Below are 144,179 nucleotides of genomic sequence, written 5' to 3' on the forward strand. Positions count from 1 at the left end.
CCGGGCCGTACCTTGTCGGTCTGGAAGCTGACGGGGGCTCCGTATCGGCAGTAGGTGACGAAGTGCTCGCAGTTGTTCCAGAGCAGGCTGTAGGCCGTGGCGCCCACCAGCTTCTCCGCCCGGCGGGCCGCCTCCTCGCTGCCCAGCACCTGGCCCTCGAAGAGCCGGTCCATGTGGTTGACCAGGATGCTGCCGCCGTAGGCGAAGTCCTCCACCGTGTCCACCCGGACGCTGGCCGTCCTGGCGATGACGCCCAGGATGAGCCGCTTGTTGGTCACCACCTCCTGGATCTGCTGACGGTCGGCGGTGATGGAGGGCAGGATGTCGGGCATCAGATGGGCGACGCGGTTCTCGCCCAGGTAAATGCCGAAGTGGATGAAGAGGGTGCGGGGCACCTCCAGCAGGTCTCCTCGCTTGAAGCAGCTGGTGTCGTAGTAGCCGGGTGCAGGCGGTGGCGTTTCCTCGCCGGAGCCCGCGGGCAATGGCCGGATGTGGACGAGAAGCATCAGCTTCTCTAGCAGCAGCGACGCTGCCTGCGGCACCGGGTTCTTCATGGTCGGCGGGGGAAACCCTCGGTGCCTCCGAGCAGCTCCTGGCCCCCGGCACCGCTTTTCTAGGCTACCGGCGGGGCGGGGCGGGCACCCGGGCCGGCCCACCGGGTGAGGGGCGTGCGAGGAGCGCCCTCCCCGAGGACCGGCCGGGCTTTACTGGGGGGCGCGGCGGGCACCCTCAGCCGGCACGGCGTCCCTCGGTCCGGCCGCGGCGGCGGCGGCTCGGCCCTCGGGATGGCGCGGTGCCCGCAGCCTGGAGCCACTCGCAGCTCCGCCCCGTCTACCGCCCGGGCTGCCCAGGTAGAAGTGCCCGGAAAAGTGCGGGTAAAGCCCTTCACCCGCCCCGGGGAGAGCAGCGAGGGGCTCCCGGGGCCACAGCCGCTTCGCGCACCTTCCCCCGCCGGTGGGACCTGAGGGGCTCCGGCTTCCCACCCCAGCAGTCGCGGCGGACAAGCGGCCACCGGATCGGATCGGGGGGGGGGCGGGCGGGCTGCCAGGGTGCTCGTATGACGGCGGGACAAGCGAGGAAGCGTCTGTCCTCCCTCAAACAAAACAGGTCTCCGAGGGCGAGCTGGAAGTTACATTTAGAAATTGATTCGCCCCAAAGGTCCGCCAGCTAAGAAAGAGTGGGAAACGGCGGAGCGGCATTCCCGTGCGTTCAGTTTCATGCTAATCCATTATGCAAATAGCTAAATCCTGGCAACGGAGCCCACAAAAGAGCAGCCCTGTCAGGTTAACAATGCCGCCGCGATGGAGGCTCGAAAGTTTCAGTAACCAAGCAGGCTCCCGCCCCCTTGGGGATGGCGGGATGATGGATGGGACAGACATTCATCTTACCTGGAAGATGACAGGGCGCGGAGAGTGGCAGGGGAGGTGGCCGTGGCTGCAGCCTTTCACCGAGTCCCCGCTGCGCCCCAGCCCGCTGCCATGGATCTTTGTTCGTGCCGCAGCCGCTCCGGCCCGGCGCTATCGCTCCGGCTGCAGGGGGAAGCTTTCGCCTCTGAGAAACGCGGAACGGGCGGAGGGAGGGGGAAGGAGGAAGGGATATGCGTGTAAGAATGCTGGAGAGGTTTGGTGGAGCATCTTTCTTTAAACTCGGGAGAACACTGCAACCTCATGATGCCAAATACGAAACGGGGAAGCGGGAAGAGGAGACTGGTGTGTAACAGCTTGGCAGCTCTCCACCGGCAAACCGCGTTGAAACAGTAGGTTATTTTTCTCTCCTCAGCCACTTAAAACTGTGGAACGCAAATGAGATCTCTAGACCACCCCAGAGCTGTGGAAGCCCTTTGGTCACACCAGCAAAAAAGAGAAAATGTTCGCTATCCTTTTTCTTTCTGTTAGCAAAAAACTCTGGTATGATTCGGAAGCCAAAGGGGATGCAAAGGACCAAGCAGGTAAGAGCCTTCTACCACCATAAGTTCAGGATCTTGTAAATCTGAAGGCTTATTGATGAGCCAAAAGCAAGTTTTCCCACTTCCTCAATAAAGAAAATATTTCAGGGGAGGGGGTTACTCACTACTTGTCAACAAAACACAGTGGCTCGTACCCTTCAGTTTCCTCCTGCTTGGAGCAGAGAGTAGCTTCCTGGGAAGCTAAGACTACCCTCACCTTGCTTCATCTGCAAAGAAAGAGGCCCCCATAACCTCTTGTTCACTTGCTGGTTATGGGCCAGAGCCCCAGCACTACTAACAGAGCAATCAGGCCTTTGGGATTTTCTCTGGAGTTTCAGCCAAATTTTTATGCAACAGAGGCTTACCCCTCTCGAGCCCCCTACTTCACATCACTTACAATAGAGAAAATACCTTTTAGATGTAGCTTATGAGGTTGATACAGGAACCCTGTGGATTAGCCACCAGCCACACATAATTATATAATTAAACAAGTGTATTTTCAAATCCAGATGTTAAAAAACATAGTTGCAAGGTTTGAAACTTTTTCTCTTAGTAAATAAAAATTGGGGGGTGGACGAGAAAGAGGAACTTCTCATTTTTAGCTAGTGCATTTTTTTAATGGATGAGGGGAAAAAAATAAAACACCTCATCCTCAAGAAGGGTCTCATGCATTTGGTGATGGTCACAGCAGCTGACCCAGAGCTGGAGCCACAGAAGGTCGTCACAGACTCCACTGAAGTCCTGGCACAGAAAGGTTCCTATCTCCCTCCTGTGTGGATAAATTCCTGCCATCTCAAGATTGCCCCTGTCCCCTTCCCTAAAGCTGTCTAGGGAGTGTCTAAATGGTCTTTGCTGAAATAGGTGGTAGAGATGCTTCAGTCCTACAGTTCAGGTTTTTCTTCCTTGTCCAAAGGAAGGCACAGGAATTCAGCTGAACTCCCTGGCAGATACAGACACTTCCCAATGGGATATTTCACATGGACACACCCGTTGTTTGCTTTCTTCATGCCAGTCAGCTTTAATCCCAAAATCAGCAGGGTCCATTACATGCAAATCCGGAAAGAAAACCAGGATGAAACTGAAGAAGAGGAATTGCCATGAGAAGGAGCCTCAAAGCCTTACTGCATGGGAGGGTTTCAAAGTAGTAAGGTGAAAGGTGTGACATTTCTGCAGTGTAATTTCCTCATACCTGGGGTACTAAAGAGCTTCCTCTCTCCCTCCCCCCCTGACCACTCAGTCTCAAGCCCAGAAGAAACCCTAGTGAACAAGCCCAAAAGGCATTACAGAGCAGACAGGTCTGTGAAATCCACCCAGGTAATGGTTTGCCACTACCTTGCAACAGTTGTGAGCATTACTGTGTCCAAAGCATTTAATACAACATATCCTGAATGAAACCATTCAAATTCTTGAAAAGCAACCTGCAACCCAACATTTTCTGCTTTCAAATCCAAGGGGCTGCACTTCTATTACTGTCAAACTTCCACAGTGCAATGTAAGGTATACTTACCATAAGTTTTCATCTGAAAGGGGCAAGAAAACATACTTTAGTGGAAAAACATCCCTACGGGAAATGGCAAAACTAAAAAGTATACATTGTGCATCAGACACTGGCACATCCTCTTGGGTGACTTTTGTATAATAGCTTTTGTACTTTTAGTACACAAATTTAAGTGGGAAGATCACTTTGGAATATTAAATATAAACCCAAAAACATTGAGGAAGTATTTGTTTGGACTGTTAACTGTTATGGAATAATTTAATGATAAAACCCATGCTTTGAGAGTTAGGCTGAGATGCAGTAAGAAAGCTGTGAGAGGTAAGAATGCAGCCTTTGTTTAATAGCACAGATGAGCCAAAGTACAAAACCTTAAGTAAGAGGTCTAAGCCAGTTTCCATTACACTGAAACGCCTGTATTAGAAGGAACCTTATTTTATGCACTAGACATTACTATTTCCATCCTGCTCTCACAGCTAACAGAGTAGGGAAAAGGCAGGAAAGGCAGGGAATTGGAAGGGTATGTTCTTGCCTATATGAGGAACAGACCTGGTTTAACAAGCAGGCAAAATTTTTTAACTGACTGAAGTTAAACCAATGCTGACTGCATACATGCTCACTTTTGTGTATAATTTGTATTTTATCAAACCTCTCTCAATTACTGAAGCTTCACTTTCAGATCATTTGGGACTGCTGAAGCATAGTTTTGTGAATTCAAAACATTTTAAGGCATTCAAGGAGAGTAACATCTTTGGACAGAGACTTTTGGAGGGTGTAATTTGCAAGGAAAGTATCTGAAAAGCAATGCCATTTGGTTTAAGCTGGTGCGCTGAAAGAAATAATGGACAGAAAACATATTTGTGAAGGATGGTTTCATAGCATCTGAAAAGGCTACTCCAGAGATAAAAAATAACTTCTCTGTATTCCATGTCCAATCCATTTGAACACTGTACCATTCCTTTCAGCTTCCATTATAGAGCTGTAAGTGACCAGCTCTCCAGCAAACAGTATCATTTACTTTTTTGGGTTTTGTACTAAACAAAGACTAGGGACAGAACAGACAAAATCTGAACAAAGAAGGGAACCGGACAGACAATGCATGAAATTGCAGGCAAGTGAAACAACCCCAAACAAAGAACCTCTGAACTAAGTATTCACTCTCTTCCAGTACAAGAAACCACATAAATGACTAGAACAAATTTGTATTTTATAAATGTTCACTTTTATTCAGAAATTGCATACACATTTCCAGAGTCACTTAAGCAGCATATTGAGTGAACTGCAAATATTTACTGTAGCCTTTTTATCCTTGTAGGTTTGCTACTGATGTCTATCACTTTTTCTTTTTTACGTCCTCTCAACAGGCTTCCAAATTATCAAGGAGAGTTTTCTAACAAACAGTGACTGTAAACATAATAAAACCTGGATGCCACTTTCCCTTTGAAGTTATTAACTTGCCTATTTTTCTGCAATGAAGTAATGACTCATTTTTTACAACCTGATGATCATGTTGTTCATACGGATAGTACCTATGACTTTCTCAGGCAATAATTGTTTAGATGGATAAAGCATTCATTTATGGTACCTTCAATTTAAATAAACAATACCACAGAAAAGGTTGGAACAATCCATAGCATAGTCCTTATTAGCAAGCAAGAGGCTAGGAAGTCAGTAACAGTGATAGACAGCAAAGGAAATTTAGTAACTAACAGATAGGTTTGGTGACAATTAAAAAAACTACTTATTTCCATATTTTTGTCTGGTATTAGTAATGCCTCATTTTGTCAGTACTAAACAATTAATACAATCGCCCCAAAATAAACAAAAAAGATTAATTTCTGAATATAAAGTGCCTGAACATGTGAAGTAATATTTTTATGGCTTCTGCAGAGAAAACAGTTATCACAATTTCCACCTTGCTATTGTCCCAGTAAGTGTCATATAGATTTTTAAGTCTTTTCTTAATGAGCTGAAGACGTTCAGAAGTATCCCAGTCTGAACATGCTAATTATATTGTGCAGGAAGGGAGACGGAGAGGTGTTAACTGGGAGTCAGATGAAAGTGTCCACTGCATTCAACATGGTTTTCCTTCACAGCAGAAAACACCTTTTTGTGGGAAGGGCAATGCAAATGACAGTCAAATAAATTTAACCCAGCCATGACTCTGCTGCACCAATCAAGGATTTAACAGCCCTGGAACAAAACCACCCAGCCCTGCTTCATCCCTGCAAGGACTGCACCACCACGAGAAGGAGTGATCAGGCAGACTCCCCTTTCCCCATCTTCAAATTTATTACCACACTAAGATCTGCAATCTACTACTACTCAGTGCTTTCAACTGAAGCATTAATTACTAAAAGATATTGGAAAATGTAATAACAAAGTCTGTCACTAACCAGACAAAGTGCTGGAAGTTTGGTGGATCACCACCAAAGGTCAGTGTTTACGACCAGTCACTGCATAACAGTACCAATTATGACTTTTCTTTATTGCCCAGCAGGGAAAACTGTTCCCCAGTACCAGACAGCGCTGAGTTCCCAGCAGTGCAGAGCACGTTACCCAGCCTCACTCACTGCACAGGACAGACACAGCTGACAGGTCAGCAGTCCAGTCTATTTTCAAATAAAGAATGAGAGAATGAAAAGAGAGATGGACCAAACAGGAGGTAATTTCCATCTTGAAAGAAAGATTATCTCGTCTCATAGTTAAATGAAACATTGCAATTTGATTATTTCTATTTTGTGGGAAATAAACTGATTCTTCACTGTATTATCTAGATGGGAAATATCAGGCACAGACAAAGCTACTAGTTTGGTATTACTCAAAGCATATGTTAATCTGTGCCATAAAGCTAAGCCTTTGGGAAATAACTGTCAAGTTTCTTCTCTTTAACCTTAAAAAAAAAATCTCATTCAAGAAGCCAGTTCTTGTTTATAACATATTTTTATACCACTTAGTGTTAAAAGCACATATATTAAAACACCTTTTATTCTATCAGTGATTTTAAATCAGGAACATTTTTAATCTGGAAATCCAACAGCATCTGTCCAAGTGCTTTACCCTGTAAGAAAAAAAAAACCAAAACAGCATTTTATTTTACTATCTAAATATACCATCTTTTTAAAATAAGGGTGTTTTTTTTAAAAAAATGGTGTAGTATGAGTGTTTTTTCTATCATCAGTGTAAGAATTCAGTCTAAGTTTCTTGAGTTTTCAAGCATCCAAATTTGAACAGACTGAATGTTTTCTTCCATTTATGTGGTACCTAGTGCTAAAATCAATTTATTTGGGGTTCAATTCTACCTGCTCATACACAGTATTACCTTACTTTGCAAGCAGTCTTTTATACTGAGATTATTTGCACATGAGCATTTCTGAGCCTATGAGCACAGCTGTGTGACCCATAGCATTGCTCAGGATCTCATCTTCAGGTTTAGATGTTTTAAATATTTAATACTCAGATGGTACACTTGCAAAAAAATTTCTTACTTTCAAATTCACATAATATCATCAATACAAAAGACCTCATACCCATCTGTTTTTCATGTTTCTATTATTTATCAGTATTTTAACTACAGAAGACATAGGCTAAATGAGGAGTTGTCCTACAGTGCATGGTTCCTGTATATACTTGAGAACAATCAGAATTGTCCAGTAAGTCTTCAAAATGTGACAGCCTTTCTGATAAACTAATTTTGCAGGTGCATCAAAAAGCTGGTAGTCTTCTAAGCAATTATGCTCTTTATGACGTGCTATCTTATTAGAACACATATTTTCCACCAAATATTCTAAATCAAATTTCTATTTTCCTATGTTTGTTTTCAAACCTTACAAAATTAAACAGACAACATCTACTAACAGGAAATTAAAAGGAACTAGAGTCAAACCCCAAACCTCACAGTTCCAGCCCAAAAGCTGGTTATAAAGAGACCCATAAAAGATTACTACATTAAAATTATTGCCTTGATACATGCCTGTGGGTCACTTCTTAGGGATGCTATACCACCACCACCAAGGGAATTCTTCAGAACAAAATTTAATCCATGGATTCCTGGCAACTCATATCTGTAAAATAAAAACTGCACATTATTTCTCAGGGGATTTTGGAAGAAACACCTGTAGAGAACATCAAACAAAAACCAACATGCAAAATTTTCATGCTTTTGATCACATTCCACTGCTGAGTCAAGTCTAAAAGGTAACAAGATTAAGACAAGGCCTTGCCCGCCTTCTTATTCCTTCCTCTTACTCCAAATTAACAGCCCTTAATAGTTCTGAAGTTGGACCATAAGGTAATCATTCACTTCTATTCAAAACTCTTCCATTTCTATTAAGGCTGTTTCTAGAGTTCTTTCTTTCTATGAGTTTAAGTCCATATCTGTAAGCCAGAGGTTCAAGATCCAATATGAACTCGGACAAAACAATGGGCAAAAGAAAGCATTTTTATCAGCTCCTAGTTCTGGTACTGAACTTAATCACTTAATCACTTAATTCCTGGAACTCACTTTTGCTAACAAATGCTGCCAGCTAACTGGAAAGACACCCTTCTCCATTACTGAGAAACATCTATGAGTCACTACATCAACTCTTCTGACGAACAGATAACTTTCAAATCAGAGCTTTCCTGGAGCTGTGTACTTTGTTCAGATAAAATTTTATTTTAGTGTGACAGACCTATGTTTCTGTTCCATCACCACTATAAGCATTTTTCCATCCTTGCTTTTGACTGGTGCAGTTCCAATTTGGAAACTTCTGTGGCAGTTTGGCAAATGGCTCTGTGGTTTCCTATTATTTCAAATTCCATAAATAGTATATTTCCATTTGCCTCTCCTTGCAGTTTTTCAGTGTTTTGTCATCTTCCTTCTATTGTTGGTTTTGCTTTTCTCCACTATTTTCTTCATCTAAGTACCTGATATCTTTGCTTTAATTCCATAGGAAAGGATTCAAATCAGAACATCATCAAGCCATGAGGAATTAACAGAGAAAGATGATACCCAATTCTCACTCTGTCTCCAGATGTTTGACTGCTGCAATTTAAATCCTGCTTCCTCCAATGTCACTTGTTTTTCTTTAGTCACCTACTGATCCTAATCTGTTTGGGACAGATTCTTTAAAGATTTCCCCTAATATAGGTGGAATTTCTTGCAGTGCTCTTACACTGCTGATTTTGTTACTTCGAGGTTTATCTCTTTCAGCTCCTACTGAGCCCTGTGAAAACCATGGCTGTTGCTGGTGCTTACTGCCCTGTCTGCCCTTTTATCTTGGGCGTATGACACAGACCTCTTGTGGAAGGAGGTGATTCTACTAAGCAGTCTGGCAGTCACTTCAGTTCTTGTTCTAGAAAGCAAGTAGTCATGGAGTGTCCGTGTCTGTCTCCCAGGCAAAAAGTTTTAAGTTCCTTCTACTTTTTCATTACCACTCTACTTCAATATTAGTATTATTAGTTGCTATTAAGAAAAAAAAAATGCTGTCAGCGTTCTGTTGCCCTTTCTCAAAAACTAGTTGACAAGCAACATTATCATGCTTAAAGGCAAATCCACTGGGAAGGCAGGAAAACAGATTAATCCACCAGTGCTCTATTAGACAACATGAATATGAAGAATAAAGCAATTCTACAATTAAATACCTACCTAATTTACTAAATTTAATACCACAATCAACTATATAGCACAACCAGATGACCCCACAAAATTTTCTAAAAAAATAAATAAAAATTTCCAATCACCACATACCATGAGAACCAGAGATCTACCAAAGCAAAGCACTACACTATAAATTTTACTCTGAAAAGCTGGCAAAGATTTCCAGGCAGCAAAGAGTTTCACAACTGGAGGCTGTCTCCTCAAGAACAAGACTGATGGAATATCAGTTCCTAATATCTCTCAAAGTAAGTGTCATGAAAATCCATCAGGAAAAACAAATCAGGAGAGAAACTGAAGAACATATAAAAGCAGACTCAAGTAAGTGGAAGATTTTCATTTCACTTTCTGTAGTAATTTTGGCAGAGGAAATATGTAATTCAAGCACCAGATCTTAATTTGGAACACTATAACATGCCACATTCATTTTATGTACTTTGAGAAAATGTTTACAGTGGGATAATGTCACTAAAATGAAGATTACAAAATAATGTATGAAGGCCAGCATCTTCACTATTTCAAGGCTTGTCTGAAGCATCTGAGCATCTAAAGTATTTCCACACAGAAAATAAACTTGCACAATAAGAGGAAGAAAAACTACTATAACCATTATAATAGTCTTAAAGCAGCAACAATACATTGACCAAAATGCTGGCAGGCATTTTCTCAGCATAATTAAACAATTTACGCTTAATTAACTGAGATCTAAAGGGAAAAAAATTTAACTAATTGTACAATTTGATTAAATGTTTTAAGAGCTGCTTTTAAAAAGCACAGAAAACAAATGAACCCTTCAAAGAATATTCTATCTGTGGCAGAAACCAGTAAAACAAGGAATATTCACTGTTCTAGCTGAATTCCTATGCTTATGCACAATGGGGGTGGCCTGCTTTACTACTTCCTTTAAAGTGCTGTCCATAGCACTCAGAGAAGTCAGGTTTCCTGATGAATTTTCCATTAAAATGCATGTAAATAATAATGATATAAAATTATTTAATGCCCTTAAATCAAGGAAAATGCAGGATTCTTTTCATCACAGGAAAGCAGGAACCAAGTCCATAGGTTTAAAGAAGTGTTTGCATATGAGATATACTGTAGAGAAACACTTATTTTTCCTCTCTAATAAATGCATGTACAAAAAACCCCAAACATCTGGAAGCATCAGCATCCACATTTGTTCTTCAGCTCTTGGTGAAAACATTGCATAGGAAGAAATAAGTTTTTAATATTCCTGAGCATTGAAATGTTCTCAAAACATTACATATACCACATTTCAGAAGATGAAAACAGCAAAATTTCATAGGATAGTTTTATTATTCTTCTTAAATGACTGGCCTAGTACCACTACACAAAAAGTTTCTTATTCTGTATAAGATACTCAGATCTGTTAAGTACACAGTAGTGTACTCTAGCACTCTACTGTGGGAAGCAAACACCTGGGGACTGAAATACCATCTTCTACTATTATTTTACCTGCAGATCTACAAGTTTATGAGATTTTGGTGTTCTCTACCAAAATAATCCCACACCTTTTCTCTGTTTAGTGCACCTATTTAATGCTTCTAGTCGAAAAGCACGAAAGGCAACAGGTTAACAGCCTGTTCTGTAGTGAGGTAGAGCCATGGTTGGTATGTTTACAGTAGCAAAACTAATACATAGCTTTTAACTGCTCACCATTTAAATAAAGAAAATGAAGGAAAATCAGACAGTAAGACAGCTCTTTTTTATGACAGTTAAAACTAAAAAGTAAACAAGCAATTTAAAAAGAAACTACACAATCTGAAGCACATGAGCATAATCCTTATAATCCTAAATATTTCCACAAAAGGTTTTATTCTTTTTCCCCAGTAGCTTTCCAATTCACCCACAGAGCTCCATTATCACACCATTAAAGGAAGCCAAAACCATAAACAGATATTCTAACTAATCAAATTAATTTGGCTTCATCCAGACAGAGCAAATTTTAACTCTTATTTATGAACATAAACAGCATTAAGGAATGGCAGTGAATCGATTTCTAGAAGGATCATTAGGAGGCATTACATTGTTTATTTCTTCCCCTCTCTGCTCTGTTTCCAAGAAAATTCACAATTTATTAGATACATAGATTTGTTAGCACTTACGAAACAGTGGGTGAGATCCGCACTGAGCTGCTTATGAAGACAAAACCAGCACTTACAATTCAAAGATCGGGGTTAAAATAATTCCAAGCTCTCTCTGAGCTTTCAGCTTTACCTTTCTGACTCAAGCTCTTTGAAAAACAAAAGACAGTTAACAGTTTATCCACTACCCATGGAAATACATGCAGGATTTTGGCAAAATCTGCTTATGTGCAGCATAACTGTTTTTTAATCAATACATGTTTTAGAAGACTGAATGATTTGTGGCAATATTCAGCTTTTACTTGTTTTCAAAGAGATAAAAAGGTTTAAAATCTGTTGACTGTTTTATTGGACATCCTTAAGAGAGCAAGCTTCACCTCATGCTACAACAAGAACAGTGTATGTTTCATTCAGTCCCCAGGAAGGGCCCTGAGCATCAGCCATAACAGAAAAATAAGAATGTTACATATGTTGTCTGCTGGCAGAGGATATTCTTTAGTAGATGAGTATCACATAAAAGTGTCCTGTTTAGGATGTTTCCTCTTTCAGATTTTAAGAGAAATTAGTTATATTTTTTCTTTAAATTCTGGCTTGGTATATGTGACACAAAGGTGGGTGAGAGTGGGGTACTAGAAGGAACACTTCCTCTAAAGTGAGTGAATGTCTTAAATATTAAAATGCTTTGCAGAAACAGGGACAGTATGAGGCCCAATTATGATGGATCATCAGGTAAGTTTGGGCTCCAGACTACACTAGCTGTGTCAATGTCTTTCAGGTAGTGTTTTACAGATTTCTAACTCTCACTTCAGCAGGGGCTCAGAGGCTTGGGAAGCTTTAGTTACTAAAGCTCCTGCAGTTTCCAAATGGTTCAAAACCAGTGGAAAGATAAATTTCTCAAAGGGCATTGGAAGCTATTTCTAGTCGGTAAAGACATTCTGTACTGGAACAAAACAAAGGAACAGCCCCAAGACTACTATGCTAATTCTGAGAATTTAAATGCCTTCACTAAACGGATTCACGGCCTTTGTCCAGCTTCTGGAGAGGCCCAAGTTCATGTTCTTTCTCAGTGACTACGCCCAAGCTGTTATTTAAAAAGGCAAAGGAAGATAAATAAAAAAAATCTAAAGAAAATACACGCAACTTTGCAATATTTATGTTGACATATTTTAAAATAACTGCTCATACCATCATGTATCTACCATACAACTGTGGGCTGCACAGCAAACTACTCACCTTGTTACTAGTTCTTCTTCTGGTTTCTCATGCTCTAAAAGGTGTTGAAAGTAATTCTCCAGGGCTTGAGCAGTTAAAGTTTTCTTTAGGTATGGATAGTAGAGGGGATGCCGTGCTATCACACCTGTTAGGCATTAACTGGCATTAATTGAAATAGGAACTGTTAAAACCAGTTTGTGTTCATCCTTTCAAAACCTTAAGCAGACATCCTCCGCTTAACTGAAACTGTACAAATGGATCCCCTTTAATGAGCTCCTGAATAAAAAACATGACAGTATGACAGCTTTCCCTCTGTCAGCAGAGATGTAGGGTGGAGCATACCACCAAAGAATGCTAAGTGACCACTAAATAATCACTGGATTTTTTCTGCTGCAAAGAGTCCCTGCCACTGAAAGACACCTAAAGAACAACAACATCACAACAAACAACCCACAGGCAATTCTCTTCCCTTAAACGGTTTGCAAGACTTAGTTGTTTAAGTGATCACAATTAAGCACAACAAGGCACGATCAGTGACCAAAGGTTTGATCGTTGCCCCACGTCTTGCACGGGATTCTGACGTAAGTGTGACAAATCACAATTACATTTTTATTGCTGTAAATATGTTTTATAAGCTTCAGCTAATTTTATGCTGAAGCTGAGGTTCCAGAGCAGGATCAGGAAAACAGCTTCGTGTCACAGAGACCTTTCCATTTGGACTTAAATTAGAGGTCAAGTTTGTTGTTATTAGTGTTGTTCCTTAGAAAACCAGTAGTGGCTTTATATCTGAAGCAGTCTATTATGCATACTTCATTCATGACTTGGCAATGCTACATTGTAACAGTGGTCAATCACGGAGGAAGAGAAAAAACGGAAAAAGAAAAAAAAAAATCAACATTGCTTCATTCTTCAACCCCAAAAAAGTTTCAGAAACAAGGACTAGAAAATTGTATTCCTGAATACAAATGAACAAAATTCATCAGTTTTAGCATGACAGCTAATAGCAAATCAAATCCCAAACGCACCTTTAATTCATACTGAGCTTTGAACAGCACACGCTCTCATCTTCCAACAAGTAAGAGAGCCAATTGTTGCATGCAGAAGTAAGGAATAGAAGGAATTATTAAACAATGCAAGAAGCAGCACAATCAATGCAAAGAGACTGCATACTGAAATATACCATTTGCATTAGCAATATAATAAAAACATTCTTGTACGTATGAGAACAGCTTTATTATTTCCTAACACTGTCAATGTTTTAGCCATAGGTGTGTTACAAAATTATTGTATGAAAATATTATACACGATCAGAAAACGAAGCAATTATATTAGGTAACATACACACATGAAGGAGTAGTAACTGATGTGTAGAAGAAACGTTAAAAAGACATTTCTTAACTTCTGGGAGCTCTACATTCCAACCCTGAACAAAAACCTTTCTTTTTAGTATGACATGCTAGTATTTTTTCTTAGTACCTCAGATTACCACAGCTGCTTATAAGAAGACTACAGATTTTACTACAGTAAAATCCATATTCAATAAGTATTCTCTTTTGTTTCAGCACAACAACAACAAAAAAAAGTCAAGTGATGTTTAAAAAAATTAAGACTAGCACTTGATATGTAACTCTTACATGAAAATGTTACATCACTTCAGAAAGCAAAAGAATGAAAAATACCTATGTTTGCAGAATTGCCTTTGTCTCCACTTCTAGTATAGGCGAGATCTTCTAAGCGGTAAGTATGTGGACCACTTGGCAGATCTGTACAACATAAAAATGAATTCACTTTAATGGTGCTACAAATAATTGTGTATTTTGAAGGAGTAACTGTCAGTTTAAGTGCATGCTTTTTGCATTGTTTGCAGTACTCTGAAAACATTTCCAATCCTTCTCACAGGAGCACCTAGAGAAAAAGATGTGAGATTAGGGGCCAAAATTAGGAAGTTGATCCCTCCTGCTCCATCTCTCAAATCCCTTTTACTTTTTACAGACAAATGCTCTACCTGACATCCCCTCTTCCGTCACCCTTCAATATGACTTCTATCTTGGCTTTAGTAACGCAATACCTCTGAAAAAGGTGTAGCAGCTGCTTGTCTTTTCTTGCCTAGCCAGTAACTTTCGTTCCCATAACACACAGATCTCTGCTTCCAGTGCAGGTGGAAAATACCTGCAGTTGCTACTGTCCTAATAATTCTGTAGCATCTGTTTAATCCGCTAATGCCTGCAGAAAACAGTAACAACTTGATTTCCTTTTCAATATGATGCATCTCTCACTTGCATTTGCACTATACAGCTTCTTATCCAGTTGTACAGAAAAAATCTAAGATTTCTTTTTCAAGTTACTCTTTTTGTAAAGATCTTAGTATTATATAAGAAAATATATGCTTTCTAGGAAGCCAATCTTGATTTTTTTAGCTTGGCGATGTCTGAGTATTGGATGCTGAAGGAACATGGAGGTTGTTGACTTCACTGAACAAATTTCGTATGAAATTTTTTTATCCATCTATGTATCAAAAAGCAAACCTACTCCTGCCCTAATCCAGAAATTCAATACTGTGGAATTCACACAGTATATACCTGAGGTTTGACGGTTAAGTTACACAGTACAGACCTCTTGCAATTGTTCATTACTAAGAGTAGTAGGCTGTCACCATCTAGCTCCTGTTCTCTAAAGTGAGAGAGGAAGCACCCACTTCACTACTGAATTTGAGTTATTCATTGATCACAGTATAACTCTAAAACTTGAAGCACAGGCTATATCCAAGCTTTTAGGCAGTGAGAATTGAGTAATTTTCAGTCAGTTTTGCTTCTGATCCAACTTTCCTATGGCCATATCTCAGCTTTTCAATATCACCATCAAAAACAGACTGACCGCCACTCCTCACTCACAGTAAACTTCTCATCCCTCAGTCCTTCTCTGTCCCCTTCCTTTTTTTTTTCATCCTTTTGGACACAAGTTCTCCCCCTCTCTCTGTTCCTTGGACACCAGTAGGGGGAATATGCAGAGCAGGGAAGCGACAGCTTCCTGCTTTGTGGCAGCTTCTGGTGCAACTGCTCCTAATGGCAGCCAGAAGCAGCAAGTCACAAATGTCCCAAATTTAAAGGAATTGAATATACAGGGTCTTGTAAATCAATTATGCCGGACTAACTTCATGTTGCAAGGCACAATGCAATTTGAAAACACATCAGTCTGCCCTTCTTGTAGTATTACTGCTTCTGCTGAGAATACCAAACTATTTGGGTTTTCTTTTTCCTTTTTAAAGCTTGTTTTAATTTTAGGGAGTAGGAGACCCAGTATTAAAAGATCTTACAGTCCAAATACTGGCTAGGGGCATCACTTAGAGCACGGTGCACCTACTATGAAGGCATGAGCAGACATGTGCTCCGTGAACTGCATCAGGTAATCAGGTAAACCCAGCCCTAGCCTAATCCAAACCCAGCCCTAGCCTAATCCTTACTTTCAACTCCTTCCTGCCCACAGAAAACTGCTGACAGACATGAGCCAGGCTGACCTGGGTAAGACAGAAACTATGTCCAAATCCTACTGGCTGCAGTTTTCACTGACCCTGTCTATGGCAGTGGCAACTGAACAGATCCCCCAAGTCCATTTGGGTATGGGGTGGGAGATACACTGGAGAATAAAAACGCCTTAGTTTTTTGAAACATAATTTGTACAGTGTATCTGTCACTCACAAGAGGAGCTCTGCTGGCACACGTGAGCACCACTAACAAGGAAAACAATAATGAAGAACTAGGGGCTTACCACAGCAACTTCTTCTACTGGCACACCCAAACAAAAACTTATCAGCACTGAAGTGCTTTAATTAAGACCTAAAGTTTTATAATATATATTTGGTCACTGTGAAAGGTGAGCTGAAAGAGTGATTATAGTTTAGTCTGGCACAATGGCTCTTCAGTGGTAGAAAGTCACATTAACATGAAATTTGAAGAGGTTAAAGCATACAATGAAAAAGAGGAACACAGGAGGTTTGTTTTGAGCTTGAAGCTCACAACCTTTTCCATGTTGCAAGCAGAAACGTGCCATGAAATGTGGCAGAAAATATTTAAGGGTGTATTTATTTCATTGGGGAGTATTATCTTTGATTAAACATCTCTACTGAGAGTGCATCTGAAGTCCAACTAAAGCTCATTGTTCATATTGGACAAGACTACCCGACTTCATAAACTACAGAAATCACATTAATTTTAATAATTTCATTCAATATACAATTCAAGACAAAATTTCGTGCTTTTTCAGAGGCTGAAATTTGACACTATCTAAATCCGTAAGCTGTAGAAATCTTTTCTCCAACAGACATTTTAAAGTCAGTCTCTGACAATCTCCCTTTAAACAAAACCAGTTCAAGTCAGCGTTCTGGGTGTTATCATTTATTATTACCCTAATTAATTTATCTTTCATGATCTGTTTATCAGGAAATTGTTTTCGTTTAATAAACATCTTAAACAAATCTACCAAAGGATTCCCTTCAAAGCTAGGAAAAATGGTAAATTCAAATTCCACCCTCCCAGAAGCACATCTAGCAGCATATTTTAAATCCATTTTCACATACTTCTCTTATCTATTTAACGACAACAGTCCCTCACACTTGAGATAACCATGAAACTAAGAAAAATATTTTCCTCCTTTCTAAATACTGTCAGAAAATGCTTTAGCAGAAGCTATTTCTTTTACAGTCTAACCCATTTGTCTTTTTCATCCATGCTGTCCTACATTAAGCCACAGAAGTAGGTAAGTGTTTAGTCACATAGAGAAAACATTTGTATTTACAACCAAGGGCAAAAGTTTAGAGATCCTTCTCAGGGGAAACAACTGGAAAAGTTCTGCTGTCTCTCAAAAGTGGGGTTTTGCCTGAAAAAAAGGCTTGAAGAATTTCAGTGGTTACATGCTGATGTCAGGCACCTCAGAAACTTTCCTCAAGTTATAAAAAGGCAGTAGGGAGTCCAATAGCTTTTTGCTTCTCCAATATTTAGCACTGTAGTCACCTTGGAAAAAAACCCCAAACCCAGGACCTTTGCTAACCCTTTCATTAAGCAGAACAATGACTTCCTATTCCTTAACGTGCCTGCTCTGATGGTGCAAATACCTCACTACCCTCCTGAGAACTCCCAGGGAGCTGAGAGATGCTGGTGTGACATCAGATTTCCAACCAACATAGGAGCTGAAACCATACTTAAGAGCTTAACTTGCTTCTGCACGACACAAATCATTGTATTGAAGAGATGTTTGAATAGATGGGGAAAATGAATACATGCATGGAAATCAGGCATCCACTACTTCTGGCTTTCAAATGGCAATAAACAGTCATGTGTGTATTTCAAAATATCTCTATGTGATACAAACATTCCTTACTAACTTGTATTAGTTGTTAACACTGTTCTATTACTAGTTTTGATAAACACTATTCACCTTTATCTGGAATCCAGAGTAAACCTTAATACATAAATGCCTTAACAGCATTAATTTTTTTAAGTATACACAGACTTTAATACCTGAATTACTCTTTCACCATCAGTATTCTTTTTAGAAATTTTTCTAACTAGTAATTTTTAGGTAGATTCAGATCTGATTTAGATTTTCAAATACCTATCCACAGCTTTAAATTAATTCTCTCAGTTCCCTGGTAAACAGAAATAACATAACGAAGACTGTTTAGACCAATAGGGAATTATGGAACATGCTATACTTTAAGAAATACCACATAGAGTTCAACCATTAGAAATAAAGATTTTCAGGTGCCCGGCACTTTTAATAATTGTTTGTATGAGCAACTCTGATTTAATACTTCCTTCTCATTGCAGATATCCTGACCTGCTCCATTCAACTCACTGGTTAGCCCTTCTCAAGGTTCCTTTCTTTCTCAGAGAATTTGGTTAGACAAGTCTAGCAGCAACACAGGAACTATCATGCTGGATTATTAACTCAGTATGGTTTCTTTTAAAGTCACCAGTTCCAGGTTGATCCCTTCCTTGTTAATTTTGTGAAGGCTGCCACATGGAACAGGAGCAAATTTTAATTACCTAAGTGCTATAAGTCTGCAAGTCATTCTGTTCATCTGTCCTCTATTCTGAACACTATTTTGATGTAAGATAAACTCAACTAATCCCAGGACTCACCAAAAGTATGATTATAGTATACTTTGAAACCACATTTTAATTTCAAGCCAGCTTTACATGGTCTTCAGTTGTGTTTAAGGCTTAGGAGTTTCTAATAAAAAATTTACTTCCACACTTGTTATAGTCTCAAATACATGTTATACTGCATGACACTAACCACCATTCAAGAGAAAACAGCCTGTGTTTTGCAACAGCCATAAAAATTTATCACATAAGGAAGCAAAACGTATTTCACAGACAAAATCTAACACAATTTACCAGGACAAGGATAGCAAATGATACATTCACAAGTACAAAGATGAACATACCTTTCAATTCACTGCCAATCTTGGCACTGGGTAGATCTAATGAAACCACATTATCTGACGTAAATGTGAGATCCTCCTCAAATATTTCAACATGCTGCCCATTTAAAAATAGGTTGATCTGTAGAAAGAACACACATTTTCAAACAGTCAGATCAGAAATCCATTGCAATGTGAATAAATAAAGCATATTCCTAATAACGTACTGATCTAGTAGACTTCCAGTAACAGCTTTACAGATAAGGCTCTGTTGCTGCCTTTTAAAAGGTCACAATACAATAACAATTCATTATAAACCTGAAAGAAATCTTTGTTTAGGGAAAAAATGGTATTAAAAACCCCAAGGAAATGCTCCATCCAGTTTGCTATTTTTTAAAGGAAGACAAATCTCCTTCCATCTCACTCTATATATTGCAACACTGCAAGGAATTTTGTGTGACAGCTGAATCCCAAAACTTGAACATTTCCATCTTTTCCATGATAAAACCCCCTTTTCTTCTTAATGTTGCTGTCCGTAATAAAGACAAACTTCTCTCTGCATTCTGTGCTCATCTTCAAATATATACTGTGAAAGCTGCTAAAAAAATACATCAATACAGGAATTTTGGGCTTGACTGTCGCTCAGTAGCAACACTTAAGAGTAGACTCTATGTCAAGGACCTTTCAGTTTCCCATGCTCTGCCAGCAAGCTCAGGGAGCTGGGAGGGAGCATGGCCAGGACAGCTGACCTGAACTGGCCAAAGAGCATCCTGCCCAGTGTATAAATGGGGAGAGTGAGAAGTTGGCTGGGAGCTGCGGATCGCAGCTTGGGGACAGGCTGGGCATTGGGCAGTGGGTGGAGGGACACTCTACAGTGCATCTTTTGTCTTTCTTGAGCTTTATTCCCCTCTTTTTTTGTCACCTCCCTTTTAATAATACCAACAACTACTACCTTGTTTCAATTATTAAACTGTTCTTATCTCAACTCGTGTGGTTTATTTTTTACCATTTTTCCAGTTCTTCTCTGTATTCCAGTGGGGAGGGGGGAGGTGAGAGTGGCATTTAGTTGCCAGCTGGGAATAAACCCCAACAGGCCTTTTTCATGCCCAACATGGGGCTTAATGGGTTGGGATAACAACAGATCTGACTAGAATATGTTAGAACAAATTTCTTACAAGCATTCATTGTATCAGTTTAACAGCCACTGGTCACAATGACGTACTTGCTCTCAAAGTCAACGTGTTTGTTCCTCAAGTTCAATTATGTACCGCCTTACTTGCAGTATGTGTTCTCTGTTAAGATGTTTTTCACTCATGGAAACTGGGCTGAGGTTATCAAGCTGTACTTTGTAACACAGGCTAATGATACGATATAATTGCTGGTTGTGAAACTAATCTGGTATTTGCATTTAGCATTGCTGTCACCCCTGTACTTGGGAGTCATCTATCATAAACTACTGCTAATTATACCTTTTACCTTTTCTCTTTGGAAACTCAGACCATGGAGGGGACACACTTCCCTTCCTCTTCCCCTTATGCTCCAGGCTAATTACAATAGATCTTCAGAATTTTTAATATCCTGGGATACTCAACCTAGCATGTTCCTATCATTATGTCTTCACAGAATCAATTAGATTGGGAAAGACCTCTGAGATCATCAAGTCCAACCGAAGACCGAACACCGCCATGTCAACTAGACCTAAGAACCACATCCAGTCTTTCCATAAACACCTCCAGGTACGGTGACTCCACCTCCTCTCAGATAGTTGTAGTGTGTGATAAGGCGTCCCCTGAATCTCCTTTTTCCCAGGCTAAACAACCACAGCTCCCTCAGCTGCTCCTCTTGAGACCTGTGCTCCAGACCCTTTACTAGCTTTGTCACCTTCTCTGGACATGCTCCAGTACCTCAGTGTCCCTCCTAAATAAGGGTGCCCTAGAACTGGATACATGACTCAAGATGTGGCCTCACCAGTGCTGAGTACAGGGGGATGACCACTGCCCTGCTCCTGCTGGCCACACTATTGCTAATACAGGCCAGGATGCCATTGGCCTTCCTGGCCACCTGAGCACACTGTTGGCTGATGTCTTGTGAGTGTGTCCCAGGTCTTGTTTGAAGTTTAAACAACTATGTAAGACTACTTCTCAGAGATCAGCCCTACAGAGAAAAGACCTGGGGGTGATGGTTAAGGGGGTGATGGTTGATGAAAACTCAACATGACCCATCAGTGTACGTTCACAGCCCAGAAAGTCAACTGAATACTGAGCTGCATCAAAAGAAGCGTGGCCAGCCAGTTGCAGGAGGCAATTCTCCCCCTCTACTCTGCCCTTGTGACACCCCAGCTGGAGCATTGTGTACAGTGCTGGTGTCCCCAAAACATGAATGACATGGACCTGCTGAGCAAGTCCAGAGGAGACCATGAAGTTCATACAAGGACTTCAGCACCTTCTCCACAAAGACAGACTGAGGGAGCTGGGGCTATTCAGCCCGGAGAAGAGAAGCTTGTGTGGAGAGTTCATAGCAACCTACCAGTATGTGAAGGGGTCTACGTGGAAGCTGGAGAGGGACTCTTGTCAGGAACTGTAGTGACAGGACAAAGGTAATGGGTACAAACTGAAAATAGGGAAACTTAGGTTAGATATTAGGAGGAAATTTTTCACTGTGAGGGTGGTGAGACACTTGAACAAGCTGCCCAGAGAAGTTAGGGATGCCCCATTCCTGCAGGTACTCAAAGCCAGGCTGGTTAAGGCCTTGAACAACCTGGGCTAGTGGGAGGTATCCCTGCCCATGGCAGTGAAGGTTGAGACTACATGATCTTTAAGGTCTATTCCAACCCCTTAACATTTTATGATTGTCTGATGTTAATGATCTGCCCTGAGGCTGGATCATTAAGAGTGGCAAGGTGCATGGGGTGGTATGGGCAAGTGCACAGGACTTTGAGCAGCTTGAATTTTGGAACTTCACCATTGAACAAGTGCAGAATCCAGAAAAACTAGTAAAATATTGGAAAAAGTATGCTGTCACCTTGGCAATTCCAGAGAGACAGAAATCACCACAATGGGCTGGCCCAGGCCTACCAAGCTCTGTTAGACATTATTCTTCTCAAGGGGAAAAGAAGGTCTGTGTATCTGACGATAAAACAAAAACCCTGCAGCTACTCCAACCCCAGTGACAGACACTGCAGAGGAATGAGAAAACTAACCCCTCCTAATTATCAGTCACTCCTATACACAAGAAATAGACATGAAACTCAGCTTGTAAAGAAGGATGAAGCAGGGCCATCACAAGAACAGGAGAAAGAGGCAGAACAAGACACCTATCTTTGAATCAGATGTGGGATATGCAAAAATACTTCACCTGTCTTCCAGGTCAGCACATAATCACCTGGCTGCTATGATGCTGGGATAATGGAACTAGTAGCCTGTAATTAGAGGGCAGGGAAGCCAAGTAGCTATGTTCACATTCTAGGAAAGGGGGCATTGACAACTGGATTTGAAAAAGGGGCCTAGGTCCTCAGCCTGAAGAGAACTGCTGTTAAGTCTGAAGGAAAGGTATCCCTTCACAGAAAGTGCTGTATGTCACCCAGATAAGAGGACCACAATGCAGGGAGGTATCCAGTTCTTGCTAGAAATGATTTATTATGACCTGAGGAACACGCAGCTACCCACAGATCCAGATGAAGCCCAATTCCCATGACCCACAGGACAGCAATTTGTGTGCATCATCACTGTATCCCAACTGATTGGCAGCAATGACCCGAAGCGACAAAGAGGCACCAGCCATGGATCAAGTGGCTCAACACCTCCAATAATATGGGGGAAAAAATGCTCCCTGATTTTTGTATGGACCAGTATCTCAGCTTTTAACAGTACGCATCCTTTTGATCAAGAGGAAGGATGTAGAAAGTACACACACAGCAGGGTACCCTTAAGTTTTACCTGTGGGACCACTGACAGGACATGAGGAAGTGGGATAGAATAGAGTGGCATCCGTTTCATCTGTATTGAAGGACTCCCAGTTTGAAAGATTCAGACACAATGAGTTTAAGCTTCCAGAACAAAACAATATAAATGAACTTAGCTGCAGCAGCTATCAGTGCTCAGCTGTCCGCAAAAGCACAGTAACTCTACTCAGCACTCCTTCTTAAAATTGTCCTTAAAGAATAACTAACTTGCCTTCACGAGGTTTGCTGCAATTTCTCCCTACATAAAAGTTTTAGGTTACCTTCAAAGCACACATGGAAAGCCAACTACTATTTGAACTGTAAAACCACTGGTGATCTATGATAAAATCAGTACAATTGCATAAAAGCAGTGAAAACAACAAGCAAGACATTGAATCCAAACTGACACCCAGAAAGGTGTTACCAAACACAAAAGAAAAGAACCCACTGTGGCAATGTTAACATAACTCATAATCTGCTTATGGAATTTTTTTAGTTTTAGGTCAAATGCTGACCTAGAGCAACTAGACTCTTTGTAACTGAACTTCTAATTTGGAAAATCAGTTAATTCATATCGTACTCATTCTGTAATCTCTTACGGGACAACAGTTTTTAAAACATGGCTAAAATTTTGAATCAAGGACTTGAATCACACCACATTTTTACCCTCAGCATTACTGCAGGTCAGCAGTGATAGGACAGACAGCATTTTGCTGACAGCATATCAGTGCCCCTATCAGATTAGTTACACAGAGCAAGGATTTTGATTTTCTGTATTGAAAAGAGTAGATGAGACACTGCTTTCTTTCCTTGTTAAATTAGGTTACTGTTTAATCTCAACATCATTTTACCAAGTCTGGAACACAGTGCCAATTAAGTAAGTTAATACTGAATTTGAACAACACAGTGGTAGGCTAAGCTTCCATAAAGATAATAATTTCACACAGAACTTGGCAAAGACAAGCCATTTGTATAAGGCAAAATGACAATAAAAGCAAGTACTTCAACTTTAGACAACAAGAAAGGTGGTTTTTTTAAAATACTTTTCCATTGTGAAGAGTTTGCAATTAACTTAGACTTAATAACTAATGGCATCTTCTCTTTAAAGTTGTGAAATTAAAATATTTTCCTTTAATGAAGAATACTACTTAATGAATAGGGCTTGGTTGTGCTAAGCACTGTATGAATGTTAAAGACCAAAAACAAAACAGTCCCTTTCTGATTAAATTGCTTTGTTTGTTCCCCCTTGCCCACTTTTTCACTTGCTGCCTGTGCTCCCAAAGCTTCCCTGAGCCACACTAAGCAGAAGCCTGTCACAATACCTGTGGCTTAACACAGACCAATGTTCCCGCCTTTGGCCACTTTCTTGATGGTGGATGGGTGAGAAGGCTCTTTCCTGAGTATTAGGATGCCTTGGCATGGGAGAGATGCAGTAGTTACAAGCTACTTGAAAAAGAAGGGCATATATGCAGTTTTGTCTGCAGCTTCCAAAGGATAAATTCAGTATCTGATGGCACTCAGAAGAGCAGAAACAATGTTTATAAATCTAAACACGCTATAGTTTCCGCAAAACCAGTTTCTTCAAGTTTATCTTGAAAACTTTGAACTAGACAAGGGTTCATGCATCACAGAAGAGAAGTAGGCTCTAGATGAACATGTCACCTTGCACTCTAATTTCTCACCTAGGGCTGCTTAGACATCTGAACTGTCAATCCTTGGACCTGAAAGAAACTACTGCTATGAACTGATTAGGGCCAGAGAGTCACAGGTTCCTCCACAGCAGCACACCAGTTCCACAGACTTTCGTAATTTGACAGTTTTTGTAATACAGGCAAGAACAGAAATTACTACTTCTATTTTTATAGATAAGGTATATGGAAGGAAAAAGCCCAACTCTCTGTAAAGGCAAAATCTGTTGAATCAGAGGAAATTTAATGATTTTAGTATTTATTCCCAGTAGTATCCACAAAATACACCACTCCCCAAACACTCAGAAGATGTATCCAAGTTCACAAGATTAATGTTCCCACTCTCTAAACACCCAACTGCCTACTCTTTAAAGAGACTCCATTAACCTTCAAAGAAGTCTACAATTTCTTAAGCACTCTTCGCAAATGCAGTAAAAATAATTCAAACCTACAATTCCAGGAACCTGAAAAGAGAAGCTCAGTTTTGATGTAAGATATTTCAAAATTAGCAGTAATTAAAATGGAAGGCTGGCAATTTTAACCGTTGCAAAACACTCTGTGTGAATAACATTAGTCTCTCAGGACATATTTTTTTTAAAAAAAACCTTTATTTTTTAAAGTCACCAGACTAATTTGCAATTTTGTTACTGTAAGTCACCAAAAAATGCCAGAATCAGCAGGATTTTTCAAATTACTTCCAAGAAAATGGAACTCAGACTTTAAGCAGTAGGTCTTACCTGAATATTGCTTTTGGGATAATGGAAGAAAAATGGCTTCAAAACTGGAGACCTAGACACATGAAACAAGCATAAATGCATTTACCTAGAAATTAATGAAAGTGGCAGATCATACACCTTTGGACTATTCATACACTAAACATTTCGAAAATTAAAACCATTCAACCAAGACTAGCAATAGTTTTTTGGCCAAATTTGGAAAGCCCTCATGAGAAGTGTAAAAACTCCTTAAATTCCATTATTAAAAATATAAGATTTTGTTTTAAAAACTGAAGAAAATTTTACTGACGAGAGGTAGCCAAAAGGAAGAATATTTTCTTGACAAAGGATGTGCTTCTTGACATTGAAGTTACTACAACGTCAGTAGCCTCATATTGACACCTAGACAAGCTACATAGGGCTACCAGAAATACAGCCACAGGTTCTTCTCCCACCTTCATGCACTATTTGCCAAATGACAAGAAAGTTTTAGACGAATAACCATGAAAAGATGAGGATATAAATCACCATATGATTTTAGCTGTACCCAGAAAAAAAACTGAAGCAAGCCAGGTATTTTTTTTCTTTTAAACATGCTCAACATTGCTATGTTCAGCTCAGTCATAAAATGGTTTCATAGTAAAATTTTGGGGGATGTTCTGGTATTTGACCTTATGTTTCCAGGTGAAGTGAGCTCATACAGATGTAAATTTGGTGGGCCCAGATTCCAAACTCACAGCTACAAGAAAAAACTGGTCCAGAAATTTGGATCTATTAATGTGGTCAAGCTACTGCCTTGCCATGAAGTCACGTTTCAAGTTTTCTCTACAGCTCATTAGGCAAAGATATTGCTATGAGCTGATCAGAAACCTACATAACTCACATTTAATTCAATAAAGAATTTTACTTTTTGCATGCATATTGTATAGCTATCACTATTATCTTGTTATCAGTTATTAAACACAGAGTGACAGAGGAAGATTTAGGTGCTTCTGTGGCTGCTGTTCCAAGCTGGGGAAGCTTGTGATGGTGACTGGTAGGAACATTATCATCGCACAATAGAACAAGTTAATGATCAAGAGTTAACTTACACTTTGGGGCGCCCTCCAACAACTCCAGTGAGGCCAGGGGCTGAAAAAGGAAATTAAATTCACAAAAGAATGGTTAAAACCTTTTTCAAAACATCAGAGCTTGCAGCTTATCATAACTTGAATTGATCTATTTTTAATAAATGCAGGGAAATATCTAGAAAATTACATATATTCTCCTAAATTAACAAAACTGAACATTTTATACAAGTTAATAGGCGAAACACGTAACTATGCACATTTAAATTCTTTTTCGTTAAAATTCAAAGTGTGAACTACATCTTTAGAATCTTCTTCCAAATACTTTGTATACAAATGCCAGTGAGGTAGTAACATTTGACAGAAAAAGAACTTTGCTTTAGTTTTTTTGCCATTCTTGTTTTATTTACTTTTAAAGAGCGCAGAGAAACTATTTTGATGGACCATGTCTTCTCTTAATATTTGTTTACTATTGCTTAGATTAACTGTTTAATTTGAATCACTCTCTCTAGCCTTTAAACTAACTTTACTTTTTTAAGATGCTGGGTACTGCAGATCTCATTCTCTCCCTGTGATTTAGAGGCAATTCAGGGGATTAAGGCACTAGCATGAGCCCAGATCTGTGGTAAGTCAGCACTGTATTATCACACTGCCAGGCTCTACTATCATTAAACCCATAAGCCCATCTCAGTATTTCTCAAAGAAACAGTTCTGCTCTCCTCATCCTGAGCATAGCTTCTCACCCTTCTGTCTGGCATGGACAGCAGGAATACATGAGGCATCAGAGCTCCCAACAGTATTGCAGGGGAAAGAAACAGTAAAATGCATACATGACATCAGCCTAGGAATTCATTAACAACTTTGTTAAGCAGTCCCTTTTAAAAATAACTGCTGTGGAAAGCTGCCCACATGGTATACTTGGCCAAATTAATTCTAAAAAGGGCTAAAAAGGACTTCATGCTTTTGGCAGGTGTGAATTCCCTCGGTGCTCCAAGAAAACTAAAAGCCAAGTAACAGTGCTGTTGTGATACTAAAGCTAACAGTGATGAGCTCGACTCCATAGCAGGCTGTTTTAGCTTGGATTCATTGCCTTGTCAATGTGGGTACATACCAGGGACAGCAGAGATTACACAGCCTTGTCATATTCCTGCTTATCAGAAGTGACTTCCCCAAAAAAGTCTATGATGTTTTATAGTACATGGGGAAAAAGAGCCTTCAACAGAAACAGCATCACAAGTAACTACCTCCCTACTCACTACATACTGCTAAAAAATGTGGTGGTGGATGGGATACAAAAGAATCCCTTTCTTAAGTATTACACAATTTTAAATGATCCAGTGAGGTTTCAGCCCTATACATCTTACCTGTGCATTCATTCAAGCAGAACTGCCACTCAGCAACAAAACCAGCTGCAGTGATTTTATTGAATTATGTGCCTAGTTTGTTTATTTAGGTTGCTGGGAAAGGAGGGTGGATATAGTAAGGTCATATGGAAAATACAGGTCCATAAAGCTACTTAAATTATCTGTGGATTGTCATATGGGTTACTTCCTGCTAGGCAGCTGAACTGCTCATTAAGGACACCAGATTTTGCTCCAACATCAATTTCAACTTCCTGAAAGCTTTTAAAAAAAGCTCTTCATTCACTTGCTTTCACACAAGGGATCTTGACTACCACAACAAAGGAGTTCTCATCATAGACAAGAAAACAATCCAAGTAAGAGCAACAATTGCTCACACCTCGAGGCTAAGTAACCTTCTTCTGCTGGTCTTCGAGAAGTTCATGAGCACAAGCTACCGTAACAGCAGATCTGTCTTTGGAGGTACTACAGCTATCCCTGCAACTGCAGAGCAAAGCTACACCAATATCCCAGTTGTGACACTATTAGGTTCTAGGCTACGATTATTTATATGAATATAAATACAATCGAAGGAATTTTAAGTTCGATTTAATTTTTTATCTCCATGAAATTCCTAGTTAGGCTTCAAGAATATAAGACAAAGCAAATCTTAAATTACTGATTGTAAGCCACAACCAGATTGTTAATTCTGTAAACAGCACAAGAGCACTACACCTCACCTCAAACCAGGGCTCAGATTTCTATTACATTTATCCAGTAAACCAAAAGGCAATGGAAGGTGCAGTACAACCAAGTAATAGTGAACTTGTCACTGTGGCCAGACCTACCTTCTGCCAATTAAATTATGATCTCCTTGGATCAACCACTGTCCTAAGAAAACTTCTAATAAAAATTTTTACTTTATGTACTTTACCCTTACTTTGCATTCCTTGCTTAAATATCTGTACAGATGCTCTCTCTCCTTTCTGGAAGGCTTATCTTTATCTACAATGACACAAACAATTTGTCATACCTGCAGAGAACATCTATCAGGCTGCAGTCTCAAATCACTAAGAATCTCAGCTAAATTCTTGATCTACGTTCCCAGAAACTTCATATGACCATTTTTTTTTTCAGAGCTCCATTCCTACAGTGCCTCAAGGCAGATAAATGTATTATCCCATCTGCTACCACTGAACCTCTTGAACAAGTTGCTTCACTTCAAGCTAATGAACTCACCACCACTCTCTGCCAGCTTCTGTGCCTCAGAATGGCACAGAATTGATGCACTGCAAAATGGGGTGATTACCTTTAGATGGGAGACCTTCCTTTCAATGCATCTATATCCTGCTCTTCTGTAGATACAGTATTTGTTTGGTGTCAAACTGAATTCTCATGACATTTACTTTGGTTCAAGCATTTGATCCAAAAGTTTTTCATTTCCTCAACAGTGGCTGGGGACCAAGCTGGGAACTACAAATTCTCCAAGTGGCTGGGCACTTTAAACCAATGAGCACTGGAGATTACACCACTGGGATTCCACTGTTTTTATTAACTCCCAAATATATGACATGGTTGGAAAAATTTCAGGCACAAAGAATGGTAAATTTACTCCTTTCTAGGTGACTAAGCTGTGGTATGGGACCCTTCCTTCAGAAGCTGTGTTTAAAGGTTTAAATCTACACTGAATCTATTAAATAAATAAATAGTTAGTTAGAAAGTGCTTTTCTTTGATAATTCCTCATACAGTCTTATCCTGTCTTTTCATTTTATGACTCCTTCCTCTACCCTACTTTAAGTCTTACTCATTTTCAGCCCAAGCATCCTACGAAAAACAAACCATCACCTTCTGTGTATACATGTGCGTGTAACTAGTTATTTGTCAGGTTTTCTTCCTTTGTGTCCACGTGTAACTAGTTATTTGTCAGGTTTTCTTCCTTTGTGTCCATGATTCTTCTAGCACACCTGCAGACTCCCAGATTTTGGGTCCAATGGCAAATATGATCCAATTTGGTCCAATGATCCAAATCTGAAGGATGGAGAGGAATCTCAAGAATACCAAAGCAGACTAACACCCCATGACAGGTACTCCCCTGTGAGCAGAGATGTAGGAACAGATATTCATGTAAATAATACAAGGTGAACCTCAGTCAGGACACACTCACTGCTAGAACAGCTTGACCATTTCTAGTTTCCCATGTATGCTTTATCTCTCCAGCTGCCTCTTGATCTTTTTTATTTTCTCACCCAGTAAAACCCATCTGTGGATGAACTTACAAACACAAACTCTTCTAAAAATCACGTATGATATGCTGGAAAAGACAGCAAGTTTCTGATAAATTTCATGAGCAGAGGTAGGAGGCAAACTAAAGACTATTTGGGAAAAGCAATGCTGCTCTCAGCTGGGGCAATTCAGGGAATGTATTCATTGAAAACCAGCCCCGGTAAAAGATGCATAAAATGAGCCCAAAGAAGCACCTATTTCAATATGTAGAACCACCAAGTTCTAATACATTATAATCTATGTCATATATACCACACCCTGTAAAATGGCCCACAGCAGAAAAAACCCTCGCTGGAACTTGCAATGAACCTATGAGATGCAAATTTCCAGCAAAACAAGCCTCATTCCTTTCAGATCTCATTATTCCCCACTGGATTTACAGATGGTGGAAAAGCCTGATGTTTTGCCTCCTTAATATTCCCACTATCATAGACCAATCCTACTTGAACGGTCACACCTAATTTTGGATTATTACTTCTAATTCTTTAATCTACTTCTGTTAAAAAAAAAAAAAGTATATATAAAACCCCTGCTGTACAATTCTGTGTATCTTTCAACAGAATAAACCATTAAGCAATATACAAAGGATGCTCGATTGCATGAAGCATTTTGTAAGATGTTTTGGAGTAAAGAAGCATGAAAATGCTCCAACTACTTGAAATCTAAAAAGCTTTAAGCACTTTAAGTTTAATAAAACTTAAGGGGTTTTTTAAAGTTTCACAGAATTTCAAGATACAGCGATGTCTCTTGCTGAACAGCTTTCAGCTTTTGACCGTTACATTTCTAGTGATGGAATTAACTTGGCCAATAGGTTATTAATGTATTTATTGCATATTTTAAGGAATGATACATGTTTTTATATATAAAACCGGACAAAGTAATCCATTTGTCAAGCACTATTTTTTAGAGTAATCTAACTAGAGAAATCTGAAATCTCAGATTTTATACTCAGCAGTTCTTACAATATGGTTGAGTACCAGTACAAAATGCATACAACCTTTTTTTACAGGGGTCAATTGCATGCTCTTAATTATTCTATCTATGTCCTCTAAAAACAGCAGATAGTTTATCTTCAGAAGTATTATTCTCAAAAAAATGGGGACTGCAGTGAACTGCTACAACAAGGACATTTCTAAAAGTATCTTCCAACACACTTACGACATCAGTCAAAATATTTACATATACTCAAGCACTTTAAAATCTCAAGTTGTATTAACCAGCTGTCATCTTAGTGTCAAACTCCGGTCATTTTAATGTGAAATAAGGGTCAGCACATGATTTCAGCTATTAGTAAAACATTTCTTAGCTACTGAACCCCCGTCAAACTATAAACACCAGATTCCCACAGTAAGGCTTCTCTTGAGCCTTTTCTGTTCCGCATTTCATTCAGAATGAAGTATCTGAATTAAAGAAAACAACATAAAGACATTAAATCAACAGAAATTATTTAAAATCTAACCATTTGGCTGACCGTACTACACATAATGAAGACATTTTCACTGAGTAATACAAACCAGGTCTGTGTCTGCTAGCTTTTATGAAGTGAGGGTGAACTTCTACAGACTGAATATTGCAGAACTGCACTGAACTCCCATCAGCTACTACAAATTTAAAAATCTGAGCCTATGTGTCCCGGATTCTCCACTGCCAAGCATAGGAATCTCACATTACAGAACAGGAAAACAGTTGTGAAGACCCCACTATTAGGGCCAAACATTACAGATAGATTGAAAGTTAATTTTTTTTTTTTCAGGAAACCAACATGCATAAAGCCAAGCAAACTCGTTGCTTCCTGCTAAAAAAAAATCCTGGCAATTATCGACTTTCAGAATATTGAGGACTAAACAGAAAGATAATTTTATCAATTAAAGGGTAAACTCAAGTATTAATTGTAAAAAAATAATAAAAGATGGCATAAGAGGTGTTTGGCCTTTTTTTTTTTTAATAGTTTGTATCCCTTTAAGTTCATGAGAACAGCATAATCCAAATGAAAATTGAGTAAGCGTTTGAACTTGTGAACTAAATACCATACTCAACAGAAGTTTACAGTAAATGTTTTTCATTCCAAACAGAAGATAAACAACAAATCACTCTCCAACACAGCATGTCTATATACAGTAACTTCAAATTCTTCTCTGGGCTTAAGAGTCTCATCTGGAGTTTTAGTAATACTTGAAAACAATTTCTGTGGAAGTATGATAATGTGTCCTGCTGGGCTTTCAACAAAAACAATGGAAATATAAAAAGCATTAGAAATCAGGGAATAACTATGAAAATCTCAGTCACTGTTGACTATGGAAGCTTCTTAAAAAATGCACCATCTCAAAATTCTCTCTTGCAGGTCTAATTCCTTGCATATTGCAGAGCACAAACACACACAGGCCTCAGCCCATTTCAACATATAGACAGCATTCCTTCTTCTTATGCAGAGGATGCGATTTCATAAGAAATTGGGAATTTCAGATCAACACAATGCCTTTAGATGGTTGTCCTACTGATATGGAGGAGAGGCGGGAGGAATCAGCGCTCTCAAATTGATCAGAAGCTACACAATGCTCTCCTTTTATGAGGCCTAAGTCTTACTATCCTTGACATACAAATGCCCCAAGATTTTATCATATCCAAAAATAATATGCTGCAAAGTAAGTCAGAAGTTATTGAATACTGACATTAAGACTCTAAATTCGCTAAAAGCACATCTGACACTCAAGACCTAACATCCAAAGTTTTAAGTGTCTGAAGTGAAGCACTATGAAGATCCCTCCTCAACAAATTTACTGTAATGTGATTTTTAATCACAGGAAGGAAGATAAGTTATTTTCATTTTACTGCTGTTCCCTGTGAAATCTGAAAAACCACGACTGAAAACTCCCTCAAAAGGTTATCAGGCAAACAGGTAAAACATTCTGGCTCAAGTGATTTAAATTCAGCCTAAGTTAAAACCACCAAAACTTAGCTTTTAGTACTGATTATTAAAGAAATTAATATCTGGTTTATGTACAACTTGTAATTTTCATAATATGGTATTGCCAAAATAAAACTACCAACCAACTCCAGCTAACAGCTTCACAAGTAGTGACTAGCAGGCTAAAATCACCTGATGAAACACCAGAAGTGACAGTGCTTCTGGATTTCACTACAAAAGATGCAGCAGGAGCTCTTGTGACTCTCCACCCTTATTCTGAACCATCAAATCTCTTTTCTCAATCTCTCTTCTGCTCTACTCCCCATTCCTGACTTTTAGACAGCTTGGTCCCCTTAAATATCGGTGGAGTTGCTCTTCAGTATTTCTTACAGGGAAAGCAGAACCAAGGACTCTTGATTCACATTCCTTTGTGGTTATGCTTTCTTTCACTATCTCAGAAAACCATCTGTAAAGCAGACAGAATACTTTCCAGTGCTACGAGATGTTAGAAAGCTTAGTTGATCATCTTTACACAGATTGCAAAAGGTTCTTGGATGAAAGGTGCTATATATTAAGATTATTATCTGTACAACTACCTACACATCAATTAAGAGTAACAAGCACCAGACTGCTACTGAGGGGAGAGAAGAATATAGTTAAAAACAATACTCCTCAACCATTATTACAGTCCAACCAGAAGAGAAAATATTTTCCTTTTTCTTCTTTTTTTCCTTTTTGTCCAGTACAGATCTAAAAGTGTTCTCTTTTTTTAATAAAGGTCACTCTTAAATGTCCAAAAATAACGGAATGAAGTGTTCCAGTTCAGGTGACATCACTCTGCAAGTCAACAACTTCTCCTTCCTCCCTGGTGTCCATTATAAAAGATTTGTAATTTGTTCCTGCTTTTCCTCTGTTCTTCATTGAAAGAATATGCAGAACAAGAAGGGTTATTTGCAATGACTCTCATAGTCACTATCTCACCTCCTGGAAGTGAAGTAACATAGGAGAGCTGGGAGGGGTGTGACCAAGCAGGCCATCTCTGAAACACAGGACTTCATTGTTTAACGGATTTTCATCAGGAAACACCACTCATCTTAAAATCTCACTTGGTGTGTAACCCTGCAACTGCCACCATTTAGGCAGAACAAAGCCACATGTCATTACATCACACAGATCCATGTGCAAAGCACAGAGCCACATTTGATAGGCATGCTCTATCCATGTAAGAGACAGCAGCTACAGCTATTTTTATTCAAAGTCCAGTGAGAAAAAGTTGTGCAACACTGTACAGAATGGGACCTCAGGTGCTGACTGCCCAGAGCACTTACACAGGGCACACAAGGCTCAGGTTCTGGGTTCTCTGCCTGTGGACACTGACCCTCCCAGGAGGGTGACCACACTGCCATGGGACATGCTCTGCCTCTCACTGAAGCTGTGACACACTGCAGAACTGTAATCATTTGCAAAAAATGAAATGGAGAGGAGGGAAAAAGCTCAGGGAAAAGGGGGAGGGAAATGAACACCAAGTTCTGTTACTAGGGAATTCACCTAGGACAACAACAGTCTCAACAGTCTTAGTTCTAGCTTCTGTTCCCAACATCACTTAACCATCTCTACAAGTCTTGTCTGTGGAGATGCCCGCTTTAAGATCATTAAACATCAAGAATTCCTTGTTCTGCTCATCACAACAAGGTTTGGAATTCTACACTACTGTCAGAAACTAAGGATCATTAAGCTGATGCAGTTATTAGTACACCACTAATTACTCTTTGGCAGTGTTGCAAAATCCTAAATCTCACTGAAGAAAGAAAATTCGGAACATTCTTCTTAATCACTGCTTTATACATATTCCACATCAACAAGTAGCTTACTAAGCATTTAGATCCCAAACCTAACCCTTCTCTGCTTATGTAAGAGTTTATGGGCACAGGTAGTAGTACAGAAATTTACCACACAACAGCAACTGAAAGAAGTGACTGTATGAAGCAGCCTCAGTATATTTTCCACATATTAAAAAAAAAAAAATAATAATGACTATGTGGTTGTTCAAGCACTTGGAAGCATGTCAGTAAACAGTCCTGATAGCCTTTGACAGTAGTAATTTAAGTCACAGAGAGCAAAAACCTTTTTGCAGTCCTGTACCTGGCAAGAAAAAGTGCTATTTATCACCAGATACCTCAGACGATTTCAGAAATAGCCTCTTTCCCTTGCTGCTCATTAGCAGCAGCTCCATGAATTGAGACAGATTTGGGTTTTTTGAGAAAAACCTCTACAGGATATTCTAAAAAGCTTGAACTGTTCCTTTAGGAAACAAACCCACCACCCCAGCCATCATCCACGCAGACTGCCTAACCCTATTCCACAAAGGAATGCATTTGTTTCATCACTGAAAGCCCTGATAACAAGAACTGAAAGTTTGCCAGCCACCTCAAGGCACAGATGTTCACGTGTTACAGTAACTCAATTTCAATTCTACACATACTCCACCCAATCCATCTAGAGCAGATTTTTCACTTTTTCATTCTACAAAGATCAGCAGTAAAAGGAAAAAACTGAACCCCTAATAAAACCAACACTTTCAGACTTCAAACGTGGTTTATATACACAGCAATTGCTTTATAAAAGAAGCACACATTAAGAATGGAGAGACAAGTACAGGTCCATTAGTTTTGGACCTTACAAATAAGTAATGATTTTAAAATCCACCCAGCTTTCTTTAACTCAAAAGGATGTTTTCTAGGGCATGGTCTATGCATACATAGAAAAAATAGTAAGAATAGATTTTTACTTTTGTAGTCTGCTATGGACAAATCATCATGAAAAAGGAGAAACTACTTCAATTATGATTCCCTTACTAGTTACAGAAATGATAGTTTGGGCCAACTGAAAATACTATCCTTCATGAATAAGGAAAACCCCAAGTCTTTAGAAGCAATTTACATCTATGGTAAATGCTGACCACTGACCAGCCATCAGAACTGCAAAATTTTAAAGTATTATCTCAATGAATATTTACACTTAGTTCTACATGATCATAACTATATTGTAAGGACAAAAAAAAAAAAAAATAAAAGGATGACCAAGTGCTGACCTTGTCCATACAAATATAACTTTAAAGAAAAAAACTCCAACCTGCATTAAACTGTTCTCTGCAAACACTGTAAAGACAATAACACATAACACAGAATGCAAGAATGTGCATACTTCTACACAATTTTTGGCCCATTGGAAAAAAAATTAATTCTTTAATTTTAAGGCTACACCTAACTATTCCTCCCTTAATCAGGATTTTATATTTGCTATGGAACTTCAGAGTTTCAGGTTAAGCAGATGGAATTTAATTTTGAAGATCTAAGTAAATCCTAGATATAGTCTTCATTAAGGCATGCAGAAGCCACTGCAAAATATCTAAGCTCTAGTCCTCAAATTAGGCTGTCAAAATTTAAATCCATTTAGAATGGATAATAGAAGTGGGACGAGCATTCATGACTTACACACAAAATACATGAATGAGCTTGGAACTCAGTTATAGTGGTGACACAAAAGGGACACGGGAGTAGAAGAGAAAAAAAAATTTTGTTCAAAGTAATCAAACAGCAGGCCCCCTAGAAAATTTAGAAAAACCAATGACATTTACAAAAACCAAATGTGCTTCTTTTTAGAACAAACATTTGGCAAGTAGTAGAAGCACAGATCATTTCACCTTACATGACCTTTAAGCAAATGCTTAAAAATATACCCTCAAAACTAAGATGGACTTATTTAAATTCCAGTGGTTTGATTTTACCTCACAGATCAGTTAAAACATAAATCTTGCAATAGTTGCAATACATGACAAAATCAAATGCTGAGGACAGAATAATTTGATGTTAGACTTAATACTGCAGGATGAGAACTTAAGTTGGGTACTTAACACACACTGTGAATTATGATGCAGATTGTCAGCACCATCACTGCAGCATTAATTTTTTTAAATTATACTTGATCATTGTAATTACTTACACAAGCAGCTATACATTAAACAGTTAGCAGTACAGTAGCATCAATAAAAATCCTTTGTAGCAACACCAGATAATGAAGTATGAAGAGAACCTTCAAAACTCTAAACTGCACATCTCTTCATATACTGCAGTGTTACAGCTGGACACTGAGGTGTATTTTTGCCAGTTGAGTAACACTTGGTGTTTATTGCCAGAGAAGTCTAATAGCATTACTAAGTTTCAGGAGCATAGTAAAAAAGTAAATCACTGCTGCAGATCAGTGACATGTCGGAAAACAGACAGATGAGGAAAAGGAAGAAAAAACAGGGAGGAGCAGCAGCAGCAGCAAGGGAAGAATAAAGAATCTAAATGGTGAACTTCCAGGACTTTCATTTTATCATTCAGATAATAATTCAGTCACATTTCTACATCAAGTTTATATACCTTTAAAAATTATTATTTCACTATGAACAACATAAGGAAGCTTAACATGACTAAGTTCTTGGGTACTAGTCATGCTCAGAGAATAAAAAATAACTTTAAAATTCTTGGAAGATGATATGAATAATTACCCATGCCAGTTCCAGCTGGTGCAATCTCTTTGGAGAAGATTTCTACAGCTTCTCTTTGTTTATGGTGTACAGCAAGCCAAAGCACAGCTTCCCGAGGACCCTGCTTCAAAAAGGCTGAAATTAGATTAGCTTAGATGCAGACCATTGGTTAAATTTACAAAACTGAAAAATGACTGTAGCTCAGCATTAGAGTCTAATCATTCCTTGACTTTTTATCCACCATCACTATAATTTGTTGTTAACTTCTCATGATCGGTATTTCAAGTCACTAGGGCACTGTGCCTTTTCTCCAGCATTCTCCAAGAATCAAGTACTGTAACTAACCAAACACTTGGCTTCACTGTCAGTGGAACTGGCAAACAAACTTTGTTATTATTCTAAGTGCACTAAGAGTACTCTAGGGCCAAGTTAGAGCCAGGTTCACTTCTCTTTGCATCAAGAAGGAAGCAGATCTGTCCACAGAAAAGAATTCAAACCTAATCCTTGGCAGATAAATGAGAGAACAGAACTTGTAAGAACCATCATGTTTTCAAAAGAGCAGATACTCCCTTCTTAAGGTACACCAAAGCAGTACTGCGCTTCCTACTCTAATCAAACACCTGTCCTTGCAGATAAGGACTGTCTCTCACTTCAAATTTTATTTCCCCAAAAATTCTATTTCCAGCCACCAAAGGATCTATCACTGGAATCAATACACAAAAAATATGCAGCCATATAACAAACCCAAAAATGCACGATTTTAACATTCGATGTTCCCAAAGCTATCACAAGATTCATTAAATTACTACAAATAGTAATCAGCCGGAAACATTCCTCCAAAAAAACATATTCATTCATTCATTCATTCACATTTGCTTTCTGGTTCTAAACTGTACCACATAATCAACATTCCATTTAAAACTTCCATGTTTACCTCCTTGCCTGCAAATGCAAGATACAATGGTCTATGAAAATAAGCTGAATCCTGTTTTGAGTGGATGAACCCAGTATTAAAACTGAGTATACAGGCTGAAGCCATTAATCTTACAGTATCAGAATTAAAACCAAAAAAACCCCAGCAAAACAAAGTCTTAATGTCTTGGACGAAGGGTTACCAGAAAACTAACAGAGCACATACAGTTTTTATGTAGCAAACTCAAATGCCTGATGTACTATTAATAAGTAGCTTTTACATGAAACACATCCCAGATTTCCAAACCATGAACTCACTGACTGAAGGAGTCACTGTCATAACTCCTTCCTCCCCTTTAGCAGATACTAAAAATCAAACACCACTAAAATTACTAAGTGCTGATTCAGGTCCCTTTCTAGCTCACACTGGGCTGGTGCTGACAAAGCAAGCTATCGGAGTGACAAGCGGCAACCACATCAACAGGCAGAGAAGTCTGAGAAAAAAAAAGTGCTTGCCACTCTTTCCTATTTCTCAAGGATATTTTGTGTTGTCAGGACCAGTCAATACTCCACACAGCAGCTCAGACTACAGTATGCAGGCTTACCTAAGGCTGGGAGACACAGTGATTTCACAGCTGCGAAGGCTAACCACTGCACCAGTTTGACAGATGTGCATAGGAAGTAGTCCAGCCACACCATGTATCTACACTGAGCTCCAAATATTGATCAACTTATCCTGTCTTGGTATTCACTTACACATTTGCTTATTTGCTTCAAATTTAGGTGGTAGAACTTTCAAGGCACGAACTACTTTCCTTATGTGTTAATATACTGTCTAGCATAGCATAGCTCTGGTGTTGAGCACTATGATTTGTAACCCAAAAAAACAGGTCTAATTTTGCATGGAAAGACATGTTTAAGGGACTACATTATCCTTACCTGAAGCCCCAAGGAGTACATGTTTTCCTTGGATTTCTATGACTTAGTATTTTAAATGGAAAAGCAAACTCCACTCCCCAACCCTTTTTCTCAAGCTACCACGGCTGCTTTCCAGATGAAAGCTTCCCTGTCTAGTTTCTTCTAAAATGCTGGAGGAAGCAAGAAGGGGAAAGGCAATAGAGCGATTTCCTGTATTCCAGCCTTAGCTCTCGCATCCTGTTTCAGGCACGTATGAGACGCACACACAATGGCGATAACACTGTTTACTTTTAATATAAGACCTGGAAACTGAGGCTGGAAATACAGAAAGTATTACAAATACTCTCTTTCATTTAAAAAAATTCTTAAATGCACAGTAAGAAAGGCAAACTGAACAATCGGGAGGGAATGCTTTTGCTCTCTTCAGAGGAAGTGCAATGCTCTTCTTCAACTCACTATTCACTTGGTAAAATGAAACAGAAAGCTTCCTATATAACAATTCAATTAAAGAATTCATTACAATGTGTAATGAGGACTTGGTACAAATAGAACACAGAAGAGCTAAACATCTGGAACATCTGTTCCTATGTTTCAGAATTTTGATTCTGCAGTCCTAGTAAGACACTTAAAATAGCAGGTTTTATGGTCCTAAAATGAAAAAGACCACGTTATAAAGTTCAGTCTTCAGGAAGCAACTCTTGCTGCTTTGCTGAAGGAAATTGAAACTCAAGCACTGAAATGAATAGCTGCAGATATAACCTGAACAATTTCTAAGAACGCTCAATTTCACTAGAAACAAGTCTACTGTCCTTCTCTACATCACATTCTCATTTCCTTTAGATACAAACTGTTGTCTATTAAATGTCGGCACTCGTAAGAACAAACTCAGAGTTGAGTTTTGCCACGTGTACCTTAAGAGTTTTGCAAGACTGCCACTGACAAAGAAGAATTAAATGCTACTGTTTTGGAACAAACTAAACTGTCTAAATATTTAAACTGCGTCTAAGTGAGGACATGATTTACAGTCTTTTTCCTTTAAAAAGGACCTTCTTTCTCTAGATTAGGAAAGCAGACCATGGATATCACAGCTGTAGTGGCTATGGTCATCATTCATATTCTTACATATGCACAGTGCAGAATTACATAGCTGAAGATTATTTCTCAGGCAGCACTCACCGGAAATTTTGAAGTTGTACAGGCAACATTAATGCTGAGATTTCCTGATTACAACATTTATAATGTGGTCTTTTAGCACGACATCTAATGCAATTTAAGTCTATGCCACGGAAGTTATTATAATAAGGTATTTCTTTAGGAGAATATCAGAACAGAATACAACAACATTTTTGCAATATTTCCTATCAGTGCTTCTGGAAGAAGCAATATTGCAAAGACCTTGTCAGTGTTAATTTTATACATGAAGTAGTGACAGTGAGTTCTCTGCAACATGAAGGGGTGAAATTCCCAGAACGATAGTGACTTCCTTTAAAGCTGTGGAAAAGATAATATGGAAAGATTAAAAGAGGTTAGTAAAAGTTTAAGAACACTCCGCTGCATACTTACACCATCTATACTCCTTCTAGCATGGGGTCCATATGTATCTTCCGATCCTAAAACCTGTATGTTAACTGCACTGTAATCTTCATACCCAAGCTGACTGAAAATAAGACGAGTCCTGCAACAAATGATTTCTTTTATTAGAAAACCGTCTTGAAATGATTATCTGAAGTAGCCCTGTGTGGTCAACAGAGGTTAACTCTGTCAAGCAGCTGTATAAAAGATTTTATCAGTTGCAAAATTGGAATTCTATTAGTATATATATTCTTGGTGGAACAAGCAACATTTTTTGCTTTGGCGGAACATTTTGAAGACACTGCTAATGTATCACTGTTGTCCTAAATACAACTACAGCAACTTTCCCCTGACTCCAGAAAGCACAGTGAACAGGCTGAAATAATTTCTAGATGTCACAGAGACAGCAGCAGCACCACACTCTGTTTCAATCAGACAAAGATTCACATAGTCCAGTCTGAAATAATGTCCAAGAGCAAACATGAAATGGAAAACACCCCATTCTATTTTTTTTTCCCGAAATAATCAGGAAAAAAAGGCTTTTCAGAGGTTCTGAGTCTCTGAGTCTTTGTATTTAACACTTCCTTGATTTTCTCAATAGCTCCTGGACACAAGCTTTTAGCATTTGCAATTACAGAGCCCCTATCAGGCTTCTCTCATCTGCCATATCTCTTGAGGGAAGTCAGACAACTCATCCTTCACCACAGTGCTGCACACAGGCAAGTGAACAATCACTCCAAGTTCACAGTAAACCTTGGATTTCTGACTTTCCAGGTGTAGTTTCTGCATGGGTCTACAACAGGATGAGGAGGAAGCTTTATATGAAATATGGCACAAGGAAACAGATCTCTTAACTAGAAAGACTAGAACTACTGGAGTAAGCACTGAGAGATTCCTGATATGGAATTATATTTAAGAGGAACATACTGTCAAAATATACCCCCATGACAATACAACTGAAAGTTTATCACTCTGCCCTGGAATTGTAACTCTGTTCTAGCAAAAAACCAAAAAAAATTCACTGGGTCACATTTTAGAAGGTAGTAAAATAAGTGTGTTTTAAACACAAACTCAGCAAACTTTCTACATTTTGTATCAGTAAGACTTCTCATTAAAAAGTTCTGTGAAAGTTGCTGAAAACTTGTTTCATGTGGGTGTATCTCTTGCATTTAATAGAATTTAATTTCAATCACATCTTGCTCCTCACTAACTTGAGTTTCTCTCCAGCCATCTATTTTCAAATGTACTTGGCACTTTTCTCACTGTCAAATGTAACTGAAGTGCAGTTATATACTGAAAACAGGTTTCTTGAAAATGCTACTTAAGTCTTGAAATGTCATCCCAAAAGGAAAACTATAATCATCTAGGATTCTTACAAAGTTAGTAATGTTGCCATCATGCGTCACTGTTCTATTTACATCACCTCTGGAAAGAAAAAAAAGGAAAGCCAGAACCCCTTCCAAGTCTCAAATACCAACCTTTGCAGAATACCTTCTGCAGTGCGTTTTGCTTTTTCTACTGCCTTTGGGCCTCCCACTGGACAGACAGCAGTAGCTCTGAAGCCATCAAGATAAGTGCCATTTACCTAATGATAAAGGGATTATGAAGTTATATGGAATTCAGTACTGAAAGGCTGTAACTGTCCTCTGGCAATCATTTATCTATACAAATATACATTTTTTAAACAAAGTAACAGGTTTTTATGTATCAAACAAGGTTTGCCTTTTTAAATTTTCCACCTCTTTCTTTTACTCCTGAGGCAGAGAAAATGAGGATAGTGCTAGGTTTTAGCATTTTCTCCAAAATGTAAGATTTTGTAAATCAAGTAAGTATATAAATCAAAATGTATCTTTCACGCCACAAAATGAGGTAATACCTTATAAAATGCTGAAGGAGGCAATCCTTTTGCTCCACAAACTTTCACTGCTCCACCATCGAAACCTATAGTGGTTAAAAATCAGTATTTCAGCTTCCTCAATATAACTTCAAAGACATTCTTTTGTGATACATATTAATCAAATGCACTTAATTAAAAAACAAATCACTGATAGCTGCACTGCTGCAGAAGAAAGAACCTTTCAGAGAACAGTCCTTCCCGCCACAAAAAGAACAGCAGCAAACTGGTCGCTAAATTTATGACTTCCAGGAGCCTTTTAAAAGGGCGATTGAAATGTTTATTCATGCACTTAAAAAATACTTAACAAAGAAAGCAGCCTTAGGACATCAGACTCAATAGTTATTTTCCTCTTAACATGCAGTTATTACACATACACACAGAGCATACAATTTACTGCAGCTGGCTGGAGTGGACTGCTGTCCCTCACTTGATAAAAGAATCAGAACAAGGTGAGAAAGCAGTGAGAGCTATTGGCTGAGACCTCAGTAAGTGGAGGGTAATTTAACTTTAGCTTTCTTGTCAATAACAGAAACAGTCCTAGGGCAACAACCATGTTCAGTATTAGGAGTATTAATGCTAAAAACAAATGCAGAAAATTGCTGTGATGGCATCAGGTTCAAGCTTGAGCTGGAGAAAATCAGTAGGTGCTACTGTTGAAAATCAGAAGGGCAGGATTGGCACCTCATGTTTGAGACAGAATTATAGTGTAGTTCACCTGTGCCTAACCTGTGTTTGCAAATATTTAAGCAGCAGTTCAAAGCTTTGCACAAACACTCTGAAAAGATCAGATCAGAACGGATATAAAAAAGTAAATGTCACTAGTACAAATTTTACACACCACTCAAATAACATCATCACTCTCACTCAAAACTGGCATGAGGTTAATTTAACTCTCTCAATACAGAACTACATCCCTCCATTCAGGGTGAAGATCTGGAAGAGTTTTATGTTCCAGGTGAAAGCATAATACAAAGAAAAAAATACCACAAAACCAAATGCATAGCATCCATTGACAAAAAGAAAACAAGAACCTCTCAACTCAAACACTGCAAATTATCGAGCAGGACAATAAAACTGGCAACATAAACAGCAAAATTAGATAGCTTGCCTGTTTTTACTAGTGTACATGTCAAAGCACTTTAAACTAAAATATTTAAGCAATCTGCCCATTTTCCATCTGTTATATTTCTAAGAGGACTAACTGAAAGTTCATGTGAAAGTTCATTTTAAGTTCAAACATGTCATATCAGGTCATTTGCAAGCTAAAAGTTCATAGGAAGGTTAGGGTTTCTTTTTTTAAAAAGTCTAGGGGCTAAGAGAAGCAAGTTGGTCTTATCAGACTGCTGTTTGGTTATGTTGCACGAGCAGAAGATTCACTGTACCATGTTATGGTATTTTATTACTCAAGAAAAATACTTTTTATGTTACCACATTTTCAGTTTTATCCCACTAATTTTTTAATTTGAGATTTTGATTGTTCTAAGCTTTAGAAAGACACTTGGCATCCTGTCACAAGTAAGTTCCATTAGAAGGAAAAAATATCATATAGATGCAGTAAAAAGTAAACTTTAGATGACTGTAGATAAAATTTTTTTCGAGCTGTCTTATTCAAATTACAGCTCTTTGAATCTGTTAAGCCCGGGGGTTTTTTGTTTTCCTTCTGAAGCTAAATCCTCAACATACATCATATTCATCGTTAGTCTACTGGCTGTTAAGTGTTTTGAGGATTGCAAATGGGCTTTTTAAGAAAAGATTCTCTGGTGGAAATCCTGTACCTAATCATGCTATGATCCACCTAGCTGTCTAAAAAACCCAACATTACCAAGTAGTTCTTTGAAAGACACAGCCTTTCATTGTTACCAACACTTCAAATGCCCTAACTAAAAACATGTACAAAACATTTTTTTGAGAAAAGGAATTTAGCTCCAGCTTAAAAAAACACTGAAATCATAGTGAAGCTGTCCCGATGTTGCTCACACTGAATACACAGTTTAAGGACTTGACAGGTGCAAGGCATGCATTAAAAAGTAAAGCAAAAGGAGTAGTGATCAAAAGTATAAATTAGTCAGCCAGCAAGATAAATAAGATTATGTTTAAAATTTTTAAGGCAATTTCTAGCAAAAGTCCTTGAAAGTATCAGTTTAATACAGCATGACTCTAAGGAACTGATTTAACAATAAATATGCACAGACTACAAAGTAGCTGCTTTTGTTTGGTAACACACTTCATTAACACAAATATCTTTACATGAAAGAGGACTAACCTGGAATTTCGGTGATGGAAACCTGGGAAAAGTCACATGTAACATCTGGTAAAAGATAACACTGAGGATTGCCCAATTCATACACCAACTGTTCAGCTACAGTGCCAAAAGAGATTAGTCCCCCTGTGTCTGGTGGTTTGGAAAGAATAAAGTCTCCTTCAGAGGAACATTCTACAATGGGAAAGCCTATGTTGTGCCTAGAATGTGAAAAACATTAAGAGAAAAACCCTATAAATACAAAGGAAAAGTGAAAAGAAACATTAACAACACACCAGAATTTTATAGTAATGACCAATTAAGTAATACCTGTCAAGAGTTATGATTTATCTGGTTGTTTCTAGAGAAACATACACTAAAAAAAAATCCTGAACAAACTGCTCAACTGAAATAATACAAGTCTATTAGTAGTCTATTGTCTGGTGAAGAGACACAGATGAAACAAGAGATACCACCTGCAAACATGGATGTAGGGAAGGGAACGGAGAAGAACACTAACAGGAACAGCTCAAGTAAAAAAAAAAAGCTTAAAGAGTTAGAGGACTATAATTAAAGATGTAAATTTGGAGTAAAATTTTAGTGTTTGACTCTAGCCCTATTTGGCTACAGCAGCACACATAGCATGACAGTGAAGACATCTAAGTACATCTTGCACTCTGGATTTGTAAAAAGGCAGTTAAAGCAGGAAGAACAAAGTGCGGTGGGAACCTCAGAGATGAAGGGAAGTAGGAAACAGGAATAACCACGCATACAAAGGATAATTTCACATGTCTATACACAGGAAAGTCATAATCTGAGAACAGAAAGACATGAAAGTTAAGATCTTCAGCACACAGAAGACAGAACTAATAGAAAATTATACGGCACAACAAAAAGAAAAGCAGTGAAATTATGAACATGCTCATAAATTAAAATATTCTTCTTCTTCCTCACATTTTCACAAGTAAAATAAACAAAAAGTGTTCAAATAACTCATAATAAGAAGCACATACTGGTCATTACAGCAGCAGGGCAGAATTTTCAGGATTATGTGGACAAGATCCAGGCATCTGTTTCTCTAGCTAAAAGCCTTTCATTTATTTACAGAGAATTTGAGAATTCATTTATTTATTTACTGAGAATTTTCAGAAGTACCTGAGAATGAAAATAAGAGGGCAAAGTTTTTTTTCTAAAAAGGCTACCTGCTGTTCCCTTCCCTCTCACAGGAAGTCTGAAATTTGTACAAATGTCCCACAGACATTAAATGAACACAAAAAGAGGAGTTAAAGAGATATAGTTCCCTGCAAAAGCTAAACTGTTCTAAAAAGGTCATAATAATGAAAGGTGGTGAACTTTACCACACTCATTAAAGCCAATGACCTTCAGGTCTTTCATACAAACTGAAACCAGTCTATCCCTCAATTTAATTATTTTTGGGTGGTAGTAGTAGTAACAATGTGCTGAACATACAACTGTACTGGTTATCAGCAAAGGTTACATGAACGCAGTTTGTATAACATAAATCCACAAAGTCTGGAAGAAAGTAAGCAAAAATACCAGTGAACTCTTAAGGGACATTTGTAAAAGTTCATGGAAGTTTGAGCAGATGCCTTATCATCGAGAATATTCAAACATAACTCCATTATTTTAAAAAAGGATTAAGACACAAGATGTTACCAGAGATCAGCAACTTTTAACACTTATAGCAAACAAACTTGAGAAGTATGGTAGCTGGTGGACACCTGGAAATCCCAAATCATATCAGTAAAGATAATACTTCATTTGACTGGTCTTTGAAACTATTTACAGCATTAAAAAGATAAAGGAAACAAAAAACCCGCCCTGGTGAATGCAAAGAAATTAATGGAATCAAAAATTTTATATACAGGCTATTCTGGGGGGGGGCAGGTTTGAGGGGAAGAGAAGAGAGAAAGATGGTAGTAGAAAGTATGTACCATCCAAAATTTTGAGGTGTAACATAGAAAAAAAACAACACCCAAGAAACCCCTCAATTCTTGGTCATGAACATTAATGTATGGTAACAGAGTAACGTGTAATTATCCCAATTTTAGATGCAAGGAGACACACAGAGGAAGCATCATGATTTTGCCAGTGTAACAGAGCAGAATCAGCGACTGAACGCTAGCATTTAGACGCTTTTGCCCTCTCAGTGCCATGTTTGTGTGCTTGACCCTATCAACCATCTGTCCTAAGGCAACAGCACCAAGTGCCCTGCTAGCAGGCTCAATGCAGCATGTTCAGATCACGTACCCAGAAGAGATATCACTCCCATGAAGACAGATCACCCAGAGCAGTCCATCTCCCTGCACGGACACCCAGTATCCCTGCTGCGGCCCACTCTGATCTCAGTCATCAGCACACCCAACTCTTACAGTACTCCCCAGCCATCTTTGCTTTGAAGGAAGAAGTTACCTGTAGACACTCAACTTCCTATTCTGAACCACTCAGTCTACTAACATTGATTCAACTTCATTTTGCCCAATTTCCACTCTCAAAACCCCCAAACCATTAAAAAACAAAACCCAAATACAATAGTGAAACAAAGTGAGAAATTTCACCCCCTAATATGGTCAAAATAGGGCAAATATTGTTCCCCCATCAGAGTACACCACCTTTTCTGTATTGTCAGTTAGTTGCAGAAGATGTGTGTTCCCCTAGGTTATGCCAGCTCTGAAAGCTTCCCTCGCTTTTTTAACAATTCACCACACAGAGGTGCAGTGATCTGAGTAAGAAGCCCCTGGACTCTACCTGTACTGTAACCGGATGACTGGGAACATACAAATATCCAGTACTATCTTGTAGCAGACGGCAGTAATAACCCACATTAACCTGCACACATTTAAGACAAAAACGTATTTCGTACATTGCTAAAAGACATTACTTAAATCAACTTTTACCTTGGAAATAAACTGGTCTGTCACTCTTATAATACAGTCAAATGACAGTTACTTAAACCTGGCATAAAGAAGTCTTTAGCAGCAGTAGCTGCCTGGCTCAGGTATACCACAGGTAGTATAGTCACACCATCACCCTGACCAGCACTTCCACTTTTAAAACAGTGACTATTTACCTGATTCACCTGCAGGTTTTGCTGAATGACTACACACTACATGACATCTGCTCTGTGGGGAACATGCCACCTTTAGGCTGTCCATAACACATAGCCAAGCTGTACTTCTGTATAGTGTAGCAGGGGAGTAGCCACAGAACTATGAACTTTAGCAGCAACTACGGTCATGGCATCCAAAGGTACCTTGGTGAAGTGGCATCCTTCAACAATAAAAGAATTGCATCAGTTTAGTGACAAAATCCCTATGCAGGATGAGGCAGTAGCAAGCAATGGAAACAATTCCAAAAGGGAATTAATAGAATTAATTCTAATTAAATTATATAAATTAATAAAATACAGTACTAGACATAAATATCAAGTACTATTTTTAAAATATTAAAGCAATTCTTTTAGCACAGGGTCAATATACACAAGTAAAACACATCAGTTTGTGAGGGGAGATGACAACTACCATACTTTAATCCAAAAGGTCCGTTTCAGGTTGCATGTTTGCTGCTTAACAAGTAAATCTATTATACTATATTACACATAAATGTATATATAATATACACATTAATAAACCAAAGCACTGAATGAGACCAAGCTAAGATTACACCTCAGAAAAACCCTCCAAGCTGGGCCTAGATGGGAGTTAACAGTTAAAGCAGGTCTTAATGAAGACCTACAGCACAGGAGTAACCAAGCTACAAAACTGGAAGCCATCATCTCATCAGCCTACTCTGAAAGCAATCGAGAATCTGAGTCTCCTGTCAAGTCCTCTGCCTGCCAACAACTTACTCTTGGATTAATTTTTTCCATGTAAAATGCTGCCTTTTCTTCAGCTTTGGCTCTCAGAAATGTTAGAGTTTATGGGCATGTCACAGGTGATAAATTGAGCTCTCTAAGCAGAGATCTCCTCCCTGTCTACTCTGGGACACTATTCAGAAGCCTCTGAGGAGCCATCAAAATAAACTTCCTTCTTGATTTGCCACACTTCTTACACCATTTGAATTACAAGAAAAGTAAAACCCATGACCAGTGCCTTGGCTCAGGGAGAGAAACATTACTTGAGACAGAACACGTAATTTCATCCCTCCAAAGTGTCAAATCCCTCAACCAATACCTCATTCTAGCCACTACTGCTCGATTAAGATTACTGGCAACGGAAGATGGGACGGTGAGTCTAGTACATTTACTTGCAGGGGAAGTTGCTGCAAGAATGCAAACACAACCCTACAGCAATGCATGTGATGGGGAAGTGACCCAGGATCCAAGTAAGATGTGGCATGAACTTTTAGCTTTACAGCTAATGCAGTTTCCTGGGACGTGACTTGGTGAATGACACACCAAGGAGAGCTCTAAGCCAAGCTTCTCAACTCCTTCCGTAAGTATTTTAACCAGAATGCTATTAGGCAAAAAGCAGAAGCTCCTACCACTTCTAGCAGTGTTTTAACAAGTCCAAAACTGATAATACATCAGGCAAGATCAGCACAAACTTATAAAATAAAGGTATAAGCATCTCTTTACACGTAGATACCAAAATGTTTCCTAACATGCAATTCTGCTTTAGGCAAGACTTGCTGATTGCATCACTTATCCACTCTGACTAGGGCATTTCAGACTATGTCTTGTACCTCAGCTTCTAGTGGCCAGACAATTTCAGGCTACACAGACCAGCTGCCTGGTGTTTTCAGCTGCCTGGAATAGATGGTGCTACAGAGAAAAAAAACATTCCACACTGCTGAATGGGACTTCCATGCTGGATTTTTTTCTAGTCCCAAAAGAAAAAAATCTAGATCCAGTCCTTAAGAGACTACAGCTATTGACTTACCCTGTTGGTCATCCCAGGCCAGAGGATTATGCAGTCTCAATCATTGTACACTCCTGGCTTAGGGCAAAATGTCAGTGTTTATCATCTCCTCAAAATGATTACTCTACTGATCAGCCTTAGTTTATTCTCTCCTGCATTTCAAAACAAAACAAAACAATGTACTATCACCTACTGGCACTAAATAATAGCAAGAGACAGCAATGTCTGGGGACAAATGAAATTAAATAGAGAGCTGTGAATTATCAATGTAGTTCTGGCAAAACAGTTCATTTTCACATATGGCATGAATTCCCCACTGGAAGCTGTGCAATAGACATTAAATAGGGAGCAGTGATGTATTATCACTTCTGCTGACCATCTGCTGATGTGTATAGCTGTACAAATAATAGAAAATGAGTAAGTGCTTTTTTTGATAACACTAACTTAAAATCAGCATTTAAGAATGCACATTACTCTTCTATAGACTATGAACTAATGGTTTCTTGCACTTTCTCTGTGAAACAGCAGAGAAACCACACAAAAGAAGAGTCAAGCAGACACCTTCTCACTGGAAAAATAAACAGCATCTATCCCCTCTACCTGTCTCTCTGTCTTCAGGAAAACTGGAGAAAACCTTACAGTTTTAAGATTCCCACCTTTAAGTCAAATGCATCAAGGAGATACACCCAGTGCCTTGGGCCAATACAGAGAAAGCAAGTAAGTTTGGCTTCTATCAGCTAAAGTAACTTGGAGAGTCACAAGCTGGAACATGCACTTCACTGTTTCACACTAAAAACTCACTTTAAGGAGACAACAAAGAAAATTAAAGAATAGCTTAGGTTTTAATAATTAACCATTAAATGGCCACAATATACCCACACAAATATTCCTGAGAATTAAAGCACCCTTTTGCAGTGGAATTAAGTTCCCAGAAGTATCTGCATCAAACATTTCAAGAAAATTAAAATCGAACAACCACCCCCCCCCCACAAAACACCAAAAACCCACCAACTAAACTATGTTGGATGAATTAAGTGGATTCAATCCAGTCCCTCAGTACCCACTGAGACATGATAGTATATACACACAATGTAAGCTCTAACTTGCCTGGCTTCATTTAGATTAATTAAAGGACTCTTGTTTACACAGTTAACTCTTTTTGCTTATGCATAAACAACAGACAGATAAGATTTATAAAACTGAAATGTAGCAAATTCTTTGGGTTTTGTTTACAAGTTAGAAAAAAATCATACACATCAGTCCTTCTCAGACAGAAGGGCCATGTGGACTACTGTTCTTGGGGAGGAAAAAAAACCCCAAAGACAACCAAAAATCGACGCCAGTCTAAGGCTAACCAAGCTCACGCTCTGCAGTAAGGTGTGAGGAGAGAGGCTGCCCTCCAGTGTTCAGTTACCAGACATCAGTTAAGTGCAAGGGATAGGTTTTCTGCTCTTGGCTGCACAAATGCACTCTTGGAGTGGGAAACACGGATGTGAATGGCATATAAATGATAAACACAGATTTAACTTGGCTTCTTCCCCCTCCTATTTACTGATTTAGTTGGGCTGATTAAGATTTAACACGAGGTACCACATGCACACTGAGATCTAAATTATGCACTTATTTTCAGGAGATTGCTAAAAATGTAGTTTTTCCTAAATGAGGGAGAAATCATTAGCAGACACAGTCAAGTAATTTCTGCTGACTCTGTCAGGGCTCTGTTGACATATTTGCAATATAGCTAGTGTTAGTGGCTGCAGGTATGGCATGTTTTGGTCACTACTGAGACTGAAGTACGTTATTATCATGCTTTATCTGCACACATTGAAAACAGATTCAGACTATCTAAACAATGAAAACCCCATGCGTCACCAAGTTTCTTTAAGCTAAGGAGAGAACAGGTTACTACTAAACTATTAAATGGAAAACACATTTTTCTGCATCCCAAGAGCTTTCATAGTATTTGCCCTCCATGCTTTTGGGCATTAATATAGCAAACTATTATTTAGCAGGAAACCAAAATGTATCCAATTAATCTTTTCCCTGTCTTCCTTCTCCCCATATCCTAAATGGATGTGCTGGATCACAACTTCAGTTAGTGAAGTGGATCTCCACTCTACATCTCAAAACTTAAAATCAAAGCTCACATATTATACTGGTTTTGACTGGTTTTAGCGGCTTATTATACAGGCTGACGTGTCACATTATTTTATTTTAAAGATTTCATCAATTACATGTCTAAGACTCAAAATTCCCAAACAAACTCACTAGTTTTAAGGCACCATGACCAATTTTTTAGCAGACTTAAACTGATGGTAAATAAATAACTGTTAAATTAGCACAAATACAGTCATGTATGGTTTCAGGGTATGTACCCATTTCAATGGGGACAAGGCAACAGAGCAGTATCAGGTGTTAAACTTCTATGTCCTTTAACAGAGATTCAATTGAGCATCAGCCAGCTCTAAGACACAAGTCTACTGTGATTTTAGACAAAGTTCTGTGATTTTAGAGATACAAAACTACTAGATATGCATATTTGTGTACATAAACTCATCTTTAAAATGAGCCATTCCCACTCCAATAGCTCACAACTTAATATATTCAAGTTTCCTTTCTTTTTCTTTAAAGCCAGATTGACACTCCTCACAGAAAAATCCTTAAAAATAAAGATGTACCAAACATTTTGGTAAGAAAATTAGCATTGTTTTTTCGCTTTAGTTCTTTATAAAGCAAGGTCTTCTGGAGTCACAGTTACAGAAGATTATAAGAAGTTTATTGACACAGCATAATTAAATTAGGAGAGACACGAGAACAGAAATCATAAACTTCCAAACCAAACAGAGTGACTTGTTACTATAAACTCACTCCTTTGAGTTCCCACAGAATACAACAGTGAAGAGTGAGTGCAGTTTGTCCAGTAGCCTTCCAGTAGGTGAGAAGAAATGTCTGATCTTGTTTGTTTCCATGCCATACATGCATCCACCTCTCATTAGCAGTTCTCAGGAACCCAGAAAAGCAACACACATCTTTTAGCACCACGCTCTTGAATCAGAAGCAGTCACTACAAGGAGAAGAAAAAATCCAGGCAGCCCTATGGCTCTTTAGACAGCAGGGCACAGTCCTGCTGGTTCATCCACCTGGACCAGAGTCAGCTTGCGAGCAGGAACACGCTGTGTGTTAAAGCACTCTTCCCTCCTGCATCTCCCTGCTGCTCTTCAGCCCTTTCCTGCATCACATAAAAGAGCTGCCTTTCTCATGATACAGCACAGGACAAGATTCCTCCCTGTCATCCCAAGAAATACAGAAGTAACTGCAGCCAGAACTACATGCAGGCTTCCCTCAGCAGGCAGAACGACACACCTATGTGTAACTCAAATTCAATAGTTCTGAACACAAGATACACACAGAACTTATTGGAAGGACTGACCATCCAACACATCTGTGTTCATCAGGTTATTCAGCAGGACAGAACTATCGCATATATTCATCCCTACCAAGGCAAATCATGTGAAATTTTTGACTGACCATCTAGCATCACTGATCTAACTGAAGACTATTGTAACAGCATCCAAAATATCAATATGGTCTTTTTCCAATACACTCATACATGAAAGTCAAGAATAAATCTTTTCAAAAAGCAGAGGATACTGAAGGAAACAGGAAAAAAAAAAAGTTTAAAAGGGAAAAAAAAAATCAAAGAGCTAATTTTTTGTTTCAAAATCTGATGAAGTTAACAAAAGGAAGACTCTGTCTGACCAAAAAGGAAAACTTCCAAAGGGAAAACAGAACTGGTAGAAAAGTAACACTGAGGTGGCAAAATATCAAGAGGCACATATTATGTCCCCAAAAAGAGAAAGGTAAAAGTAGTTCTCACAACACAGACTGAAGCAGAAAACCTCATCTTTTGTCCTCTACAAACATGTATGCTGGTATCAAGTTTACCTACCAGTCTGGTACTGCGTGCCAATCAGTGAATATTCCACCTGTACACTGAGCACCACATTCAATGAGATGACCTGCAAGACTGGGAAAATGCAAAACCAAGTAAAAGACTGCAAGACTAAGTAAAATGCAAAATCAATTTTCACAATCCCACTTTAAACTACAATGGAAATAGAGCTAAATAACCAAACATTTTCCTCAGCAAGTATCTAATACAATTATGAATTATATGTTAAGCGTAACAAGGGATCCTGAAAGATGAATACAGTGTTTAAAGGACTAACTTTTACAAGCAGAATTTTCCTACAAAAAATGAATACCTAGAAGATCATCTCACACCTAAAACTAAATTTCCTTAGTCATTTTAAATCTTGATCTAAATTCAGTATCTTAGTAGTCTGCACTGTGTGTAACTAAATAGACAAAGACCATTTTTAAATGAAGAGATAGAAAATCTCACCTCCAATGTGAATGACACAATGTATTATGATTATATATTATTATTTTCAAATTTTGATTGTGATAGTACATATTCAACAGAATTATGGGGAAAATCTTCATCTCTATCATCCCCAACTCAGTGGAGCCTGAACGAATTTCTCTCCACGTCTTTTTCTCAAGCAGAGGTTCAATAACACTAACTCTAGAGTGTGCTCAGGCTACCCAAGTAATCACTCTTTTATGAGGACTTCAATTCAGATACATGATGCACAATGTTAAATTAGGTGGCATAATTCTACCCCTTTCTGAATCAGACTCCTAACTTTAGAACTACTGTCAAGGATTTATAAATGGAAGCACTGACACTGAGCTTCAGCAAAACCATACCAGGATGCTGCCTTTTGACTGAACCTGCTTTTGTGCATCTTTCAGAGTAAACCACGAGACCACCCCAACTATCAACAGCAGAAGCCAAACAGAAAAACCTGGGAATCAGTGGCCTGTACTGTAAGATTCCATCTCTTGACACAAAACAAACAACAAGAGAAAGTTAAGCTGTTACATAAAATCTTTCAACCCTTTCTTAAGCTGGTCCCAGAATGAAGTTTCTATAATTTCAATTCCAAACAAGAGCAGTAAGTGAGCCTTGAAAAATAATTCAAAACCTAACAAAAACATGAAAATAAATTAATGCAGTGATAATACGAAAAATTAGTATGTGCTGAAAAAGTTGATATCTTGACATTATGATATGAAATAGATTTACCCCATTTCTTCTATCATTTACCTTCCCGCAGCTAGCAAGTCATAGTCATCCCTATTCCAGCCAAACTAGAAGAAAACACAAATATTTTAAACACATAGCAGGTCTCATACAGTACAAAAAACTGCACAAAGTATGTTCTTTGCTTTGAATAACAATGCATTGGATATATTTTAAATCTAAATAACAATAATTGGCAGGCACTGTACATTGCTTTGAGTTCCTCTACAGCAAATTAGCAAAAAACCTCTAACCCATTTCAGCTTTCCTCCTATTGATACACCCCAACAAATTTAAACGCTGAAAGTCATACCGTCTTAAAAAAAGTGTAAGTGAAACATCCATATTACTTAAAACCTGCACAACCTACAGGTTTAAAAGTATAGTACCTATCTAGTGTCACCTGGACAAACCACCATGTGTCTTCAACTTCTGAAAATTATCAGTTCCTGGAGTACTACCAGTCACCCTCAAAAACTGGAAGTATGCTTTCTGTTTAACTGGAAATTTTAACTAGAATCTTTTCCCTGAGTTCAACCTGCAAGCAATATAGTAATTGTTTCTTATTTAGCATTTTCCAGAAATCTTAACCTTTCCTAAATAAATTAGATAAGGTCTCTGGAGCAGGAAATACGCACTGACAGTTGTTATTTTGAGAACTCAAAGAGCTAGGAATAAAATAAGAAGTCATAATGGAAATTATAAATGGAAAATTAATTAGGCAATGTCTGACATGCACAAACTCAAAACAGTATGATGTCTCAAAGCACATTTTTACGTAGATGCATATCCTCCTACTTTTTTAAAATATGCAACAAAATAAAGCTTCCATATTTCACCAGTGTGATCCTTCACAAAATGAAAACCTATTAAAAATACTTCAGAAAACTAAATATGATGCTTGTATAATTTTTTGAATTTCAAGGAATTTCACTGAAACTTGACTACTTCAAACAAAACTGCCTACCCACTGAACAAAAAATCCCAATGTTTTAAATCACCTCCCATGCTACCCCTCAACCAGAGTGAGCTCTACTGTCAACACCTGCTGGTGAAGAAAAATATACTTGCACACCAAATTTTGCAGAAAGGCAAGGGCAAAAAACCCAAAGCAATGGTAAGAGTGAAATAGTGGTGAAAGAGGCTAAGACTTCCTAAACTTCACCTGTGCTTTCCAGCTTAATGGTATACAAGTTAACAAAAATCCCTGCTATCAATTTAGTAGAAGCAGAAGCTGACAACTTTTCATGCATGTGAGAAAAAAAAATACAGATGCTCATTATTTTTAATTTAGAATCTACATTTTCATACGGAATAAAAACTGCCTGACAATGACTGCTGAATATTCACTCACATATGTTCATTATCATTCAGAAATTAACTTGTACTTACAGAATGAATGAGTGGTCCTAGCACAATCCCGCTGTCAACACATCTGCCCGTCACAACAATATCAGCTCCAAGGTCTAGAGCTCTGCTTATCGGTCTTGCACTAAAAACGACAAAACACAGCAGTAAGTACTTTCATCTTTTAAAGCATAATTGAAAAAACAGTTCCCTGACACATACAGGTTAAAAATCCCTTAAAAATTGCCTAGGAAATCAATAAAATCTACTTCAACAACCAACTCGTCGTTAAGTACATACATCAAGAGTATTTTAAAAAGCAGTCATCAGGGCACTATCAAATTCAGGTACCTAAATAACATAACTGAAACACTTCTCTTAATGACCATGGAAACTTTCTTGAGCAAAGTGCAGAGAGGGACACTTCTATCATCAACTACAGCAAAGTGTTTTTCAGAGATTCACTAACCATTTAATTTGTAGATAAGTGTAAAAAGATGAACATTCTTCATGGATAAAGCCTGGTGACTTAGCCCTCCAATTTTAAACCTTTCAGATCAACTACCTAAGCGATTTAAGAACTCACAATATTGTCAACTTCAAGAGCACTGTGCAAGAACAGGATAACCAGGATCATCAACTGCAAGAGATGCATGTGACCACTGTCTCATTTCTCAGTCCTTCCCCTTTCCTAGACCTGATTAACATTGATTCATTTGAAGTGGATGGTGACAACAAAAATGTGACTTCACAGAAGGTGGCTAAAATACCTGCATTCAGAGATTTATGGAAACCCTAAGTATCATAAAGGAGGGGAGATCTTTCAGAACAAGTGACCACCCTGAAAAACCGGTTTCCAAAATTTCAAGAGTACAAAGCCTGACACAGTTTAGCGCAACATAACGGAACCTCCTACGACACTCTGACTACATGCCAGTACTTGAATTCCTTGCCTGCACTTCTCTAGTGACAACACAGTAAAATGCTCCATTCTACAATAGAATACTCAGCATTTGAAAAAGCATTTTTGCAATTGCTGTAATTGAACTAACACTGTTTTGGCTTGAACTAAAACCGGATGATTCACAGATGGTGTATTGCTAAAGAGTCATAACCTACAAGGTTATAACTAAAACTTATAAATAAGTTAGAAACAAATTTTTTTCTGGTTGCCTGAACAATTCAAAGGTGAACCTCATACTCTAAGTGGTTCTAACTGAAAAGCAAAACAAGTTCCTGTATTCAATGTGTTAAATTTAGTTGTTCATAATAAATACAACTTGCTAAAATAACTCACCCAAGATACGCATTCATGCTGTGAATATTCTCTGGAAATTGTTTGCCACTCTCTGAATCGGTGATACCAGCTCCTTTTAAGTTCTCTTTCTGTTAGAAAACAATCAGAACCCCCAAGCTATGAGTATTTTTAAGTTTCTACTGTAAGCCTTCCATTAGTATCAAACAATAGATCCACTTCACAGCAACTCTAAGCCAAGTATAATTATTAAAAGCATTAACAATATACCAATCAGTGGAACGGTTGAAAGCCTTAGATACACTTTTAACCACAATTTTTCCAACATGTAGAAAATTAAGGCAGTTTTTAAAGAATGCAATGTTCATTTATATATGACCAACAACAACAAACTGGTATATTTCCTAAGCTTTAAGCTGTCTTTAATTGCTGTAAGACTAAATAAATCAAACCCTACAAAGAGAAATGTATCTGCCACATCAGCTATAGTGTCATGGCCAGAGAACAAGGCTAATCCTGTAGCTTTATATGGTACTCAGAATAAGTTGTGTTTCCAGGAAAACAGGTGGGGGGAGGGTGTGTTTTTGACCATGAATTAGGCACCCTGGCAATCCAGTGGATTGAGGGGACAGTGCCTCCACAGACACAATATCCATGTAAATTGCAAATACTGATTTACAGTTGGGATCTGTAGTGTGGGGGAAAAAAAAACCCAACAAACCAACAACTTCCACTTCGAACTAATTTGGTATTCTATGTAATGACTGAAATCCTCCAAACCACAAGTAACATTTAGCATGTTTCATGTATCAACAGTAGAAGTTGTCTGTAGACAACATAGAAGCTGTGTCTTTCTGTTCCTGTAAGTCATGTATTGACAACATCATAGAAAACAATGCAGTTCAGATGACATGTCCGTAACAAGCTCAAATAGCAACCACTTTACTGTTGCACCAGTAATGAAATTCTGGCCCACAGAGAGTAAAGTAATTTCAGTAGGGCAGAAGTTTCTTAAAAGGAAGTTCAAGCACCACACACAACTTGCAAATAAAGAATCTTACTTGACGATCTTCCACATTCAAGAGCATGCAAGGAGTAACAGATCCTATGCAGATAAATAATTTTCCAAGTTACAGGCAGAGATTTAACCACAATGCAAACCTGTCCTCTCTCAACTACCATTGTGTATAAACTCTTCTCCCAGTAGCTTTTCAGGTATGGCAAACATTTTTTGCACATTTCATAGATAAAGTGTAATTCTTTAACAAAACCCAAAAATCCCACGTATTTAATCTTTCAATTTTTATTTTTTTTTTTTTAAATATTCAAACTTCAATCCTCTCACTTAACATTACCTTACTGGCTGTAAACTAATTACTTAAAACCAGAAAACCAGCTATCTATAAACAAAGTAACATCAGGAAATGCCTGTAAACCACTAAAAAAGTTAGGATAAACATTTGCATGTGTGGCAGCTACACCATATTCAGAAGAATTAACACCCACAATTATCTAGTTTAGACAGAACCAGTAACAGCATGTACTGTTCCTCTTCTGAAGAGCAGGCAGACCTTACAGCAGATTCACATTTTGCTTCAAAAAGCTAAATAGAAGATCCACAAGCTTATAAAATTCACCCCCACTATATACCAAACACCAGATGTGCCAAGAATTGTACTTACGCACTTAAAAAAACTAAAATATAATTAAAAACAACCCTTCTGAAAGCAGAAGGCTACTGCATAAAGACACACAAAGTTCCTATAGGACAGTAAATGCCACCTTCATGCTATGCAGACTCGTGCTAAGGCTTAAAACAGAGTGAAATACCTCACTCATCAGATCATCTCCAGCAACAACAGCTATTTTCAAATCAACATCTGCTTTCTTTGCCACCTCCTGAAGGGCAGCTGCACAAGCAAGTGGATTAATTCCACCAGCATTACTGATGACACGGACACCTAACAGAAAAAAAAAAAGGCAAATAAAGCTCAGCAGCATCAATAATCAATCCCCTGTACTTTAAAAAGTGTGCTGACACACAAGCAAGGTATCACCTTCAGAAGGTAACAGAAATTCAATCAAGCAAAATATGAAAATCACCTTAAAATACGAACCACATTTGACCTGTGAAAGGATCAGAATAAGCCAATAGAGAATTGTTTAGAGAAAAATAACTGCTATAGATACTTCACATCTATCCTTTATGAATGGAAGAAGAAAGTGACCAGAAAGACAAATATAACAAGGCAGACAGACAGCATCAAACATCTCCAATAGAAACAGTAGTAGACACTGTGAAGCTTTACTAAAGTAAGCAAAAAACAAGTGAGCAGAAAGTCATACTGTAGAACTATGTGGAAATTTTGAAAAACTTAAATTACCTTGAAAACATCTAGATCTCACATTTTAAAAAAGATCTGTAAAGCAAACTACCATTCACAGATAAAAGCTATATTAAGACATACATGGAAATATATGCATATATCTAGAATTATAACAAATATCTTAAATCAACCCAATTTCACCATCAGTTCTGTACCCCACGTCAATTACAATGGCATTTTTCATAGAATCCTAGAATGGTTTGGATTAAAAGGACCTTCGAGATCACCTAGTTCCAAGTCCCCTGCTCTGGGCAAGGCTATTCAGGGCTCCATCCATCCTGGCCCTGAACACTTCCAGGGATGGGGCAACCACAACTTCTCCCGACAACCTGTTCCAGTGACCCGCCACCCTCACAGTAAAGAATTTCTTCCTAACATTCAATCTAAATCTACCCCAGCTCGTGGCCATTCCCCCTTCTTCTATCACTACACATCCTCATAAAAAGTCCAGCTCTCCTGCAAGCCCCCTTTAGGTACCGGGGAGTGCTGTAAGGCCTTCCCAGAGCCATCTCTTCTCCAGACTGAACAGTCCCAACTCCGTCAGCCTGCCTTCATAAGCAGGTGTAGTGAATTTACATACAAACTCATGCAAGGAGTAGCATACCTTTCCTGTGAATATCTTTTATATAGGGAGCCATGGCAGTGGAGACAAAATCCGGAGTGTAACCTAAAACCTGAAATAATTAAAAACTGTAACCATTCTTTTAAGTAGGTCATCCCAACCCCTTTCCTTGGATAACACGGAAAACAAGGAAGAACAACTACCTCTCAAAATGTTCGGGTAATACGATGGGAAATAACATGAACACTTTCGTTACACGAAACTGAACGGATGCAAATAAACACATGAGAGTAGGAAGCATACTTAAGGAACCGTGTCCCCGGGAACCAGGTATGTCTTAAACACGCTTCGGGCGCGATTTGCGCTGAAGGAGAGCTCGGGAGGTCGGAAAGCACCGGAGCGCACCCGCCCCGGCCAAGCCCAACACGCCGGGGCCGAACACTGACTTTACTTACGGGAGACCGGGCCTTGGCGGCCGTCAGCAGCGACATGGTGATCTCGGAGAGGTAATCGAAGACGAGAAAATCCAGCTTCCCTCCGTACAGCAGCTGCGGCACTGGCGGGGCAGGCAAGACGGCACCATCAGCACGGGGCACCCCCGCCCGCCCTTAGCCCCGGTGCCGGCCCGCCCCGCCCGGGCGTGCGGCGGCGGCCCCGGCCCCGGCCCCGGCCCCGGCCCGGCCGCTTGCGCAACGGGGCTGCCTACGGCGCTGGGGCCGCCGCCCGCCGGGCTCGCCCGGCCCCCGTGCCCCGGCCCCCGTCACCCCCGGGTCTCCCCGCCGCCCTCCGGGCAGCCGCTACCGCCCCACCGCCCACCTGCGGCCGCCGTGTCCCCCCAGAAGCCCGAGGCGCAGCCGATGCGCACCGCGGCGCCGGCCGGGGGCTCGCAGCCCGCGCTGCGCCGGCGGCTCCAGCGGAGCGGGCGGGCGGCGGCCGCCAGGAGTCGCGGGCCCCGGAGCGCCAGCAGCGCGGAGCAGCTCATGGTGGCGGCGGGCGGGAGCGCGGGCACCTCCCCGGCTGCGGCCGCCCAACACAGGGCTGGGGAGGAGCTGGGGCCTGCGGAGACGATTGGGAAAAGGGGCGGGAGAAAGTTTGTGTACGCCGAGCGCGCGGAGGACAGTGTTGGAAGTTGTGCGGGAGCAGCTGCGTACGGCGGGTGTCCGCGTAGCGCCAGTAGGGCACCAAGGGGTCCCGCCCGAGGCGTGTCCGAGCGGGTCCTCTCTGGCTCGGGCCGTGGCCGGGCCCCAGGCTGGACGCGGTGCGCGGTGTCGCATCCCCGAGGAGCTGCGGGCTTGGCGAGCGCAGCCGTGTCCCCTCCGAGGCGCGCGGCCGTGTGTCGGGGCAAAACCTCGGCCGTGGAAACCCCTTCATAAGGCTCGGGATGAGGTCAGAAGCCTGTCAGATAGTCCGGTTATGGAATCCTTGTGAAACCTTTTTCCTCCTCTCCTAAATACAAAATGTGTTTGTTGAAAAATAAGACTTTCTGTGTGGGAGTGCATGTCTTTGTTCTGAGAGAGAGCGTTTCTCAGGTCCCGGACTGAATTTCTAGTTCGTGGACGTGAGGAAAGTGTCACCAAGCCAGGAAATACCCTCACGTAGAAGGAGGAACGATTTCCTTCCTAATCCTGACGTCTGAGCTGGAGGGATGTCTCTGGACATCTCATCCCTTCCAGAGGCTAATCGTGTACAGGTGCTCCAGAGCGAATCCTCCGTGTCTGACACGGACGAGGACTGTCCCTGAACCAGTCTTACGTGCTACTCTTGACAGAATAGCAGCTTGGCCTTCCTTAGCAAGTGCACTTCTATTCCAAGTGGGTTTGAATTATGTCTTGTAAATGATACAATGATAAAATTGGGAGTCTTTGCAGGAGTCATGAAAAATAAAACTTTTGGTGTAAGACTGACAATGGTAAGCATGTGGTGATGATGAGAGGAGGTTTTACTGATGTAAAAAGCAGCCACGTTGAAAATAAACAAGTGCTTCTGGAAATTGTTGATAAGACTTCCAGTTAGATTACCTTAGAATTGTGATTAGAAATAATGCAGTTGAGAGAAGGTAGGAAATAGTCATGCTGTGATCTCAGGATTTGGTTCTTTATTTAGGGAGGTACAATGTTTTCCTGTTGCAAAGAAGGGCTATAAAGCACCATTTTACCTTCTCAGTGCCTGAGTGATGAACAGTTCCTGCCCTAATCTATTAAACAGGCAGAACCAAGGAGGTCATAAAGAAAGAAAATTTGGTTCCCTATACAGATTTTTATTATTACGCTATGAAAGTATTTCATTATTATGTTGAAAATTTGCAGGGTTTGAGTCCCTATAAACTAGTAAACATCCCCACCACGTAATGTATGCACAGTTGACTCCAGAGAACTTTATCCTATGTATATTTTTATTTAGCTATTTATTGTAGTTCCTTAAAGTCAATTTCGAAGCAAGAATCAGAAAGAGCACTGTCTGGTACAAAATACATGGCTATCCGTATAGACACAAAGACAGATGCTTTCTGTAAATATATTTTAAAGTGTCTTCCACATCTGTTTTGATACAGAATACATTGCAGTCAGATGCCAACATACTGCAGCGTGGCAGGAAACATGGCTAACCCTCTGCAAGCCATGCAATCCTCTCAAATCCTGGGATGAAATTCAAGTGTAGTTCGCCTTGGCTGAGACACTATTACCAGCGTGCTGCAGTCCTCCCTTCTGTGCTTGAACACATCCAAAATAAACGCCAATCACTGATAAACAGAATCATTGATAAGCCATGGATGTAAGTAAAAGTTCCACTGGAATGCGTTGGGCCACGTTTTCATGATGCAAAACTGAACTTCTGGGCATGAGAAGAGCTGGCTGCTGCGGCCAAGGGACCCAGGGGCCGGTAGGTGGCTGTGTTTCACCGCTGTCCGCACCCTCTCCGCCTGCAAAACAATCCCCGGGCTCAAAAACAGCCACCTGCTCCCACCCGCATCCTCTGTGCATTTCTTTCCTCCTCCGGATGAACCGGGCATTTTATCTATATTAAGAAATAAGTATTCACATGCACATGTGTACGTTGATGAAACAATTTTGGAATCTAGAAGGTGCTTTATTCTTTTTAACTCCCCTCAAGTATTTTCATAGCATGGATTTTGACAGCCACTGTTCATGGTTTGAGGGGAAGCACTGGATCTTGCTTTGCCAGAAACCATTTCAAGGTCCTTATGGAACCTTAAATACAATTTTAGCAAATTTGTACATGGATGTTGACAGCCATGTAAGAAACTAAATGTCCAACATATATTTAATACTAAGACACACCCATTAGTTGGTCTCCCAAAAAATCCTCCTCCCAAAGGATTTAGAATAGTTTCCATTATTTGCAACGGTGCCATGAAGTGATAAAGGGATCAAAGCCTGTATCCTGTTGGTTCCCACAGTGAGTTTGTTTCTTACTCAATTTATACTTGTCCATAAATAAGCAGACTCTTTAATAAGCTTCTTGAGATTGCAGCAAAACCACCCATTTTTCTGAGAGGGTCATTTATTCCCTACCTCTATCCCCTCCACTTCACAAATTATTTTCTTAAAATAGACTGAATTTTCATTACCATCATCATTCCATCCTGAGCAGTAATGATTAGCTCAGACTCCGTTATTTTATACATGAAGTTAGGATTGTTTAAACAAAAACCCAGGCAAATTTTATAGTGGTTCTTTACCAGGTAGGCTTGGGAAGCAATGTTCTGCGATGGTCAAGTCTTAATTTTGAGATTTTTGAGATCATTTTAGAGATTTTAGAAACTGTTTATTGCACTTAGAGGACATCAGATGGCACTGTATGGCTGTCAGTGAAGCCCAAAAGAAACTACAATCAATAAGAAGCCTGTGTGAAATTCAGATGGGAGGTGCTAGTAAAGACTTGACTGTATTTGTGACCTGATATGGGTCAACAATAAAAGCTGTCACAACTCACTCAGGTGATAGGAACCCATTGCTTAATGTAAAGTTTTTAAGCATAAGCCAGAATTTCTCTCATAATTTGTGAGAAGAAAGTGGGGGAAAGAAAAATCTTCTGGCTTTATTTTTTATGCCAGAGAAAGGTAAAGACTACAGATTAAAAAAAAAAAAAAATGAAGAAGCCCTTTTTTTTTCTGTTCATGGTTTACATGTAGATAAATTTGAGATTTGCTTTCCTTCAGTGACCCTAAATACTTATATGCACATTTAATTGGCTAGTGCTATCAATGTTTCAAACTTAAGCCTGTGCTTCTCTTCCTGTAAACAGATTCATGCACCAGCATGGAGCACAGATAATGTGTAAAAGAACTGTGGAATTCATTCTTCTACTTCCATTGTCCTGAATCAACAGCGTTCAGTCCTAATTCTGGAAGTCAGGGAGGACAAGAGAGAGTACATTTTTTCCAAAACAAATACAGTTTCCATTATATTTCTAAGATTTTTCTGACAGTCAGGTTTCCTCTGATTGCTTAAAAAGGTACAAGCAAAGTATTTCACAGGCCAGGGGCTTATTGAGAAATACATTATATTTTTGCTGTATTTCCTTTAATGCTATTGTCAGTAAGTTCCTGTCCAAACCAATAATGTCAGCCTATATGTTCAATTATTGAAGGCTCTGTTTAGTTTATTGAGGCTCTGTCCTCTCAACTAATTACAAAATACTTAGCAAATATTTGAATTTACTACTTATCTTATTCCCACAAATTAGTGCATCTCTCTGTTTAACAAATAAGTTCACTGTTCTTGCCCTCAAGGTAAAGTATACACTGCAATCTCTCTTCTGCAGACAGTCTGAATACCAACCTTTTCTAACTGAATCAACAGTTAAAAATGGTTTCTGCGGTTCAGTAAAGGCAAAGAATTTACTGTGTTGCATCAAATACCCCTAAATAAGGCACAAACAACTTAAAGCTCAGCAATGATGTTTCACTGAACATGATTTAGGGGTTTTTAGTATTTTAGTAGATTTTAGAATTTCGAGGTACAACGTCCTATGTTCCAGGATTCAGAAAAACCTCAGCTATGATGAGAGAATAAAGTGAGTTATTCTCTGAATCATCTTGACTTCATTCCTTTATATCACATTTCTTTTCTTGAGACATAAGTTCACTCATCTATGTTATTAAAAGTGCTGACATGAAAAGTCATGAATCAATGTAATTTCCATGTTCTGATTTAAGAAAATACATTAGCCTATAATTATAAAAGAATACACTCTAAAGTATGTATTCACAGTGTGGAGGCAGCAAAATATCCCATAATTTTTTTGCAAAATGAAAGTTCTGGCTGACATGAAGTACATACATTTCTTACTGTTCTTCACTCAGTTTTCAAAGAAACGACTATTTCCAGTCAGTATTTGAGCTGAAGCACAGCAAGTACCTGTACTGGTGTCCCAAGTGTAAAGAAATTAAAGGCTTTCCCTTGCACAGCAACTTATTTTTGTTGACTCTTTTCACTCCAGGAAGGGTGAGGAAGAAATGTGCTGCTCAGAGTGGACTACCCTACTGGAAAAAAATGTTGTGATTTACCTTTTGCCCACATTTTGAAAATTGAAAGAGAAAGATAAGTTACAAAAGTTTTTTTTTTCATTTTCACTTTACTGCACTTGGGTTTTTGCCCACCATTGGCATAACTTCACTACTGGACAGCTTTTTAGTTGTCTCTATTTCTCATCCTAATTATCACTCACTCATTGATTAACTGAGCAAAGGGGATTTTTTCCCCACTAATCTGTTTAGTAATGCAAGCAGGGTGATACATATTGGTGATGGATAGCAAAGCATAGTAGAGATGTTTTTTCAGCATTTACCATTTGGTATTTTCCAATACTTATTTTTAAATAGGAAAATTATCTTATGCAGCATCTTAAAAAATGCAATTTCATGTCAAGTCCACTGAACACTTTCAGTTAAACAGTAATAAAAGCCTGTTGGTAATCTTAAAACTCATCACTAAAGCATTTCTAAAACGTTGAAGACCGATTTTTCAGGTTAGATTCTTAAGGCAAGTAAGTATAAGCTTAAAAACCAGATGTTTTTCCAAGGCAGCCATAAAGATATTCTGATATTCAGGAACTTATTTACAGGAACAAACATGTTTCTTCTGGTTTGTTTTTCTGAGGAAAGGTTTTCTATGAATGATAGGAAGGTGTTGGAGAGTGTCCCAGTGGCTGACAAAAAATACTAATCAATGCTGAGTTGAAGAAACCTCTTTCAAACAATTAATGATTCACCTTTACTCTCTCCACAAAAATAAATTGCTGGAAAAGACTACAATGAGTTTGAGAACTCTTCCTTCCACCTGTGCTGCACGATTTGTTCCTCATCTGTTACCAAACCAGCAAACAGAATTCCCAGAAAAAAACCACTGGCCAGGAAATCGACACAGCTAAATTAGGCTGCACATGTCTGAGGATACAGTTAGGTCTCTAGCACACTTGTTTGGTAAGTGGGTCGACCATTTTGCAACCAAGACCCACCAAGACAAAATGGTATGTAGGGGAGGAAAAATACCACACAAGTCATTCCACTAGGAATACATATTGCTTTCAACTTAATTAAAAGTAAATAAAAAAATTTCTAAATAATGAAAGCTGAAATTAGAGAAGAAAAGGAAAAAAAGCAATACACAAAATGCTTAATTATTTATGACCATGTAATCAGTAAAGCAAACAAAAATTTCCTGAGGTTTAAATATTTACATCTTCTGGTAAGAAGTACCACAGTTGTGACCACAAATACAGCCTTATAATTGCAGTGTGCAAATATTTGGTAATCATTAAGGCAATGTCAAAAATTGACTCCTTCATGAATGTAAATATATACAGTGATAATTTTGTGTAACAAGCATCTGACTGAAAATTCAGGTTTTGTATTCCTAATCCATTTGTAAGGATAATGATCCTTTTGTTTTTCCCACCAATTAGACATTTACCTTGAACATTGAAACTCTATTTATACATAGTTATTATGCCATTACAGCTATTCTCATGCTTTAATTATAAAATCTTAGGGTTTTCAACTCAAGATTTACTAGGCTTTTACTGCCAGAGTTCACTGTTGTCATCTTCTCTGACTCCTGAAATACTTGCCTAGGAACACAAGACAATTTTTTTTGTTGTTTCCTGCTACCAGATAGTCTTCTGACAGAGTTTCAAGTCTATATGTACGACTTCTAGTGACAAAAGAGAAAGATGTGTTCTTTATTCTGTCAGAGGATGAGGGGTGCCTGAATTGTGCTACGTGGTTCACCTATTGCATCATGAACAGTACATGCCCATCTGTACTCTGTAGTGTACATCTGTGTTAAAGCTGTTATTTACAAAGTTCATACCAGCAACCTACTCATGCTGTCCTGTCATATCTGAGGGAATCCTGCTGGTACACAGCCTCTGGAACAGTATCTCTAGGACCCTGTGGACCCTTGTGTCATGAACTGCAAGGAAGAAGTGAAGCAAGCTCAGTATATGAGCAGCAGTGACAAGGAGGTTCAGCAGTAGTTTCCTCAGTCCGTGTTAACTGCACCAGTGAAGCAACAGTAAAAAACAAAACAGCAGATAGACTTCTATACAGTTCTATTTACTTTATTGTCACACTTTAGGAAACAGAAGTAACTCTGTAAGAAGTGGAACCATGTTCTATTTGTACCAGTAAAGTCACGAAGAGCACATTCTGCACGTGGCTCTTGAAGGTAATTAATACCAGATTTGGAAATTCAAACCTTTAGCATCAGTTATCCTTTGGAAAAGACTTTTGGCAGCCTGGCAACTAACTCACTGGTCATCAGTTCAGTTACTGGAAAGCTGATTCTCCCAGGAACAGTGCTTAAACCTCACATAAGTGTCACGTCAGACTGATTTTTAGCATCTCAAATGCTCACGTTTCCTTCTGGCAATATGTGGTGGATTTTCTCCATTTTTCAGCGTATAATCATATTTAATTTTCTAATAATCTGAAAAGAAATGCTTTTTTTCCCATGTTTTAAGTACCTATTAAGCCAAGTTGAAACATTGATCCTGCTGTACAGAGATGAAGTCATGTGCCTGAAATCACAAAGCTGACCCCAGTAACTGCAGATCTATCCGGAAGCCCCATTCTCACCATTCTTCTCATCATTTGGTCAAACATGTAACGGAGTCAAAAGCCTCATTCAACACTGTCCGGTCACACATCTGCTGTACAGGCACTAAATCAGGCTTTCTCTGAAGAAGCCATAGTTCAGAGACCAGGTCTAGGTCATGAGAGGAAAGGTGGTAGTGCTGCCAATACAGATGGCATGCAAAAGGACACACAGAAGTAATTTGCTGGAACAAAGCCCATGGCAGAAGATGGGGGTTGTCAGCACTCTTGTGGCTGTGTTGAATAAGGCATATACCAACAACATTAGTTCCCCAGCAGGAAGCATTGACCAAAGCCACTGTAATGGACTCACTGTGTCGAAGGACAGGGAACATCCACACTTTCATTGCCAGTGAGAAATACCACAGACTTCTTTTCCAGATATGCCACTGCCCAATGACTTCATACCTTTCTCTGCCTGAGTTTTGTCATCCACAGAATAGGGAAAATGATGTTGAGTCTCTTTGCAAAACACGTAGAGATCTGTGGCGGGAAAGGCCTATGTAATCCCAAAATATCATTTATTGTTAGGCAATTGATAGTTGGTACAGATAATTCAGACTGCTACAGAGGCTTTTCCCTGTGCTATTTGAATGAAACTCCTGCCAGCCCCCATTATGAAGTGATGTGTAGTTTGATTACACTTGTGACTAGGTGTAGCATCTCCATGCCTTGTCTCACCCTCCTACCTCCCCGAGACCCGGCTGGAGCAGAGATCCAGAAACTAAGTGCAAAGGGTGTTCTGAAAATGGGAGGAGTGTATGTGCACATTCTGGGAATCCACCTCAAATCCCTACCCCACCTCTTCCCACCACCTCCCAGTGCCCGCCCCCAGCTTCAGCCTGCTGCCTTAAACTGCTGCCACCCTGTGCTAGGTTGAACATTCTAAGCTGCTGCCTGCACAGCTGTCGGTGTCACCTGGTGGGACAGACATGATGGGGCTGAGGTGGTGCAGCTGGACTCCCCTGGGGTCCCTCCTTTCCCTGCTCTTTTCTACCAGCATGGCGGTAAGTGAAGAGACAGCGTTTAGGAAATGTGTTAGTGCAGAAAGTGGTGTTGGAGAAAACCCACTAAAAATGGCCCTCTTTCTTCTCTTCAGTACATTGCTACCAGAGAAAACTGCTGCATATTGGATGACAGATTTGTAAGTACCTGAACAATTTTCTTTTATCTTAAGAATGTAACTGAAGCTTTCCTATGCTGATTATTAACTAGTGTTATCACTTGTACATAATTATTGTTTTCTGTACTTACTAAGTTTACTTTGCTTAAACCTATTATTTATTGATAGCAGTATATGCTTGGTAAAAGTGTATGGGAGGCTGCACTGTGGATGAGAGTGCATATCCAGCAGATGCTACAATAATGGCATGCACTGTTTTCTTCCTATGTGTGCACAGAGAGTGAAAGTAAACTGTCTTTGAAATTTCAAATACAGTAGACAAAGTCTGCTGCAAATGCCTGCACTTTTTTATCCTTTGTCATTTGTGTCAGCTGTGTCTGGAAGTTCCTCTGCCCAAATATTCTGCTCTGCTTTCTTTGCCCCTGAAACATTGCCAACTATTTCTCTTTACTCCTTAGGGTAGCTTCTGCCCAACAACTTGTGGTATTGCAGATTTCCTTAATAAATACCATCACGCTGTGGACAGTGACCTGCAGGAAATGGAGAGAATTTTGCAACGGATTTCTAATGCCACAGTAACAGCAGACCATCTGATTCAACACATCCAAGGCCTCTATCCTTCAGACAAACAGATATTACCAAGTGAGCATATAAAAATAAGTACACAACTGAAAAATATTCTTTATGTGATTTTCTTTTTTTAATTTGCCTAATTACAATTATTTTTTACCTTTTCTGTTTTACAGATTCAATTGATGATTTCACTCAGAAGTCTAGGAGAATAATTGAAGAAATTATCAGATATGAAAACACTATATTGTCTCATGAAACTACTATACAGTAGGTATCTTCCACTTCTTTTATCAGTGACAATACAAATTGTTTTCTTTCTGTTCTTTTGTCAAGTGCCAAAAAGCCTCTCTCAGAAAGGTTTTTTGTGCTCTTGTGGACAGTTCTGGCCCACACTGCCATTAGTAGCTGCCTAGCAAGACACAGAAGGATCATGAGGATCTGATCAGGAATTCTCTGCTCACCTGGATAAACTGTTAATTGTGCAAGAAGTACAAGATAAGAATGTCATGAAGCCTGGCAATATTTTTATTTATGTTTCTCCTGCTGTGCCAGCTATCCCTGAATTTTTTTCCGTGACCTTTGGAGGTCATGAGTTTTTGCTGTAAAGTAGAGTATTTGGAATGTTTATGCAATCATTAACTCTGGCCAATTTTGCTGCACATATTCATGAAAATTAGCTCAGTTACCTAGTTTTAAATCATAACTATAAACTCAGTGATAGTCTTTTATAGGTTGACATTGGAAATAAAATTGAAAACATCATTAATGATTCTAAGTCTTAAGGATATGTTTTTTGACAGATCTCCACTTCTATGACCTTATGTCAAAGATTATTTAGGCATTCTGACACTTGCGGCAACTTATTTAGAGCATTTATGTTTTACAAATACATCCATAATTGAAGAGGAGTTTATCATTTACTTCTGGAGAGCAAATTAAAACTTTCTATAGAGTTATATTCATATATTAATTACTGGTTGGAGTTTTGCTGATTAGAGTCAAGTTTTGCAGATTGTTAAGTTTTGCATGAGGTTAAGCATGTGCTCTCCTATTTTGCCTGTCCTTAACTCTAAATACCAGTGCTAATCGAGGCACCCCGTTTTACAGGGGTGCATGTAGCAGCACGTTAGATACATGAGGCATGTGTCCAGGGAAATAAATGTTTATTACACATTCTCAAACAGCAGATACAACAATCCATTTTTATATTTCTCTGTCCAGACAGTTGACAGATACACATATAATGAACGGCAACAGGATCACAGAGCTGAAAGAGAAGATTGCCCAGCTTGAGATACTCTGTCAGGAGCCGTGCAAAGACAGGGCTGAAATTCAGGACATAACTGGAAGAGGTGTGCAAAATGCTTCTTGTATGGTGGAGGATTAATTCACCTACAAGTGCTGCCACTTGGCATCACAGCAATGATTTTCTTGTAATCTTATGGGTCACAGACTTCTACAAAGATACGTAAAATTGCAAATTATAAAACCGGTCAGTACAAGTTAGATGCTCTGCAGGCAAGGATTTGGGTGGAACACAGTTCTTGCTTTTGGCCTTTTTGGCCGAGATATGATCATCCCAAAATATATGCTAGACATGAGGGACATGACTAGAGTTTCTGTGGACCTGGGACAAAGAGAAGATAACTCATTATCACATTTCTACTAATCCACATGGAAAAACAAATTAATTATTCCATTAGGAAGTGTCTTTCTTTGTTGCTGTAGAAATCAATGCAATAAGTGTGTTTTCTACTGCTTAAACTCTGCATGAGGCTAAGTTCATCTTCACCTTACACGAGTCCTGTGACCCTTGGTCTTGGTAGGATTTTTTATGGCAATGCCATTGAAGTATGTGGACTAAATAGCTAACTTTGCAAAAATGGTATTTAGATAAATTACATTTCTTGCACTAAAAATGTTACAATATAAAATAAACGTGAGGAAAGAATTGTAGCTAGATTGAAAATGATCTTTGAAATGTCTTCACTTCAGATTGTCAAGACATTGCAAATAAAGGTGCAAGGAAAAGTGGTCTATACTTTATCAAGCCTCAAAGAGCCAAGCAGTCATTCCTAGTCTACTGCGAGATTGACTCATATGGCAATGGCTGGACAATACTACAAAGGGTATGCCACTTATATTTAATTGCTGTAAACAAACTTATTGCATCAGCACTGTTTTTATGTACCTACATATGATACATATCTTTTTGACTGAGGTTTTTATTTTTGGTTTTGGTGTTCTTGGTTTTTTTCCCCAGAGACTGGATGGGAGCGAAGACTTCAGTAGAAACTGGGTTCAGTACAAGGAAGGATTTGGACATCTGTCTCCAGATGACACCACTGAGTTCTGGCTGGGCAATGAAAAGATTCATTTAATAACTACACAGTCCACTCTGCCATACACCTTACGAATAGAGCTGGAGGACTGGAGTGGCAAAAAAGGGTATTTGCTTATGAAGCTTCTGAAAATGACAGCTTAAAGCCTGCTGGTCCCACTGCTGCATCAGTTTGTAATGATAAAAGTTTGCTCCTAAAAAATTATGAGCCGTTAGACCAGCTAACATGGGTGTAGAGCTGCTTTGGCTCCTGAACTTACAGATATGACAGCAGTCACTGGGTGTGACTTGTTGGCAGGCACATGTGCCTGTCAGAAGGGCACATGCTGTCAGCACTCATTTATTAGGCAGAAGGAATTTCTTTATTCTCCTTAATTTTCACATATCTTATGGACTACATGGTCATTATAGGTCCCTTCTATTCTGTTCTGTTTTATTATTTTATTTTTTATTTCTATTTCTATTATGAACCTGGGAGATTATATATGTATGTATGTATGTGTATGTGTGTGTGTTGATAATGTAGATATTTCATATATCGCTAAAGACTAGTAGTCAGAAAATATGTCTGATACTGGAGTACAGAAGTTGATTTGATGCGTGTCACTGAGCTGAGGCCCACAGTCACATAAAAATAATTCCTTTTAATATGCTAGGATGCAATAAATGCCTTTTCTGCAGTTTTAACATCGATGTATTTTCATTTGTGCATGTGCTGGGCATGCAGCATGCTCACATTCAGCATTGCCCTCTATCCACAGCACTGCCGACTACGCTGTATTCAGAGTGGGAAGTGAAGAGGACAAGTATCGAATGACCTATGCCTACTTCATCGGGGGTGAAGCTGGGGATGCCTTTGATGGATATGACTTTGGAGATGACCCAAGTGATAAATCCTACACCTACCACAATGGCATGCAGTTCAGTACTCATGATAATGACAATGATAAGTATGACGGCAACTGTGCTGAGCAAGATGGATCTGGCTGGTGGATGAATAGATGCCATGCTGGCCACCTCAATGGCAAATATTATGTAGGTAAGATGTCTTCCAAGTGCTTATAATCCAAGACACCACGTTTCAGTAACAAAGGAAAATGAGTCATGTTTATAAAGTGCACTTTGACTTCTGGATTTTCCAAAGCTGGCATAGCCCATTCTTTGCAATCATTGTTAACACCAGTAGTAGGAATTTATGACTGCTCTCCATTACAAAGTGAGAGAATCAGTCCTGAGAGAAGCAAAGTGGGGGGAAAATGCCATGAACAGGGTCTGTTAGGACACCCATGGATGCCGTGGAGGTGTCAGGACCAGAAAAATGTATGGGCACAGTAACTACTTTAGAAAGCAACTAATTGTTTTACTCCAACTGGTGTTTCTTAGGTGGTGTGTACACATCAGAAGATGCTGGTCCATCCGGATTTGACAATGGCATTATCTGGGCAACCTGGCGTGACCGGTGGTACTCCATGAAGAAATCTGCAATGAAAATCATCCCGTTCAACAGACTGTCAGTAGACGGACAGCAGCACAACTTAGGCAATGTCAAACAGGTGTGACCACAGGGCTGACGAGATATTTAAAATGAACACAGAACATTGTTATAATTTCAAACACTGAGCATGGACAGCTGAAGATAAGCCCACTGCATCTTAGAGAAGTTGGCTTTGTTTATCATTTTGTCAGAGAAGTATTTGTACTTTGATTTTAGTGTACCTTCTACATTACTGTTTCTTTTAATGGATAGATAAATGGATAGTCTCATGATCAGGAATAATCCCTTGCCTTTGTGTATTTAAAATGCTACATTTTTAATTCCTAACTAATACAACTATGAACACTATCAATATGTCATCATAGCCTTATTTACTTCTTTCATTTGAAGAACATTAAAATATTCTTTTTTTTTTTCTTCTGTTTTAGGTTGGAGATGTATAAAGGATGATTTGACAACGACCAGTCTGAACAGGAAAAGCAAATCTTTTCTGTCTTCAACACTGAACTTAGCAAACATTACACAGTTCAGTTTTAACTATAAAACAACATTGACTGTAAGATACCCAAACCTCTTCCCTAAGCAGTGCGTACCTCTGTAGACAGTTATTTTTTCTGTACACATTCTCAATAAATTTTGGATTATTAGAAAAAAAGTCTGAGCATGTTATCTGTTGTCTACAGCTGGCCAAACACAACAAAGAAAACTTTTGATACTTGGACCAAACCTGCTTGATTCAGTTATTCCTGAATTTCACACCAACAATTCCTGCTCCTTGGTTAGAGGCATGTGTTTGACCTGTTTCTTCATAAATTTGACTAGTATCCCTATGTTTTAAAGTTTTCTAATGAAGTTGTTTGGTGACATAGATCAAAGTACATAGCAACTTGAAAGTAGCCTATTTTACTGCTGAAGACTATTTAACTTAGCTTGCCACAACATTTTCAGTTGGGATGTGCTAGGTAGTATCAATGACCAAGAACAGGTATTTTACTCCAGACCATACATATTAACAAGTTCTCAGATTTTACTCAGAATAAGTTTCATTTGCTATATGACACATAGTAGTACACTGTACAGCTATTATTCCCACATACCCCTCTTTTTTTTTTTCCCCCACAAATATTTAAAAATTACTCCAACATATTCAGTGCCATGCAATGAAAAAAATGTTAAGAGTTGCAGCAGAAATTGATTGCATTTTACTTGCATTTTCTTTCTCTGGATCTGATAATAATTTCCCATGTGATCCATATAAGTAAATCCACAGCACAGATCAAGACCAGCAAAGAGTTTGCAATTCTGCCTGAATGTATCTCCTCAAAATCTGATGAGGGGTGTGTTTGCAAACCAAATTAGGTTTGTGGATAAGTTGCTCAACAAAAGATACACTCAGAGCTAGAAACTATCACTATCTCAAGCTGATGCACTAGGAAGTGAAATAGAAAGTGTATCCTGGTCTTTATTTTTAGCTACTTGTGAAAGACCAGAGTTTGCCTGGTGTCTCTAAATAACACATTCAAGTGCTTTATTTTAGAGACAGGAGGACATTGCAGTGATAAAAGAGATCTTATGGTCAGTTCATGCTGCCTCAACAGTTTTCCAGTTTTGATGCCCACATATCTCGTGAGGCTGGTGCTGAACATCTTCCCTGGACCTGAGTCTCCACATCATGATAAACTGCCAACTCCCTCTCATTTTTATTAAGATTTTGGCATAGTTGAATTTTTGCTCTTGGGCCAAAATCTAGGAGGAAGACAGGTTTCTCCGGAGAGAAGGCATCATTAGCTAGGGTCAGATGAGGTTAACAACAGCTTTAGAGGAGGGTCTCCACACCACTGAACTGGTATATCTGCACAACTCTGTTGCACCTGTGCAACCAGCCATGATCCACAGCTCACTGCCAGCCTTGACACTCAATTCCTCACCAAGAAAAGCAGTTTTCCTGAACATTTTGTGCTGTAAGGCCTCTCCTGTGTCTCCATGGAGCTGAAGCAGTATGTGTAGAGAGGCTGGAGAGAAGGATGCCAAGGAGGGGTTGGCAAGCCCAGTGTCCTCTCGCTTGTGCAAACAGCCACTTGAGTAGCTTTGGTTGAGTCCCTTCCACTTTCTATTTTCAATTTATGCCACCTATGACGTGACTTTATTTTGATATTATTTATATATTTGCAACATGGATTTAAAAAAATATTCCTTTGTCACGTCTGTCACTTTGATATCTGTATTTACACTCTGCTAGCTGAGAATTGTTATTGACTCTCCTGGTTTAGATTTTGGCTGCAATTTGATGACAATCTGCTATAATTACACACATTTCATGGATATGAGCTGGCATTTTATGGATTGCTCACCATAACTAAGATCAGCTTATTCTTCCAGTTGGTTTGCTGATCAATGTCTTTAAGTTTTCACAAATCATTTTAATTTCTGGAGAGGAGCATTTGCTCCAGTGTTCAAAAGGGTCAGTCAGCAAATCCGAGAAGCCTGATATTTCAATGAAGTTCTCTGCCAGAGTTAATCAGTGAGTCTTGAGCATCCCAGCCCACTCTGGTGTTCTCCAGTCTCTGAAAGAAATCTGGCAAGACTCATGCCTCTGGAAGCTCCTTCCTATGGTATCCAATCCCCTATCTATCAGAAAGAGGCTAGAAAAGACTTTCTGTTTCTTCTAACTCTTAAAAATAGAACAATACTCTCAGTATTATTTTTTGCAAGCAAGTACATTGCAACTGAACTTACTGCCCCTATTTTGTATACTAAGAGCTGAGTATATTTCTCTTTTCTAAATAATTTTTTATCATACATGACTGTAGCCTATAGTAAAAGTTATCTGTATTTAGAGAAGTCTGCACCTCTCACTTTATAAAATTTTATTAAAGGGTTTGGTGGCCTTTCTTTCACACCTTCAGCTTGCAGTGACTTTTCCAAAGACCACTGTAGCACAAAACAGAGGAATCTCACTCCAAAAGCAAGAAACAAACAAACAAACCACAAAAACAAAACAAAACAAAAACAAACAAACAAAAAACCAAATCAAACAAAAAACCAAAAAAACCCCCAAAAACCCCACAAAAAGTGAATGAGGAAGAGAGAGAGGAAGAAAGAATCAAATAAAGTGGATGGACTGCTGGACCTCTGGGTTCCTCAGTTCTGGGATATTGAATGGGGAAAATGCAGGACAAAGTGCTGGAATTAACTAGTAATGACTTCAAAAGGGTTGAGGAGCATATGAAGAGAAAGTGAAGATGAGAGAAGAATGGAGTCTGAGACAAAGCATCCAGAGAAGAATCCTGAATGAGCAGGCAAGAGGAGCAGAAGACACCACTTGGAAACTGGTGGTAGGGCAGGAGACACAGACAGCGCTGGGCAAACAAGGTGCAGCTCACGTCTAGAGCACACAAACCATGTCTAAATCCCAGACTCCTCGACTGTTACTCTGGCATTCAACCAAGAGCAGGGCAGATGAAGTAGTGAACTGCACTTCGGTCCTTTGATCCTGAATTAAAGTTAAATCCAAAGTTTATCTAACTCTTGGCCTCCAGCCTTTCAAACAAACACTGTCAAAAATGACTGAACGATTGCAACATGAAAGCAGAGGTACAGGCTGAAGGTCAGGCACAGATTCAGCCCCTAACTGTAAAGCCTGAGAAGCTCCTCCTTCACCCCAGCTTCCCCCCAGCAATTCCTTTTGCAGCAAGCAGGAAATCCTCTTAGCTCACCTGATGTTTATGATCAGCTATCAGCATTTTTCCAGTCCCTCTAGCCTTGATGGCCGAGTTTTACTTGGACCAGTGTTAAGTTTACTGTGTTTGTGTGTCACCAGAGAGCTGTGCCATCCCTCAGGGTCAGAAGAGGTCTGGAACATGCTACTTGCCATGTCCCCTGTTACCCTGGTGACCAGTGCCTGGAACACCACCTAGGAAATTGTCACATCCTCTGCCAGCATGGTTGAAAAGGCAGAAATTCTTCTGCTTTATGTGCTCTTACTACTATTGATTGTTAAGGCCTATTCAATTACAAATATAATGTGAAGTTATTATTGATGATCACAAAATCAAGCATTGACAAACTGGGAGAAGTTAGAACCAAAGTGACATATCCCATCTGCATTATGAAGGATGCCTTAGTTGTTGCACAGATTGTAACACATACAGTTAGCAAGACAGGGTGGGGCACAGTGGTCCCTTACTTACACCCGGTGCCCTGCAGAATTAGGTGCTATTCCTGCCCTGACCACCCAGTTCCTGTGGAACTGGAGGCAAGACACCCACGTGTCTTAGAGCTGGCTGCCAGCTGTTCCCTCTGAGCTGTGGTGCCAGCACAGAGAGGCAGCTGCCAGCAATGGGATCTGCACATAGCGTGTGCTCTGAAGACTTCAGACTATCAAAATGGGTCCCAAAAATTAATAGCTACTTTTTGACTTAACCTTCTCACCTGTTTTCTACAACTGTGAAAAGGGGAAAGTCAGGGTCAGGGAATGAACGTGATGTACCATAGGAAAATCCTTGAAGCTTTAAGCAGTCTGCAGAGCATCATCCGCTCTTATACAGAAATATCAGCTCTTTGTTTATGCAGCTAAATGCCCATCACACTGAGTGTGTGTTTTCCAGCAGATAAGCACTGCTGGATCCCACTAGTGCTCACACACATCTTCAATGACTGCCCAGTTACAAGAAACAGTTTTAGACAGGATTTTTTTCCTGGAATTCTTGGTGTTGCCCGCATGTTGGTGTCGAACAAACTTATCTGGAGCAAATAACACCAGAAACTTGTGCAAGAGACCTTAAGTAATCACCTAAGGGGGAGGGGGAAATTTGGCATGTTTTTTCTACAAATAGAAGGGAGCATAATGATTAATCTCAGCTTTGCATTCAGGTTTAAATTACACCAAAAGAGTGGCAAAGAGCATCCTTTCAGTCAGAGTTCTTGCTCTTCTCCTGAAGATGATACCTGTGAGGATCCTCTGCGTGTTCCTGTGCCTCAGCATAGCCTGGGTATGAATTTGCTTACTTGATTCGTTTTGTATTCTGTTTTGAATAGTAAGCATTTATTTGATTTAATGTTATTCATCTATTCATTTAATGTTCATTCATGAGATTGATAATTTTTTTCTATCACCTAGCTTGTAAAATTCAATGCATACACAACACACATATGCAGCAGCTTAGTGTAACCACTTCACTGATGAAGTTTCAGCAGTACTTTTGGAGTATCCAGTTCTCTATAATTTTGCTTAACTCGGTTTTCCTGAATATGCCTGGCTTCAGGAGCAACAAAGCAAATCCATTAACATGAATTCAAACATTCATAGGTGATGCTCTAAGTCTTAAACATAACTGGCTGGATGTTAGTGGCTCCAGCCATTCAGGAATTTTCATGTTTATTGGGATGAATTGTGCTTTCCTTTGGACAGTATTTCAGCAGGATTTTCTATCTACAAATGACACACAATACCTTTGTTATGAAAGACACATCTAAAAACAAGGATTCTTGTAACAGCAACATCAGCTTCAACAAGAGCTATGTAAGAATCAAAAATTTGATAAGGAAGGAGATAAACTTGATTTTCAACTGTGCTAATTTAACCTTTTTTTTTTCTATTGAGGACCCAGTCCATAGTCTTATGTTATATTCCTTACTTTTTTCTTTTTTGAATTTTTTTAAGAAAATGCCTGTTTTAACAAATGACAGGAATTATAGGAAGCAATTGGGACAAAACAGAAACAGTCGTATTGGAGCTGTCAGTGCCAAAGGGCATTTTTGAATATATGTGCTACTTTTAGGAGGCACTTGGGCCAGATCATATCATTAATTAATAAAACTACTGAATTTGAATCTGCTGATTTTAATAAAGACATTTCAGTTCCTCAGAGCGGTTCTGACCCTGGAGGCTAGAATTGGGATAACTTTCTCAGCTTCAGAATTAATCACCAATTGTAATAAGAAGTAGCCATTAATAATTTCAAGTATTAATTATAATGTTTGAAAAGCACATAAGTTGCACAGAGGATTCCAGTCAGACCTAATTACATCTTAAGCCCTAAAGCATGGCTTTCTTTGATGAAAAGAAAAAGGAAATTTTTTTTACTAAGTGATAACACTGTAGGAACCTTTATCATTTTTTGGCCTAGAATTAGCATTTATGTATCACTTTTTCTTCTCAGGTTTGAAGAAAACCTCAGTGTATTTATTTCTCTTCTTTCCATTAGCACAGTGAAATCCATCCATCACTAAAATTGTTTTTCAAAATTGTGTTAGTACGTTTCTTGCTCTTTTTGTCAGGCAAAACTGTGCTACAAGCTTCCAGTTAGCAACTGTGATTAAATTCACAAACACTAATGGAAAAACTCATGTATCTGTAAGCTACTTTTGTGGAGACTGAAGGCGGTGAAGTGACAATAAGAATTTTAGAGTATTGCAGCTAATGAGAATAGTATTTTTAAAGTATTTACTTTTACTTTTACAGTTTCAGTCTAATTTTGACCTGATTTTATATTTACACACAGGACAAAATATTTCTGTGGAATGATATTATCATAATATATCCTGAGCATCACTAGCTTTCTACACAAAAGCATCAATTTCAAGAGATGTGAAGCTTTATTCTGACAAAACAAACAAAACCATATCTTACAAGCAAGGTTGGAATAACATCCTTTCCCTGTTGGGTGTGATGCTTATCGGATGGCTGTGATTGCCACCCATAAACTGAGTGTTTGAGGGCATCAGCATTGTGTTTCTGCTCCCTCGACAGCTGTTCACTCAACCTTGGTTTTACTTTTCCCCTTTTTCCTCCTGGCAGGCACAAGATGGAGAGAGTTCCTTTGAACACTTGGGTGGAGGAGTGCGTGGTCCCAGGCCTGTGGAGCACAAGTCCCCCTCCAGCTGCCAGTCTGAGAAGAGCTGGTCCATCTGTGCTGATGACGACTGGGTGAGCCACTAACACTGGGGTGAAGGTGGGACTCCTCCCAAGGGCACTCCTGGGCCTCAGCTGGATCAGCAGCTGGATCACCACACCAGTGATGTGCCACAGGCCAGCACGGGGCTCAGCGTTAGGGCTGAGGTAACGCTTCAGGTCAGGGCAGCCTGCACAGATCTCCTGTGGGAAACAGAGGAAGAAGGGAAAAAATGAAGACAAAAGAAACAGGGAGAAGTTTGCAGCGGTACAGAATGAGAGGAGAAAGTAAGTCTGATAAAGAAGGATTAAATAAACAAAGGCTAAGCCTAGAAAAACATATGAACTATTTCTTTTCAGAATTTTGGTATTGCCACTTTTGGAGTTCATAAAGAAAGGCACCAGAAAGAGAGTTGTGAGGAAAAGAAGTAGCTAGAAATCACATACACTTACTAATTAATTTTTAGGAAGTCAGATTACAAGATGCTCAATAGAAGTTTCATAATAATTGACTAGATGTCTTTGTATATAAACTATTAATGTTTCTCTTTCTTGCCTCTTGCATCTCAGTCCTTTCCTATGCTACATGTATTTGATGACTTCTTGGCAAAGAGCTTAAGTCTGTCAGAACATTAAGCTTTTCTGAGGAAAACTTTGCTTTAAAATGCTGGCCTCTAACATCCTCCCTCAAACTGGATGACATACTTCTTACAGCAGACCTTTAGGAAATATATATATATATAAAAACCTGACCCATGAGGAATAGAAGAGAGGGGAAACTAAGGGTTTACTTGTTCCTCACCCCACAGTAAAGGCAGGTTTCTGAAGATGTGCTTCATTGATTCCATTATACAAGATGTTTACTCTCAAGGATTTTAGCACAATTATTTCCTTCTTTGAATTCTAGGGTACCAAATGTCCATCAGGATGCAGAATGCAAGGACTTATTGATGAAAAGGACCAGGAGTATAGTCACAGAATAGACAAAATCAAGAAGCTGCTCTCAGATAGTCAAAGCAACTATAAGAAGTCCAATCAGATAATTGAGGAAACTGTAAATGCACTAAAACCAAACCTGGACAGTGCTCAGGGTGAGTATCTTGCACCCAGTTTTATTATCCATTACTGAATTACTAAGTTTTTGTGAATAAGCCATATGTAGTGAAAGTACAGGCTGCACTAGATATTATTATCAAGAAACAGAACAATCATAATAATAGACTCTTAACTAGTTAGCAAAAATTAATTTGATTTTAATCTGCTCAGTACTATGAGAAATATGTTCTAAATTATGCGTCTAATTACATGTTTTAAAATATGATACATATTTAGGAGAGAAAAGCACATGGGCATAGCTGACTGTGAGGCATTTTTGTTTCAGAGCTTGATGAGACTTATGGTCGCCTGTCAGGAGAACTGAGACGGAGAATTGTGACATTAAAGCAGAGAGTTGTCACTCAAGTGAACAGAATTAAAGCTCTGCAGAGCAGCATCCAGGAACAAGTGGTGGAGATGAAGCGCTTAGAGGTAGGTGTCTGCTACACACTTGTCATTCTTTCCAGGGCTTAGCTACAGAAAGGAGATCTGTCCTTTATGGTGAGCAGTGCTCCAACCAGGAGAAAACATGGTACAACTCTCACAGGATCTGACTTGCTGAGACAAATCCCCAAATGAGTTGCTTTCTGTCCATCCTGGGTTTTTTCAACTTCTGCTCTCTAGGAACCCAGCATGAGTTCCGTGAGTTCCTAGTTCCATCTGCTGCTTCTCTCTCAGGCCACAAGGATGCTCCATCTGCTGATAACTGCTTCTGTATGAGGCAACTCTGTAAAGAGTTGCTGAGTAGTTAGAAAGGGGACGTGCTCTGTCCATCCCCAGGGCTGCCCACAGCTAGGGTTGGCATTAGAACCTGTGTTCCCAGGTTGCAGCCAGTTCTTCTGATGGCAGTGCAAGGAAAAGTCTGGGCACAAACAGTGGTTTTGCTCAAAGGCTCATTTTGATTCCTAGAACAGAAATCCATCATTTGGATAATTTGAGAAAGCAATGGTAACCCCAACATGTCAGACCTCCCACCAGGGCCATGACAGAGTTTTCCCCTCTCTTTGGAGGGCCCATTTCTACAATGTTCTTTTCCATGGAACTCATGTGCATGGTGCTATTGCACATGTTGTATTTACAATGGAAATAAACCTATGATGACATCAAAACCAAACTTTGGAAAAGCTCAGCTGTAGGTGGGAGGTACTAAGGCAGTAGTTCCTCCTCTCATCTTTCCCCTGTTCAGTAGAATATATCCTTGCTTGAGAAAGTCGGGAAAGCTCCCTAACCAAATTACTTCTCTCTGGTTATATAGGTGGACATTGATATTAAGATACGAGCTTGCAAAGGAACATGTGCTAGAAGTTTTGATTACAAGGTGGACAAAGAAAGCTACGACAACATCCAGAAGCAGCTTGCCCATGCCAACTCCATCAACTTGCACCCAGAGCTTCAAACAACCACCTTGAGCACGCTGAAAATGAGGCCACTTAAGGACTCTAATGTTCCTGATCATTTTAAGCATAAGCCTCTGCCAGAAATGCATGCTCTGAACATAATTAATGACATCAAGCAGATGGAAGTGGTATTAGAAAGACCAGAAACAGATACGAGACTCTCCCGAGGTGACAGCTCGTATCACACGGCAGAATCAAGGGGGGATGAACATTTACACACCAGCAAATTAGTTCTTCCTAGTCATGGGAGAGAAACCTTTAGTCTGGGAGACAAAACCTCCTCCACAGTTCGTAGATGCACCAAAACTACCACCAAAAAAATTGTCTCTGGGCCTGATGGCCCTAGAGAGGAAGTAGTTGAGAAAACAGTTTCTTCTGATGGCTCAGACTGCTCCTATTTAGCTGCAAATGCTGGAGGGGAAGGGAGCAGCTACCATTTTAGTGGTGCAGATGGCTTGCACAAGCTAGAGACTTTATTCCCTGAACTAGAGTCATTTTTTACCCCTGACTCTCCATCCACTGCTACTAAGCATGTTGGTGGATCTAGCAGCTTCACAACCAGCAGACACACAGCTGGCACAGGCAGTAGCCACATAGGCACAGGAGCAGCCACTCATTCAGGGACTTACGGGGGAAGAGACAAATTTGGAGACTTAGGAGAGGAGGAGGAAGATGACTTTGGAAGACTTCAGCCATCTGGATTCCCATCTGGCAGTGCAAGTCACTCCAAGACTGTAGTGACCAGCTCTTCTAGTTTCAAGAACAAGGGAGGCTCTACTTTTGAAACCAAATCAGTAAAGATCCGTGACATAAATGAGCGGCTAGGTGGGTTGGAACATGATCAGAGTGCAGAGGATACCCCAGACTTTCAGGCACGCAGCTTCAGACCATCAGGAGGGAAGCGAAGGACACCCAGCACTGGGAAAGGTAGTTATTGAGGTAATGGAGCTGAACTCCAACCATGACCAACCTGACACATTGATTTTAGATGCTGTAGTACAGCAGTGTGATGATTAAATGCAAGCACTGTGTCTGTTTGTTATCACCTCGGAAACAAAAGGGAAAATATGTCACTAATACTCGGGTATTACATAGACAATTCATGATTTAAGAAATACGTAAAATCTTCTTTCCTGAATTCTTTTTAATGTTGCCTGTCACTATACCTAGCATTAGTCCAAGATATGACTAACAATTTTCCTTTGAGCTATTGGTATTTGGATTCCTCTGAACCTTTTATTAAACTTTGCTGATAACTTCTGTCAAACCAGATCAACTTTTTTTTTTAGACTGTGATGATATCCGCCAGAAACACACTTCTGGTGCCAAAAGTGGCATTTTCAAAATCAAGCCAGCGGGATCCAATAAGGTTTTGTCAGTTTATTGCGACCAAGAGACCACTTTGGGAGGATGGCTATTGATCCAACAGAGAATGGATGGATCAGTGAATTTTAACCGGACCTGGCAAGACTACAAGAAAGGTTTCGGCAGCGTGGATGGCAGGGGGCAAGGAGAGTTTTGGCTGGGCAATGAAAACCTACACTTGCTGACTCAGAATGACACTCTCCTTCGGGTAGAGTTAGAGGACTGGGATGGAAATGCTGTGTTTGCAGAGTATCTTGTACAGGTAGGGTCTGAAGCTGAAGGGTACGCCCTTGCTGTGTCTTCCTACGAGGGCACTGCCGGGGATGCCCTGATCGCTGGCTGGCTGGAAGAGGGCACCGAATACACATCCCATGCCCAGATGAAGTTCAGCACCTTCGACCGGGACCAGGACCACTGGGAGGAGAACTGTGCCGAGATGTATGGGGGGGGCTGGTGGTACAACAGCTGCCAGGCTGCCAACCTCAATGGCATTTACTACCCGGGGGGGCACTACGACCCCAGGTACAACGTCCCCTACGAGATCGAAAATGGCGTAGTCTGGCTGCCATTTAAAGCCTCTGACTATTCCCTAAAAACTGTTAGAATGAAAATCAGGCCCATCGAAACCCTGTAGAAAGGCCTTTAATGTGTGTTATGACCACAAGCTGAAAAGATTTTTTATATATGTATGTATGATGTACCTTTACCCTGTGAATATGAAGGCAACTGAGCACATTTGAAGATTAAAAAAATAAACAAAGATTAATTATCAACAGGACTTTTTGATCTCATTTTTAACTGACATAGAAATATTGATTTACCCTTTTGATATGAACTTTGTCTATATCTTTGGCAGCTCACACCTTGACTTGAGATAAAAATTTTTAATCTAAATTATTCACTTTGTTTTAGGAGTGTTAAAGAAATAAAAGTATTTAGAAGTATGTTTGCAACAAAATCCTGCCTCCACTGACAAGGACTCTGAAAGTCTAACCAAGTTCAACATTCACAGTCTCATTTCCATTTCAAGGGGAGCTCAACAGCAGTGGAAGTCAGCTCTCAGAACCAAGGGTGGTATGGGTTCTCACTTCTGCCACACACCTAACACAGAGCACACTTCGATAAAGAATGCACGCATTTTAGGACTCACTTTTAAGAATCTCCTAAGCTTTGATTTTATAAATATGGACATAGACCTTCCATCCCACTGATGACTCATAGATAGCTTACCATTCATACTTGTAGCTTCAAAATAAGACAACTCCATGATAACTCATCAAAACACAACTCCCCAATTATTCTCTAGTTACCTAGGTTATTATTTTCTAGTAACCACTAAAAGGTTATGACTCTAACCAGAACAAGCAAGATGAGGAGCCACCTGAATGTTTCTCAGCACATGTGCCAAGCAAAGAATTTTGCTAAGGATAAGGGGTTTAAATCAGCTTGCTGACAGTGTGTGGTAAGGATCTTTTAGACAAAAGCTGGCTGCATTGAATATCAGTTATATTGGTCACACAATTACAGAAGACCAGAGAAGACCTTTATACCTTATGGCATAAAATTACACAAGTATTTACACTGTTTAATATTTCTGTGCTTCTAGAAAGAACCATGAGCAAACTTCCTAACCTCTGATGGTGTTGCATTCCATTTAACAAGATCATAAACTGGCGAAACAGCTCATTTTAACATTTTTTTCAGTGTTTCTTAAATAGAGCCACTGTCTAACCTTTTCAGAAATATTGCTGAAGAGCAAAGACATCTTTACACTCATGTGAGGAGGTGTCTGTGCTTTTGGAAAACAGGCTTCCACTTGCACATTATGTTTCTGTTCCTTAGCCTGAGTGGAAGCCTGCCTGTGTGGATGCTGAACATTTGTGCTCCTTTAGTGAGAAGCTGCCATTATGTCTCCTTCTTTTTCTCCTGGGCTTCACAGATTAAATAAACACTAAAGGTTTCAGGTGGGACCCATCCACCCCTAGTGATCTGGGTTCCTTCCTTTGTGGAGGAAGGCAGACCCCTTTGAAAGATGTTCATCCTGTTTACCAGGGTTGGGAAATCTTGTCTTTGTCTGCTCAAGGGTGCATAGACTACTAGGTTTGATGAAATACTCAACCTCCACTACTCTATAACTGGAGACATTAATTACTCTAGTCCCATGATAGGGATTATGAAAAACACATATGTGAGAAAGCAATTATGTGAACCAAGTCCCAGAAAAGGACATATTTTATCCAACAACAGGATTTGAGCTAAGGGACCAGTCACCTACTCATTTGATCAACACTCTTTTCACTTTTATTCCTTCTCAATTTGTTACACAGATAGTTATTGTTACTTTTATAATATAAAATAAAATAACTGTCTCTTGTTTAGTGGAATGCATTTCCTTCTCCCCAGATTATGTGCACATACTTAGGAATAATATGAAGAATACTTTAGTTTTAAGACTTTATTGGTTTTTAGAAAGCATTTAGAAATAATCCTCTCCCTCTTTAAAAGAAATACAAAAGACCTTTGTAAAAGAGTGAAACAAGTTGTCTCTATCAGTGTTATTCCATAACAGTTAATTCTGTCTTGTGCACAAATGAAAAATGGAAAAAATACACTTGTGAGTTATTTTCATCAGACAGATTTAGATTTACATTTGACACAGCTTTTCACTTTAGGTCACAATATGGTTGTACATACAGATTTGGTTCTCATATGTAAAGATAAGACTGAGTACCATGCTAAAAAGATAACCTTGTAGAAATACTAAAAGAAAATCCCTGAATCTGTACATTCTGTTAATGGTTACTGTGGAAAGTATGGCCGGATTTTCATGCTCATCTTCTTCATTGAATACCACGACCCTTTCCAGTTCATCCATACAACACCATCGTCTGTCCCATGTTTTGCCATGTCCCAGCTGTAGGTCCCTCCCCAGTAGTATCTGCCATTGGGGTTGGCTGAGTGGCAGCGGTTGTACCACCATCCACCACCATCTTCTTTGGAGCACTGTTTTCTTGGATCTAAAGTTAACCTGATGACAAAAAAAAAAAAAAAAAAAAAAAAAAAAAAAAAAAAAGGTGTTAAAAGTGACATCTGTAATACTGTAATATAGGCTAACAGATCAACAGAGTACATGTATTGAAATTTTCAAACCATAATAAACAATTTAAGTCCTCTCTGAACTTTCTATAAAGGATTGAGCATCACAAGTGTGTGCTACATGGTGCACTCAGAAGGTAAAGCAGTAAGAAAAAGAAATCAAATTTTAGTTGCACCTCTTCGGAAATGTCATTTTGGGTTACTGATTGATAACCATAGTTACTTGCAGTTCATAATGATAATTACAATATCAATGAAATTTAAAGTTAGAAAGCAATGAGAAATGTATGTCTTCTCCAACTTAAAACAATTCCTTCATTCATGAACATGTAATCAGGGATTAAGCACAGATTAGAGATATGGTGCTCTATTGTGTACTTTACAACTGAACTCCTGTCTCCTGAGTAGGTAGAACATTGCTGTTTAAATTGATGTGCTACCTGCCCCTTTCTTCAGGATTCATTATGTTTTACTGGAGCAAGTACCAGTATTTCTACTTAATGTCCTCAGCACTGCTTCTGTCAGTCTCTGACTATGAATATATTGCATCCAGATTTGCTGCTTTGTCTGTAGTAAGTCATTCATTGAATCAATAAAATTCAGCATGCTTGCTTTTTACTTGGTTGTGGACTGTCACTAACATGATATGTAGTTTTACCTTTCCTTGTCTATGCCAAGGGAACTGCATAGACATTTAGCTGGTAACTTGCAGGGATGTAACATGCTTTGACATACTACAAAATGCCATGAAAACTAATGGCAAATTACATAAATCATCTCTATTCAGCTCTATTTTTATTTTAAATGTCTAGCACAAGTACATACCATCCATCATTGTCTCTGTCATAAGTACTGAAGTACATGCCATTGTGAATTGTCATTGTCCTGTTTTCTCCATACAATTGGGAAGCTCCTTCCATCAGCGCATTGCCTGCAGTGCCTTTGTAGTTACTAACTGAAAGCTGATATTTGTTTCCTTCATTCTGTATGGTGAAACCTCCATAATGAGCTGATACTTTATTACCATCCCAGTCCTCCATTTCAATTAAAACTTCAGTGGGCCCTATTTTGGTAAGCTGGCTGATCTTGTCATTTCCAAGCCAATATTCACCTGAGAAACAAGTGAGAGGTCCGTGAGACAGATTTTGCAATATATTTCAAGGCGACTTTATTATTTGCCTATAGGTCTGCTGGAGTGGATTGGTTAATTAAAAAAAAAATCTAAGAGCTTCAAAAAATAGGAGAACACTGTTTAAGTGAGAAAAGCTCTTTGCATTTTATGCTTGGTGTTTTACCTGGTGTATCACAGTAGTTCTTCCCTCCACTCTTTGCGATATTTCCAAATCCTTTTTTATATTGATCCCATACTCTTCCAAAATTAACGCTGCCGTCCTGGCGGTTCTGAATCAAAGTCCAGCCTGCAGGAGCAAGAGTATTTAGATTAAATTACCAGTACAAACGGAGCATCAAACATTAAGATACAGCCCTTTTAACTTCACCTCAGGACCAGAGGAGCATATGGCTTCCTTGTAGCAGGTCCTTCACTGCTTCTGAGCTCAGCTTTGCCCTTTTTGTTCACACTTAAGTAGAATCTTGCTTCATAAGGAAAGGTGGAAAAAGCAGAACTTGAAGGATGGCCTTGGTCTTTTGTCAAGTGCATTGGAGCAGGGTAAGAAATGAGCCAGGCTGTCCTTTCTGCCCACCTATGCACCTTCCATGATGGTCATAGTAAAATACATAGACAATTTATTTCCAGTTTCACTACAAAAGCATCCTATTCTGCATCAGCAGATGACCTCAACAAGACTTCCCCAAATGAGTCAAACAGATTTAATTATCAAGTAATTACAAAAGGTATAATTTAATGTTTTTTTGTATAAAACACAAATGACTAGTATGATTTTTTGGTAGCATCGATAAATTAATATTATAACAGCATAGTTTCACACTAACCTCCATTATCTGTTTCCATGTCACAGTATACTCTGTATGGCTTGACAAAAGGATCTGGCTGGATGAGGTACATTTCGGATATCTCGCCTCCCTTTCTAATGATATCCTCACATTCTGCAAGAATAAAACAGAGACTGTTATTGAAAGGTTTGTGAACTTCAATAGTCTTCTTATCCTTTGGTTTGCTGTTATATAGGAACAGTTTTAAATATCTATAGATAGTATTTTACTTTCATTTTGATTTCTGTAATACATCAAGTGAAAGAATCATGGAAGAAAGAATACTGCACTGTGCAGCTTTTCCAAAGAGGAAATTCTGAAACTTCAAACTAAGTGATGCAACACTTAGTTGCATACTATATGTATACCATACAATGATTTCTTGAATTTAAGCTTGTGAAAGAAGAACCTTTCTTGACTGAAAAAAATCAAGAGTACAACTATGAGAGTCATGAATGTATCACCTCCACCTAAAAAAAGACCCTGAAGCACATATTTCTTTAAAATGCTACTGGTCACTTATGAAGATTGATGTTGGATAAAAGGATCTCCAGTCTGACCAGTATAGCGATCCAGGAGAGATTTTTTTTTCATCTAGGATCACATTCCATCTTTCCTAATACCCTGATAAATTGTACAGGCTTCAGATGCATCTCTCATTTGGGAGATGCATCTGGGAGAAAAGATGTCATTATAGATGAATGAGTACCTTTGCCTGAAACCACAGGAATATTACAGGAAACAGAACATGGGGCACCGCAGTAGTCCACCTGGGTTGCAATGGCATTTTCCAATTTTTGTATCTTTTTATGTAAAGAATCCACAACTGCACGAAGGACCCTGAGGCTGGATGGGATGTTATTGTCCAGGTTATCCTTTATATAATTATACTCCAATTCCACTTCTGTGTTGTACCGAGAAAGTAAATCATCATTGTCTAGAAAAGCAAAGAGACAAAAAGCAGATTAGTTTTCAACACATTCCCCAGTTAGGAAATGATGAAAAGCAATTTGTCAGTACAATTTGAGATGCCACTAGGTAGGAAGGCAGGAAGGGCATTTCTTTTTGCTTACTTTTCTACAGTGTGCAAAAACTATGCGGATACTCTCACGGAAGTGGCACATGTGTACTGCTGTTTCTTTGCTAGCTAATAGCTTTATCAGTTGTGGTTTATTCTGCCAAAGAGCAGCAATTCTCTTCTTTCTGAGGATCCATGGTGCCAATCCAGATGCTGGTCATAAATGGATTGGATGGACACAGGAAAACAGGTAAGGGGAACACGTGAATGATGTACATTCAGAGGCCTCATATGAATCTTGCCTTAGTATGAGATGCATTCCTTTACCTCTCTCAAAGGATGTTTTTTATATTTAAGAGGTCACGGTCACAGAACCCTGCTTTGCTAGACATTCCATAGTTTTTTTTACTTTTTTTAAGAAGTCCCATTAAAAAGTAACTGCAGGAATGCAAATAAAACTTCAATACCATTTACACTAGTAGTTCATAGAAATAGCATACCTTTTCTTTGTTTTTGCCTCTTTACCAATTTATCTTCTAAAACGGTCACATATTCATAGAAAGTTGAGGAGCTCTCCGAAAGTGCATTCACTTTAACTTTTAGATCATTAATAACTCCTTTCACATTTTTTTCCTGTTTTAACAGTGTAGTTCTCAGCTCACATCCGGTTGGACACAGCACTCCCTTAAAAGAAAGAAAAAGGGCTGTAAATAAAAGTAAAGAAGTTCTGGTCCCATCAGTGAACAACCATACCTCTGAACACAGTGAGGAGTTTGTAATCTGAGAACAGAAATTTAAGCATCTAGATAAGCTTTAACAAACTTCATTGGCTGGCAATTTCCACACTTAAAATTGTGCTCAGTCACTAAGATGCCTCTCAGCATTGCTACAGCTTGCATTTTCCAGCAGGGATCATGGCAGACACAGTGTGATAGACTGCTGCAAGGCAGCAAAGGGTGTGCTGGATGTCAGCATGCTGGTATGCTGTCCCCTAAGAGCTGCAGCAGTGACTGAGGGTAGACTAGAACTACATTTTAAAACTAATTTTAAAAAATACATGGGAGATTTGGGTTGTTTTGGTCCCAAGGACTCCTTAAGACAGTCTGAAATTGAATCCAGCACTTCTGCAGAGGTTTTTCCTTCCCTTAATAGTCAGCTGTGCAAAGCCAGGCAGAAGGCACAGGCTGACCCGCAGATACTTCCTTTCCTGGTTTATGGTTCAACTCTCATCTCCCCATCTTTGCTGTAGTCTGACTCTGCCACTAATCTCATGGACTCTCCCACATTACCCTACTCAATGCAGTCCTAGCAAAGCCAGTCAAAGTGAGGAAAAGCTGGACTGCTTTAAATGAATGTCTGTCCTTTATTTGGCAAGGAAAACTCCAGTGTTGGATGTACCAGAAGGAAAGGACAGTATGTCACCAGCTGTCCCCACAGCCAGGCACCTACCAGCTCATCCTGAGCATGCTTGCAGCCTCCAGCATCAGGATAGATGATCTGTTGTTCCTTCTTGTCCCTCGTCTTTCCCTGCTTCGGGGGCCGTGGCTGGTACCCGGCCCCGCTGATGGGAGGGGCCACAGGCCGGACCGTGGGTGCCATTTCACGCCTTTTGTTGACGGGTCGGTGGCTGCGGGGGTCGACCACAGATCTCTCGTCCTGCATGGCCAAGGGGAGATGAAACTCTCTGAGTCTGGGACTTTGCTATTGCAAAACGGGGTGCACAGGGTGGAGGCATCCACTTAGCACTCTTTAGTATTTTAAACAGTAAGTAAAACTGGGGAATGGAAAGAAAAAGCCATAATGGAAATATTACGCTGACATTATGTAAAGTCATTGCTATCCCCTCCCTTGTAAGCTTAGTCATACTCTCCATACTTAGGTGTAGATAAGCTAAAAAGTCTTCAAACCAAAGTAAAGCAATATTTAAATAGCTGATTTTGACCAAGGAATTAACATACATAGTCCAGAGCTACTAAGCACCATGGAACTTGAAGTAGTAGGCTACAAAAAAAGGCAATTAGCCATCCTTGGGGCTAAGAAGTATATTCAGCAGCACATTTTCAGTGTCCTGTATTTTTTATTGGGCTACAGGAATATTTGTAAGGGCTCAGAAAATCAGGCCACAGTCAAATAAATCATCACATCTCAGGCCAATTTCACCAGCTGTTAACTGGTGAAATTAGGAAAACCATTTAATAACATCTCTCAGAGTAGGTTTGCAGAGCTCTCTCTGATGCATATATTCCCCATATCTGCCAGAAATGGCAAAGCCTAAGAGGCTGAGCAAGGAAAACGGGCCTGGTCCCTAGGCATTTTTTCAAACAAAAAAATCCAATTAATAGTTGTTTGAGCTACTGAATCAAAACCTACAACCCTTTCCAATCCAACTCAGACGTAACTCCAAATAACAAACATTTGAAAGCATCCAGCATCAGAGGCTTCAAGTAGTTTCAAAAATAAGCAGCAAACAAAGCACAGAATTGCTGAAAATTCTTTAACATGTTAGTGTTAAAGTGTTATCACTAGTAAATGTGCAGACAGACACATCCTTAGACTGCCAGCAAGTAGGACTATCCAGACCAATTTAATTTTTGCAGGGATTTTCAAACTATAAAAAAGTGTACCAAAATTCTAAATTGTGTTTCCCACTAAAATATTTTACTTAAACAAAAATAAAGATCTATTAAACCATTATTTTATATTGATTCTCATTGTTTTACGTTCTATTTAGCCGTTGTTACCTCTTAATTTCCAGTGTTAAGCTGTACGAACTGGTACGTTGTTTGGTTTTGTTTTTTTTAATGTCCACTGACTCTACGGAAAAGTTTTTACTGTCTCTGAGTCAGGTCATGATTAATTACACATTTCTACTCCGTTAGACCTAATAGTAATTGTCTGTAACTTCATATGTCAACATGGCTAAATTAGTATCCTTATTAAATTCAGCTAAATAACTAATCTTACCATCATTCTTCATTCCCTACAGAAAAGGAAATAGGAAGAAAATATTTCCAAACTCAGAAAATAACTTGTGGAGTTACATATAAAAAGGTAATTTTTTTAACAATTCAGAAGTGAAAGAAGAACATGCACCGGATTATCTTTTCCCACAACTTCTAATTTAGCTAACTCATGTCAACTGAGTAGATCATGCATGCAATTAAAATAAATTTAATTTAAATAAATTAATTATTAATGACAAATTATTAATCAAAATCAGTACTACAACCTCGTCATCATACTCAAGAGAGCCCTGGGACTGAACGGAGGAAACACAGAGCAGGAATAGCAGGAGCAGTTTCATGGTGCTGGCTTGCTTGAGCTGCTCAGTGATCTTCTCTTTTCCTCAGCTCTGACAGGGAGAGGTCACTTCTGTTCTTTTATATATATGCAGCAGCACTAATTTCCAGCTTCACAGTGATAGGTTCAACCCTTCTGAGCAATCAGAGTTTCTCTGTTAATATTCAACTCTTCTCTCTGTGCCTGAATACATCAGTTGTTGAGCAATTCCTCTGGACAACTCTTATCTATATGTCCCAGAGACCTCTGTTGATGCTGGCATCAAATACATGTTCAGATCCTTAAAAGTACCTCCTGCTCAGATTACACAAGGTTACCATTTTCTCAAAAATCACAAGTGTTTAAAAACAGCTGAAAAGGTGAATGGCCAAAAGAAAAAAAAAATTAGTAGATGTCATATTGTGAGGGCTCCTTTTTATCTCTTTGAAAATGTGAATGTTTTGGAAATAGCGTATTAAATGTGAAGACAACTCACATCATACAGGTTTCTGCATTTTTCTAAATAGTTTGATGGTGCCTGATAGGTTTGCGACTATTTGGGTCTTTTAACACAAAAGTGAAAAAAAAGGTATATTGTATTGATTGCATTATAATTCTGAATAAAGTGATGTTTTCGATTTATTAAAGATTAGATGAATACTGTAAGCATAAGCCAATATTACTCCCTTAATATATAGCCTTGTGATATTGTAAATGAACTAAAATAAACATTACATATTAATTTGCCGGTGTTCTTTTTAATACAAAAACGACATCTTTCAAATATTATTTAAATATTTTAATAACCTTTTAAGAGAATACAGCATGAAGTTACTTGAAATCATAGTGAAATACTCAAACATGCTTTTTAATGTTTTATAGGAGGTTGCATATCACTGCTCTCATATTAGCAGAGCTTGAACATTTCTGTGTGTTTATGTCCTGTGATTTTGTTGGGCATAATAAATAACCAGAAAGTACTGAATTGAATTAAATTAAATATGCCAAGTGAGAGCCAGCACACTTTTTGGAAGTTATTCATATCAATGTCTGAACCAATGAAGGGATGCAAACTGTGGTCTGAGCTTCCATTTCAAAGACTAATTTGATGGAGGGGAGGATTTTACCGGAAGCAAAGATAAGAACAGCTAAAATTGCTTGATTTAGACCTTTTTCCTGTGTTCACGCTGTTGTCAGAATTCTAGTAAACTTTGGAGATTCACAAAATATGAAAACTGTTTAACCTGACTGGTTTAATTATTAAACAGTTTGGCCCCAAATCAGCCACGGCTCAAGGAGCTAAAACTCTGCTGAATTGGATCTCCTGCATAAGGATATCACCAACACTATTAGATTTGGAAGAACACAAACTTCTCCCCACAGACATTAAAGAAATCTGTCTAAGGCCAAAAGTGACATCATTAACAAGTTATTTCCACTTATGGATGCTAACCAAGATGTTATCATTGATTCTGGGAATATCCTAACTTTTAATACACTTTTCCCTCCATGTACTTCTGAGTCACCCTCATATTACATATGGAAGGGACATAGTCATCTTGAACCTTTGCCCAGGGCTTACAAGTAGCTTGTGGTACAGTGGAACTAAAACTAGGTCTCACTATTCCAGAGCTAGAAACTCAACTTATCCCAGCTCAGTTCACACAAATCCTAATTAAATTTTAATAATATCAAGTGATATTTGTGCTAAATCTCTTTTGAAACCATCAGCATGTTCTGCAGTAATTTATGGTCTCATCTTTCAGGCATTTAGCTCTCTTTAGCTCCTGATGAAGAGCCCTGGTTGTGTCTGTGCGGAGGCCGTCGGAGACTGGACAGCGCGGGCTGGCGCAGAAGCCACCAAGCCAACTGCAGAGTCCCAGCATGGGAAACCCCCAGGCTTATTCTGCCTTCAGATGGGATTTCCCCTTTGAAACTCGGCCTTTGACCCTCCCAGCTCCAGTGCTTTTGGCTTCCACACGAATGTTGGGTAGTTGTGTCTCCCTGAGGATTCTCCATGAGCAACACGTGTATGTCACATCCCAGCAGGCTGGAGGCTACACGCCAAATGACCAGGGGTCTCAGGGCAGGGATCATGTGACTGTCCATCTGGTAAGCAAGGGCCTTGTCTGCACCGCAGAGGTTGTGCCTGGGGACTTTTATAAACAAGAATGGTCCAAATTTGGAATGGCATACAGAGGAGTTTGTCCTGGTGAACATACACACATACAGAAAAGCATTTTGGCAGCAGATCTCTGTTAGCATCTTGGTTATGAGATGTGATTTTACTCTCATGCTTGCAACCATTACGGTCAGGCTGAGAATTTATAAGGATTGAATAGAGCCTTATGAAGAACCAAAACTATAGCTTAAATTTCTTCTAAAAATGGTACAAAAATAAGCTCTCTCTTCAAAACAGAACAACCTATATCTCTTCCTTCATACTCCATCCTCCAACTCATGTGGTTAAGGAGGTGTTCCTAGAGCTAATGTGGTGGTGATACCACAGCATGCCTGCTAGAAGCTGCAATAATACTCCATGGGCCTGTGGGTGTTCCAGGACACCTTTCTGTACAGTATTTTTGTACTAAAAAGGCACTTACTGGCAGAGACATACGTGTGTTTTGAAGAAAGACTGTTTGATCACTGCCCTGGTGTTTGTTGTGTCGACCAGTGATGCAACCGTCTTTACACAAACCCCCTGTTCCCAGGTGAGTCGCTATCACCAGATTGTGGCTCTTCATAGGTGGATGTATCCCCAAAAGAGCTCTTGGGAAACAGAATCTTCTTAGTTTAGTGCTTCTATTTATAAATAGCTGTTGATTTAGAAATGTTCTTCTAAACCAAGTGTTGTAACAGTGTCATCCAATGAAAAGAATACTGTAAACTTAAATGTTCATCTCTGCTAAGATGATCATCCCTTTCTCTTATTTGCTTTTACTGGTAGCAAATATTACTTCAAAGGTTTCTTGTAAATGATGTTTAATGCTATCTCCATGTTCTGGGAGCAACATTAATGTTCACTGTGGCTTTAATATAACACTAAAAGTTCATCCAATTTGCTAATCACCTTCTATGAAACAGTGCTTATAAAAAATACATAGTTAGCTATTTCCAGAATTGCAACTGTAGCTGACATGCAAGAACACATCAAGAAGCCATATGTAACAAAGAAAATTAATGAAGTGCATATTCTATTAATATTACTGACATGATTTATTGATGTTCCAGGACTAAATTTCACCTTAGACTAAACCTTCTGTGAAAAAAAGAAAAAGATTAAATTTGTCCTCTAACTGGATTCTGAAACCTCTGAAGAGTTTAATCTGTCCTCTGAATTTCCAAAGCATTACAAGGATAACAGGAAACAAGTTCAGATTATAATTTTCTGAGGAGACTGTTTGTGTGTAAAAAAATTTAGAAAACTACAGCAACCCCAGGGCCATGTGAATAATACTAATAATAGTAATAACAAGCACAGACAACTTTTCTTGCTAAATATATACTTTTTTATTTTGCTACCAGAGTGCATATTTCGAATTTGGTTTCCCTTTAAAAGGCAGTGGAAATAACTGTGTTTCTTTCAACAGAAAATAGGAAGGAAACAACTCTACAGACAGCCAGAGATTAGCCTTTAAACCATTTCCGCATGTGGAATCCACCAGTCAACTGAGTGATCAAGCAGGCACATGCTACTCTGTGTGCAACCTTAGAAAAGAAAGATAAACCTGTTTGAAATCCCTCGCCCTCCTCAAGTTTCCCTTCAAATGTTGTGTATCTTCAGTCTAACCTCATCATCCCAAGAGGATGTAAGACTTGCCCCATTTTGACACACTGCCCTGTGGAGTTTGCACTCTGCGTTGCACTTTAAGCGAGGACAGACAACGCTCCCCCTCATCGAGGCGCTGTGCTGGTTTTTACAGGAAGCTCTGAAATCCAACAGGGATTGCCAGCCTCACCAGAGGGAATACCAAAATAGGCTGACATGTTAAACATGAAACCTGGCTGCCTTGACTTCAAACTGAGCTGGTAATAGTTCTCCACCGTTACTGACGCAATGTAATTGTGAATTGCATTGCAATTGGGCAATTGCGTCTCTTCTCCACTGCTACCTAGAATGGCAGCTGGGGTGTAAAGTCGCTTCAAGCATGTTTCCATCACTGTATCCTAAATTACTAAATACAGAGCACCAGTGCAGTCACCAGAAGTGACCCACCAGCTGCAGAAAAGACACGGTATTTATGTCAAGCAGGCAAGCTGTGTGCCAGAAATAATCCCAAGCTAACGCTGTCCTGTGTCTAATAAAGACAGCAGGTTTGAACCAACTGTGTTGCACTGAATTACTTCTAGGTCAGATGGTTTTGTAAATTGTTCACAGCTCAGGCATGCAGGCAAGCAGACAGAGTGAGTGTCTGGTTTAGTAGTAAAGAAGAGCATCATGATGGAGTGGCTGCAAAAGATGAGCTGAAATCCCAGCTACTGCTCAGAAGGACACGACTTCCTAAGAGCAGATGAATATATGTGGAGAAAGTAGGTGCATGTTTGAAATTTGCACAGATGCATTTGGTTATTCTGCTCAAGAATTGAAGTGAAATATCAGGTGGAGTACCAGGTTACATTTGGAAGAGAATTACAACCTCTGCCCTATCACAACCAACACTTTGCCATGAAGCGCAGGAGTTGCCAGCTCGTTCACACGCTTCACTCTCCATCGGAATGAGGTCCTGTGGAGCCAAACTAAAGACACTCTTCCCAAAATATCAGCTTTAATGGCCATCCAGTATCACCGCGGTTCCAAACTGTGCGGCTTTATCCTTGAGAACTCACGAGGAAAGCAATACTTGAAACCTGTAGCTGCACGGCCCTAGACAGTTGCAGAGGCCGATAGCTTCAGACGCGAAAGGGCGCCTAGTGCCCAGCTCCCGCTGGGGCACACCGCCCTCTGCCGGCCGCCGCGGGGACACCCCGCCCACGGGGCCGCGGATGGCTCAGGCCGGGGGCACCGCACTGCGGTCTTCGGGTCCCGCCTGCCGGAGCACGCGGCACAGCGTTGTGTCCACGGGGTTCTTGAGTATCTCCAGGGAGGGAGACTCCACAACCTCTCTGGGCACCCTGTGCCGGTGCACGATCATCGGCACCGTAAAGTTCTTCCTCATGTTCAGGTGAACTAACTTCCTGTGCATCATTTTCTGCCCATTGCCGCTCGTCCTATTGCTTGGCACCACCGGGCAGAGCCTGGCTCCGTTCTCTTATCACCACCCCTTGATATATTTGTACACATTGACGAAGTGACTCGCACCGCCCGCTTCGGCAGCGCCAGCGGGGCTCGAACCCGTGATTCCCCGTACGCCGAGGACAGAGGTTGCCGTCAGCCCCGCCCCTCCATTTAACCTCTCCGCCCGTTTCCCCTCTCCCTGCATCACTTCCTGTGCGGCGCGGGAAGGCGCCGGAAGTGGCTCCATAGCGGCGGCGGTAGGGGCTCGGTGGCGCCATGGCGGAGGTGAGGGACGGGGCAGTGGTCCCGCAAATCCACTCTGTCGCGTCCTTGAGGCGCCCTGGGAGAGACCGGGGAGCAGGGACGGGTCAGTGGGGCGAGTTGGGTCGGGGCCAGGCGGGAGAAGCGCCGCGCCGCACCCGCCACCCTCGCTGTCCCCCCCGGCAAGGCCGCTGTGGGGATGGACCGTGGCGGCTCCTCCATCCGCGCCGCCCCCGCCTGGTTCGGCCTGGGGACAGCGAGGTGCCCGCAGGACGCAGCGGGTGCGGGTCATCGGAGTGTGCGTGTCTGGGGCGGGAGTGAGCAGCGGGTTGGCTTTGCCAGACTTGTGTTGAATGCGGATTTGGTGGTGGGGGCATTCGGCAAAGCATCGCCAGCCCGTCAAGAGAGGCGATTATCCCGCTCTGCTCTGCACTGGTCCGGCCTCTGCGCGAGGGCTGGGTATTGTCTTGGATACCACAACATCAGAAAAAGTTATAAAGGATATGGAGACGACTGGTCTAGAGGAAGAACTGTATGGGGAATGGATGAAGTCACTTGCCACGTTCAGCCTGGAGAAGAGAGTGAAGGGAAACCTCATTTCAGTTTACGGCTTTCTCACGAGGGGGAGGTGGAGGAGCAGGCTCTGATCTGTTCTCTGGTGACCAATGACAGGATCCGAGTGAACGGCCTGAAGCTGTGTCAAGGGACGTTTAGGTTGGATATCAGGAAAAGGTTCTTCGCCCAGAGGGTGGTTGGGTGCTAGAACAGGCTCCCCAGGGAAGTGGTCACAGCAGCAAGGCTGACAGAGTTTAGTGAACATTTGAACAGTGCTCTCAGGCACAGGGTGTGACTCTTGGGGTGTCCTGTGCAGGGCCAGGGGTTGGGCTCGATGATCCTTGTAAGCCACTTCCAACTCAGCATGTTCTGTGTCTGTGGGGAAGTGATGCTGTGGTGTTTGACCACCAGAGAGTTACTGACTCTGTTAGCCCATTAGGGAAGCCTCAGCTTTTCTTGTGAGGGCATGGGAGTACAGCTGTGGAGAAAGCCATTGGTTTTATAGGTTGTAGAATCTTTGCTGTGGGGTGAATATCATGCACTTCTGAAAACATGTGGGGTTGTCAGGGTTATAAGAAGGTGCAACGACTGCTGCCCAATGCAACACTATCTGTCAAAAATGACTTGCAGAAGCCTCTTCCCTCTTGGGGAGACGTGGTGTTGCCTACAACTCAGTTTGTGGTGTCAGCAGCTGCTGTTGTAGAGCAGTAATTAGCCATGTTAACATGAAGTGGTATTGCACCCAGAAATTCACAATTGCCCATCTTCTTTTTACGGTGGTAGTGAAGGAAAATTAACAGGTTGGATTTTTTTTCTTCAGAATTGACTTCTTTATTGCCTACATATAAAAACAGAACTGGGAAGGATGTGGGATAAAAGTTTTTATGCGTGTGGATTTGTCATGTAGATACCAGTGCAGAAAGTTTGATCAAAGTTTTTGGCTTGCTTTTAAAAGTCTTCTAAATTTTCAAGGAATAGAATATAGTTTTGAACAAACGCTGAAGTAAAACAACTAACATAATAATTTAATTTTTAGTTTCCAAGAGTATTAGTGTCTTCTGTGAATGGAATGGTTGCATGTCATGTAACAGAACTGAGATTTGAAATTGCTACTCAGTTCAATTTATATTTCAGTGTTCAGTTTTTCATTTCAACCTGTTCAAATGTATATAAATGCTCTTTTTTTAGGAAGTCCAAAAGCATTCTGTGCACACACTTGTGTTCAGATCTTTGAAGAGAACCCATGACATGTTTGTAGCTGATAATGCCAAGCCTATCCCATTGGATGAAGAAAGGTAAGTGCTGCTGCGCTCAGTGAAGTTTTAAGCTCTGTCAATGATTGCTCCACCTGAGTCAGGAATTCACACATTTCTGTCCTGTTAACAGTGTAATCTGGAGGGGAGAGAAATATTAGAGTTGTAAAGTGATTTTTATGACATCCTCTCTAAAATACTTCAAAGCTTGCTAACAGTTGAGAAGCTGGGGTGTAATGAGGGTTTAATGAGGGTTTTGCTCTTCCCACAGTCACAAGGTGAAAATGGCTGTGAAGCTGCGAACGGAGTACGGCTCAGTGCTGCACATGCCCACCCTCAAGGAGAACCTGAGGGAGAAGGGAGGCCCCAACACCGGGGATCCCTATGGACACAAACAGTATTCTGGAAATCAAGGTTGGTTTGCCCTTAGTGGTATGTTTGTCCCTTCTTTTGTAACAGTCTCACTGGTGTAAAATCTGCAGAATGCAGTCCAGTGTTAATCCAGTGGAGATAAATACAGAAATCTCTGTGTGTGTTGTATGGAGATCTCCTGACTGACTAAATTCAGAAATCAAAGAGACCTTTCTTGATTGGTGTTTTTCTTGCTAGGGTCCACAGGAGGTAAGTGATTCAGAAAAAGGGGAAAGCTTGTTTTAACAAAGGAGTTATTGGGTCCTGTGGATTTTTTATAGTGATTAATTGGTGGAAAGAGTAATTTTTGGTAACCTTAGCGTGTGGTGTACTTAGGTGTTAGAGTTGAGTAATGTATTTCTTACGTTTGCAAGTTCATGATGATTAAGGAGACATGCTTTTTTGTTGACTTCTGTTTGTTTGGGCGTTTTTGTATTGTTTTATATTTGGGGTGGTTTTTTGTTATTTTAGTTTTGTTTCGTAGTATATTGGACGGTCCATTAGCTGTGCGGTTTTTAAACCAGGAAACACTTTATTTCAAATCTGTAGAATTTTTTCAGTATACGTTTTGTGATATGTAAAATGTGTATGTATTAGCTAGATCCCATATGAAAATTCTTTTCTAAAAATGCTGCCTCATTTTAGTTGAGGTAGGTGATACTCAGTTCGTATTGAGATTTTCCCCAGGATCCTTTATTTGGAAGTATTGTGAAACATGTTGAGAGAGAATGAAAAATCTTTTAAGAAGAAAACAACCTTTTTTGATTCTGACAGCACTGACAACCAGCTGATTAGCTGACATTTTAGACATACATGCTCTTGGTATACTTGAATCTTTTTCCATGATATCTACTTCAAAGGCAGTATAAATATTTTTCTCGAGTCCTCTTGATAACAGGTTGCTTCACCATTCAAATTAGTTATTTTTTACAATTTAGTTTTCTAAAATGGAGATAACCAGAACAAATTTAATTAGTGAAAATGAGAAATGTCTAAGTACATTGGAAATGGTTACTGATTTCTTCTGCTGTGTATGATCTGCTCTCTTTTCCATTATTTAGCTGTTTGAGTGCATTGTTTGCAGTGCAGTAGAGAATGTAATTATTAATAAAACATTCTCTTGCTCTTTAGGACAGGAAGTTGAGTATATGGTAACTGGTACACACCCATACCCATCTGGGCCTGGTAAGTAAAATTTTCCAAGTGTTTGCATGGATTTTTTGGGTTTCTGTATAAACAAGATATCCTTCATCCTAGCAGGAGATTATTTCCTCTTGATGTGAATCCATACTTAATAGTAGTGGAATGTTGCTTGCTTTTCATCACCAGAGCAGAAAGGTGCAGGTTTCACCACCTTGCTCTGGAGAAGAGACTTGAGGGTGTAATAATTTTAGTGTCATTTGCTTTTGCCTGTGCTTGTAAGGGTTGTGTTTCTGTGTTGTTACACTGGCCATTGCTAATTGCCACTGTTACTGATCAGTCCTGCTCTGTTCTTGTAAGAGCTTAGTTTTAGCTGTTGATCTTTTATTGTGTTTAAGTTTATTATGAGTATAGTGGAAAATCTGTTGTCTTCATTTATAACTTAAAAGATGTAAGTGTTCAGTGGACCCTCAACCATTAAAAACAGGCATAGCGGCTTGTAACTGTCCGGATGAGAACTGCTCACAGTGACTTCCTTAAGTTTAGTGTTCTTTTAATGGACTCATTTATATCAGGGTTGAAAATTAGATTTATTTCTTTGCTGTTTCTTGTTTTAACCTGAATATTTTGCCTAAATACTGAGTTTGTTGTCAACTGGCAGAAGTTTGGCTAGGAAAAGAAGTAAAACAATGGGTTAAATTTACCAGTCTGCACCAAAACTATAGTTTACAATGAGTTTTCAATTTTTTTTAGACAATATCTGCTGCTCTTGAGATAAGGTTTGTCTTGGTTTGAAAGACAGGTGTCTGCTAGGGAGGGGCAAGGCCTCCCTGGGAATGGACAATTCAAATCCCCTCCCTCCAAATTAGTATAATTTAAAAAATTCAAGGGGCTTTCAGGCAGAGATATGGGGATAGGAATAACTGATGCCCCTGCGGGACTCTTGAGAGTAGCCAAGCTGGAATGGTGGAAAATCCCGGGCTGGTGGATGAGATCAGAAGCTCCGAGGTGGTAGCTGGAGCGGCAGGGATGTCCCAGCAGGGCAATGTGGGGCCACAGAGTAGCAAAAAGCCTCACAGCAGTGCTGAAGAAAGGGCAGCAGTGGGACAGGGCCAGCCCAGCAGGACAGGGGGAGGCGAGCTCAGAGTTCCAGGGCACACCGGCAGGTGATGGTAGATTTCCTAGGAGCGGACCGACCCGGTGGTGACAGCGAACTCCTCCCACGGCAAGCAGCAGCCTAGCCGTCCTTTCTTCAATGCCGAGAGCAAGAGAGCAAAGCTGCCCCCAGCGCCGTCATTTACCTGCCCCCAAACCTCCCGGTATCTTTTTCCCTCGGAGAGAAAACTCCCAGAGACGAAAACAAAGGTGTAGCCTGGTGCTACACTCTCCTTTGTTCACTTCTTTCTTTTCCTCAAGCACCCATAAGAACTCAATAGTTAGTTTCCTAGCAACTTATGGGGAAAAATTCTGTAAGTGAAAAAGAAACAAACCTAACCCCCAACAAGGTTAAAAATCTGAAAATGTAGCCTGAAATTCTCAATTCAGTAGGACTAAACCTTTTATAGCTCTGGCTCCACTGCATGAGGCCAAACACCGCATAGGGATGGATGATAAATTGGACTAAAGGGCCTAAGTTAGCCAGTGCTTGACAAGATCGTGTTTATTTTGGTGATGTTTGGATTTCCATAGCAGTTGAAGCTGAATATAAAGATGGATGCTGCTCCTCATAAGACTTTTTTATATTTGTTTGTTTCCACTGACATACTGTTTTATACTCTAGAAATTTTGTACTCACGTGTGTAGTAGATCAGGATGGAAAGGATTTTTGCCAGAATAAAGATTTCAATAGATTTGAATTGGATGTGAAAATGTTATTGAAGGATGAGTTAATATTACAGGTGTGTCAGGCCCTTGTTTGCAGTTATATGTGTATACCTTTATATGTTTGTATAATACGCTTTTGAGTTCCTGTTTAAAGGTGTTGTCTTTGTTTCTGATGTGGTGGTTTTTTTTTCAAGGTGTGGCTTTGACGGCAGATACTAAGGTCCAGAGGATGCCCAGTGAATCTGCAGCACAGTCCTTAGCTGTGGCACTGCCTGCTTCCCAGTCCAGGTACTGCTATGTTACCTCATTGACGCTTATCTGTGGGAATTTCAAGGCAAATCACAGAAGCTGGGATAAGAGCTACTCAGAGTAATTCAGATATTCTTAAAGAAACTGCTTTTAGTGTGGACTGGCATTGTTTTTCTCTACGCTTTTTTTTGTTTTGTTTTGGGGTTTTTTTGCGGTTTTTTTTGTGTTGTCATGAGAGGCAGTGGCTGGAAGTTGGACCAAGGGAAATTTTGTTTAGTTAGGAGAGAAAAATGTGAGTCTTTGTATCTGTAACTTGGGGTAGTCAAGCCATGGACAGGGTGTCAGGAGAGGTTGTGGTCTGTCCATCCTGAGAGGTGTACAACACTCAGCTGGGTGCAGCCCTGTGGTGCCTTATCACTCAGCAGGAGAAAGTCCATTGCAATTCACTGACCATTTTCCCTCACCCTAGGCTGGATGCAAACCGGACAGCTGCTGGTGTGGGTGACATTTACAGGCATGCTGGAATATCGGAGCGTTCACAACCCCCTGGGATGTCTGTGGTGAGTCTGTTGCACATCTAACATGAGCAGTACATGGTGTTGACCAGACTGCTTCTGGATCCACGTGTGTGTTGTGTGGTGATCTCCTGACTCACTAAATTTAATCAGTATTGAGAAGGCAGAATGAGAAAGTTTTAGGCTTTGGGCAAAAAGATAAGCTACAAACCGGAAGAGTAACCTTTCTTTTAACTTACAGGCTATGGTGGAAGCTGGTGGAAACAAAAATTCTGCGTTAATGCCAAAGAAGGCTCCAACCATGCCCAAACCTCAGTGGCATCCGCCTTGGAAACTGTACAGAGTAAGTTAGAAATTACATGACACAAACATGCATATAAAAGTAAACATACTCTATGTAAGACCTCAAATCATAACTTTTGTTCTCATTCACAAATACATAATTAAATATGATTTATAAAGTTGGTCAAAAAGTGGTCACATCTAAGTGGTATACACACACTCTCTTTGAGCCTCTTTTCTACTCTTGTAGCTGTGTTACGATAAAGTGGGTGGAAGGTTTGCTGTATTAGTCAGAAATCTGAAGGCTAACCTTTAAATCATTTTTTTGAAAAACACTAGGGCTCCAATGAGTATATAGGTTTTCTAAATAAAGCACTGTTTGAATGTGTTTGGTATAAAAATTAAGATAAGTGCTATTTGAAAGAAATGGCACCAAAATAAACCCATGAGAGATTTACAGTAAACAGATGAAAAATTGAAAATGGCCTCCTTGCTAGGAACACTTTATTTTCAGAGAAATACTGTCAGTACAGTTAAAGTCACTGGACTAATTCTACATAGAAACAGTTTTAGTGAAGGTCAAAATCCTTGCTCAATAAGGCAAAAGGTTGTTCAGACAGCTCAGAAATAGAAGCATAGCTGGAACACCAAATGTGGATTTCGTCTGTCTGTTGCTTTAGATCTACATTTCAAATGATTTTCCAGAGCTTGGTTTGAAGTTGCTTGTGAAAGATGTGAACTCAGAGTAGGTCAAATGAATTATTTCTTAGATTTCTCCCCAGAAAAGCCCATTTCTATTCCTAGATTAAGAAGAAATTTAGACATTTATCTTAAAATCTTGTGTCTGTGGTCTCATGTGATCAGAAAAGGCCACTTCAGCTTTCCAAAGTATTTCTGCATAAGAAGCTTTGTTGTGTTTTAAATCTTTTGAAATGAGCTGTATGATGGTACATGAAACATGACATCCAGTGAAACCAGTTACGGGGTTTGATTTTAGGTGTCTGACTTTGGAGAATTTAGAGAAACAGGCTGTTGAAAGTGAAGCATGTATTGGCAAGGTATTTCTTGTGAGATCAGTCTCCATTATTTTATTATTGGAAAGTGTCCAGCTCTCATTACTCCTGTTTTGGAGAAAATAAGGTGGTGGTGTGCTTTAAGAAGCTATTATATAGAAATGTGATTTAATAGCCAATGTTTTTATAATTGTTCTTTGTGTAAGCACTCTACGGCAGCATAAGGAATCTGTACTCAAATATAGCCTTTCTCTGCATAGCTTCAAGTGTTGAGCCACAGTGTTAGAGACTCTCAAATGATATGAAAAAGTTGCTTATAGGAACAGGATCTTTACATATTGCAGCTTCCCCAAGTCTGTATGTAAATTTCTAGTTTTCTGTTTGTTTAACTGAAGTAGAAATTAAACTGTCTTCAGATCTGATTTCACATTTGACTTTTCTTGGTAAATACTGGCAAATTACAGTGTTGGAGAAGGAAAATTACATCAAAAGGTATTGTATTGTTTCTGATCTAGACAATTTTTTTGTTCTTTCTGAAGGTTATCAGTGGTCACCTGGGCTGGGTGAGATGTATTGCAGTAGAACCAGGAAATCAGTGGTTTGTTACTGGCTCTGCTGACAGAACTATAAAGGTAAGAGGTTGGAAGAAATGTCTGACAAAGTTTGTGGGGGGTGGGGTTTTTTTGTTCCTTTTTTATTTAAAAATGTTTCCAGCCCTTGGAAACAATTTCTTGTTTACTGTTTGCAGAATAATGAACTGCAGAACATTTTTTTTTCTTTTTACCTTGTCATAAAGGATTTGTGGAGTAGCATTAGTTCTTTTCTTGAGATTTCATCTATTACATGAGCAAGTGTTTATGTGACTGTATTTTTAACTTACATTTACAGCAGGATCAGTTATGTCTGGGCTGTTTACCCAGACTCACTGTGTAGCTTTTTCCTGTCTACATTAAAATTCCTCTTTTGGTGCAGATTTGGGACCTTGCTAGTGGCAAACTGAAATTGTCCTTGACGGGTCACATCAGTACTGTACGAGGGGTGATAGTAAGCGCAAGAAGTCCATACCTCTTTTCTTGTGGAGAAGACAAACAAGTGAAATGCTGGGATCTTGAATACAATAAGGTAAGCTGCAGTTTCAGTAATTGAAGGAATTGGTAGTAACAAATACAGAAATCAAAGCATTTAGAATATTCTTTCAATTATAAGTTCATGTGGTTTTTATTCATCTAGGTTATCAGGCATTACCATGGTCATCTAAGTGCTGTCTATGGGTTAGACTTGCATCCAACGATAGATGTGCTGGTGACATGTAGCAGAGATTCAACAGCACGAGTAAGTATAGCATTGTTGTGTTTTAATATCTTGATGTGTGTACTTCAGTATCTTCATTTGTAAAAATGAGCATTTAGCAAAAGTTATCATGAATTTGGATGAAATACTAAAATGATTTGTGTTAGCTTTGTTTTATATTGTTGATAAAATAAAAAAAATGTTGAAGCCCAAATGCATGAACATGTCATGTCTCTTCAGGGTAATGTTTTATTTCTTAATTTAGTAGGTAGACTAAATAGTATATGTAGGATTGCTTAGTATTTGGAAGGTGGTATAGGACTATGGTGACTTAAATTATTCATATGCCTAGAAGTTCACTGACTGGTTACTGCTCCCCTTGAAATTTGCCAGCTGAGGCAGTTCTGTGATAAATGGTTGGGTGAAAAATACCACTTAAATACAATTTTTTAATCTGTAGGACTATGGCAAGGAAATTATGTAAGCAGTGTCAGTGCCTGAAACACATTGAATATGCACCTGTTACTGACCTCTGACATATTTGCTGTGAATTCATAGATTTGGGATGTAAGGACAAAAGCCAGTGTGCACACACTATCAGGACATACAAATGCAGTAGCAACTGTGAAGTGCCAAGCTGCAGAACCACAAATTATTACAGGTACGGTAGACATGGTTTCATGTTTGAAAAACCTAATGATGAATGTGTCTGTTCACATGCGTGTGCGATGTTCATAATGTTATCTTGGTGAATTTGCTCAAATCTCGTACTAGTTTCTGTCGAAAATGGGCCTTGTAATGGTTCTTACATACTGTTAATGGTATGTTTAAGCAAATATGGCTGTGCATTGTTTGAATGCTTTTCTGCACTTCCTTTTTTTTCTGGTATTTTCATTTGTCTTACAATATGTGTTGAGACTTGCATTTCTTGTGATGTTTCAGTTCTCCCCATTTCAGTTAAGGAGTGTCCAGTACTGTGGTTAAGTGTTCATCTTCTTTCCCATTATGTCAAAATCCAGCTTTGCAGTGTGACTTCTTAGTTCTTGGGTTTAAAACTGAGGAAAAATACTTTTGCCATCTGTCATCTTCTTCATCTGAGGTGACATTAGCACAGTATTTTTATCTCTTTCATGTCATTTTGGCTGCCTTAGCAAAGTAATGATTTTGCTAAAATCAAGGTGATAGTTTCTACTACTTTTTAAAAATTTTCTTCTCACTGTAGGCAGTCATGATACTACCATACGGCTCTGGGATTTGGTGGCAGGAAAAACTCGTGTTACTTTAACAAATCACAAGAAATCTGTAAGAGCGGTAGTGCTACATCCAAGACAGTAAGTTTTCTTTATTCTGTTACACTTTCACAGTTCTCTGAGAATTGAAGATAGCCAATGTGAATGATGATCTGGAATGGTAGAGCATAATAATGTGAGAAACTAATGCACTTAGGATGCTGCAAATATGTACATATCAATTATTAGATATATTTTACTGCACTGATTGTGCTTCCCTAGTATTGGCATTGGTGTATATTAGCAGTCCTGAGAATGTCTTATATTCCACAGGTTACTTATGTGTGTGCCTTTCATTCAGTCCTTAAAACACAGTGATACAGTGCTCCTAAGGCTAATAATAAATTTGTCACTGAATGGCTGTGAGCAGGAATTGCAATAGTTTTGTAATGTGCCATTGCAACGTGTGATTAATGCTAAAGGAGACAGGGATTAATAGGATGGCCTTTGTTGTGAATATGTGGTTCACTGCACAAAACATTTCAATCTAACTGTCCTTAAAAAAAAAACCTTACTGTGAGAATTGAAGCTTTGAAGCAGTTCTGGGAAGTGCTCTGAATTTAAATGCTATATTTTGATGCACAACAGTTGCCTGTTTGGATTCCCATTAAAACAATGGAGAAAAGGAATTCACTTTCCTTTTCACACAAGACAAATCTTGATTGCTTCTTTGCCTTTAGTATTTTAAAATCACATTCTATCATTTCTATCAGAAATTCAGAATCTTTGATATGAATAAGCTCTGTTCCAATGTGTGCCTGAAAATTTGTATAGCCTGTTAGCTATAGCTATAGAAAAAGCTTCTAATTTTACTTACGTCCTGAAAAAAAAATAATTCAAGTTTCAGCTTCATCAGTTACACCTTTTTGAAAATAAACTTGAAGTGTTTTTGTCAAACGGTAGCAACTGTCAGCCTATAGTTCAGTATTTCTATTTTTTTTAATGTTTTGGTATTTTCTTGTAATACTTACTTTTAAATTTGTGGTATCTTTTAAATAGACAGCAAATTGCCTGGACGGTGTGGCAAGTGAAAGTACTCCTACAGGCATTTGTATGTGCTATCCAAATAACCATGCAACTGCTTGCACATCTTTAAATGAAGGAGATTTTTATCTTAGGGTAACTCAGTGGAAGAAATTATCTTTCTTAGTTACACTTTTGCAGGGCTTTTTCCTTGCTTATGTAATTTTGGAAGACTAGCCATTAGCCTATGCTTGGGGTTTGTTGCCTTATTTTTCCTGTTACCTTCCTTTGCTGATGATACCCTTATACCTGAAAATTTGCCAGAATAACAACTGGAGAGAACTTAATGTGCATTTTAAATATTTGTTTGCATATGAAATCCTACGGCATATAGGATGTTGCAGAGTTTAGTTTATGAAGCAGAAAGAAAACAATAGGAATAGGTAATTCATGACTTCATAAAATTGCTTAATTTCATGTGAAGTAAACATGTCAGAAAAGCAGCTTTAATATTAAGTAATTTTGCGACTAGCATTTAGCAGTAGTTTTAATGAAGGACATTTTCTCTCACTACAGCTATTTTGAGCTTTAATATACTGTGTTTATTTTCTTTCAGTTACACATTTGCATCTGGTTCTCCAGACAATATTAAACAGTGGAAATTCCCAGATGGAAACTTCATTCAGAACCTCTCTGGTCACAATGCTATTATAAACACACTGGCTGTAAATTCGGATGGTGTTCTGGTCTCAGGAGGTAAAAATGAGAAATACATATTCCTCTCCTCTCCCCCATGCACATGCGGCTGGAGGTCCTTAGGCAGAGGTGATCATGGAGTTCTGCTTTATCTAGGCCTGTCAGCCTGCTGCAGAACACCATTTCATTCTGTAGTGAGTAGGGTGGCTTTCGTGTCCTGGATGTTTCTGAGTTGAATTTCATTCAATTTCAGTGGAGCCGCTGAGCAGGGAGCTTGATATTCAGAATGCCAGTTCTTACTGTGCCTCCAAAGCAACTTGCTGCAATTGCTCTGGGATGTAGTGCATCATCTCTCTGGGTCATCTGATGAAAATCTGGATGAGATTCTGAGGAAGGAAAACAGCAGAAAATAGGAAAATTTATAGGGTGTACTGAGCTATTCTACATGAATGTTGTGTGATGTATTCCTGACATACTAGTTGTTCATGATACTTTTTTTAGAAAACAGATAGGAATTAACTGTCAAAATTCTAACTTTGTTTGTTTGTTTTGTTTGTTGTAGCTGATAATGGTACTATGCACCTTTGGGACTGGAGAACTGGATACAATTTCCAGAGAGTACATGCAGCAGTCCAGCCGGGTTCTTTGGACAGTGAATCAGGAATATTTGCTTGTGTTTTTGACCAGTCAGAAAGCAGATTGCTAACAGCTGAAGCTGACAAAACCATAAAAGTATACAAAGAAGATGACACTGCGGTATGTCAAAGTGTTATTTTAAAGTATTTTCATAAAATCAAAAATCGGACTAATATAACACATGTTAGTAGGGGGCATGTTCAGACTTACGTAATGCATTTTGTTGAAGTTTGAAAGACCTCTGTATTAGCATTAACAGGACAGTAGCTAATTTCCGCATTCCAGGTTTATTGTACTTATTTATATGATCTGGACTAGTTATTTGCCTTGACCGGTTTTAGAATTTAGAGTATAGAGCTTATTTTCAAACTGTTATTCTAAAGTCTGAATTAATTTAATTAATTTACCAGTGGAGAAAACAACAGATGATTGTATAGTTGTCACCCTAGGACAATAGTTTATCAGTGTATGTCTTCAATAAAAAGAATATAAGAATTTTTATTAAATGTTGGAATTTTATGCTGAATTAGACTTAGATATAAAGAATCAGAAATTTTGTATCCTTTTTGAAGTTGGGCAAAATACACTCCGTGACATCTACCAATACTGATGTAGATCTGTCTGGCAGGCCTGTCACTGGCAACTCCTGTTCATGTGCTTTGATAACCACAGTGTTGTTTTGGAAATGCCACTGGCAACCTGATCATTTTCCTTGTTGGGAAAAAAAAAGACAAGAGCAGAACAAGTACTGCTATGTACTTCAGACAGTGAGATGATAGAAAATTTAATTTGGGTAAATAAATTACGTTGTAGATTAGGCATTAATAATGTTACATATGAAATAGAGTAAATATACTTTGTAAGTACTATTTTAAACTAAACCTGAATTCTAGGTGAGTTTCAAGTTTAAAATAATCCTTATGGTTTGTTTTTTTTTTTCCACTTTAGACTGAAGAAACCCATCCTGTCAGCTGGAAACCAGAAATTATCAAGAGAAAGAGATTTTAGTGCAGCAGCATACTACTTATGTAATTTTCTTTTGGCTTTCCTGAGAGCATTCAGAGCATTCACATTTTGTTCTGCCTAGAACAGCAGAGCAAGAAGTCATACAGCATAGCTAAGTCATTGCTATTTCAACATATTTTATAATAAATTTTATTTCTCTTTCCTTTTGTCTTTTTTGTTGCAATTCCAGCAAACCAGTTGAATCTTAACTTTGTGAAGCATGCATGGTTCATGAAAAAGATAGGTGTGCAGGTGGTTATTTTTTTAGACTTACACTCAATAGATTCTTATAAAAATATTTTCATGAGATAGGTTGTCTGAAACACCCTTGCTTGACCTCAAAAGTTAAGTGGAAATTTATGCATAGAAGTCATCTTCTGGAAGTTCCTTGGGGACACTTTCAGATTTTAGACTAACATTGTTTATTGTACATAGGCTAAGTCTGTACTAAATTGGAGTTACAGAGCAATTTAGAAACAAACAGGACAACACAATAATAAGGTAGTTTGCTTTATAAACACAGCCACTGAGCATTGCTGGTGCTGTGATATTGAATGAAATGTATCTTCAAAGTGCATCTTTCCCCAGGAAAGCTTTCAAATAGAAGTACTCATCTTCACATATGTTATTTCAGAGTGGGTCTCCTGTAGCAAGGACCGCTGTGGAATCATTTTGTTCGCAGGACCAGTTGACTTTCTTTGTAGGTGAACTGTTTGTTTTTTCCCAGTTACCTAAAACGTATATGACAGTAGAGTGCAGTGAGCTTTTAAAACTCAGCTCGAGGAAAAGCTGTTAAGTCCTTTAAGCCTTATTTTACAGGTTGTTGTCTTCCCATGATCTTAGGAAGGAATTTAAAATAAACTATGACTGTGTCTTGGTTTAGATTTACAAAACCCATGACAGACTGAAAGATAGTTTGTACTTTTGAAGGGACAAATCTTTCATTGGCTCTACAAATAGTCACAAAACAAGCAGTAAACACGTAAACCTCCTTGCTACTGCTTATCTGTGATATCTGTGCTGCTCTAAAGTACTTTCTCTTCACAGGGCAGTGGAGAAAGTCACTGTCATCTGGCCATTCCGTTTTTGGCAACTTTGCTTGCAGTGTTAATAGCTGCACTGGCAAGTTTTACGCTGGGTAGATGCTGAGAATTAATTTGTGGCCTCATTGATATCAAGCATTGATGTCAAGCAGTTCACAATAATTATTTCTATTCTCTACCAGTTTGATTTTTTGAAAATCTAGGATTTATGTTAGAGAAATGAGTTACTTGCATTGTAATTTACATAAAACTAGTAAAACTAAGTGTTTATATTATGACAATTTTTGACTTTTTTATGATACATAGGAGGTCTTGTATTTATAATCTGAATGTTTGACAATGTCATTTTAAGAGAGTCCATGCTGCATAAATAACTGAATTTTAGTTGACAGCTACTGCTGGAAGCAACTTCACAAAATAGGAAGGGGATATTTGGTATTTACAAGTTGGATTAAGCATCTTTTATTTCAGTGGTAATTTGAATTTTTCTGGATATTGATTACAGCTCTTTCCATGTTAACTAATATGACTGTTAAAAATCCAGATTGTGGCTTATGCATGTTGTTTACTGCTACTAATGCTTCATTCCAGAAGTCAATGGATTATTGGTGTTAGACCAAATTTTGTTGCTCGCAGTGAAATCCTCTTTAGGGAACCAGAGGTGAGAGAAACAAATTACTTGAAAAGAGATGGGATTGTTGAGGATTTTTGTTTGTTTGTTTCATTTTGTTTAGGCTTTTTTTTTTAAGAAGTGTCAATTTTTTTTTTCTGATAGTTTGGAATGAGGAAGGAGAAATTACAGCTCTAGCTATGGGCCACAGTTCTAGCATGTCTTTTCTCTCCTGGCACTTTGCTGTAAAAACTGCCTTTATTTTACTCTTCATCATTTTCACGAGAAATCAGAAAGTCTCCTTGAGAACCTGTGTTTCTTTTCTGGACTTCTGCTGGAATCTGCTATCTTGGGGCAGTGGTTACCAGAGCATTTCTTTTTTGTGCCCTCAGTAAAGATTTTGTTTATACATTAAAGGCCACGCACTATTATTTGGGATAGTATGTTTCCTTTTTAGCCCTAGGATAGTCTGCCCCAGTTCTACGTGTGGTTTTTTTAAAGTGTATTCTTGAACATTGGATTTACTTGTTTGTTTCCTTCCCAGCAGTTTATCTGCACCTTGACAGTAAAATGAATATAATCACATGTTCTTCTGTATTATTTATGGTGCATCAAGATTATCAGATTTCATCAAAGTACTTCCCTAGTGCTGAGTAAGCCTAGATAGTCAGTTGTGACACACATAGGGCCTGATCGTGTAGGATACACAGTGCCATTAGATTTGTTCATGTCAATCATAAGGTGAAGCAAAAGAGGATCTGGTCTGCTGGATGGATTTTCTGTGCTTCTGGAAAAGGTCACAATGCAATGCCAGTTTAAGTAATCTTGAATGGGAGTCTAATCGCAGAAAATAATTATTGTCCTTAATTTCATAAAATTTGATGTTGTCTTCTGTATAGGATTAAATAATTTCTGCCACAAACCCTGAGATTTTTTTTATACGGTGTATAAAATAGAAGTAAGAAAATGGGTTTTGCTTGTAGCATTAAAAAGTGTAACTAGAAAAAATGATGAATTTTCAGATCACTCTTTGCTTATACTGAAGCATACAGTGTAAGTTGTGCAGCTACAACACTGTTGTGTTGCTGGCAGCGTGAGAGTTTAGGAGAACAATATGTATTTGACAACTGAAAGGCTTAAAGAAACAAGTCTTTAAAGCAGCTTCCTTTGAGTTTTGTTGGATTGGAATTAAAGTGCTATGCCTGATGTAAGCGACAGCAATTTACCAATCAATAAAACCTTCCATACAATATGAATTCATGTCCTTTTTCTAGTATGGTTTTTATAGTAAGAAGAACAAAAAACAACTGTATTGAAGTGAAAGTAATTTAGTATTGACATGGACTGTTTCCCATAGCACAGTAACAAGTATCTTTGCACATCAGCTGTAATGGGAAGTGAGAAACTATTGACTGCTGTTTTGTGGAGAGCTTTTGGTTTGCATGTGGGGATTAGCAAAACAGATACAGAATTGTTCATGCATTTTCTCTAGCATGTTTTTATAAAACACAGAAACGCCTCTGAAGTTAGGTATGAATTCTAGGATGAGTTCCGGATGAAAGTTTTGTGGGTGGAAGAAAGCTTAAACTGATTTTGCTATGTCTTAATGGGAGCAAATTAAACAGGGTTTTCTCTATGTGGCATGCAAATGAAAATATGGCCACAATGAATTTGATGGAGGTTTTATCACTGAATTTTGAAGTGGTGATTCCACTAGGTGGGATGTGATTTTTTTTGTTTGTTTGTTTGATTGGTTGGTTTTGGTTTTTAGGGGTGGGGGGAGAAGAGGTTGGTGAGATTTTTCCCTCCAATGACTTGGAAACCTGTCAGTCTGGCGTGTCATGTATGTAAATATCTGCACAGGGTGCATTGGGGGTTTTTTATTCAAGGTGCATCATTCATTTTTTGATGAGGCTTCTAAACTTTTGCTAGCACACCTAAGAAAACATTGCATATTCAGAAATTAATCTGTGTCAGTAAGCCTGCTCAGCTAAAGAAGGGTCAGCCTGCGCTCTTGATCTATAAAGTGAACATTAGATTAACAGGACTTGAACCTATTGTTCCATAAGCATAGTATGGAGTTGGTGAATCACTTTGGTCCTTTGAAACTTGGCAGACAACTACAGATTTCACTGGCAGTCACGTAGCAAGAGCTTGGCATTAGGGGAGATTCTTTAATGAAGAGATCTTTGAGATTTCTTTAATGGTAGCAGCTAAGAATCTGGCTTTTACATCTTGAAGTCTTTTGAATTTAGTTCTGTGCTTACTAGGACAGAAATTTTTTGAAAACTGACAAAAGTACGTTGGATGAAAACCAAATGGCCATTCCTGTCTGAAGATGACTCAAGAATTTTGAAGCACAAAGGGGAATCTGCATTTCTTGTTTTGGATAAGGGTCAGTAAGCAAGCTCTGATTGCAGGGCTAGTAGAATGTAACTGCTTCTGTGAACACAATTTTTCCACATGAATTTTTCCTAGGCTTGCTTATCTTGAAAAGTAAAGTTAATTAGCAGTTATGCAGTATTGTAATCTCATCAAGGATGCATCAGAAACTTGAAGAATATTAAAATAAGTATTTGTAAATATTGATCTTGCAAAATTACCTTGAGAGGTTTTCCAGCAAAATAACCAAATCTAACCAAGAGAATTTTGTCTTATATTTGTCTTTAATCTGTCTTTATGTATTCCATATATGAACTGCAGTAGAGCAGTGCTCAGGTAAAGATGTAAAACTGATGGGAACTGTGGAGTTTGTACATGTGGACTTGTTCGGGTTTTTTTCAAAAAAAAATCTTGAAAATCTTTAAAATATTTTTTTCTTAAGGGATTTGCAGGATTATCCCTTAGGGGTTACTGTTGTTCAATCTATGTGGGATAGGCTTTGTAACATTCAGTCGTGTACTTAAGTTCAGTTGTGTTACCTTCTTTCAGATGCATGTTAGCACCAGGGTTTTGTTAACCTTTCTTTAGGGTTTTTGTTTGAATATGAATACATAAGCCCCAGACTTGTATTTAAAGCGTGGTTTAATTGGAGGCGCTCACCTGCACATTAGACCTCAGCAGTAAAATAATTGAGCTAAATGTCTGTCTCCTTGCAAGGAAGGTTGAAATCACTGTCAAGAAAACTCTAGTTGAAAATGCTTGTGAAATTTGTATTGTGCTCGAGTTTCTTTTCTTTCCTCAAAAAACCTGCATACCTTACCCTTATGTTTGAGAAATGCAGGTAATGTGTGAAATGCTCATTTCTGTGAACATGTTTTTACAACCTCTGCTTTATATTTTAGGGAGAGCATGTCTTTGCAAGCCATGTCAGCTTTACTCTTTCTGCTCCAACAACAATTCTTGAGGTTTTAGATGCTGCAAATCTTTTTTTTTTTTTTTTTTTTTTTTTTTTTTTTTTTTTTTTTTTTTTTCCCCCAGCTGATGCATCACTAAAAGAAGGGATGAAGGGTTAAGTCCTTCAGAGCAAGAGTGAGTCATTGCAGCATCAGTATAAATTATGAGTACCAAAGCCTACATGTAGAGAAAAATCAGACTTCCCAAAGACTAGATAAGAAAACTGTGATTAACTGAAACCTCTCAGGGAGGTAAAAAGAATAGTGGAAGAATTAAGACTAAAGGAGACTTGAGCTATGATGTCTGAAAGGAAATATTTGAAATCTTCCTACATTTACCTGTCATGCTGGTGTAGAGGAGGCATTTCTGGATTAGATGAGTACAAAGAGAAGAATGGAGGAACAATAGTGCGCTAATGTGGTTGCAGCCAATAGTGAAAATGAAAATCTGGGCACCTTGATGCAAATCTTTTTACAGCAAGCCATAAATGCATTTCTGAAAAGTGCAAGTGTTGTATGTATCTGTATGTTCCAGTGCCCTCATGGTTCAAATTATAACTTAATATACTATAGAAAATTCAGTGGCTGGTGAAGAAATGTGGACCACTGCAGAATGATATGTCTGGAGGGATTTGCAGCTGCACTGAGACCTTGCCTGAGGAAGCACTTGCAGGCACAGTTCTAAATAAGGCTTAAAAGTGAAGTGTGAAGAGTGAAGCCAAGTTTGCATGGTGAATATCTTTTAAAAATAGGCTAATTTTTTTTTTTTTTTACAGCTGATTGAATGTAGGTATTACCCTACAACACTGAGTTTGTTATTTTTCTGACAGTAAGTGGTGAGCTGACAAACGAGAAGTGAGTTTATAGCCACAGAATATCATGCTGACAGAATGCATTGCTGTTGGGAGACTAGTGTGATAAGAGTGTAGCTTGTGCAATCAGAGAAACCTTTGTGCTGCATCCAAAAGTGTTTGGGTTTGTTTGGTTTTGGGGTTTTTTTGTTTGGTTTTTTTTTTTTTTTTAAACTGGGAAAAGACACTACAAGTCATAATGTGACTTATCTATTTCCAAGTAAATCCTCTTGACAAGCAAACTTCCTGCATTGACAACCAGAGATCTGCTCTCAATAAAGCAGCAATATAGAAAATGAATATAAAAGTTCTATACAAAAATTTGAGCATGGCTTCAGCTGCCAGATGAATCAAATTTCGTGTCTTGTAGATATATTAATTCTTTCCTGCTCATTAAATTTTTTTTCTTCCCATGCAACATGCTAATGAGCATGTTTCTTTTAAAGAAAGCTTGGCAATGCAAACTGACCAGAATCTATTAATTCTGTTAATGACTTCGTTCTATTTGGAACTGAAAACTCCAGTGAAGGAGTTTTGTGTTGCTCTAAATCAAACTTTTAACAGGAAATTTGAAAGTAACTAGCAATCAATCACAGTAGCTAAATGAAACCATAGATAAAATTGCAGTGCAATTTTAGTTTTGTATTCTCTCACGGGTTTCAATTTCTCAGTTTTTATTCTTGGGAAACTTTAATGTTGAAAACATTGCTAAGAAATTGGAAGCTATCTCTAGCCTGTATCTCCAGCCTGATTATGATCTGGTAACTCCTTTCTTTTTTCTCTTTCCCCCAAACTTGTCCTGGCCTTCTTCCATCAACAACATCCCTGAGGAACCTTGAGATCCTCAGCTGTTCTGGAGAGCTTCATGTTGTCCAGGTGCAGCCTGCGGTGCTGTTGATTTCTCTTTCAGGTCCCTGTGTGGTTCAGCCTTGCTGCATCAAACACTCTGACAGAACTATGCAGTGGGAGTGCTTTGTGGTGGGAAGTTGATCTTGGAGACAGAAAATAGTGACTGGATCACCTGATATGCAACCTGATTTTGATAGATAATTGTTCGGCTTTCACCCTCCCAGCTCCTCTCACCCTACTTGATTTTTCTTGGGGAATCACAGTAATACAGCACACTGTGTATCAGATACACCAGTGGTTGTTCACAACGCCCAACACCGGTTTTAATAACAAAATCTGACAACAGTTTTCACATTCTTGACAGAAAATAAACAGGCAGTAAAACCTGAGATTGAATGAGACACACACAAAGGAAACCTAAACCAAAGTGAGGAAGATATTCAAGTAAATCATGTCTGGGTTTTTTCTCTTTTTTAACGTGTTTAACTCAGCAGTGTGCCCACAGTTTAGCAACTGAACTAAACCTCAGCATTACAGAAGAAACATTCAAGAAACGTTCACACCAACCTGGCTGACTGTCCTGGCAAATGCTTTGTATTGGTGAAGCTGAGCAGGGAATATACTGGTGGAGGAATGCCAAAATCTCTGTGAGTGAAAAGCTGTCCTTGTGATGAGAAAATGTCTAGCTTTTTTCTGTTTCACAATTTCTTAGTTTCTTAAACCCCATAAATAGTTGCTATGAATAGTAAACAGATCTAGTATTGCAGGTAAATAAAGACCTTTAAATTGTGGTCAAACTTCTAAAACGTCTTAAAATTTTGGACTCCAGAGTATTCCAGGTATTCCATGCAGGTGTCATGATAACATGGTACCTATAGAGAAATAGAAGAAAAAATCACAGACAAAGAGCCATTACCAATGATGGTCACAAGTCACAAGAAAATGGGAGAACTTTCTACTCTGGGCAATATTGCATCGCCATACATGTCTTCCAAAATGAAAAGCCTAAATGTTGTTGCTCTGTTCAAAGGGAAGAAAGAAGGGATGGAGAGGCGAGGTGTGCTTATAAAATGAATGGCCAGAACATAAATGTCTGTGTGCTGTTCTGTATGTGTGTGCCTTACACCCTGCTTATACTGCAGCAGTTAATTTGAAACAACTCTGGTGATTACTGATACCTGTGTGGAGAAGTGTGTTGTATGTGACAAACAAAACTGGTGATTTTCTGCAGGACACACCTCACAGTTAAAGATAGGAGCCAACATGTTTTAAAATAACACAGCTGTTGTCACTCCTACCTCAGGGCAGTACTGTGTTTTCACAGTTTTCCTTGCTTTAAGACTTGTCAGTTCTCACTTTTTTTAACATGGTGCTTTTCTCTAGTGTAGACGGGACCAAAGTAGTATGTGGTGGAATTTAGAAATGTTTCTGTATAAAGAATACACTTTGCTCATCCTCTTTCCTTTTCTTTCCCCTATGTTTTCTTTTTGGGTTTTTTTGAAGGGTTTTCCTGTATGTTCTCACATGCAGTTCATGTAAAGTCGCTTGTCTCTTGCAGTAGAAGGGGAACATAATTTGTATTATGCAAGAGAGGATAAATGTAATGTTCCCTGAGAACCTTACCATGGTAAGGTAAGATAAGGTAAAAAATGCATTTGCTTCTCACCTTTTTAAATTTATTGTCAGTGCTTTTAGTTTTCTTTAGGCTGCTGTCATTTCCCCCTGTGCTGAGGCTGATTAGGACAGCGGTCACCATAGTGTGATGCTGCTTTCCTCCCTCCTGCACACCCTGTCCTTCCTCATTCTCAGCCTGCCCCTTCCAGAATGGAGGGAGGTGGTGGGCAGAGACACAGCCACAACACTGTCCTCCCCACCCAGAGCTCTGTCCCTTCTTTTACTCCTGCCAAAAGCCTCTTTGTCCCTGTTGGCTCATGAGCAGAATAAAATAATCATCTGTTGTTTCCCTCCTGAGCACCAGAGATGATCAGAGAAGTGAGTGTATTACAGGGGAAGAAGAAATGGGTTTCTTTTTTTCCCCTTGATGCTTAGAGGTTAGAAAGGGATCACCTGCTGGAAACATGAGTTGTGTTTACAGTCATGTCTTCTAAAATTCACGGTGGAGTTTGTATAGACTCTAAAGCTGTTTTACTGACAACTTTGTTGTTTCCCTTATTTGAAAGCATCACGACAATAAAAATAATGTTTGTGATCTATAATTTGCCACAATGGCGCACTGAGCATGCAACTTTTCACATGTTTTTCTCCAAATAGTCTTGTGGGTGTTTTTGGTTTGGGGGTTTTTTGGTTTGCTTTTTTTGTTTGTTGCACTTTTGTTTGGTTGGTTTTTGGTTTTCTTTTGTTGTTGTTGTTTTTTGGATTTTTTTCAGGCTTTTTTTTTGCATTTGAAATGGGACTGAGAAGCATCACTGATTCACTCCATTGAATTTCTAAATTTTGTTTGGCAAGGTCAGTGCAGTTTGGGAAACAGAAATTCTACAGCTGCTTTGCTCATTGCCTCCCTGCAGTGATCATTGTCCCTAACAAATATACAGCCTGAGCAGTAGCTGTGCATAGAACAGAAATGTATCCTGCCCCATGGTGCTGTGCTTAGTTCTTTTTTAGAGGCTGAATGACTGTAGTTACTTGCAAAGCTCATTTCTTACAAATCTCTGGGGGTTGCTAGGATGCTTGGATGCAGACCATTGGTCCAAATACTAGTATTGAAGCATTTTTTCTACTAAAAACCAAAATGTTTCTTACAGGGCTCAAGGTGGTATAAGTCTACCAGCCCTGGGGGCCATGTCCCAGTTTGGAGGTTTTCTCACAGGTACTGAAGTAGATCCAGCCTGTGCTGCTCCATACCTGTCCCACCTCTTGCCACCCTTTCCTAGGAGCTAGTGGCAGCCGCAGCAGCTTTAGCAGGGCAGTGTCAACTATTTGGAAATGTGCCCAGCTCTTTGGGCTGTTTGCTGCCTCATCATCCATCCCTGGCAATACACACTACCAGAACCTGGCCATGCAAACCCCACACAACCATCTACTTTTCACTCTGGATATTAAGCTTGGAGAAAAGAAAGCATATGCACATTCCTGAAGAAATAAATTTTGGGAAACTAAATTTGCAGTTCCTATTTCACATTCTTTTCTCCTTTTAAATCAAGTTGTGAATGTTGTCATATGCACTCTGTGTGTATGGTGGTCCTTGCTGTTCCATCCCATAACAGGAGGAGGGAGAGGAAGTGTTCTTGTATTTGCTCTGCTCTGAAGTCTTCTTTGTCTTGCCAAAATTTCTTCTTTGGCATTTTTTCCATATCTGTCTCATTGAAGCCATGCATTTGTTTTTCATTAGTTGCCTCAGTTAATATGATGAGTTTCTTTATTATTATTTTTAAATACTGCATTTTAAATGAAAAAACACACTCATTCAATGGTCTGATAAACTGATGTTATTTGCCGTCTTTGCCTCATGTCCTTCTTTTCATTCATTTTCCTTCTTTTTCTCTTTGATTCACATTTTTGAGCCAGCTTTGCTCATGCATTTCTCATTTATTGTGTTTTCATGTGTGTGATACTGCACACAGAAACCCCCAGTCTGAGCCCAAGTCTGCCATGAACTCTGCCCAGCTCACCCGTGTGCTGGGAACAGGACACTGGAGGTACCAGGGACAAGATGGTGAAAAGAGCAAGGTGTGGTTTAGAAGCACTAACATTTTTGAAATATTCGTCTTGGCTGGTTGATTGACTCACTTTCTATCTATCTATATTTTCCACATCTGTTCTGGGCTTTTTTTCCTTTGACAGAAGGAAGTAGAAATAAAAAGTGCACAAGAGAATAAGTATTGAGAAGTAACACTGAAGTAAGATTTTTCATGTGCTTTTTGTGTCCTATAAATCCACCACAGAAGGCCATAGGAGCAAACCTCCCAAACTTCATACCATAAAGCTTTCTCTATCAAACCCCTAATTTTTTTTTTCCCTTAGTAAAGATTTAAGCCAACAGATAAGTTTTGAGTCTTGCCTCACAGACCAACGGTAAATAAATCCACCCAGCATATGCTGGCAGCGAAATTTAAAAGTTACATCGTCATCATGGCTGCATTTTCTAAAATGTCTTTTCGCTGCCAGCACTTTTGGTCATAAGCCCTCTTCAGCAAATCCTGCAGTCACATTTGTGCCTTGAATCTCTACTAGTCAAAACAGGGGAGGTGATTTCTACCACAGTGAGTGGTTTTGTATTTCAAAGTATAATCAGTTACATCAGTAAATATTTATTGGGGTGAGGCAGCCAGAGAGACTATGCTGGGCATACTGGGATGGCATTTCAATTAATCCTGAAATGTTCTAACTGCATTAATGTACTGCTTCTATCTTTCATGTCCTTTCCCGCCTCAGAAAGGGATGAACTGAGGGATCAATATTTGTCCTATCTAAACTTTGAACCATTTTCTTATTTTTTGTGCCTTTACCTTTTCTCTGTGTTTCTTCAAAGAGGGAAAAAAATCTCCAGGCTGAGATATTAGCCAAAGAGTTTTATCTCTCTAACAGAGAGGTCAAAAAATGTGAAGTGGCTTCTGAACTTGGGCATACAAAAGCTCCCTGCATTGAATGGCTGCTTTAGATGTAGGTTTGGAAGAGGGAATTGCATTTCCCAGCACTCTGGTGAGGCTTTTTAATACATTAATTGATGGGCAGAGGAAAAGTCAGGCATGAGTTCACAGAGGAGTAGTTTAGTAGGAAATCAAAGTCTCCCAAGAGAGAATTTTAACACTGTTTATCCTCCCCCCAAAGATACTTACTTTCCCAGTTATCTTCACCTCTTAGGAATTTTTTTTACCTGTAATCAGCAGCAGTTTGATCTCCTTGGCTATGCCATGTTGCTGTCCGTGACTTGAGTGCATGGGAGAACCGGCTGCAATCCCTGGGTAATCACCCCTGTACTTGCCTGGCTTCCATTCCCCGGCCAGAGGCAGCTCTTGGCAGGAACCTGCCTATGTCCCAGCCTGTTGTGATTCGCTGCCCAGTCCATTGGTGCAAATTGAGGCAGCTGAGGTTAACTCACGGGAAGTGTGGACTGGAGCAGATGAAATGCTGGCCTGCATCTTGTCCTGTGGCCACAGGGCAGCAGCAACCCATGTGGAGGAGCAGCAGAAAGTTGTGAGAGGCAAGTCATGCACTGCTGCCAGGATGGCTAGGCATCCTCTCTGAACACATTTTTCTGCCCCAGTTTAATCTCCCTGGTGCTCAGGTCATTGCCCTTTTACTCACTAAGACGAGTTTTGATGCATTTCCCCATCCTCAACCTTTCCACTTTGCCATTTATTCCTTGTTATTAGCTGTGTTTGAAATAGGACACAGAGACATGTACGAGTGGAAAACCAAAGGAGAAGTCCCAGACTGTGCTGTTACTATTAATGGCAGGGCTAGCAGCCAGAGGGTGTACTTGATTGAGACAAATCCAGATTAGATGGTGCAAACCCTGACAATTTGGTATTTTCTGAAGAAATTATTCAAAGTCTAATTTCTAGTGGGGAGACAAGACAGCATTTTGCATGAAAAGAATAACTTTCTTTAGCTGTTGAGTAAACACAGAGCATCTGCCTAATATATATATCCAAGAAAATGTAGGCAGAAAACGTTCATTTTGGAACTTAGTGGATGAAATTTTGTCCCTTTAGAGTAAATGGGAGATTTGCCATTGACTCCAGCCAGGCAGGCGTATTACCCGATACTTTTTACATATGTTTTTATATGTTATGATAATTCGAGAATGAACTAAAATAGTCCTGTAGAGAATATATGATGATTGTTCTTCTCTGGCTTAGGGGGTGCAGTCCTCATTTATATGGGGTCCTTGCAAGGAAATATGGTTGGGAGAGTCTTTACTACATTAACAATACATGCTTCATCTTGTATCTCTGTTTTGTGTAATCTCTCAACAGCAGCATTGCACAGAGTTAGCTGAGAAAGGAGCACAGATGGGAAGAAAATGTTTGAAACCAGATCTGAAGAAGGCTAAGGTGTTGTTGTCTGGACGGGGCTTGTAATCAGCAGTGAAAGCAGAGTATCTTTCCCTTTGAGGGTGTCTGTCTTAGGTTATTCCAAGTCAATGATCCAAAGGCCTAGTTGAGCTTCCAACCTCATTCTGGCTGGATTTCTAAATGCTCAAGAAATCATTAGTAGCCAGGAGAACTCTGGGGGTTTATTTGTTTGTTACCTGGTATGGGGGAGATTCTGAAGGATCTTTGTGGACACAGACCTTGTTATTTCAGCCAGGCTACTGCCTTCCAGCATCAGGTTCCTTCAACACACTCCTTACAAAGATGCATTTTCTACCTGATGAGAAACCGATACCCATGGACATTATGAACTGGTTTTATCCCCTGTGAATGCACGATGCCTGTGCTCCACAGTCGGTTTTGGCCACCTCTTGCCTTGATTTGAATATGTTGGTTTTGGCCTGGGAAGTTCCAGCAGTCGAAGGGAGCTTGTCCTTTCCTGGCTCGGCCACCAGTTAGTGCTGGCCCTCGGCCTGGAAGGCTGCTAATGTAAGAGAGAAAAGGGGTAGCTGGAGAGCCTTTTTCTGTTCAAGATCTTTGACTTGGAAACCTCCATTCTTGTCCTGGTCAGAACATCTCCAGGGAATGGAAAAATGGTCTGAAACTTAGGGAAGGAGAGAAAGAGGATGAAGTTAATGCCATGATATTTTCTGTTGCAGGACTGTGGTTAGCAGGTAATTGGGGGAATCCTCCATTATTGTAACTGCACTTAGCTTAAATATGCAATGAAGTGACCACCTAGAGAAAATAAAACCATAGCTAATATTAAGTCCATGTAAATCAGAGCATGAGCAGATATTACAAATAATTGGTAGGATAAAAATGTTGGTGATGCTGTTGGCTGCAGAGTAGAGAAGTCCCAAACTTTTACTGACAGATCTGCTTTGCCCAGCTCAGATGTGAAAGCAGTAGGGCTGTTTGGATGGTATTGTGTGGAAGTAAATAAGCTTATCTTCTCAGAGCAACTTGAGTGTTGTTCTGTTACTGTGGTATGACTAATCCCAGCCATGATAATTTGCTTCCATGTAGTTGAGAGACATCTGTATTTCCAAGTGGATCCTACAGTTATGACTAAATAGTGGTTACTGCAATTAAAAAGGTGTGGTTAAAATTAAAAGATGATTTAAGTGCTCATTGCTAAAGATTTGCATCTGTTTAGCAGCCTAACAGTGCACAGTTTGGAGTGGTTCAGATTTTTCATTTCCCTGGTACCCTACTGAATCCTGAATTCTAGCTGGTATTTCTGCTATAGCCCTATCTCTTTAACCTAGGCAGTAGTGGCATAAAGTTCTTGCAGTAAATAAAAATTTCAGATAAATATTATGTTCAGATTATGTTCAGAATAATGTTAGTGTTCAAGCAAAGAAGGCTATGGGAATATTTCAACTCATTCTGATTTCCTTTAAATATTATCTTGGCCAAAAAATACTATTATTTGTCCTTGCAATATGATTTTTTTTCTGGAAAGCTTTAACACAAATTCTCTTGTATCATATTGTCATGTAATAAATTTTTGTGGTCTGGTTGATGTTCTGGTTTAAGCCTGTTCTAAAACAGAAGGAAGAAAAGTAGCCTAAAATAACAATTAGAAGAGAGATTTGAGGGCTGTGAACTATTTTCCCTTTCTGTCACTAGCTTAGGTCTCAGCTCAGCATGCCTTGAAGTTGCAGGAAACGTTTTATTGATTTCAGTAGATCTTGGTTCAGGTGCATTTAGTCTGCCCTTGGACAAGTCAGGCGCCTTCTGTGCTTGGGACTGAAAAGTACACGTTCTGCTTACCCCTCCAATGGATCACTATAAAGCTTCATTCATTCACATCTGTAGAGAGCTTTAGGGCTTGTAAATGAATGCCACTTTCTAAAGTAAAAACTATTATTTCAATGTAGATGAATTCATTTTACCTTCCCACCAGCTGCCAACAATCTGTTTAGTGCAATGAAATTCTGACAGCCTGCGTCAACAACTGAAAGTAGTTCATTCATGACAGAGAGAGAAAAAAGAAAGAGAAAATGCAGACCTGAACAGTTCCCCTAGCAGAGAATGGCTTTGTGTATGAAAAGAAAAATTTTGTCTGTCATTTCAAAAGGCCCTCTCATAAAAGAAATGCACGTTAAATTAAAACTGCTGTTATTTTTTCATTCCATTGCACTACAGACCCCTCCTGGTTCTTGATGAAGAGTGAAGTGAAATATCGCACGACTGAGCTACAGAGAAAACAGCAAGCTGTTCCAAGCGCATAAGCCAAAATGAGCATTCAGAGAGAGATCACCCTGTCATGAGCTCATGCTGGCAATATGTTTTTTTCTATGGGTGTAAACTGAGATTTGAGCTTGAGAGAGACTCCATATTCCGCCCTGCAGGAGCACTTTTGTGCGTGTTGTTTTCTTTAGAATAGACAAGGAAGTTGTGAACTGCTCCCACACCTAGAAAAATACCTACAGCCACAGCGAGCTTGATGGCCTCCTCCCCTTCCCTCCCCACCATGCAGCAATAAACTGAAGATGGAATCAGAGAGAAAGCATGCAGATTTTACTGAAGGGACAATGTCATTTTGCCCTGTGTGATTACTTGGGTTTGTGTGGTGGTCTGGGCATTTTGCCTGTTTTTATTTGGGAAGTGGTAGGCAGATGTGGGTTTGGGGCGGGCAGAGGCAGGGACATGGTGGTCAGGGCTGGGGAGCTGAAAGGCAGAGTGAGTCCCTATGTGAGGCAGGCACTATCTGGAGCCTGATGTCCCTGCCCCTGTGTGGCAGTAGGGAACCCATCTGTATCATCCCAGCAGCAGCTCTCCCCATGCAGACTGGGGGCTGTGGGGTAGCTGTGGCATCCCTGAAGGAGGTCCTCTCCTAGAGAGCAGCCCGGAGGCTGGCTGTAGATATGGTCCTTCTCTGGTTTGTGTGAAAGGAAAATAATGCTCTGGTCAGCACCCAAAGTCAGCAGAAGTGCCCAGTTTCTCTCTTCTCTGAATTTTCAGTCAAGTAAGTACTGTGCTGTAGGGGAACAATGTCATTTGAATTCACTAGGATCTTTTATGCCCTTCTCAGCGCTGCTTTGTTTTTGCTAGACATGACTAACACTGGGATTTCTGGTATAAACTGCCCTTTCCAGGCAGTCACACCTCCCTCTGCCTGAGGTCTACTCCCAGCAGAGTGTGATCTGCTGCACATCCTGTTCTAGACCTAAACACTCCACAATTCCTTTCAAGGGTGTCATATCATTCTTATTGGTAAAGTCTGAAAAGTATAACATTTATTCTTTTCCTGGGTTACCTAAAAAAGGCTAGTAACTCTTGTTAGGAAAAAAATGTATTTAAAAACAGATGCATTCTTCTAGTCCCCAAAGTGCTGGCACCCAGTTTTAGAGTATGACTGTGGCTGGGGGTATCGTGGCACTGGGAGAGGCCACCCCAGCTGTGCTGTACCCAAGACATCTATTCTGATGGACATGTTTAGAAATCCAGTTTCATTTTCCTGATGGCATTTTTCAGCTTAGTCCAGAGATGGGATGCGTTTTGAGTTATTTTGAAAGAAGCAGCCACAAACCCTTTGATGCAGGAATTCAGAAACAATGTCGTCAACTCAGCCATGAACACGCGGCAAATGTAATTGAAATAGAAAGCTGGGCCTACAGACAGTTCTTGCCTAAAATTAGCTGTAAGAATTTAGTCTTCCTATGATATCTTCTTGTTCGTGTTGTCATATTCTAGTGCATGAATGGACATGGGTTTAGAAGTCCTGCATTCCTTTTACAGATGCCTAGCAGTCTTTCTTTTTCTTCTAAATACATTACAGAAGTTTATCTTATGCCTTACTTAAAGGCTTAAGAAACTTTTCCCTCCTATCCTTTTTGGCTGAGTTCACTCTGAAATTCACTGATTTCTGTATCTACTGCAGTATGATACATAGAAGCATTGCAACCCATACCTAGGGTTAAGTTAAAGGTAACATAGTCAAAGATGTGAATATTCATGAATATTCTAGGAGTGATTAAAAAAACATTTAGAAATATATTTTTGTTGACTATTTTGTGGTGGGGAACAATCTGCTGTGGGTAACACAGTGATGTCCATGTTTGAAGCTTTAAAATCACTGCTGTGGTGCTGTGATCTCAAGCATCTTATAGTTGACGTTCCCGTCACCAGAACAGAAAATACTTAGCTAAAAAATTGGTAAAAGCCTGTGTTGTTTTATTCTTGAACACACACACACAAAACAAACAAACAAACAATGGAAAAACACCACCAAAAACAAAACCAAAAACAGGTCAGCAGTGAAATACATCTAGAACACGCTGGGAAAAGCAAGCGGGGAAAAACAAGCCCAAAACCACTGTGTAAGTTGCATTGGTGATGCCCTCTGTGACTGCGCACATGCAGGGAGCTCCCCACTCCAATGCATTCACTGTCTGTGAACACTGCCTTAGCAAACTGCAAAGACTCTTTGGCACTAGAAACTGTGATGGTGAGATGGTTGAGGCTTTTCTGGCATGTAACCCCACCTTGGGTCTGTTATTTCAGGCTGGGGCCCCTTAGGGTGGTGCTGTGACACCTCCACCTGAAGAGCAGGTTCAGTTTTACCTCAGGGGTCTCTGTCCATTGCAGGATGTAAATGTATCTGTAAAAGTAAATGTGCTCTATCTTAGTATCTGCCTGCAGTCCTCTGTGGAATGGTGATTATGAGCCTTCTAAGCCCCATAAAGAATCTGTAGTGATAAACTCTGTAAAAAAAATTCTAAGATCTTGGATAATTTGGTGACAGCACCATAAAAGTAGGATTTCCTTCTGCTGACATGAAGAGGCTTGAGGATGGTGTCAGAACTGCTTTTAGATGCAGCTTATATGACCTAAATTAAAATAGGCAATCAACTTCTGTCTCTAGCACTCAGTCTGGCTTACTTTCAATTGAATAGGATTCATTCATTAAGATTTGTACAAATTTGTTTTCACATCTAGTAAAAATGAGTGCCTGTTCAGAAGGTGCTAGGTGCTCCACTACCACTGACCAAAATGAAATGAGCAGAATTACCCAGCAATAGTTAACTGACAGCTGCTAAGACAAACAAACCTGCCACAGGAGGTAACACAAACATTTGCTCCCCTACGGCTGCTGGGGGGTTTTCACCCCATCCAGCCACACCTCCAGCTGTCACCTCCCCAAAGAAATATGTAGTACTGCATAATACTGTGTGCCCTGAAAATCAGCAGGTCAGGACACTTTTACTGGGACAAGGAGGATTGCTTTGTTCTTGTGTATTTATAGCTTTGTCTTAATAGACTGTTTAAGAAAACATGCGAACCTTTCAGGAATGTAATTGTGGTAGTGTCAGCTGTAGCACAGCAGCCAAAACTCAGGCATCAAAACTTTATGAAATTATCATCTGGAAGAGGAATATAAAGGCTCAAAAACTGCTGGTGAATTCATTGCCTTTAATGTTTGCACACGTGAGAGAGAGAAAATAGCCAGGGGCATTAATTCACACATGGATTATGGCATATTTCACTTTAAAAAGCAAAGCTCTTTTCTGATTTACAACTATTATAATAATTACTTAGCTCAATGCAGCAAGGGAATCAGCTGGCAGAGTGGCTTAGCATATTAAGATACAGCCTTATGTGTAGACCCTCCCTCCTCTCAGTGCCACAAGCTTGAGTCCTCAGCAGGGACCTCAGCTGATGAAGTGATAGCAGCAGGTTTCCAGCCTCAAGCACACTGTGTGGGCTGCTCTCCTGCGATCAGGGCAGCTGCCCTGATCAGGGCAGCTGGATTTTCAGAGATGTGAAAGCCAGAAAGGAACAGCCTAATCGTTTAGCCTGACTTCATTTTACTCAGTAATTCCTTCCTAAAGCCCTGTCATTTGTAGCTGAAATAGAACATGTCTGTTAGCTGTCTAACCTTGAATTAAAAACTGCAAGTTGCAGAAAGTGCATCCTATCCCATGGCATGCCATTGCAATCATTCTTGCTATTTGCATCTTGTTTGCAGCTTGAACTCTGTTAACAGACTTTAAACTTCCAACTACAGTATTTTGGCTCGCTGGCACCACCAGTGCTGTGCACAGTGCAGGCCAATGTTAATATCAGCTAACTGACATCACTGAAGGGAAATCTGGGAAGAGCTAATTCAGAGCAATCTGAATACTGGATGACTTCTGTGTCTTCAGATATAGTTGTAATGGTTTTGTTTTGCATGCTCTCAGACAGTTCTTGATTTTCAAAGCTTCAAAACTTAGAGAGAGACGATTGGGAAGCCTAGTAAATGCTAGGATATCATATCCTGTAGATATGGAACAGCTTCTGTAATGCTGCACTCACATCCCTGATTTAAGAGGCTGCATCCAGATGAAGATTATCTGGATCTGTAGCTCCCACAAATGCGTTTGATCACTGCATATTTTCAGTATCATCTGCAGTTCAGACAAACACATCAGATAACAGGATTTGGTCCCATTTTGTTTCTCACATTTATGTATTTTTTTTCTTTCACTCTCCTACACACATAGAATTTGACTACTGGATCTGATTGCAGGTTGTGATCTATTATTGTGTGAGAAAAGTTGATAATGTAGATAATCTCATAAATTTTATATGAGAATTCAGCATAGTAGTCAAGGTGATATTATATCCAAAGAGTATTCAATCCAGCCTGGGATATATTTTTTCATGCTTTCTGGAGCAACCCTTCAGGTTTTATAGAGGCCACTGAGGTCTGGATTCAGCAGTGGCAAGCAGATGGTAAAAGACAGCTTTATGTGGAATGCAAACCATGTAGTGAGAAGCTCTTGTGTGTTTATTCCTGGCCTGTAAGGGTGAAACCTTTTCCATCCTAAAGAGATTGTTTCAAGTCTGCATCAGCTTGTTGGAATAACAGACAGCTAAAGAAAGAAGCCTTTCTTCTGTTTTAAAGATAACCCCATATCATGTTAATTACAAATGAGACAGTGAACAGCAATCAAAGATGGGGTCTTTTACTTTTGGATAAAATCGCATTGCTAGATGTGACCAAGTTTATAAACTAAATATAGCTATAGATATAAAATTGGTTAGGTTGTCAAAATCTGAATGAGCACCTACCTAGTAGAATCTAATTTAATGATGTTAATATTTATTTTAATATTTTATTTGGTATTTTCTATAAATTTGTTCATAATAAAAGATCAGTTATATATATTGTGCATAAAAAGAAATGTCTTCATCCTGCAGCACATAGTGGGATAAATTTAACATGTGTAGGACACAGCCAATTTTTTCAGGCAAATCTATGTATATTTGAGCAATCATCTTGACAAGTGATGTGACACTTGGATTTGCAGCTGGGAAGGTGTGTAGAAACAGAATGGGATCAACAGCAAAGAGATTAATGAAAATCCATAAAATGGAAACACAAAACTGGGACAGATGATTAAGTCTGGTTGACAGTATATGAGATAAGTGGACTAGAAATAAAATTAATGTAAAAATATTGTTCTGAATAATCCCACTTAGATGGTTATATCTGAGTGACAAATTCTGAAGTAATTGCCCACAGAAGGCAGCAGTAACATGCTCTACAGGCAGAGCAAAGACATTGTGGTATATCTGGAATGAAACTGAAAAACCCAACTACTACCATCTGTATTACAAATAGCATGAAGGTCTTTCCTCAGGTATATTATTTCCAATCAGATATATTATTATATCTGGTATATTATTTCAGGTATATTATTTCCAATCAGATTCTGGCAACTACATAATTTTTCATCAGAGAAGGCAATGCATCTATTATTTCACAGCAAAAGGAGTTTGACAAATTAGCTTGTGATTAAGACTTAAATGATGGCTACCAGAAAAAAAAAACAACCCAACCCTCTTAATTACATTTCTCTGCATTTATTAGGAGAGCAGTCCCTACATAGCTTTCTATTATAATAACTGTGACCAGCCTCCATGTGGTCACCAGCAAATCTTTTGTGCAGCTGACACTCCTTCAAGAAGGTGTTGCTAAAATCAATATACGTGTGTCTGGGGAACTATAAATAATGAAACACCTGATGATCTGCAAAGTTAACGCTTTCTCCACATACCACATATTACAGGCTGAATATCCATAGTGACCCCAGCCAGTGAGGCTGCACACAACATCCCTCCTTAAATCCAGCTGCAATAGTTGAAGATACTAGTGCTTCCCCAAAGCACAATTTTGCCAGAAAGCTGATTTATATGGGCGTTCTGCAACCCAGGATAGGAAAAAAAAAAAATCACTGGGGTTAATGGAAATCACTGTTTTAGCATTGCTTAAACTAATCTCTGTCCTTAAACTAAACCCACAGAGGATCAGGGAACACCACCTGGTAGGCAAAAATGGAAGCATGGTGCCCACGGGCTGAAAGGCAGTAACAAGCAGCTGAGACCACGCTGTCTTCAAACAGCAGGAAATAACTTCATGGAAAACTTTCCAGGTTTTATTTGATTTGCTTCAGCTCTGTCTGGAGCAGTTCTGCCACGCTCTGCCCTCAGCTGGCTGCTACCGCCCATCTAATGAGCGCTGGAACGGATCCTACAGAGCTCCCGCCCTGCGTCAGCCCCGAGTCAGGTGGTTTGGCTCAAACTGCTGCTGCTGCTGCTGAAGATGGTTTGCAGTGAGCCAGCGAGCGGCAGAAAAGGAAGTGGTCATACTGCTTTACCACCTCAGCCATGTCTTCAGCATGGGAGGGTCACATCTTCAGCTGCCACAGCTGCTGCATGGGCGAGGCAATGTTTTTAAGTAGAAAACATAGCTGTTATTGGTAGACCTTAATGGTTGCAACAACACTATCTCTGTTTCAGTGATCTTTTGCACTCTAGTGCCATACCAAGCTTTAATTTGCTATAGTTTAATTCTCCTTGAAGGAAAAAGAATTTCCAACTAATCCAAGGAGGATTAAGCTATAGTAAATTCTGATTTGCAAATACAGGCCAATTAAATTTCAGTAGTGGATACAGCTATCACCTTCCAGTTTCCCTCCTTGCTCCCTTCCTGGAGGTTGGGTCTCTGCCACAGGACAGTTAAATTTGGCATGTGGAGCTGCTCGGGAGCACCAGAGTTCACTGCCTTGGCATGGTGAGTTAGAGGGATGCTCATGTAGAGTTGCCTGGAAACACAGGGTTCGAAACTTCGGAGGCTTGAAAGTGGATTCCTATGCTGTTCACCTGCTTACAAAGTCAGTGACGGCCACCTCCAGGAATGGAAAGGGAGAACAGCAGAAGTAACTATCTGCTATCTAACTGAGCAGGCTGGCTTACCAACAGACAATCCCTTCTAAACTGGAATGCTCACACATTTTGTGTACTCTGACCAACATCCCTCATCTTCAAATAACATGCTTATCCTCCTGCCCACTTTTTACACTGGAAGACTTTGTAGATCTGAGGAGCTGACAAGTGTGTTCACTATGAAAGCTGTTGAAGATGTAGGAGGTGGGTAGTGCACTAAGATTTTGACACCCTGCTTCCCTTGGGATAATGTCATTGTGGCAGCTTCCCTCCATGCCTCAGAAATGTCAGTTCTCTTTTTTGTGTAGGTCAGCATGTCACTGAGAAGATGGGGAACAGCAGGGGCAGCTAAATATATCCAGGAGATGGCAAACATCTCCTCAAGATTTAGAAACTTCTGTTAGTGATTTGTGGAAGAAAAGAATGAGGTCATGAACATAGCCAAAGAGAGGAAGAGAAAATATTTAGGAAAGGAATGGAGGAAAGAATAGACTCAGAGAAGGCAGAAACACAAAGAAGGTGGAAGAACACTTAAGAGGTAAAGCTCATGCTCAAAGTAGGCAAAACATCTATAGTGTCCTGAAGATATAGTATTTCTAGAAACATGCTGTAGTTGGGCAGTGCTTTCATATGACTTTACTTCACATAAAACTCTTAAAGTGCCCTGGTTTCACAAAATACATGAATACTTCCAGAACCACAGATAACTAAGTCAGTCTTATTTTTCCCCTGCTATCTCTATTCACACTGTATCTGAACACAGAATTTTGCTCTTTAGGCACTGCCTGACCATGTCAACAGCAGGTTTTGTTTAGTTTTTCAGTGAATGTTCCTGATTGAACATGATTCACGTGTTTTCTTAGTGACAGCATGGGCTGCATGGGACATGGCTGTTTTTCCAAACTTGCTGTGATTCAGTGGAATTCAGGCATTTTCAGATTGAACATCTGTGACTTGGGGAGGATCCATGTGTTTTCTCAATGAATATGAACGAAGCTGGCAAGGGCCTCTACATTTCCTTCTTGCTTCTATGCTTGTAATTATCCCAGTGTATAAAAATACAGAGACTTTCTCAGAATTTGCCTAAGAAGATCTGACAAGATCTAGTTTTGCTCTGCCCCATTTCTCTGTGTAAGGAGGCAAGTCAGATAGAGTGGATGTGATCTCATGTGTTCCCCCTCCTGTCCATGCAACTACACACATGCAGTAGAACTTCTAAACTTACTTTAGAACCTATTTCTCCCTTTTAACCCAGATATGTGGTATTGTGTAGGTCTCAAAAATGTTGGAAAAAAATCCTCTTCCCCTTCTCCTCACTGTTGCAGTGAGTTTGCTCCCTCCTCAGAGCACTCTGGCAGTGTACTTGGGTAGCTCTTCCATGATTTGGAAAAGAGGCCAACAGTAAAACAGCTTGCCTTTCAAGTGACCCTTCACAGGAGAGGACTGAGCTACAGTAACTCCTCTTGGTACTTATTGTCTTTGCCCTGATTTTACTTTTCTGTGCTTGGATGAATTTACTTTTCTCTGAACAGCTGTTAGACTCTTGCCAGAAAGGTGAAGTTAAGTTTGTAAAGGATAAGTGGGAACAGCAAGAGACTGGTACTTGGCTTTCATGGATAGATGGATGGATGGTTGGTACTTAGCATTTATGTGATGCTGTGTATCCTCAGTGTCATTGAAGAAACACTTATTCATTCTGAGATAGATCTGGGAGTCAGGAATAGTGGTAAAAAAGTTGTGGTCTTGCTGAAACTGACTGGTTTCTACTTAAAGCTTACTTCTGGTAAATGCTTTCCTGCCATGCTGAGTTGCTATTTACTGATCTAGTGCTAGGATAACACGCAAGCCTTTTAATGGAAAATGAGGACCAGAATATTAAGGCGAGAAAAATCCTTGTTGAATTGTGCAAACTCGTTTGTCCTTGCAGACTTCTATTTAATTTAAATTCTTCTTCTTCACGAGCCATGCCTCTGCATCTAAAGGCAGCCCGTACGCTAGTCACACTTTGCCCCATCAGCAGGATGCCAACTAATTCCCCGAGTAATCAATTTCGGCGAAGACCTCCCCGAATTCTGGGCGGCACTGGAGCAGCGCCGCACCATCCCGACCCAGTGCGACACGTCCGTGCGCGGGGGACGCGGCCGCCCCCCCGGGCGCTGGGTGGGCGGGCGGGCGGTGGCCCCAGTGCTGCGGGGGGGCGGCGGGGCGGGGGCTGCGCGGGGCGGCGGGAGCCGCTCTCCCGCCCCCTCGCACACGCTCGTCCTTCCCGTCACCGGCGGCGGCGTTCGGGAGTTGCTCCCGCGGCGGCAAAGCGGAGGCACCTGCGTGGCGGCGGCGAGTAGCAGGGCGCGGGATGCCCGTGATGCCGGCTTAGCGGCCAAGCATGGCGTGGCGGCTGCGGGCCGGCAGGTGCCGGGGCGGGCAGGGCGGCGCTGCCCCGACGGGACGGGCGCTGGCGCTGCTGCTGCCGCTGTGGCTGTGCGCGGCGGGCGGCGGCGCGGCGCCGGTGTATAACCTCAGCCTGGCAGTGGACGAGGGGCTGCCGGCCGAGACGCTGGTGGGGGACATCCGCGCGGGGCTGCCGGCGGGCGCGGACCCGCCGGGGGGCTTCCTGCTGTCGGAGGGGAGCGGCGAGTCGGCGGTGCTAGCAGACTTCCACGTCCAGCCGGAGACGGGCATCATCCGCACGGCACGGCGGCTGGACCGGGAGCGGCGGGCGCGCTACAGCTTCGCGGCGGCCACGCTGCGTGGCGAGGTGGTGCAGGTGGAGATCGCTGTCACCGACGTGAACGACCATCCGCCACGCTTCCCGAAGGACAGCCTGCAGCTCAACATTTCCGAGCTCAGCCCGCCCGGCACCGCTTTCCGCCTGCCGCCTGCCCGCGACCCCGACGCCGGCCGCTTCGGTACGCAGGGTTACGCGCTGCTGGAGGAGGGCGGCGCGGCGGGGGAGCCGCCGCTCTTCCAGCTGCGCTACGTGAGACCGGAACCGCTGGAGCTGGTGCTGCTGCGGCGGCTGGACCGAGAACGGGCGGACGTCCACCGGCTGGTGGTGGAGGCGTGGGACGGCGGCAGCCCGCGGCGACGCGGCCGCCTGCGGGTATCCGTGCGGGTGCTGGACGAGAACGACAACGCGCCCACATTCAGCCGCGGCGAGTACCGGGCGCGGCTGCGGGAGGACGCGCCGCCGGGCACCGCGGTCTGCCGCCTGCGGGCCACCGACCCCGACCTGGGCGCCAACGGCGAGGTGCGGTACGCCATCAATCGCCGGCAGAGCGACCCCGACGGCTACTTCGCGGTGGAGGAGCGCAGCGGCGTCCTGCGCCTCCGCCGCCCGCTGGACCGCGAGGCGCGGGCCCTGCACCGCCTGGTCGTGGAGGCGCGGGACGGCGGCTCCCAGCCCGAGGTCTCCAGCGTCCTCGTCTCCGTGGCCGTGCTGGACGTGAACGACAATCGGCCCTCCATGCGCCTGCTCTACCTCACCGAGACCGGCGGCCCACGGGTCTCCGAAGGGGCGCGGCCCGGCGACTACGTGGCCCGAATCTCCGTCTCGGACGCCGACGAGGGCGGCACCGTAGAGGGCGCGGAGGGCGGCGGCGGCATCGCGCTGGCCTTGCTGGGCGGCGACGGCGCCTTCGCGTTGCGGGCGGCCGGGGCCGGCGTCTTCTTCCTCTGCGTGGCGGGGCCGCTGGACCGCGAGAGCCGCGACCTGTACGAGCTGCGGCTGGTGGCCACGGACGGCGGCGCGCCGCCGCTCTCCACCGAGGAGCCGCTGCTGCTGCGCGTCGCCGACCTCAACGACGAGACGCCCGCGTTCCCGCAGCCCCACTACCGCGCCGCCGTCTCCGAGGCCGCCTCCCCCGGCACCGCCGTGATCCGCCTCACCGCCTCCGACGCCGACGAGCCGGGCTCGCCCAACGCCGAGGTGCGGTACGCGCTGGAGGGCGACGCGGCCGCCCTGGCCCTGCTGCGCATCGACGCGCGTAGCGGCGCCGTCAGCACCCGCGCGCGCCTGGACCGGGAGCGGCAGGCGGCGCTGGAGCTGCGCGTGGTGGCGCGGGACGGCGGCGTCCCGCCGCGCGCCGCCGCGTGCCGCCTCAGCGTGCGCGTGGAGGACGCCAACGACAACGAGCCGCGCTTCGAGCGCGCCGTGTACCGCGCGCGCCTGCCCGAGCACGCCTCGCGCGGCCGCCGCCTCCTACAGGTGAGCCCCGCGCGGCCCGGCCCGGCGAGCGTAATGAGCACAGAAGCTCAGGTCTTAAGGGGGAATCAAGTATCAGCTCTGGTTAAACTTCAGAGGGCGTTAAACCAGCTGTGATACTTCTGAGGACTTGAGATGGTCTTCAGAGAGCCGGTAGGACCCGTCCCCGAGGGTAGCATGACCCAAACTGAACCAGAGAGAAGGGCAGACAGTGCAACACACAGTGGCTTGAAATTAAAATGCACTTCAGGGTCTTTGTGATGGTTCCCGAGCTTTCTGCTAACGATGTGAATCAATTCACCCTGCCTTTGCAGAAACTGATTAGTCCTAATAGAGAAAAATGTTCAACTTGTCCGTAAAACCCTTTATTCTTTGCAGGTGAGGTTGAATGGAGGCTTTGGAGGTCCAGAAGTTGACAGAGAGCCCTTTTGCTTTTAGCTTGGAAGAGCATTGCAGAATGTATACCTTTGAACTGAACAAAGCCTTTTCCGTCAGAAGAAAATTCACAGCAGCTGGGCCTGAGTAAATGCAGACATGTTTCTGAGTTTGTGCAGAACTTAAATGAATTTGGGAAAAAACATTTCTTAAAGAGGAGACCTAGGGAGAACTGCAGTGTGTTTCCTCGGTACATTTGATGAAAAATCATTCTGTCTTTATCTTCAGGTGGCCTACTAAATTAATTTATTTTCAAATCATGAATCGTTGATGATATTTTGGGTCAGACAATAATAGTTGATTGGAACAAAAGGCGTTTTCTTATCTACCTTTTTTTCTCTTTTTTTTTTTTTCCTAATTGCACACTGAGCTGAAAAAGTACACAATTTGTACAGCCCTAATACAGTTAAATCTCTAAAAACTTTGGGAAGGTTGAGCTCATGGAGCTTCTCATTTCGTATCCAAAGGCAAAAAGAAAATCCCATCACTGCCCATTCCTTTTCCTTCAACACCATTAAAAAAAAAAAAAAAAAAAGTCACCGTGCACCGGTGGCCCCAGGAAAGCCCAGGAGAAAAGTGATACCGTGGTTTTAGGAGTTGGCGATGTGCCGGGGAGGAGCGGGGGGCGTTGCGGCAGCCCCGGCCGCTGGCGCTGGGCGAGGACGTCCGTGGTGCTGAAAGGCAGCGGGGCTGGCGCCGTCGGGGAGCGCTGCCGCAGCCTGTCACCGCGGCGGGGCTGATGGATTGCAGTCGTCTGCTTTTGATTGAAGCGGACAGAAGCCCCCTGAAGGGTTCCTGAGTGTTTTAAAGAAAATAACCTGTGATTGTGGTTTTACTAATTTTTTTTCTTTTCTTGTAGGTTTTGATACATTAATAGTGCAGATTTTCCAGGGCCACAGGTGTCATGCCTTGTGATATCGTGTAGGTGGATATCACTCACAGTGCACTGAATTTTGAAAGTGTCACCATGCTGCCATAATCCTGTTTAGAGAGTGGAAAGAAGTAGTCATGTCCTGGTAATGGTTGAACCTGGGATAATAAAGCCAAGCATGAATGAGAAGGACGCATGAGAGATGCATAGGAGGAACAGCAGATGAGCATCCTATGGCTTGCCAGGAAAGGAAGCTGGTTCTTCTTGCAGATTAATCCAGGATCATTGTAGTCGTGTCCAAGTTTCATACTACATTGTGTAGCAGGCTTAAACTTTAAACATGTCCACCTTTTACAATTATCCTTGTATCTTTTCCCCCAGGAAAGGAAACCTTTTACTCCAAGATTCTGAACAGGAAGGGCTATCATGAAGTGGGCAGCTTCATTTATGTTGCTCTAGGAGTTGCAGCGAGTGATGAGAATGCAGAAAATAGGTTTTGGTTTGGCCAAGCTGTTTTTCAGGGTCTGTAGTAAGAGTCTCTGCTCCAGGTGGGCTCTTGAACTTCAGAGCTAGCATGAAAAGGAGGTAACCATGGACTCTGTTATTGCTGCTCCTGGAGAATAGGAAACAAACCAAGATACTGAAGGAGGCTACTCAGGTCACATCTTCCTCTGCTCCACAACCTGGGAGGTGGTGATAAACATTTGTTTTATATTTGAGTCACAATCATGATACCTGGAAGACTTCTGAACCCCATAGTCTTTTCCCTCTGCAAGCAGAGGGGTCTTGCAGTAGGGCATTACTGAAGTAATCATGTTCATCAGTATCCATTACTTGGGGACCAGCTGGTTTCAAACCATTGCCTCGTACACTGTCTAGAGCAATCTTAGTGCTTTGCTGTGCCTCTGCCCAACCACTAAATAACTGGACAGAAAACTTGTTCCCATGTGTTCTTGACTGCATGTTGGTAATGTTTTCCTTCTGAGAAATCTAACTCCTACTGTGTTCATTCAAGTTATCTTCATTTCCCCCCGACTCTCCACAGATGTAGCCCATAATATGGGCCAGTCTTGTGAAATGGATCAACTTGCATGTAAGTCTGTATTAATGGTTCCCCCTAGTCTGTAGGAATTCACCAATTAGAAGAATTAACCATGTACTGAAAAGACATAATTTTCAACCACTTCTGGAAACACTTCTTTGTTCCAGGCATATGTCTGAGCTTTTCCTTTTGTACAGAAGATTCTCCCTTCCAGTGCACACTGACCAGTTATAGAGAATCTGAATCTGAAAAATAAATGGAATTTATTTGCATTAGCTAATATAAGAAAGAAATGTGGCGATGTAATGATTGCATCCTCAGGGTAGATAGCACAGGTGGAGATCAGAAATCTGAGCAGTGAAATAGGAGAAAGTTAAAAGAAGAAAAGGGAAAATCAGTGGGAAAGTAGTGGGTTATCAGGCATTAGAAAGTAGAGCAGAAGTATGCAGTGAAAGATGTAAGTAGAATTTTGAAGTTATTAACAGCATTTATTTAACTTTGGCTGATTTTCTGATACTGAATTTCTGATTTTGTTACCAGTTGTTGTAGACAGCCTTTTGTTAAAATTTAAGCATTACTGGTGGCATGCTTAAACAGAAAAGAAGGTACAGTGATGTAAAAGTGAACACAACCAGAGATAATTTGTAGATCAAGGCAATTTGCAGTAACTAAAAGTGAAGCAGCAGAAGAACTCTTGGTGTGATGTGATGTCTTCAGACATTATAGTAATGCTTTGATTTTTGCAGATGTATCAACATCCTGGTTTCTTCATGCAGAAAGAAGAAATGTTAATTTTGCATGTTAATTTTGAGTGGTCACTGGCCTTAAGGATGACATCAGTTATTACGGTGATCTTTCAGCATAATATGAATCTGTTTTTCTGAAGATCTTCAGCATGGCCTAGAAATGGAATAAGACAGAGGCATGAGTGAGAACTCATCGGGCACTCTCCTGTCTTTCTTACTATTCTTTCTCAAGGAGACCAGTGTGATTACAAATGTCCATCAACTGTTGAGTGATGGTGGTGATTATGTCCTATTTCTGCATTCTTTGGTGTGAGCTTGGCAATTTTAGGTGGGATGGAAACACCACATTCTCTTTCTTATCCTCCATGGACTCCTGCATAAAAGAGTATTTCCCTTACTGGCTTCTGCAAAGCTTAAAGATTTGGTGATGGTGACAGCTCTCAGTTCAACTTATATTTTGAACTTATAGTGTTTATGTTGTGTTATCCAGCATAGAACATTCTGTATATGTTTGGGGTTTGTAGGTTAAACTTGCTTCCACTGCCAGAGTGTGCTGTAGCTTGTAGGATATAAATGTGTGACATAAATGTCATTCTCTTATAGTGCACATGCATTCTTCTGAGAAGTCTAACAAGTTATATACCTGTAATTGCAGAGAACAATTGTATTGATGAGAACAATACAATAGTTACTTAGTAACAGTCATGTCAATAGCTTTTTAGTAAATTTATTTTCTTTTATGGTGTATTAGAAAATTCATGTTTATTGGCCTTAGTTATCTGGCAAATAATAGAGACCCAGATGCATTTCAGTGTTATGACAACTTGCATTTTTCTGATCCATTAAGGAGGCTGTTCAACCTACTGGGTAGAGCTTCTCTGTTCCTTTTATTTAAAAATAACAAGACTTTCTGATGCTGTGATTGTGGGAGGTTTATAAATGCAATGACATCAAAGAAAGATTTTGTTTGAAAGTCTTAAAGCTAATCTAGGTATACCAGGAATTATGAAATAATAAATCCATGAGATTTTAGAAAATACTGTTTGAAGGTATATGTTAGAAAGATGCATGTGGTTTTAGGATTTTTTAAGTGCATAGTGTATTTGAGAGTTATTTGTACTTTCTTGAAATATACATTTCCAAGAACTACTTGGAGAGTTCTAAAAAAGACATTATAACATGCATCTTCTCTAATTTTTCTCTGCCTTCTGCAAAATTAAAAAGGAAGCTAAGAGGACAAAAAGGAATGGAGGATACATCCATGCTTTGAGGGATGGAGACTTAGAGAATGTTATCTGTCATTGAGACGCTAAACAGGTAGCACCAGCATTGGCTGCAGACCACATTTTTTCTTCCTTTTCTTTCCCTGAATATTGAAACAAGGAGCTAAAAAGACAGTCCTTTCCCTCATGGTTTTGGTTCTGGATCATTTAAGCCACACTGCAATTACCAGAAGTGAAGCAGAGAAAAAGCAGAAATGAAGCCAGCAAAGAAGGTTCATGTAAATTCTAGAGTTATGAAATCCAGCTCATCCCTGTTAGAGGTAAACCAGAAAGAAGCTGAAGATGTCACGCCATGCATTCCTCTGTTTGCTTCTTGAGCTTTCCAGGTCTTATTTTCACTGTATTCAATTTAAAGTCAGCTCCTGAAAATACAGACTTTGTTTGTTGACTTGAAATGCTACTTTGTTTTAAAACTAATACAGATGACAACAGAGAGACCAAACCCCCGACTAAACTACAGCAACAGCAAAGAAATTTGTCATCTAATCTGTTACTATTATGCAGAAGTATTTATTTGTTCATTCAATTTCTATTCTTATACTGAGTCTGAAAGCAGTTAATATGTCATCATTTATCTGTTAGATGTGTAATTTTGTAGCAATTATTTCTTTCTAAATTCACAACCAGTATCCCTTTGCACTCCAGAAGCTGTTCAGTATATTATCATAGCTTTGTGAGTGTAAAATTGGTTTTCATGGCTATGCACAACTTTCAGTGATCTATTAATTTGTAGCTTTAGGAAGCGTGGGTGGTCTGGGCTCAAAGATAAGTAGATGTTTTGTTGAATCTGTGCAGGAGTAGTAGATGGCCATGCTGAGCTGATTGCAGGAAGGAAGAAAAAGAAAAAATCAACCCCCAAAATATATAATTTTTATCATTAGGTAACT

The 144,179-nt window shown here is 40.1% G+C and overlaps 7 protein-coding genes across 7 annotated transcripts in view; 4 read left to right on the forward strand and 3 right to left on the reverse strand.

Annotated features, from left to right (window-relative positions):
* The window catches only part of LRAT (lecithin retinol acyltransferase), a 5,270-nt gene extending 4,662 nt beyond the window's left edge, over positions 1-608 (reverse strand). The window contains exon 1 of the mRNA XM_066186091.1: positions 12-608. Within this exon, the coding sequence (XP_066042188.1) occupies positions 12-554 (543 nt within the window). The 5' untranslated portion in view covers positions 555-608. The remainder of the gene's footprint in view (positions 1-11) is intronic.
* Positions 609-4,654: 4,046 nt separating this feature from the next.
* On the reverse strand, positions 4,655-61,384 carry LOC136290775 (uncharacterized). The gene is made up of 20 exons (XM_066185081.1): positions 61,219-61,384; positions 60,858-60,958; positions 60,445-60,514; positions 59,284-59,414; positions 57,496-57,584; positions 56,244-56,343; positions 54,876-54,919; positions 53,652-53,729; positions 44,847-45,043; positions 42,563-42,627; positions 42,165-42,271; positions 40,678-40,789; positions 37,306-37,405; positions 26,249-26,288; positions 25,179-25,230; positions 18,838-18,955; positions 14,072-14,155; positions 12,414-12,537; positions 7,414-7,504; positions 4,655-6,501 (listed from the first exon to the last, which is right to left on the reverse strand). The coding sequence occupies exons 1-20, from the start codon at positions 61,382-61,384 to the stop codon at positions 6,427-6,429; spliced, it is 1,944 nt and encodes a 647-aa protein (XP_066041178.1). The 3' UTR covers positions 4,655-6,426.
* Positions 61,385-69,378: 7,994 nt separating this feature from the next.
* FGG (fibrinogen gamma chain) lies at positions 69,379-74,708 on the forward strand. The gene is made up of 10 exons (XM_066184991.1): positions 69,379-69,528; positions 69,621-69,665; positions 70,103-70,286; positions 70,391-70,484; positions 71,439-71,569; positions 72,213-72,346; positions 72,481-72,665; positions 73,320-73,597; positions 73,942-74,111; positions 74,482-74,708. Exons 1-10 carry the CDS (start codon positions 69,454-69,456, stop codon positions 74,494-74,496), a joined length of 1,311 nt encoding a protein of 436 aa, XP_066041088.1. The 5' UTR covers positions 69,379-69,453; the 3' UTR covers positions 74,497-74,708.
* Positions 74,709-78,972: 4,264 nt separating this feature from the next.
* On the forward strand, positions 78,973-85,597 carry FGA (fibrinogen alpha chain). Its single transcript, XM_066186092.1, has 6 exons — positions 78,973-79,044; positions 80,853-80,981; positions 81,853-82,036; positions 82,327-82,472; positions 83,296-84,364; positions 84,727-85,597. The coding sequence occupies exons 1-6, from the start codon at positions 78,994-78,996 to the stop codon at positions 85,434-85,436; spliced, it is 2,289 nt and encodes a 762-aa protein (XP_066042189.1). The 5' UTR covers positions 78,973-78,993; the 3' UTR covers positions 85,437-85,597.
* Positions 85,598-87,239: 1,642 nt separating this feature from the next.
* On the reverse strand, positions 87,240-94,209 carry FGB (fibrinogen beta chain). Its single transcript, XM_066186093.1, has 8 exons — positions 94,099-94,209; positions 92,319-92,525; positions 91,370-91,553; positions 90,561-90,788; positions 89,852-89,965; positions 89,194-89,316; positions 88,724-89,009; positions 87,240-87,830 (listed from the first exon to the last, which is right to left on the reverse strand). The coding sequence occupies exons 1-8, from the start codon at positions 94,171-94,173 to the stop codon at positions 87,602-87,604; spliced, it is 1,446 nt and encodes a 481-aa protein (XP_066042190.1). The 5' UTR covers positions 94,174-94,209; the 3' UTR covers positions 87,240-87,601.
* Positions 94,210-99,582: 5,373 nt separating this feature from the next.
* On the forward strand, positions 99,583-112,908 carry PLRG1 (pleiotropic regulator 1). Its single transcript, XM_066186094.1, has 15 exons — positions 99,583-99,648; positions 101,368-101,474; positions 101,704-101,846; positions 102,975-103,028; positions 105,002-105,095; positions 105,526-105,616; positions 105,813-105,914; positions 107,406-107,498; positions 107,839-107,988; positions 108,097-108,198; positions 108,715-108,817; positions 109,379-109,487; positions 111,025-111,164; positions 111,667-111,860; positions 112,689-112,908. Exons 1-15 carry the CDS (start codon positions 99,640-99,642, stop codon positions 112,746-112,748), a joined length of 1,551 nt encoding a protein of 516 aa, XP_066042191.1. The 5' UTR covers positions 99,583-99,639; the 3' UTR covers positions 112,749-112,908.
* A 24,123-nt stretch (positions 112,909-137,031) lies between these two features.
* LOC136291235 (protocadherin-23-like) lies at positions 137,032-142,519 on the forward strand. The gene is made up of 2 exons (XM_066186095.1): positions 137,032-138,918; positions 139,294-142,519. Exons 1-2 carry the CDS (start codon positions 137,098-137,100, stop codon positions 139,351-139,353), a joined length of 1,881 nt encoding a protein of 626 aa, XP_066042192.1. The 5' UTR covers positions 137,032-137,097; the 3' UTR covers positions 139,354-142,519.
* Positions 142,520-144,179: the final 1,660 nt, after the last annotated feature.

This window comes from Chamaea fasciata, unplaced genomic scaffold (assembly GCF_029207755.1).
Source record: "Chamaea fasciata isolate MVZ Bird 193981 ecotype frontalis unplaced genomic scaffold, bChaFas1.0.hap1 SCAF_6, whole genome shotgun sequence".
Taxonomy (NCBI): Eukaryota; Metazoa; Chordata; class Aves; order Passeriformes; family Sylviidae; genus Chamaea; species Chamaea fasciata.

What these genes read in the sequence shown, in the direction of transcription:
- PLRG1 (XM_066186094.1), top strand. An exon ending in GCAGAGATTCAACAGCACGA is followed by an intron (nt 108,199 to 108,714) that starts GTAAGTATAGCA and finishes GTGAATTCATAG; the next exon opens with ATTTGGGATGTAAGGACAAA. An exon ending in GTAGTGCTACATCCAAGACA is followed by an intron (nt 109,488 to 111,024) that starts GTAAGTTTTCTT and finishes ATTTTCTTTCAG; the next exon opens with TTACACATTTGCATCTGGTT.
- FGB (XM_066186093.1), bottom strand. Translation starts at nt 94,173, where the DNA reads ATGAAACTGCTCCTGCTATTCCTGCTCTGTGTTTCCTCCGTTCAGTCC. An exon ending in GAACTACTGTGATACACCAG is followed by an intron (nt 89,010 to 89,193) that starts GTAAAACACCAA and finishes CTTGTTTCTCAG; the next exon opens with GTGAATATTGGCTTGGAAAT. An exon ending in GACAGAGACAATGATGGATG is followed by an intron (nt 87,831 to 88,723) that starts GTATGTACTTGT and finishes TTTTGTCATCAG; the next exon opens with GTTAACTTTAGATCCAAGAA.
- FGA (XM_066186092.1), top strand. Translation starts at nt 78,994, where the DNA reads ATGATACCTGTGAGGATCCTCTGCGTGTTCCTGTGCCTCAGCATAGCC. An exon ending in TGTGCCTCAGCATAGCCTGG is followed by an intron (nt 79,045 to 80,852) that starts GTATGAATTTGC and finishes TCCTCCTGGCAG; the next exon opens with GCACAAGATGGAGAGAGTTC. An exon ending in TCTGTGCTGATGACGACTGG is followed by an intron (nt 80,982 to 81,852) that starts GTGAGCCACTAA and finishes TTTGAATTCTAG; the next exon opens with GGTACCAAATGTCCATCAGG.
- LOC136290775 (XM_066185081.1), bottom strand. Translation starts at nt 61,384, where the DNA reads ATGAGCTGCTCCGCGCTGCTGGCGCTCCGGGGCCCGCGACTCCTGGCG. An exon ending in TAGGACCACTCATTCATTCT is followed by an intron (nt 54,920 to 56,243) that starts GTAAGTACAAGT and finishes GTTTTCTTCTAG; the next exon opens with TTTGGCTGGAATAGGGATGA. An exon ending in TGGCACGCAGTACCAGACTG is followed by an intron (nt 45,044 to 53,651) that starts GTAGGTAAACTT and finishes TTCACATTCTAG; the next exon opens with GCACAACATAGGCTTTCCCA.
- LOC136291235 (XM_066186095.1), top strand. Translation starts at nt 137,098, where the DNA reads ATGGCGTGGCGGCTGCGGGCCGGCAGGTGCCGGGGCGGGCAGGGCGGC. An exon ending in GCGGCCGCCGCCTCCTACAG is followed by an intron (nt 138,919 to 139,293) that starts GTGAGCCCCGCG and finishes TATTCTTTGCAG; the next exon opens with GTGAGGTTGAATGGAGGCTT.
- FGG (XM_066184991.1), top strand. Translation starts at nt 69,454, where the DNA reads ATGATGGGGCTGAGGTGGTGCAGCTGGACTCCCCTGGGGTCCCTCCTT. An exon ending in GCATATTGGATGACAGATTT is followed by an intron (nt 69,666 to 70,102) that starts GTAAGTACCTGA and finishes TTTACTCCTTAG; the next exon opens with GGTAGCTTCTGCCCAACAAC. An exon ending in GACTGGAGTGGCAAAAAAGG is followed by an intron (nt 72,666 to 73,319) that starts GTATTTGCTTAT and finishes CTCTATCCACAG; the next exon opens with CACTGCCGACTACGCTGTAT.